Source organism: Eptesicus fuscus, chromosome 19, assembly GCF_027574615.1.
Source record: "Eptesicus fuscus isolate TK198812 chromosome 19, DD_ASM_mEF_20220401, whole genome shotgun sequence".
Taxonomy (NCBI): Eukaryota; Metazoa; Chordata; class Mammalia; order Chiroptera; family Vespertilionidae; genus Eptesicus; species Eptesicus fuscus.
The window spans coordinates 7,504,103-7,648,281 of NC_072491.1; the positions used below are offsets into that span (position 1 = coordinate 7,504,103).

The 144,179-nt window shown below is 43.2% G+C and overlaps 1 protein-coding gene and 1 long non-coding RNA gene across 3 annotated transcripts in view; both read right to left on the reverse strand.

The window, feature by feature from the left end:
* Positions 1 to 29,033: 29,033 nt before the first annotated feature.
* Positions 29,034 to 76,370, reverse strand: LOC114234122 (uncharacterized). 2 transcript variants are annotated; one of them, XR_008554589.1, is made up of 5 exons: positions 76,262 to 76,370; positions 63,881 to 63,952; positions 43,675 to 43,799; positions 35,373 to 35,567; positions 29,034 to 29,073 (listed from the first exon to the last, which is right to left on the reverse strand). It is a non-coding gene; the product is annotated as an uncharacterized LOC114234122 (long non-coding RNA). The 2 variants fall into 2 exon arrangements; XR_003620327.2 differs by having other exon boundaries at positions 63,877 to 63,952.
* A 64,717-nt stretch (positions 76,371 to 141,087) lies between these two features.
* RUNX1T1 (RUNX1 partner transcriptional co-repressor 1) overlaps positions 141,088 to 144,179 on the reverse strand; it is a 121,404-nt gene continuing 118,312 nt past the window's right edge. The window contains exon 11 of the mRNA XM_054708513.1: positions 141,088 to 141,789. Coding sequence (XP_054564488.1) covers positions 141,514 to 141,789 — 276 coding nt within the window. The 3' untranslated portion in view covers positions 141,088 to 141,513. The remainder of the gene's footprint in view (positions 141,790 to 144,179) is intronic.

Genomic DNA, 144,179 nt, shown 5'->3' on the forward strand with positions numbered 1-144,179 from the left:
TGAATTTTCATTTATATTTGACTAGAGGCCCGGTGCAAGAATTAGTGCACAGGTGGGGTCCCTTGGCCTGGCCTGCAATTGGGGCGACTGGGGCCATCTCACCCAGTCCTGATTGGGGCTGATCGGGGCCAGCCGGTGGGGGGGAGGGACCATGGGAGGTTGGCTGGCAGTGGGAGGTTGGCTGTGGGAGTGCACTGACCACCAGGGGGCAGCTCCTGCACGGAGGTCAGTACACTTCATAGCGATTGGTCGACCGGTTGTTTGGTCATTCGGTCGCTTAGGCTTTTATATATATATATTTCTTTCCCAAAAAATGATATCATTGTGCTTTCAAAAAGTCTCATTGTATTTCTGAGTCTTAGAGTGAACATCTTCACGTAGAAATCAGGACACCTGGGCTTTTAATCTTAGTCAGAAGCACATTTGGTCGTCATGTGCTTTTGTTTCTTTAGCTGAAACATGAGTGGAAATCACTTTTGCTTTTTTATAGGAAGAGAACAGAGAGAGGATGAAATGAGATAACTTGCTAAGTGCTCAGAAAGACTCTCTAAACATAAGCGATTATAGTTATTTAATATGAGTCCCTTCTCTCACGGCTGTCATCATACTTGCTTTCCAGCTCAGCCTTAAAAATGTCCGGCATCACAGAAAGGGAAACCTAGAAATGAGAATGTCGGCTGCAGCCGATCCCAGGGTCCCTCTGGCACCGGGCACCATGGGGACTCGAGTGTAATCAGTTGAACCTGTGCAGGGGAAATCGGCTCCACTTCTCCCACACCTGCCAACATCGCAGAGGTCTTGAGCATCGAGACAACACCTCTTGCTGAGCGGCAGAATGTTTGTGCCACCTGCCGTCCCAGGGAGCCGCCATGCTTCTGGAGAGAGAATCAGTGGAGAGGAAGTTAGGTCACTTCTCTCGTTTTGCTCTCCTGCCCCCTGGGAATCTAAGCGACTACTATTGAGCCATCAGAAAGGAAATCTTTCGTGGCTCTGGAGTGCTCCCGATGGATATGTAGAATAGCTTACAGCCATGCGGTGGGAGGCTGGTTGTGCTATCTGCCTAATAAGAAAAGGTGAACCTCCTTTACAGTTTATCTGAACTCTATCTCACGTTCGTTCTCTCACACATATTCAACCCGCATACACTATCTGGGGTGTTTCGGCCATTGTTCTAGGTGGTAGAATGAGTCAGAACTGAATCAGAAATAGCCACACTCAAGGAGTTTCTATCCAGTAAAAGGAGAGAGACAAGTGCAATATAAAGTGATTACAGTACCAGGTAGACATGACTATATGCATATTTATATATCCATGTGAAAATTATATATAAATTTTCATTTGCAGTATATTTATATATCCATGTGAAAATGATATATAAATTTGCAGCTATTTTCATTTGATAACATGTGAGAAGTAAAGAGAAAGGCCTAAAAATTGAGATTTTTTTTATTTAAGGCAAAGCATTGCAATTCTGTTATTTAGTTTTCAGCTGATACATTCCCCCCTCTGGAAGTTCTTCCTGACAAGCATTCTCCCTTAGAATACTGTTCAGCCTTCTTCTTCTTCTTTTTTTTTTTTTTCTAAAATATTTTTATTGATTTCAGAGAGGAAGGGAGAGGGAGAGAGAATAGAAATATCAATGAGGAGAGAATCACTGATTGGCTGCCTCCTGCATGCCCCCTACAGAGGACCGAGCCCGCAACCCGGGCATGTGCCCTTCACTGGAATCCAACTTGGGACCCTTCAGTCCGCAGGCCGATGCTCCATCCACTGAGCCAAACCGGCTCGGGCCAGTCTTCTTTTTATAACTCCTGCAGCCTGGCGTCCTGGGGTCAATGGTTGTTTTTTCCACAGGGAGACCAGCCTCTTGTTGAGTGTTATTCCTTCCTGGCACACAGCGGTGCCACTTGTAAACTTTGTGACTGGCCAATAAGCTTCCTGCTTCAGGTACTTGACTGCTTGCTAAGAAATGCAGCTCCTGGTCATCAAAGGGCTGTGGTTTGCTTCAGGTGGGGTGTAAATGTGTCAGTCTGAGAAAGGACTCCTCTAAATGGCATTGTTTCAGAAAGGCAGGAGAACTCAAAGGACCTTTGCAGGGAGAAGTAGACCCACAACTGTGAGTGCGATAACGAGGTAAGAAATGGACGACCAAGGACCCCAGTTTTCAGCATAGGAGGGAAAAAAACTGTGGAAGGATGATTTGAAGCAGTTTGCTGAGGTTTTTTCCAACATAAATCTGCTCTTTCATCTCTCCTGTGAAAGCATCGGTAAATTCTAATTTGTCCGCTAATCCTTTAGAGAAACCTTGTTATTTATGGTGACCTGGACGGGGAATAAATCCTGTAACCACACAGGCTCGGGCAAGAACAAAGACTAATATGGGGATGTAGGGACATGATGGTGATAGTTCTTTAGAGGAAGATAAAAAGAGAGGTGTGTGTGTGGGGAGAGAGAGAGAGAGAGAGAGAGAGAGAGAGAGAGAGAGAGAGAGAGAGAGAAGTCCAAGAGAAACCCTGAGGCACTAGGGGGAAAGGCCTCCATTCATTTTTCCTTCTCTAACACGTAGAACAGAAAAAGATCAGCCAGGCAGAGAAAAACGACTTGCTTTGGGTGTGGGGGAGTACTGCCATGCCGTCCCATAGGTTTTGAAGTGTTGGCTGACCAGTCACTAATGTCTGATTACTTGTGGGGAATTAGGAGGGTGATCAGATATGGCCCTGGTAGCCTTGACAATATCTACTAGTACTTAGCCTAACCCACACCTGCTTTCTCACATCACAGGGCTCAAACTCCGTGGCAGCATGCACGTTTTAGAGTTAAGCAAGTCGAATCTAAATCTTTGATCTGCCATATTTGTATCCATGAGGCCACTGGCCACTCATTTAACGTGTGTGCCTTGGTTTCCTAACCTATAACATGGGGATGACAATGCAATCCCATTGGGCATTTAAGAAAACTAAAGATAATAATATTTGGTACCTGAGGCAAAATCAGCATTCAGCACATGTCATGTTCCTTCCCGCTCTGAAACAAGTGGATAATACGCCTTTGAACTTGCTAAATCTGACTCTGCTCTGCTTTTAATCTGGCTCAGGTTCAATAGTTATAGAATCAGTCGAACTCCATTCTTCTTTGATAATAAGTCCAACATTTTTTTTTAGTGCTAGCTTATGCCAGGTACTGTTCTTTACTTATGGTTAAAAACCAAAATAAAAACAAAAAACAACCTCCATGTGGTAAGATATTACCATCCTTATTTTACAGTTAAGGAAACTGAGAAAAAGAAAAGGTAGAACACTTGCCCCAGGTAATATAGGTAGTAAGTGACAAATTGGAATTCAACCCAGAAAGCCCATCACAGAAGCTGGCGTTTATCACCAAATAAGTGCATCAACCTTGTTTATTTTGCAAACACCATGTAGCTATTCAAAGGTGGACTCATGGTCACCCAGAGCCCCTGGCCCAAACCCACTACTCTGGCCCTGGGCGTGGTTCTGGCCACCCAGCTGTTCCGTCTTCCTGGGATCGCTTTTGATGCTCATTGTGAAATCACAGCGCCTGCCCTCATTCTCCTCCCACTGCGCAGTCAAGCATGCTGCTTGTTTCTGGCGAAATGAGCACACGGTGAGCCAAGCTTTTGGGGGTGGAGCCCCTGAACCCCCTCTCAGCAACGCTTGATTTGGAATCTGGATGCTTCATTCCTGGTAGGGGTAGCAGCAACCTTTCCCCCATCATTCATTACCGTAAGCTGTTTTATTAGCGAGAAAAATGACAGCCTCCAGAGGCGGATGCTGGCTTGTGTATTGACTCCAAATTTCTATGACCTTATTTAAAGGTGGAGTCGGCCATGAATGGTAATAACACTTCAGACATCTTTTAATTCCAACAGCAACTCAACCACCTTAAAATAATTTTGGTTGTGAGCAAAGTAAGCAATTTAAAGGCAGCTCATGTTCTAAGTTTCTCATAGCTGCTCCTGGAAATACTTGATAATTTCTTAAGGCTTATATCATTAAATTAATTGCATTTTCTGGATGCCGCATGTTGTTGTTTTTTAAATACCAACCATCTCTGAATTTTAAGTAACAACACTATTCCTCCAGATTATGAAAAAATAATACTTGAACTTTCTTAGAAATTCATTATTCTAGCCATAGTCAATTAAAGTTGTGTCAGCGATTTTTTATTCTTTATCCTTTCTATTTTGGGTTAAAAATTGCTTCCCAGTTAGAAAGCAATTTTTTCAACAAAGGATGTAAAAACATTGTTAGTATTATATAACTAATGTGAGAGATTAAAAGAGCGAGTTGCTGGGGTATTTGAATTTCTTCTGACATATGGGCATGTGAATAGGTTTAGGACTGCATGGTCCTGGGAAGTCAAATGTATTCATTTTTAGGCAAAGCCTGAAGGAAGTGAAAGTGAACTAAGTGAGGCCGCTATAGATGAAGATCCAAATAATGGAAAATAGAGCCCATATTTGAAGTCTGTTTCTCTTCTGTTAACAACTGGTCATTTCTACTGGATATGACCTTAAATACCACTCAACCGGTAGACAGAGGGATACTGACCCCTGACTGACTTATTCTTCATTACATATTTTTAAAAAATTGTACAATGAGTTTTTAATTATTTTCTCATCCTCACCCTAGAACAGTGGTCTGCAAACCGCGGCTCGAGAGCCACATGCGGCTCTTTGGCCCCTTGAGTGTGGCTCTTCCACAAAATACCACGGCCTGGGCTAGTCTATTTTGAAGAAGTGGCGTTAGAAGAAGTTTAAGTTTAAAAAATTTGGCTCTCAAAAGAAATGTCAATCGTTGTACTGTTGATATTTGGCTCTGTTGACTAATGAGTTTGCTGACCACTGCCCTAGAACATGTCCATTGATGTTAGACATAGGGGAAGGGACAGAGAGAAAAACATGATGTGAGAAAGAAACTCTGATGGGCTGCTTCCCATCCACGCTTTGACCTGGGATCGGACCCTCAGCCTAGCTATGTGCTTCTACCAACAATTGAACCCACAACCTTTCAGTGTATGGGACGACACTCCAACCAACTAAGCCACACTGGCCAGGGCTGATTTTCATTACATTTTAAACTCAGTTTGGAATAGGAGTCAGAAGCCCTGACTATGTGCTGACTAATATAACCTGACTCCATTTTTGCTCTTGCAAAATGAATATAAAAATAGACATTTTAATTTATTCAACACATATGTATGGAGCCCCACGGACTAGTACAGTAGTGAGGTGTGGTACAGAATAGGGGTTTGGGTATCAGACCCATTTGGGTTTACGTAAAATCTTGCTCTGCCTCTTGTGAACTGTGTGACTGGGAGCAAATTGCTCAATTAAGCCAAGCATGAGTGTCATCAAAAACAGGTGTTAGCAATCGACAGCCCCTGGGCCAAATTCAGCCTACTCTCTGTTTGTGTTAATGAAGTTTTACTGGAATGGGGCCATGCCCACGTATTGACATATTTTTTTCTGGCTTCTTTTACACCACAATAGCAAAGTAATTATCTCAACACACACGATACAGCCCACAAAGCCCAAAATATTTACTGTTTGGCTCTTCACAGGAAAACTTGGCCGTCCCCCAATCTAGTAAACTGAAATGATAGGACTGACCTCATGAGATGATAGTGACAATTAAGTCGGATAATGTGTACATATTGCTTAGGACATTGGCGTGTGGTAAATTCTCACTAACTGGCTGGTATCGTTGCCTGTATTCTGCGAGACTTTAGACTCAATTCGGGAGGCACCAGGACAAATATGACGCAGCTTCATCCTGAAGGAGCATATGCCAGCCTTAGGATAATAGGATGAGAGAGGCGTCCAGGCTGCTCAGTGGAGACCCAGTAGCCAGACACAATACTTACCTCGCTTCCCTATATTGACTATGGCATCTATGATATGTAAAATCATGCTTAGTGCTTTTCTTCCCAAGAATATAGCACATCTGATAGAAGACTTGTTGATAATTAATTTTGTGGTGTTTTCCTCTCCAATGTATATAACTGACACATACTATGATTATCCATGAAGGCATTGAGGAGGCTAAACAGATAATTTGCAAAGGATTGTTGATTCACTTATCTGGGTATAGACACATACGAAATGTGGTGTTTCGTGCATTTAACGTGGTATGGTGTAAGACCTAAAATTAAGTTTCAACTTTATGTACTGCCTGGACACCTGGTAAAATTGGGCACGTCACCCGGCCTAACTACAAGTTTCCTCCCCACTCTGCTCCAGAGAATAAGTACCCTAGCAAACAGCCCTCCTTACCACCGGGACCAGGTGTACTTCCTGCTTATCCCCGAGTAGTAGGTCCCAGTTCCCTGCTGGCTTCTGGAATCACCCCAACATGCCAATCACATGCCCCCATAGAGCCAGGGGACACTCGGTAGCCTTGAAACTACAAAGCCCGCCACTCCCAGCCCCTGCTGTTTACTCTGTTCCCAGTTGCAAGCCCCACGGGGCCTGTGGCATGGGGCGCTTCCTTCAGGCTGTGAGTGTGTGGGACTATTAACGTGCTTTCCATCTCATCTGGCCATTGTTGGGTGATGTCTATTCTGCCATCTCCCTAACCCTAGGGTAGGACTCTCTCCCTCACCAATGAGATGAAGAGAAGGTGAGTAGGACACTTGGCTCAATGTGCACTGATGTATTAGGGACTAGGGAGAGACCAAGGCAAAATGTTTCTGTGCTTAGAGCGGGAGAGAAAGAGCGGCTACAGGGAAAGGAGGGGTAGATTTGGGCCTCTAGGTCCCGGCAGATCAGTGGTTTTCACAGGCAGAGTGTCCACAGGAGTATGGAGAGCCTGCTGTTTTTCATGAAGCAGGGGAGACCGTCATAAAGTGCCACAGCAACCCCCTGAGAAGTCATGTTCATGAACTTCTAAGACGTCCCATAAACGACTAGAGTGGTGGTGGCCCGGAGGAGGGTCTGGAGGCGCTGAAATGGTCTTTTAAGGAGATAGGGGTGGTGAATTCTTGACATTTCCGTACAAATGTTTGTGTGATCTCATTTGTTCCTCAAAGCCTAGTACGGCCTGAGAACATTTGGGTCTGAAATGGTCAGGTCAGTCTCCTCAGGAACCGAGTGGAGTCGTGAACATTGAGAAGAAACTAGCAAAAATAAGAGATTTGAAGTCATCAACACTTGGGGCAGGCTTGCTAAGGGATCTTAAAGCCTCATGACAGAGCAAATGCGCCCCTTTTCTCTCTCTCTATGGTTCCTTTCATTCTGAGTGGAGGAAGCACTGAAGCAATCATTTCAGTCATAAATCACGGACACATGGAGAGCAGGACACAGAGGCGCGAACCCTAACCTGTTTATGCCTCAGAAACAGTTACATCTTTCTCAGTGGAATTAGCATTAATGCACAGGTACCTTTCAAATGTCTGTTAACGCTATCCACTCTTCCTCTCGCTGTGACATGCCTTTCCCCATTCATCAACACCATTTTTGAAATTTTATATTCTGTCCTTCCAATTTTCAAAATTTTTCTCTCCTCTTCCTTGTTTTTTTTTTTTTGTATTTCTTTTCTCACCTCACTCACTTTTTTAAATTAACAATTACAGGAAGGAATATTTATAGAAAAATTAATGTGCAACTTTCCCAAGATGCTTTTCCAAGTAGCAAAAAAAAAAAAAAAAAGACTTTTGTTTTACTTTTACCTTTGGACAAACATGTCATTTGAACTCTTGATTACATGGAGATTCGATTGCATGTTAACCCTTTACTCTGTGTTCGGTTTAACGTTTCAATGTCTGAATCTATAAAGTCTGGGGAGATAGGAAAGGAATCATCAGCGATGCTTGGGCTTTGGGCCAAAGAAGAGAATCAGGGCACCACATGAAACAAGACTCAGAACAGAGAGCAGGACTCAGCTGCACGCCATATGTCAGGGAAAGAAAAGCACTTTCCTCTTTGTAGTAGCATTATCTTTGATACATTACCCATTTGGCAGTCCTGACTAATAAAACATTTTATTTTTTTTTAACCAAAGCAATCTTGTGAAATTCTTGGTTTTCACCCTTCCATGTTTTAAAGTCATCGGATTCAGCCGTGGCCTTTTCTGAACATTTAGATCGGTGGTCTTTAACAAAGATTTGTAAGGCACATATGTGCTGATGTTAAGTCAGACGAAACAGACTTAAATGTTTCTGGGGGCTGGAAATGTGGAGGTTAATGTCTGTCCATTTGACTAACCATATGTCCTTGAAGCATGACTAAAATAAATGGGACACGAAAGTTCAGTCTTTAGTCAGATGATTCCGTTTATTACCAAGGTGAAGGAAGGGGCCATTGGCCGCTGCCATGCTGTGCGATGGCGTGTCTTTTGCTGCGCTGCACCCTACCTCTGAACTCAGGAGCCCGGTCACTGTCCTATTATGTTAGACAAAGTATGCAAGTTGTTGAAGGCCTTCCAAGTAGCAACATCTGGGTAATACTTCCCAGTTCAAAAGGGGCCTAAGGGAACTGAGCCTCCAGTACTTGCACATCTGTTTCAGGTTTGAAAATACGGTGCTCTTATAGTCAGGGTGTCTTTGAAGATATTTTAGTTGCTGATTGACAATTTCGCCATTTTTCAGAAGTATTGGTAGAATGTCACAAACACATTTTGTGAGTCGTGTTCTAAGGTTTTCATTGCTTCTCAGAAGAGAACATATTGGTAATTGATCTGCTAGGCCAGTGGTCGGCAAACTCATTAGTCAACAGAGCCAAATATCAACAGTACAACGATTGAAATTTCTTTTGAGAGCCAAATTTTTTAAACTTAAACTATATAGGTAGGTACATTGTTATTAACTTAATGAGAGTACTCCTAAGCTGGCCTTTGCTAAAAACTCAAGGGGCCAAAGAGCCGCATGTGGCTCGCGAGCCACAGTTTGCCGACCACTGAGCTAGGCCCCTGATATACAATGCTTTTGAAATGTGGTATCTATGTTCCTCTATTTCAATGAGAAAGATCATTCATAGCATTTTCCAGTTTCAGAAGTCAGAATAATTAACATGTCGTTCTCCGTTCTATTCTAGTTTGGTAGTTCCTAGGAGTTTGTTGACCTAAAAAATTAATTGAACAATTGATTTGGTGACAGTTAAATATAAAACCGCACCAAAATATTATATTGACATTCCAAGACGGATAGAATGGCATGTGTGATTAATAAGTTTACCGATATAGGTTCAACTAAAATTTAACCCAGGCATGCAGAAGGAAAAGATACTTAGCTAGAATTATAGCTTTATTTTTAGTATCTCTTTTCTTACAGTGATATTTTATTATTACTAAAGTGATACATGTTTACTTTACCAGTTTGAGTAAGACAAAAAATGTATTGAGAAAATAAAAAATTCAAATAATTCTTTTAACTAGAGATAGTTGTTTTGAACATTTTGTTGAAATATATACTATTACATGTGTGTGATATGGGTGCATAGGTGTGTGAGCATATGTATGTGGATACTGCAAAGATACTCACCCAAGATCCCACAAAACTAAATGGTAAAACTAAGATTCAAACCTGGGAGTGTTTGATATAGATTTTTTAGTGTAGAAGTATGTACACATCTAAAAACACATACCTATATATCTAACACATAAATTAGATTTTAGTTAAACATTATTACTACTAGAGGCCTGGTGCATGAAATTTGTGCATGGGAGGGGGGTTTCCTCAGCCCAGCCTGAGGGGTCTCTCTCCAATCCGGGACCCCTCAGGGAATGTCCGACTGCTGGTTTAGGCCCGATCCTGATTGCAATCAGGGACCGCTAGCTCCTAACCATTCACCTGCCTGCCTGCCTGATTGCCCCTAACCACTCTGCCTGCCTGCCTAATGCCCTAACCGCTCCCCTGCCTGCCAGACCACCCCCTAACTGCTCCTCTGCCTACCTGATTGCCCCTAACCACCTCTGCCTCGGCCTCCACCACTGCGGCTTTGTCCGGAATGACATCTGGAAGGTCGTTTGGCTAGAGAGATTCATCGATGTGATAGAGAAACATATTGCCTCCTATAAACACTCCAACTGGGCATCAAACCCACAACCTATGTATGTGCCCTAACTGGGATCAAATCCACAACTTTTCTAACCCAGCAGTCACCAACCTTTCAGACCTCACGGACCACCAGTGGTCCACGGACCACCGGTTGGCAACCACTGCTCTAACCAACTGAGCCACCCAGCCAGGGCTCAGTGTTTCAGCCAGACTCCCTGCTTCTTAGCGCTGACTCTGCCCCCCGCCCACTGGTGGGTGGGGGGCAATCTGGGCCAGGCCGGCTGGGGGAGAGGCTGTGGGAGGTTGAGGCACCTCAGGTCACACCCCATCCAGTCTCTGCAGAGGTTTTGGGACCGCGCCACCCCCTGTCCCCCCGCCTCTGTGGAGGCATGGTGCTGGGCCTGGACCTGTGCTGCTTCCTCTGTGGCTGCCTCTACAGAAGGTGTAGCCCCCTCTCCCATTGCCTCTGCAGAAGGGGCCATTGCACAGGACTGGCCCGTGCTGAGGCCTGTCCTGCACTGTTGCCTCTCCCACCTGCCTGATCGTCCCTAACTGCCTCTGCCTCAGCCCTCGCCATCCACGTGGCTTTGTCTGGAAGACGTCCGGTCTATCTGGTCTAATTAGCATATTACCCTTTTATTAGTATAGATTAATTACATTATGCATCTAGTCTTCAAAGACCATTTTCACATTTGCATTAAATTTTATTACCATATTGGAAACTAGGTAGATTCAGTGTAACTTATCTCACTGTTCACCCCTCTTCGTTTAGACCCATAGTTGCCCATTCTTGAATTCCTACTTTTTAACCACATTTTTGAGGTATGATTGACATACAAAATCTGTACATAATTCATGTAAACAACTTGATGAGTTTGGAGATAAGTATACATCTCTGAAACCATCCTATATAATAAAGAGGTGATATGCAAATTGACCCTCACTCTGTCATGCCCTCACAAGATGGCTGCATCCACAGTGGAGGCAGGGTTTCCGTAACACAAGATGGCTGTGCCCACAGCGGAGGCAGGGTTCCTGTAACAAGCCATAATGAGCGATCAGCAGGGACCTGAGGCTGCATGGCATCACGCCAGGGCGGGGGACCGGAGGCTGTGCCCCTGGCCCAGTGGGGCTTGACGAGGGATCTCAGGCCACACCCCCACCCTGGCACTGGGCTGGGGACCTCAGGCTGCACCCCCTGCCCTGGTGCTGGGCAGTGCGGCCTGAGGTCCCCCGCCCCAGTGCCAGGCCAGGGGACCTGAGGGTGCACTGGGGGACCTGAGGCTGCATCCCCAACCTGGCAGGGCTTGACGAGGGACCTGAGGCAGCGCCCCCCGCCCACCTTGCAGGACTTGAAGGGGGACCTCATGCCACACCCCTGACCCTGGCACCAGGCCGGGGGACCTCAGGCCACACCCCTACCCTGATGCCGGGCCAGGGAACCTGAGGCCGTGCCCCCCATCCCAGCACCAGGCTGGGGGACCTCAGGCTGCACCCCACGCCTCAGTGCTGGGCTGGGAGACTTCAGGCCATGCCCCCCACCTCGGTGCCAGGCCGGGGGACCTGAGAATGCACCGGGGGACCTGAGGCTGCACCCTCTACCCAGCGGGGCTTGACGGGGGTGGGGCCAGCTGGATCTGGGTCTCACACAATTTCGAGGTGCACACGGGTGGGAAGGGACATGACTCTGGGTCCCATGGTGCGCCCCAGACTCTGACAGGAGGAAGGTTTTCATATACATTTTACTAATTTTCTTTCATCTCTGATACTTCTATTATAGAGAAAGGGCAAATAGCAATATTAAAATATTTCTTCTAATTAATTCCCTTTTAATGCGCACAAATTTTGTGCACCAGGCCACTAGTCACTGTAATAATACCTTAAAAATATCTATTACCTCAAAAAGTTTCCTCCTGTCCTTTTCCCCAAAAACCTTTATTGAAGTATAACTGAAAAATACAATTGTAAGATATTTAAAGTTTGCAATGTGCTGATTTGATATATACTGTGAAAAGATTCTCTCACTAAGTTTATTAACACATCAATTATCTCACATACATACCTATTTTACCTATTTTTTTATGGTGAGAATATTTAAGCACTTACGTTTTAAATTATATTATCACTATAGGCCCGGTGCACGAAATTTGTGCACAGGGGGGGATGTCTCTCAGCCCAACCTGCACCTTCTCCAATCTGGGACCCCTTGGGGGATGTCCAACTGCCTGTTTAGGCCCGATCCACAGGATCAGGCAGTCGGACATCCCTTTCACAATCTAGGACTGCTGGCTCCCAACTACTCGCCTGCCTGCCTTCCTGATTGCCCCTAACCACTCTGCCTGCCAGCCTGATCACCCCCTAACCACTTCCCTGCCAGCCCGATCAATGCCTAACTGCCCTCCCCTGATACCCCGGTCACCCCCAAATGCCCTCCCTTGCATATTCCCTCTTTATTAGATAAGGTTTTTTCTTTAGCATATTGGACAGTCCTAACTGGTTTGGCTCAGTGGATGGAGCATTGGCCTGCAGAATCAAGGGTCCCAGGTTCAATTCTGGTCAAGGGCATGTACCTTGGTTGGGGGCACATACCCAGTGGTGAGTGTGCAGGAGGCAGCTGATCAATGTTTCTCTCTCATAGATGTTTCTAGCTCTCTATCCCTTCCCCTTCCTCTCTGTAAAAAATCAATAAAATATATATTATAAAAAAAGAAACATTTAAGATTCCTCCATATCTGCCTGGCTGGTGTGACTCAATGGTTGAGACCCCAGGCTGCCACCGCTGGAAGGGGATCGGGCCCTGGCCAGGCTGAGACCCCAGCCCAGGCTGCCGCCTCAGCCAAGTCAGGCTGAGACCCCTGCCCAGGCTGCCATCTCAGCCTGGCTGGGGATAGCCCGGTGCGGGTGCACGGCTCCAGCCCAGGCTGCCTTCGCTGGCCTGAAGATAGCGTGGTGGGGGTGCACCACCCTGCCGGCCTGAGACCCCAGCCCAGGCTGCTGCCACTGGCTGGGTGAACATGCAGTGGGGGTGCCTGGCCCTGCAGGCATGAGACCCCAGCCCAGGCAGCCGCCGCGGCCAGGGGATCCTGCGGCTTGGGTGCGGGGCCCTGCTGGTCTGAGACCTCAGCCCAAGCCGCCGCCCCTTGCCAGCAATCGCACGGCTTGGGTGCGGGGCCCTGCCAGTCTGAGACCCCAGCCCAAGCCGCCGCTGCTTGCCAGGGATCACGCTGGCCACTGGTGCCTCCCAGCTGGACACCCTGGACTGCTGCTGCTGGGCGGACTCCGCCAGGGCTAGGAGGACTGGGCGCCGCCATCTTGTGGCCATGGGCGCTGCCGTTTTGTCATGGAGTGATGGTTAATTTGTATATTACTCTTTTATTAGATAGGATAGCAAATTTCAATTATGCAATATACTGTTATCAACTATAGTCATGATGTTTATACATTATATTCTCAGATCTTATTCATTTTATAACTGAAAGTTTGTACCCTTTACCAACTTCTTCCTATTTACCTTGCCCTACAACCACTGGTAACCACTTTCTACTCTCTGTTTTTATGAGTTCAACTTTTTTTTTTAAATTTCACATTTAAATGATATCCATGAGATATTTATTTTTCTCCATCTGCCTTATTTCACTTAGCGTAACGCCCTCCAGGTTTATCCATTTTATTGCACATGACAGAATTTTCTCCCTTTTTTCGAGTTGAATAATATTCTATTAATATATCCTATCTAATAAAAGGGTAATATGCAAATTGACCATCACTCCAACACACAAAGATGGCCGCCCCCATGTGGTCAAAGATGGCCGCAAACATGTGGACACAAGATGGCCCCCACAAGATGGCCGGCAGGGGAGGGCAGTTGTGGGCGATCAGGCTAGCAGGGGAGGGCAGTTAGGGGTGACCCGGCCTTCAGGGGAGGACAGTTGGGGGCAACCAGGCAGGCAGGGGAGGGCAGTTGGAGGGGGACCAGGCCTGCAGGGGAGGGCAGTTGGGGGAGATCAGGCCTGCAGGGGAGGGCAGTTAGGGGCAAGCAGACCTGCAGGGGAGGGCAGTTGGAGGCAACCAAGCTGGCATGGGAGGGCAGTAGGAGGCAACCAGGCCTGCAGGAGAGGGCAGTTGGGAGGGACCAGGCCTGCAGGGGAGGGCAGTTGAGGGAGACCAGGCTGGCAGAGAAGGGTAGTTAGGGGTGACCAGGCCTGCAGGGGAGGATAGTTAGGGGCAACCAGGCCTGCAGTGGAGGGCAGTTGGGGGGCACCAGGCCTGCAGGGGAGGGCAGTTGAGGGAGACCAGGCTGGCAGGGGAGGGCAGTTAGGGGTGACCAGGCCTGCAGGGAAGGATAGTTAGGGGCAACCAGGCCTGCAGTGGAGGGCAGTTGGGGGCAACCAGGCTGGCATGGGAGGGCAGTAGGAGGCAACCAGGCCTGCAGGAGAGGGCAGTTGGGGGGAACCAGGCCTGCAGGGGAGGGCAGTTGGGGGAGATCAGGCCTGCAGGGGAGGGAAGTTGGGGGCGATCAGACCTGCAGGGGAGGGCAGTTGGGAGGGACCAGGCCTGCAGGGGAGGGCAGTTGGGAGGGACCAGGCCTGCAGGGGAGGGAAGTTAGGGGTGACCAGGCCTGCAGGGGAGGGAAGTTAGGGGCAATCAGGCCAGCAGGGGAGCAGTTAGGTGTCAATCAGGCTGGCAGGGGAGTGGTTAGGGGGTGATCAGGCTGGCAGGCAGAAGCGATTAGGGGCAATCAGGCAGGCAGGCAAGCGGTTTGGAGCCAGCAGTCCTGGATTGTGAGAGGGCAGTCAGACATTCCTTGAGGGGTCCCAGATTGGAGAGGGTGAAGGCTGGGCTGAGGGACAACCCACCCCCGTGCACAAATTTTGTTCACCGGGCCTCTAGTATATACAATATATATATATATATCACACTTTCCTTATCTATTCATCTGTTGACAGACATTTAGGTTGTCTATATGCCTTGGTTATTGTGAATCATGCTGCGGTAAATGTTGAAGTATAGTTATCTCTTCAAGATAATTATTTCTTTTCCTATGGATAGAGATCCTGAAGTGGAAGTGTTGAATCATATGTTGTCCCTTTTTTAATTTCCTGAGGAACCTTCATACTGTTTTCCACAGTGGCTATACCAGTTTACATTGCCACCAACAGTGTCCCAGTGTCCCCTTTTATCCACATACTTGACAGCATTTATTATCTCTTGCTATTTTTTTATGGTAAACAGTCTAACAAGTGTGAACTACCCTGTTTATTTATTTATTTTATTAATAACACTTAAGATCTCCCTCTTAACAAAATTTTAAGTGTACATTGTAATATTGTTAAATATAGGCACTGTTTGAATTTTTATTTTGATTCATGTCAGAATATTTTAGAGCACATAATTAAATTGTTTTCAGGAAGTACTTAAATGTTATAGTTTGCAACCCTTTTGGATGTCTCAAATATGAGGTGTCTGCACATAGAAATGAAAATCCTAAATATATATTCTACATAACCACTAAAACTGTTCTTATCTCTCACCAAAATATGGATTTCTTAACCTTGTTCTCTGAATTCTATATTAAAATATTAAATCTTTTCTTTACTAAATTCACTTTTGTTGTATTAAGCATATGGAAAGACTACACTGTAATTTTAATTGCAAAATTATGTATTTCATATTGTACAAAATCTTATCCAGGAGCCTTTTCTCTTTATAACTTACTAGAGGCCCAGTGCATGAAAATTCATGCACTGGACGGGGGGGTCCCTCAGCCTGGCCTGCCCCCTCTCATGGTCTGGAAGCCCTCAGGGGTAGGTGGTGACCTGGCGATCAGGGGAAGGCGACGCCCCATCACACCTTTGTTGCTGCCTCTGCTGGCAGCGCAAGCCTCAGGTGACCCTGGGCGGCTGGGCAGCCACCATTCGAGGCTTGTCTGCCCCTCGGACTGGCCCTGGGTAGCTGGGGGGCTGAGAGGACTGGGGGACTCTAGAGGCAGGCGGGGCTGAGGGGACTGGGCACCACCATTTTGTGGCTGTGGGCGCCACCATCTTTGAGGGTGGGGCAGCCAATTAGCATATTCCCTCCTTATTGGCTGTGGGCACCACCATCTTTGCGATGGTGTGAGGGTCAATTAGCATATTCCCTCTTTATTAGAAGGATAGGATTCTGCATTTTATTTGATTTGATGACTTCTTGTGCAATAGGAAAACCCAAGTTAGAATTTAGAGGAGTAGGAGGGAGGAAGGAAGAAAGCTGAACTCTACTCCCATCTCTCGATACATCAAAGTGGTTACCACAAATAACTTAAGTCAGAAGGGAGCACTAGGGCGGTGGCATCTAGTCCCTACTAGTCCAGCAGGCTCCCGAGCTGTGTTTTTATACCTGTCCCTCTCTGTGGCTTCTTATTCCACATTTAAAAATGAGTCTCTGTGTCTAGACTTCAAGGCATCTTCCCTTCCCTTCAACCACAAAGTTCATGTCTCAGCCACAGCTGGGGATGACAGAGGCTCCCTCCTGTGGGCACGCCAGCCCTGCGCATTAGGTAGGAGATAGCCTATAAGAGCTGGAGCAGTTTGAGTTTGATGAACTGATCTGCTACATGAAGAAGAAAAACACACACAAAACATTAGGAGAAACTTCCTTAATTGGTGCTTATATACATGCTTAACCATCCTGGGAAAGATTTCTCCATCTCTGCAGTGGCCACTGGGCTGCATAGCCAGAGCAGTCCCTCTGATGTCACAGCCTAAGAAGGCACATTGGCATTTGGAGATGACCAACAGAATCAGAGCGAAGAGGATGTCAGAGGGCGGCGCTCACACAACACCCCCTCTCACTGCGGCTGATCCCGTGTCACAGCCAGCTAGCTGACCTGAGATTCCTCACCTTTGAAGCAAAGGGGATGGACCAGATGCCCTGCTAAGGCTTTCCAGCTCTGACATTGTATGAACTGCTGGCATACATGTGTGCTCGAGCATCATTCGCATGCTACTTGCCATCTTTCCAGCAAGCCATACAAAGTTCCGACCAGTCGCTGATATAAAAATTACAAAATCCCTTCGTCCTGTTAAAAGATAAACGGGGGCATATTACACATTTTGAGAGTTTCTTTGAGGATGTATGGTTGGGATCCGGCAGTGCCACACTGAAGTGGTTAGTAGCCCTCTGGCAACAGGACCCCGGGAGGGATCTTTATAGAGAAGAGGCAGAAAGTCCGAGACTTGCTGATTGGATGTAGCCTGCGGCCTAGATGGCTGTTTGTGAGTGGTTTTCCTTCGGTTTCCATTTCAGTAGCCTGAGGCATTTACAGGTTATTTTTGTTTGCTTAGGTAGGCAGCTCTGGCAGGAGGGCCACCTCAGTTTAATCAACTTAAAACCCCTAACACTTTGGAGGGGAAGCTCAGACTGAGCCCACCCTTCTCCCCGCAAGACAGACCTGGAAAATAAAGGCTTTTACCCCCAGGCCTGGGTATGGCTGTCACTCCAGGTTCTGCCTTAAGTCAGCTCAATAACAATAAAACTTTTGACTCGGTTTTCTTGTTCGTAACGTAACAGTTGGTTGCAAGGATTACAATTCATGTCGGAGGAGTGCCTCACACCTAGTAGGTTCTTGATCATTTGCAGGAAGACATCGGCTCTGTGACACTGGGCGGTTCCCACCACCTCCATTCCTGTCTCTTCACCTTCCACGCGCAGCGTGAGAAGAGAGAGCTGAGCTCAGGACCTGCCCTGCTCACCAGCGTCTCAGGTCCTTGCAAAGCCCTAAAAGATGCGCCAGCAAAACAGACGCTGTTTATTTGACGCATTTCAGCCTCACGTCCACGATTTGGGTTCTCCTTCCATTTTGCTTTTGAAACAGTCTTTGTCCTGTGACAACAGGTTTGCCCAAAAATATAGGGGTCGTTGCTAACATTTCTCTCTTTTTGACAGTAACTCAATGCCTTTACCAAAATTTATAATCCCTTTGTACCTAAATGTTTATGCGTGTTGTTAAGCCATAATGTAAAAGTATATAAACATTTTCACATGTTCTACCATATCAAATATGGTACGTATGATAATGATTAGAACCACCACCCTAACATATTGTGAAAAATGTCACATATGCTTTTAATTATGGTTTCTGATTTTCAAGCACGCATTCAGGGGAAGGAGGAAGTGGCTTTCTATTTAACTTCTTTGCTGCTAACAGAATATGCATGTGTTTTGGCAATCTTCCTGGAGAACATCTGTCTAAAAGGGAACATTGAGGAGTTAATTGACATCTACGGAGCCCAAGGCAATGGCTGTATGGCCTATGAGGTCCCTGTTAAACGTCTTAACTGTGTCTCCCTTTAAGCACAGTAACAAAACATACTATTGATTCTGCTCTTTAAACACAAAAGCAGATCACAAGCGAAACTTAAACTGGTTTATTTACAGAAGAACTTCATGAAGTTGGTAAACAACCGAAACTCTTTTTCCAAAAGACCTATTTGGGGAGGAGTTTGTCAATGGCTTTGTGAACATGTTTCCAGTGGTTAATCGCAAAGGAATGAATGGAAAAAAGGGCTTCTTAGAATTGGGTGGCAGGGTTGGGGAGGGCTATGATGGCAAAGCTAGCACTTCGACAATACTTTGGTTCTGGTTGGAGGAAGCATGATGAAGGATCTGAAAAATAATAAAGTGCCCAACAATTTAGAGGAGCTGGCTGGACAGATATAAATGGAACCAGAGGCCCGGCAAACGAAATTCGTGCGCGGGTACGGTCCCTAGGCCTGGCCTGCGATCAGGGCCATCTTCCCTAGCTGCCCACAGCCGGCCCCACCCCCCACAACCACTCACCCCCAGTTCTATGTTCACCATCGGGGGATTGGTGCCTGATGGCCTGGGAAAGGGACCAAGAGGTGGTCAGTGTGCCTCATAGTGATTGGTCCAGTGGTCATTCCAGTTGTTGTGCAATTAGGGTCAATTTGCATATTACCCTTTTATTATCTCATATAGGATAATAAAAGGGTAATATGCAAATTGACCCTCATGGCCTTGCACAAGATGGCCACACCCATGTGGTCAAAGATGGCTGCCAAGACATGGCTGGCAGGGGAGGGTAGTTGTAGGCAATCAGGCCAGCAGGGAAGGGCAGTTAGGAGTTACATGTCCAGCAGGGGAGGGTAGTTAGGGATGACCAGGTCGGCAGGAGAGGGTAGTTAGGGGTGACCAGGCCGGCAGAGGAGGGCAGTTGGGGGAGACCAGACCTGCAGGGGAGGGCAGTTGGGAGCAACTGGGCCTGCAGGGGAGGGTAGTTGTGGGCAATCAGGCCAGCAGGGAAGGGCAGTTAGGAGTCACCAGGCCAGCAGGGAAGAGTAGTTAGGGGTGACCAGGGCAGCAGGGGAGGGTAGTTAGGGGCGACCAGGCCTGCAGGGGAGGGCAGTTGGGGGCAACTGGGCCTGCAGGGGAGGGCAGGTGGGAGTGACCGGGCTGGAAGGAGAGGACAGTTGGGGGCGACTGGGCCAGCAGGGGAGGGCTGTTGGGGGTGACCAGGCCTGGAGAGGAGGTCAGTTAGAGATGACCGGACTGGCAGGGGAGGGCAGTTGGGGGGGAACAGGCCTGCAGGAGACGACAGTTGGGGCAACTGGGCCGGCAGGAAAGGGCAGTTGGGGTGACCAGGCAGGCAGGGAAAGGAGTTGGGGGGGACCAGGCCTACAGGGAAGAGCAGTTGGGCTGGGGGGGGGGGGGGAGACCAGGCCTGCAGCGGAGGGCAGTTAGGGGTGACCAGGGCTGGCAGGGGAGGGCAGTTGGGGGGGGGGGGACCGGGCCTGCAGGGGAGGACAGTTGGGAGGGACCAGGCCTGCAGGGGAAGACAGTTGGGGGTGACCAGGCCTTCAGGGGACGGCAGTTAGGGGCGACCAGGCCTGCAGGGGAGGGCAGTTGGGGGGGACCAGGCCTGTAGGAGAGGACAGTTGGGGTGATCAGAACTGCAGGGGAGGGCAGTTGGGGAGACCAGGCTTGCAGGGGAGGGCAGTTAGGGGCGACCAGGCCTGCAGGGGAGAGCAGTTAGGGGTGACCAGGCTGGCAGGGGAGGGCAGTTGTGGGCGACCAGGCCAGCAGGGGAGAGCAGCTGGGGGTGATAGGGCCAGCAGGATAGGGCAGTTGGGGGGAACCGAAACTGCAGGGGAGGGCAGTTGTGGGGGACCGGGCCTGCAGGGGAGGACAGTTAGGGGTGACCAGGCAGGCAGGGAAAGGCAGTTAGGGGCGACCAGGCCTGCAGAGGAGGGCAGTTAGGGGTGACCAGGCTGGCATGGGAGGGAAGTTGGGGGGGACCAGGATGCCAGGGGAGGGCTGTTGGAGGGGACAAGGCCTGCAGGAAAGGGCAGTTGGAGGGACCAGGCCTGCAGAGGAGGGCAGTTGGGGGTGACCGGGACTACAGGGAGGGCAGTTGGGGGGGACTGGGCCTGCAGGGGAGGACAGTTGGGGGCGACCGGGCAGGCAGGGAAAGGCAGTTGGGGGGGACCAGGCCTGCAGTGGAGGGCAGTTGGGGCAACAGGCCTGGCAGGGAAGGGCAGTTGGGTGGGACCAGGCCTGCAGGGGAGGGCAGTTGGGGCAACCAGGCCTGCAGGGAAGGGCAGTTGCGGGGGACCAGGCCTGGAGGGGAGGGCAGTTAGGGGTGACCGGGCTGGCAGGGGAGGGCATTTAGGGGTGACCAGGCCTGTAGTGGAGGGTAGTTGGGGGCAACCAGGCCTGCAGGGGAGGGCAGTTGGCGGCGACCGGGACTGCAGGGGAGGACAGTTGGCCTGCTTTGAGGGCAGTTGGGGGTGACCAGGCCTGGAGGGGAGGGCAGTTGGGTGCGACCAGGCCTTCAGGGGAGGCCAGTTGTGGGGGGACCATGCCTGCAGGGGAGGGTAGTTAGGGGGCCAGGCCTGAAAGGGAGGGCGTTGGGGTTACCAGGCCTGCAGGGGAGGGCAGTTGGGAGGACCAGGCCTGCAGGGGAGGGCAGTTAGGGGCAACCAGACTGGCAAAGGATAGCAGTTGCGGGTTACGGGGCTGGCAGGGGAGGGCAGTTGGGGGTTACTGGGCCAGCATGGGAGGGCAGTTGGGGTCAATCTGGCTGGCAGGGGAGGGCATTTGGGGGCGACCTGGCCTGGATGGGAGGGCAGTTAGGGGTGACCGGGCTGGCAGGAGAAGGCAGTTGGGGGCGACAAAGATGGCAGGGGAAGGTAGTTGGGGGTGATCAGGCTTGCAAGGAAGGGCAGTGGGGTGTGACCCAGCTGGCAGGGGAGGGCAGTTAGGGGCGACCAGTCCTGCAGGGGAGGGCAGTTGGTGGGGACCAGGCCTGCAGGGGAGGGCAGTTAGGGGCAACCAGTCCTGCAAGGGAGGGCAGTTGAGGGTTACTGGGCTGGCAGGGGAGAGCAGTTGGGGTTACCGGGTCAGCAAGGGGGGCTGTTGGGGGTGATCAGGCCACCCGGGCAGGGCAGTTGGGGGCAATTGGGCTGGCAGGGGAGCAGTTAGGTGTCAATCAGGCTGGCAGGGGACTGTTTAGGTGGTGATCAGGCAGGTAGGTGAGTGGTTGGGAGCCAGCAGTCCCATATTTTTTTTTCTCTTTTTTTATTTATTTTATTTTTTAAATTTCTTTATTGATTAAGGTGTCACATATTTGTCCTCATCCCCCCATTCCCATCCCTCACCCCTCCCCACGGATGCCCCCACCCCCCTGTTGTCCTTAACCATTGGTTAGGCTCGTATGCATGCACACAAGTCCCTTGGTTGATCTCTCCCCCCTACTCCCACCCTCTCCTACCCTCTCTCTGAGGCCCGACAGTCCGATCGATGCCTCCTTGTTTCTGGGTCTGTTCTTGTTCATCAGTCTATGTTGTTCATCATTTCCCCTAGATGAGTGAGATCATGTGTTACTAGAAATATACTTACAAGAACCGAATGTGAGACAAGCAATAATAGTTATGCTGACAGGCAAATGCATCGGTCTGTAGTAAGTTTCTTTCTGGACCAACAGTTCTTTTGAGACCCAATTTCAATGTCCACCAGTTCCTTATGTGTACATGTCGGCACTGACTTTTCAGCTCTGGATGGTGGACAAATGGTGGTAATGCAGGTCCGACTCCCTCTGGTTTGGTCTCGCCCGGACATAGGGGCGCGGCTTCACCCAGACTCAGGGGCGCGTGGCCTCACCCGGACCCGGGATCCAGCTTCACCCGGACCCAGGACCCAGCCTCACCCGGATCCAGGGGCGCACGGCCTCACCTGGACCCAGGGGCGCATGGCCTCACCCGGACCCAGGGGTGCGTGGCCTCTCCCGGACCCAGGGGCGTGGTCTCACCCGGACCCGGGACCCAGCCTCGCCCGGATCCAGGGGCGCACGGCCTCACCCGGACCCGGGATCCAGCTTCACCCGGACCCGGGACCCAGCCTCACCCGGATCTAGGGGTGCACGGCCTCACCCGGACCCAGGGGCGCATGGCCTCTCCTGGACCCAGGGGCACGGCCTCACCCGGACCCTGGACCCAGCCTCACCCGGATCCAGGGGCGCACGGCCTCACCTGGACCCAGGGGCGCATGGCCTCACCCGGACCCAGGGGCACGTGGCCTCTCCCGGACCCAGGGGCACGGTCTCACCCAGACCCGGGACCCAGCCTCACCCGGATCCAGGGGCGCACAGCCTCACCCGGACCCGGGATCCAGCTTCACCCGGACCCGGGACCCAGCCTCACCTGGATCCAGGGGCGCATGGCCTCACCCAGACCCGGGATCCAGCTTCACCCGGACCCGGGACCCAGCCTCACCCAGATCCAGGGGCGCACGGCCTCACCTGGACCCAGGGGCGAATGGCCTCACCCAGATCCAGGGGTGCACGGCCTCACCCGGACACGGGATCCAGCTTCACCCGGACCCAGGGGCGCGTGGCCTCACCCGGACCCAGGTGTGTGCGGCCTCACCCGGACCCAGGATCCAGCCTCACCTGGACCCAGGGGCGCATGGTCTCACCTGGACCCAGGGGCTCATGGCCTCTCCCGGACCCAGGGGCACGGCCTCACCAGGACCCGGGATCCAGCTTCACCTGGACCCAGGGGCGCATGGCCTCTCCCGGACCCAGGGGTGCGGCCTCACCAGGACCCGGGATCCAGCTTCACCCGGACCCAGGGGCGCGTGGCCTCACCCGGACCCAGGTGTGTGCGGCCTCACCCGGTCCCGGGACCCGGCCTCACCCGGATCCAGGGGCACACGGCCTCATCTGGATCCAGGGGCACACGGCCTCACCCGGACCCGGGATCCAGCCTCTCCCGGACCCAGGGGCGCGTGGCCTCTCCCGGACCCAGGGAGCAGTCCCATATTTTGAGAGGGATATCCAACTGCTGGTTTAGGCCCGATCCCACCGGCAGTTGGGCATCCCCTGACAGGTCCCAGATTGGAGAGGGTGCTGGCTAGGCTGAGGGACACCCCCTCCCTGTGCATGAATTTCGTGCACCAGACCTTTAGTATAGGATAGAGGCCTGGTGCACGGGTGGAGGATGGCTTGCCATGAAAGGGGCCCCGGATTGAGGTAGGGGGTCCCTGCTGGGAGGTGGGGCCAGCCTGGGCGAGGGGCTGCCGGCAGTTTGCAGCCCAGCCACACAGCCTATTGGGGTGGGGGTCCCCGCTGGGGGGTGGGGCTGGCCTAGGCGAGGGGCTGCCGGGGGCTTGCAACCCAGCAGTGCCCCCTATTGGGGTGGGGGTCCTTGCTTGGGGGCGGGGCTGGCCTGGGCTTTGGGCTGCTGAGGGTTTGCAGGCTGGCCATGCCCCTGATCAGGGTGGGGGGTCCCTGCTGGGGGGCGGGGCTGGCCTGGGCTTTGGGCTGCTGAGGGTTTGCAGGCTGGCCATGCCCCTGATCAGGGTGGGGGTCCCCGCTAGGGGGCGGGGCTGGCTAGGGCGAGGGAGGGGCTGCTGGCAGTTTGCAGGTTGGCCAATGCCCCCATTGGGGTGGGGGGGTCCCTGCTGGTAGCGGGGCCAGCCTGGGCTTTAGGCTGTCGAGGGTTTGCTGGCCGGCCATGCCCCCAATTGGGGTGGCGGGGGTCACTGGGGGAGGGGCCGGCCTGGGTGAGGGGCCATCAGGGGTTTATAGCCCGGCCATGCCCCCGTCGGGGCGGGGGTCCCCTCTGGGAGGTGAGGCCAGCCTGGGAGAGGGGCCGTGGGTGGTTTACAGTTCAGCCATGCCCCGGCTTTGTCAGGAAGGACGTCCGGAAGACATCTGGTCTAATTAGCATATTAGTAATGGTTTACAGGTTAAGAAGGACAGCTGGGCCAGGTATGGCTCAGCTATTGAGCGTCGACCCAGGGCATATGCCTGGGTTGTGGGCTCAATCCCCAGTATTGGGTGTGCAGGAGGCAACCCATCAATGATTCTCTCTTATCATTGACGTTTCTCTCTCTCTTTCTCTCTGAAATCAATAAAAATATTTAATTAAAAAGAAAAGACACTAAGTGCTGGGAAGTTAGCAGGTTGTTAGAATTTGAACTTAATGCCTTGCTCTAAAGCCTGATATTTGTGTGTGTTTTTAACTACAGTTATAAGTTATGTGGCAAATAATTTTGCCACATCAAAGACACTGCAGACATTGATGGGTAATGGACCAGACATAGGCTTGCCAGATAAAATACAGACACCCAATTAACTTTGAACTTTGGATAAACAATATTTTTTCTTTGCTAAATCCACCAACCCTGTTCAGACAGTAATTTAAAGCAATAGAAAGCCACAAATCAGAATCAGGTAAGCAGGCCTAAACAGGACTGATACGAAAGGCAAAGCTGGAAAGAGAAATCATGGAGCTGGGCAAAACCAGAAAAACCACAAATCCCAGGAGAACAAAGTGGTTGGGGTCTGGGGACTGTTGATGAAGAAGGATCAGGAACTGGAAGAGGTGAGGACCCAGCAGGAGGAAGCCAACGCAGAACAGGAGACAGCTACTCGGTGGAGCTTTGCTAAGTAAGGCACATGGAAAGGCACCATGACCAAAGCAATTGTGCTGATTTGTTTGGGCCGCCACAGCCAAGTACTGTACACAAGGTGTTACCACAAACATTGACTTCCTCACAGTTTTGGAAGCTAGAAGTTTGTGAACATGTTGTCATTGGGGTTGATTTCTTCTGAGGTCTTTCTCCTTGGCGTGTGGATAACCATCCTTCTCTGTGTCTTTGCATGGTCATTTCTCTATGTCTGGCTGTGTGTTAACCTCCTCTTCTAAGGACCCTGGTCATGTTGGGTTAGGGTCAACCCATATTACCTCATTTTGTCTTAATTACCTCTGGAAAAGCCCTGTGACCTAAACAGCCACGTTCTTGAGGTACTGGGGGCCAAGACTTCAATATATGATTTCAGCCCATAACACAGTATTATGCTTCCTAAATTGAAATCAATTCAGTGCAGTTCTGCAAGCATTTATAACTACTTAATATACATTATTTTTTGTGCCAGTTGTTGAGAAAACAAAACTAATAGGGCATGAGTCCTACTTTCAAATACACCGTAGAGTAGGGGAGCCAGATACATACACACACACACACACACACACACACACACACACACACACACACACCAATACAGCTTTAAAGACAACAGCTCTGCCGAAACCGGTTTGGCTCAGTGGATAGAGCGTCAGCCTGCGGACTGAAAGGTCCCAGATTCGATTCCGGTCAAGGGCATGTACCTTGGTTGCGGGCACATCCCCAGTGGGGGGTGTGCAGGAGGCAGCTGATCGATGTTTCTCTCTCATTGATGTTTCTGACTATCTCTCTCCCTTCCTCTCTGTAAAAAATGAATAAAATATATTTAAAATAAATAAATAAATAAATAAAGACTACAGCTCTAAGTCAAATCCTGGCACACCCACTTGCTGGCTACAGAATTATGGACAATTTCCTGAGCTGATAAAGAGTTGTAATAATACCTACTGTTAAAGTAGTGCTGAGTATTAGCAACATTGATAATAAGCTCAGTTTCGGGTGCATTATGGTAGATTTTATGATTATAAAGAATTCAGAAAACATATAGGGAGATGACAAATGTTATAACTAGGGGGATTTAGACATCCTATCCTCAAAATTTGTCATTAGAGCTGAGTCTTAAAACACCAGCAGTATTTTCCAAGGGCTAGGTCGCAATACAAATATGAAGCAACAGGAAGCATGTATGTATTTTGATAAGCCTAGAGCAGAACCCTACCCCAAGCTCTATCCATAACCCTAACCACAACCATAACCCTAACCTTCTACCACCTGCTCCAGCCTTCCCGGGCCCCGGTGTTTTTTTTTTTTTTCTTTTTTTCTTTTTTATATATATTTTATTGACTTCTTACAGAGAGAAAGAGAGAGGGATAGAGAGTTAGAAACATCGATGATAGAGAAACATCGATCAGCTGCCTCTTGCACAACCCCCACTGGGAATGTGCCCGCAACCAAGGTACATGCCCTTGACCGGAATCGAACCCGGGACCTCTCAGTCCGCAGACCGACGCTCTATCCACTGAGCCAAACCGGTTTCAGCGAGGGCCCCGGTGTTTTCAATGATTCCCTGAGACCTGCTCCTCAGGTACCTCAAAACCACCAGGGCAGTGTTTAAACCACACTTTCTAAGGCACCACCCATGATCTGCCGAAGGTCAGCATGGAGTCAACCCACCAAATGGGGACTGGATTCCCCAGGCCAGGCTCAGCTACCCTCCGTCCTTCGCCCCCTGAACACAGCTACACTCTTTACGCTCTTCACCAGCAACCCCCATGCTGGGCCATCACAGAGCTCCTCTGCCAAGAGGCTGAGCTCCTTGTGCTTTAACAATACAACTAATCCTAACACTATCATAGCTCTAAACTTAGCCCTAGCCCTAACACTAACCCTTACCCCAAAGCTAACGCTAACCATAGCCCTAACCCTAGCCCTAGCACTAAACTAATCCTAAGCCTAACCCTAGCCCTAACCCCTGCTCTAGATCTAACCCTAACCCTAACCCTAACCCTAACCCCAACTCTAACCCTAATCCTCCCCTACCCACTCCAGCCTTCCCTGGCCCAGGTGTTTTCAATGATACCCTATGATCTCCTCCTCACTCAAAACCACCTGGGTAGTTGTTTAAAACACACTCTCTAGGACACCACCCCCAATCTTCCTGAGGTAAGCACGGAGACAACCCACTAAATAGGAACAAGATCTTCTAGGCCAGGCTCAGCTGACCTCAGCCCTTTGCCCCAGAAACAGTTACAGCCTTCACACTCTAACCCAGTAACCCCCTGTGCCTGTCCATCTCTGAGCTCCTGTGCCAACAGGATGAGCTCCTTGTGCCTGTTGCCCTAAACCTAGCCCTAACCCTAACTATAAACCTAATCCTCTCCCTATCCCTAGCCCTAACCCTAGCCCTAACCCTAGCACTAATTCTACCCCTAGCCCTAGCCCTAGCCCAGTGGTTGGCAAACTGCGGCTCGCGAGCCGCGGTTTGCCGCTGTTGACTAATGAGTTTGCCGACCACTGACCTAGACTCTCAATTCCAATAATTACAGGCTGTTGTTTTTCCTTGTGATTAAGCCCCTATCCAGTGGTCGGCAAACTCATTAGTCAACAGAGCAGCAAACCACGGCTCAAGAGCCGCATGTGGCTCCCAAGCCACAGTTTGCCGACCACTGCCCTAGCCCTAACCCTAACCCTAGCCCTAGCCCTAACACTAATCCTAACAGTATCCCTACACAAAACCAATCCCTAACCCTAATGCTAGCACTAGACTGAGCCCTAACCCTAACCCTAGCCCTAAACCTAGACCTACCCTTAACATTAACCATAATCGTAGCTCTAGCCATAATCCTACCCTTAACCCTAGCATTAAGCATAACCCTAACCCTAGCCCTAGCCCTAGCCCTAAAAATAGCCCTAACCCTAGCCATAACTATAACCCTAGCCCTAAACCTAAACCTAACCATAGCCCTATCCCAAACCCGAACCCTATCCCTATCCCTATGCCTAACCCTAACCCTAGCCCTAACCCTAACCCTAACCCTAACCCTAAGCCTAAACCTAACCCTAAGCCTAAACCTAGCCCTAGCCCTAGCCCTAGCCCTAACCCTAGCCCTAGCCTAACCCTAACCCTAGCCTAACCCTAACCCTAATCCTAAGCCTAAACCTAGCCCTAACCATAACCCTAGCCCTAGCCCTAGCCATAGCCATAGCCCTAACCCTAACCTGAGCCCTAGCCCTAACCCTAACCCTAATCCTCCATCACCTGCTCCAGCCTTCCTGGGCCCTGGTGTTTTCAATGATTCCAAGTGACCTGCTCCTCACCTACCTCAAAACCACCTGGGTAGGTGTTTAAAATACACTTTGTAGGGCACCACCCCCGATCTTCCGGAGGTGATTTGTCGAAGGTCACACAGGTAGTAAATAGCAAAGCCTGCCTTTAAAATTAGATTTACCTGATACCAAAGCTCATACTGCTTCACTCTTCTAAGCTGACTTGGCTTCAAATCGCTTGCCTTTTCCTGATCTCAAAATCCCCTATTTACCAGCTGAAGTTGGTCCTCTGATTTTTACTATCCTGCTTTGAATTGTTTCTAGGCTTCACATCACATTGTGATAGGTATGCCACCCACTTATGCTATGCTGACCTTCGTCTGGTCTTCGTAACTGTCATTTTAACTTCATTGTCTCTTCAGGGCACTTGCCCTTTCCTTGCCATCTTTCAACACCATCTGGCACATTCTTATGCCACATGGCTCCCATACATCCTGCCTCCTTATGCTCACCATTTTCTTAATCCCCCTCGAACCACTTTGACAATTTTTCTCTGCTCTTGGATTTCTGATCTCCACTTTCATCCCAGGTTTCACTGCTGTGCCCTCTTCTTTCTTACTCCATGGCAGTCTACACCCTTAACATTGCAACATATGTCTATAATTTCTTCCTAGTGTTAGGAACATCCATCACGCTGCTGACACCACATAAATTTTGTGCATACATTACAGATTTTAGGGGAAGTGGGGGACTCTTCTGTCCAAAATGAGCTGACACTGTTTCACAAAGTTGATTTGGGGGCCCATCCATCCTCTACAAAGTGGCTTCCTATGAAAATACAGAGAATCCTGAGACAAAGGATTTTTATTGACTTTCTAGAGATTAAATGACATGGGTATATACAAGTAAAATTTAACATACAAAACACAAAAAGCATTATTCTTTTGTTTCAAATTCATGTTATATAATTTTTAATGTTTAAATAAAAAGTGGATATTCACATACTCAAAATCTAAATTGGATAATTGTTCACTTTTGCCATGTTTGCTTAATTTATACTAATAGAAGGGTAATATGCAAATTGGTCAGGATGCCTTCACAGTAACGATCAAACAGCAGGCTTCATGGGACGACCAGGCTGGCAGGGGGGGCAGTGAGGGGCAACTGATCAGCAGGCTGTGTGAGGTGACCAGACTGGTGGGGGTGGGGCAGTGAGGGGCAACCAGGCCTGCTGAGGCGGGCAGTGAAGGGCAACCAGGCCAGTAGGGTGGACAGTTTGGGGCAACCAGGCCGGCAGGGGGGACAGTTGGGGTGACCAGGCTGGCAGGAAGAGGCAGTTATGGGTGATCAGGCTTGCAGGGGGGCAGTTAGGGGTGATCAAGCAGGCAGGTGATTTTCTAGCTTCAAGAAGAAAGTACCTTCCAGGTTACTCTGTATTCCAGAAGAAGCCCAGGCTGAACTCTTGGGCTTCCCCACCATAATGGCTCAGACACTCAACACTGGAGAGAGAGGAATGGGGACCAGCCAGGCACAAATGAGCTCTCAAGAGAGGAATGGGGACCAGCCAGGCTGCAGCTCAGGAGAGGGACAAGCTGCCTGTCCCATGGTCCCAGGTGCCAGTGGCTGCACCTGTGCCTGCGCCCCAGGAGAGAGACAAGCTGCATGCCCTGTGGTCCCGGGCACCAGTGGCTGGGGCTGCGGCCTGGGAGAGGGACATGTTGCCCACCCCGCAGTCCCGAGTGCCAGAGGCTGCACCTGCAGCTGTGGCCTGGGAGAAGGACAAGCTGCCCCTGCCACGGTCGCGGGCACCTGTGGCTGGAGCCCAGGCAAAGTTGCCCACCCGCAGTCTTTTGCAGCTGCGGCCAGCATGGGCGAAGCCAGCCCAGATCCTTGGTGTCTGCAGCCAGCCAGAGGAGGGAATCCTGGGTTCTGGGGTGAGGCAGAGGCGATCAGGCCAGCAGCATAGCAGTTAGTGGCAGTCAGTCAGGCAGGCAGGCGAGCGGTTAGGAGCCAGTAGTCCCGGAATGCAAGAGGCAGTCGGACATCCCCCGAGGGGTCACAGATTGGAAAGGGTGCAGGCTGGGCTGAGGGACCCCCCACCATGTATGAATTTCATGCACTGGGCCTCTAGTTCTTCTATAAAGGACAACATTTTCTCATCAATTAGGATAAATTTTATTTCCTCTGAAAAAGACAAGGCAAATATTCATCCTTTCCCTTTTATTACCAATTTCAAAGTGAATCTTACCTAACAATAGACAAACATGTAAACTGACTGTACCTCCACTACACCCACAGCCAATCAGAGTGAGTATGCAAATTAACCCAACAAAGATGGAAGTTAATTTGCATACATAAGCACCCAGTGGCCTGGGTCCTGGGAATATCCTTGGCACCCAGGTCACTCCAAGGTAGGCCCCATGTGGGCCCTGAGCAGCCTGGGAAGGGCCTGAGCCAGGGGACCCCTGGGCAGGGCCGAGCTGGTGATTGGAGCCAAGGGGGCCCCTGCCCAGGCCTAAAGCCTTAACCAGAGGCTTTAGGCCTGGGCAGGGGTGGAGTCAGAGATTGGAGGGAGCTGGGCAGGGGCCAAGTCAGCGATCAGTGTGAACTATAGAGGAAAAACCTTTTCTGACCACTCATTGGCTAAGTTCCCTGTATGCCATTGGTAATATTCTTAGTAACTTTGTTAATAAGAATCCAAAAAGATGATCTAGGGTTTTTCCACCACACTCCTGGAGAAAAAAACGAAGGTCCACTGCTGGAAGGGCTAAGAAATGTCATATCCTGCCCTAGCTGGTTTGGCTCAGTGGATAATGCCTTGGCCTGCTGACCGCAGGGTCTGGGTTCAATTCTGATCAAGGGCATGTACCTAGATTGCAGGCTCCTCCCTGGCTGGGGCCCAGGTTAGGACTCATGCAGGAGGCAACCAATCTAAGTGTTGATGTTCCTCTCACTTTGATGTTTCTCTCTGTCTTTCCCTTTCTCTTCCACATTCTCTAAAAATAAATGGAAACATATCCTCAGGTGAGGATAAAAAAAAATAAAGAAAAAAATGTCATATCCTATGAAAGACACATCTTGAAAATGCCTAAAGAAAGTTGTCATTTTTTCATGGTGAAGGGACTGGAGTCCGTGTTGATGAAAACACCTTGGTGGTTGCGGTGACTGGCAGTGGCTGCAACAGCAGGGTGATGGGGCTGGTGCTCTCCCCTGATCAGCCTGGTTGCCTCCCACAAAGGGAGGCCAGACTGCGGCTTAGGCCCACTCCCAATGCCATCAGTAGGACATCCCCTGAGGGCTCCCAGTATGTGAGAGTGGGCAGGCTGGGCTGAGGGACACCCCTCATCCTGCCCAGTGTGTGAATTTCTTGCACCAGGCCCCTAGTCTTACATAATAATAGACAAACATGTAAATTGACCGTACCTTTGCTACGCCCATAGCCAATCAGAGTGACTATGCAAATTAACCCAAAAAATATGGCGGTTAATTTGCATACATAGGCACCCAGCGCCTGTGTCCCAGGAATATCCTGGCACCCAGGTCACTGTGAGGTAAGGCCTGGGCAGGAGTGGACCCCCTGAAATCGATCGCAGGGAGCTGGGGGTCTGCTTTCGGCTTGGGCAGGAGCAGACGCCCTGTGATTGATCGCAGGGAGCTGGAGGTCCACTCCTGCCCAAGGCCGAAAGCCTCCGCCCCCAACTGTCATCCCCTGCAGGCCTAGTCCCCACCAAATGCCCTCCCTGTAGGCCTGGTCCCACCCAACTGCCCTCCCAGGAGGCCTGGCTGCTCCCAACTGACCTCCCCTGCAGGCCTGGGCCCCGCCAACTGTCCTCCTCTGTAGGCCTGGTCACCCCAACTGCCCTCCCCAGCAGGCCTGGTTACTCCCAACTGACCTACCCTGCAGGCCTAGTCCCCAGCAACTGCCCTTCCCTGTAGGCCTGGTCCCACCCAACTGCCCTCCCTTGCAGGCCCAGTTCCCCACAACTGCCCTCGCCTGCAGGCCTGGTTTCTCCCAACTGCCCTCCCCTGCCCGCCAGGTCACCCCTAACTGCCCTCCCCTGCTGGCCCAATTGCCCCTAACTGACCTCCCTTGCAGGCCTGGTTGCCCCCAACTCCAACTGCCCTCCCCTGCTGGCCCAGTCACTCCTAACAGCCCTCCTCTGCTGGCCCGGTACCCCCCAACTGCCCTGCCCTGAAGGCCAGGTCCCCCCGAACTTTCCTCCCCTGTAGGACTGGTCGACCCAAATGCCCTACCCTGTAAGCCTGGTCGCCCCCAACTGCCCTCCCCTGTGGGACTGGTCCCCCACAACTGCCCTCCCCTGCAGGCCAGGTCATCCCCAACTGCCTTCCCCTGCAGGCCTGGTTGTTCCCAACTGACCTCCCCGGCAGGCCTGGCCACCGCCAACTGCCCTGCCCTGCTGTCTGGTCACCCCTAACAGCCCTGCCCTGCTGGCTCGGTCCCCCACCCCCAACTGCCCTCCCCTGCAGGCCTGGTTGCTGCCAAGTGCCCTTCCCTGGTGGCCCAGTCACCCCTAACTGCCCTCCCCTGCAGGCCTGGTCCCCCAAACTGGCCACCACTATATGTCTGGTCCCCCCCCCCCCAATTGCACTCCCTTGAAAGTTGGTCCCCCCCAACTGCCCACCCCTACTGGCTTTGTCACATCTAACTGTCCTCCGCTGCAGGCCTGCTTCTCCCAACTGCCCTCCCCTGCAGTCCTGTTTGCCCCCAAATGCCCTCCCCTGCAGGCCAGGTTGCTACCAACTGCCATTCCCTGCAGGCCTGGTCACCCCCATCTGCCCTCCCCTGGTGGCCTGGTCATCCCTAACTACCCTCCCCTGCCAGCCTGGTCATCCCCAACTGCCTTACTCTTTTGGCCCAGTCAACCCTAACTGCCCTCCCGTGGAGACCTGATCACCCCCAACTGCCCTCCTTTGTAGGCCTGGTCCCTTCCAACTGCCTCACCTATAGACATAGTCCCCCACAATTGCCCTCCCCTGCAGGCCTAGTCCCCAGCAACTTCCCTTCCCTGTAGTCCTGGTCCCACCCAACTGCCCATTTCCTGCAAACCTGATCACCCCAACAGCCCTCTCTTGCAGGCCTGGTCCCCCAAACTGCCCTCCCCTGGAGGCCTGGTACCCCCAACAGTCCTCCCCTGCAGGCCTGGTCACCCTCATTGGCCCTCGCCTGTAGGCCTTGTTGTGCCTAACTGTCCTCCCCTGCAGGCCTGGACCCTCCCAACTGCCCTCCGTTGTAGGTCTGGTCTATCAAAACTGCCTTCCCCTGCAAGCCTGGTTGCTCCCCACTGCCCTCTCGTGCAGACCAGGTCCCCACCAAATGTCCCTGCCCTCCCCAGCAGGCCTAGTCCCCCAACTGCCCTCCCCTGCCAGCCTGGTCTCCCCTAACTGCCCTTCCCTGCCAGCATGGTCGTCCCCAACTGCCCTTCCCTGCAGGCCTGGTCACCCTCATCTGCCCTCCCCTGCTGACCTAGTTGTGCCTAACTGTCCTCCCCTGTTGGCCTCGTCCCACCCAACAGCCCTCCCCTGTAGGCCTGGTCCCTCCCAACTGCCCTCTCCTGTAGCCCTGGTCACCCCTAACTGCCCTCCTCTGTAAGCCTGGTCCCCCTGAACTGCCTTCCCCTGTAGGCCTGGTCCCCCCAAATACCCTCCTCTGCAGACTTGATTGCCCCCAACTACCCTGCCTTACAGGCCTGGTCCCCCCAAACTGCCAGTCTGATTGCCCCTAACTATTCTTCCTTGCAGGCTTGGTCCCTCCAAACTGCCCTCTCCTGCCAGCCTGGTCACCCGTAACTGCCCTGCCCTTCCAGCCTGGTCACCACCAACTGCCCTCCTCTTCTGGCCCAATCACCCTTAACTGCCTGCCCTGCAGACCTGATCGCGCCCAACTGCCCTCCTCTGCAGATCTGATCATCTTCAATGGCCCTCCCTTGCAGGCCTGGTCCCTTCCAACTGCCCTTCTCTGTAGCCCTGGTTCCCCGCAACTGTCCTCCCCAGCAGGCCTAGTCGCCCCAACTGCCCTCCCCTGCCACCCCAGTCACCCCTAACTGCCCTACCCTGCCAGCCTGGTCACGCATAACTGCTCTCCCCTACAGGCCTGGTTGCCCTCAACTGCCCTGCCTTGCAGGCCTGGTCCCCCCAAACTGCCCTTCCCTGACAGTCTGATTGCCCCTAATTAGCCTTCCTTGCAGGCTTGGTCCCTCCCAACTGCCCTCTCCTGCTAGCCTGGTCACCCCTAACTGCCCTCCCCTGCAGACCTGATCGCCCCAAACTGCCCTTCCTTTCAGGTCTGGTCTCTTCTAACTGCCCTCCCCTGCAGGCCTGTTGCCCACAACTGCCCTCCCCTGCTGGCCATCTTGTTTATTGGGGTAATGGTCAATTTGCATATTACCCATTTATTATATAGGACTAGAGGCCCGGTGAACGACATTTATGCACTGTGAGTAGTCCCTCAGCCTGGCCTGCACCCTCTCGCTGTTTGGGAGCCCTTGGGGAATATCCGCCTGCTGGCGGGGAGCGAGCCTAAGCCAGCAGGCGGACATCCCCGAGGGGTCCTTAGCACTGCTGTGGAGGCGGGAGAGGCTCCCACCACCACTACTGCACTTGCCAGCCATTATCTCTGCTTCTGGCTAAGTGGTGCTCCTCCTGTGGGAGCACACTGTCCCCCAGGGGACAGCTCTTGCATTGAGTGTCTGCCTCCTGGTGGTCAGTGTGTGTCATAGCGACCAGTCGTTCTGCCATTCGGTCAATTTGCATATTAGGGTTTTATTATATAGGATACCAGACCAGTGCATTGAACGTAAGCATTCACTACAACTAAACCATAGTCAGAATTCCAGAATTTGACATAAACTTCAGAAACTAGAATGACTCTCAGTTAAGTAAACCCACAGCTTTTCTATACACAGTCATTAAAAAGATATAATAGCTATAAGTAGAGAAGCGGAGCTCAGACAGCTCTAAGTAGATGTTAATAGGGACAATGCAGAAAAGGAAGTATAGCAGCTTCTTTTTCAGGGACAGACCAGTAATATTTGAGTCAACGGACACTATGACTTGGTTGTGGAATACATTGATAGGTTAATTAAAACTATGCTACTTTTTTTTCTTACCTCCAGAAAGAGGTTAGATGACAGTATCTACCACATTTCCATACAGATTTATTCTCTTATGGATAGATGCGTTGTCCCATACACATTTTTAAATGGATATCAGGAAAACATCTTGGTCAGTTGTCATCTTCTCTGAAACAGCAATCACTTCTGTGGAAGTAGTTCCTTGGGAGTTCAATAGCTTCCGTTCCTCACCTAGGGGGAAAGAGGCTTTCCCGATTAGAATGAGCACATGATCCTGCCACAAAATCTAAGTTTTGCCATGAAGTTAAGGACCATTTTTTACATAAGGCATTCACGATGCATGTCTAGCTATAGAATGTATTGAGACAATAAAAGGCAAAATTGACTCTGGGTGTTGGGCACACAATGTAATATACAGATCATGTATCCTAGAAATGTACACTTGAAACCTATATAATCTTATAAACCAATGTCTCCCCAATAAATTTCTCTGCCAATATTATTTATTTGTTTGCTTTGTTTAAAAACTAGGAATATATTTTATTTAATCTTATCCTCTAGGACATTAGTGTGATACAATTGTTTTGCAGCAAACTCACTATCATCTTGTTGCCAGTTCTCTCTTTATTATTTTTATTTTAAAAATATATTTTTTATTGTTGACAGTATTAGAGATGTCCCCTAATTTCCCCCACTTTGCACCCCTCCACCCAACCCCTACCCCACTTAAGGAATTCACTACACTATGGTCTATGTCCATGGGCTATGCATATGTCTGTAAATTCTTGGGTTTATCTCTTCCCATCTCCCCTACTGCCCCGAAGATATGCCAGTCTGTTCCATGCCTCCATGCCTCTGGAGTCATTTTGTTGGTCAATTTATTTTGTTCTTCAGATTTCACAAATAAGTAGGATCATGTGATGTTTGTCTTTCTCTGACTGGCTTATTTCACTTAGCATAATAATCTCCAGGTCTTAGAAGAAAACATAGGCAGCAAAATCTGAAACATCTCACACAGGGGAATTTTCGCTGATATATCTCCTAGGGCAAAAGAAACAAAGGAAAAGGTAAACAAATGGGACTACATCAAACTAAGAAGCTTCTGCACAGCAAAAGAAACCACCATCAAAATGAAAAGAGACCCACTGTATGGAAGAAAGTATTTGCCAATGATACATCTGATAAGGGGTTAATTTCCAAAATATATAAAGAAAACATAAAACTCAACAAAAGGAAGCCAAAAATCCAATTTAAAAATGGGCAAAGGACCTAAACGGACACTTCTCTAAAGTGCACATACAGATGGCCAAGAGATATATGAAAAACACACAATGTCACTATTCAACAGATAAATGCAAATTAAAACCACAATGAGATATCAGCTCACACCTGTCAAAATGGCTATCATCAACAAACAACAAGTGCTGGCTACAGTTAGATGTGGAGAAAAGGGAACCCTTGTACAACTGCTGGTGGGAATGCAGACTGATGCAGCCATCGTGGAAAACAGTATGGAGTTTCCTCAAAAAATTAAATATAGAACTTTCATTTGACCCAGTGATCCCACTTCTAGGAATATATTCTAAGAAAACTGAAACACCAATCAGAAAGAATACATGTTACCCCTATGTTCATAGCAGCACAATGTACAATAGCTAAGATCTGGAAACAGCCCAAGTGCCCATCAGCAGATGAGTGGATAAAAAAGCTGTGGTACAATTATACCCCAGAATTCTATGCAGAAGTAAAAAAGAAGAATCTCATACCCTTTGAGACAGCATGAAGGGACCTGGTGAATATCATGTTAAGTGAAATAAGTCAGTCAGAGAAAGACAAGTATCACATAATCGCACTCATATGTGGAATCTACATAACAAAATAAACTGCTGAACGAGTGGATCCAGAGACATGGAAGCATGGAACAGAGTGCAGAATCTTGAAGGAAAGGCACGGTAGGGTGGGTGGAAGGTAATCAACCAAAGACCTTGTGTGCATAAATGCATAACCCATGGACACAGATAATAAAGATTTAAATAAGTAAGTAAATAAATAATGCTAAAAATTAATAAAATAAAATTTAAAAGGAAAACTTTGTACAATAAACTATACAAAAATTCACTGGTCAAATTAAGAATCAGAATAGCAACAAAATAATAAGTATTAAAAAATAAAATAAACTTATGATTGATTATAGAACATAATGAAAATGTTACAAATTTTGAACATGTAAAAAGTATTAGTAACAAAATTTGGAGGTTGGAGAGGTAATATAAGTATCTATTTTATCAACTATGCTGAGTATAATTAAATGTTTTTGACAGTTAAAATATAACTAAAACTGTCTCTTAACTTCTTAATATTTTTAATTCTAGACATAGCTCTCAATTATTTACATTTGCATGTAAAATACATATACTACACACACAAAGGATCTAGAATAAGTATGTCCTAGATCATGTGCATTTCCATATAAATTTTAGAATCAACTTGTCAATTTCTACCAAAAAGCCTGCTAGCATTTTGATTAAAATTCTTCAAATCTGTAGGTAAATTAAGTACAATTGACATCTTAACCATTTTGTCTTCTAAGCCACCAGCATTGCATATCTCTCCAGTTATTTTGGTTTTATTTAATATCCTGAGTCATTTTTCACAAGTTTGCACTCTACCTCCCACCAGCCTCATTTTAAAGTTTAAAGGCACATTGTTTTTGCACCATTTAAAGTTTGAAAGAACATTTTATTTTGCTTAGCAAAACGCCCCACTGAACTCTCATACCTTGTCTTTACTACACATATCACTGAATTAATATTTGTTGAATCAACACAATTTACCCTTGAATACCTGTCCCATCACGTGGTGTCATGAAAATCTAATTTTTTTCAAGGAGTAAATAAACCTACTACAAATGCTTGTTTAAACCTCACGTGAAACACTGTATTGCAAAGTGTTACTGGTGGGTTAATCAAATAACATAACTTTTAACACAGAAGTCCAATGACGATCTAAAAAGTTCATAAAACTATGGTGTGGCCGTAGTTACATAACTAAACTGGGTCTTTGAACTGAAAGGATTGGAAAAGTGATAAAACAGAAACCCGGGCACTGGAGAGGTCCTGGGAGGAAATGGGTGAATGATGATTAACGTCAATAGTTATAAAATAAACGCATCTGGGGAACTACTGATTGATTCTAGAGAAATATTTGGAAATTCTATGTATGTCTTGATAAAGTAATCAAGACATTATTAATAGGACATTTTCCTGATTTATCATCAACTGGTATGCTTTAATGAAATAAATAACTACTGTTATTTACATAGTCTTTAATGATGGGACATAGCATATCTCATAGACATAAGTTTGTTGAACCTTAGCCTCACGTGTTCGAAACTTTAATACACTGAGTTAATTTTCTCTGGTTAAGCTATTAATTGTCTTTGAAGTCATTGTTTATTAGAGAAAAAAAAGTGAGCAAACCATATCGGCATTTCAAGAATAACGAGTATTTCACTCACAACAGGAGAGAGGGTTCAACAGTTTTGCTGGACTGATCTGGTGTGAAATAATTGCACTGATGACTTTCTGCAGGTTGTCATCACCAAATATCACCTGACAATTATTTTGAACAGCTGTCTTCTGCTATTGTGCATCTATTTATAAAGCCGTCCTCTTCAACAATCTTATAAGCATCTGTCTGCAGCCAAGTCTTGTCTCTCGTGGAAAGATGATATTTTTTAGACCTTACTTCTTGACAGCTTTCCCCCTTATCACCATCAATGTGTAGCATCATTTTCTTGATCTTTTTTATTTATACATTGTTTCTATTAAGAGCTCTTCCCGTAGAACCAAAATGAAAACGACCCTGAATTAATTAAGCCATGACTGGCTTCTGTCATTTTGTAAATCAAGTGATATTATGATTTACAATGGCCCATTCCAGTGCAACAGAATCTAAATGTAAGAGATGTATTATCGATGCCATGTCTAAGTCATCATTTCACTAATTTTTTTTTTAAATGTTGGACAACTGAGTATACAGAGAACACTCCAGGTCACCTCCCTTAACCTCTTATAGCTCTATACAAGCTAAATAGTCACCGTTGAGGTAAAGAAAAACAATGCCCTGAATACAACTGATTAGATGTATGATTTTATTTTCACAAGTTTCAGCAAGAGGTAATTGTGCTGCCAGTAAGAAGCAATGGTGCTTAGGATCAATGATGAGGACAAAAAGGCTTCCAGCTAACCGAGATGTGCGGAAAGGTTGTTCCTGAGTGAACTCACCTTGTGTTAACATCCCCTGGTGATCCAGGAAGCAAGTTACGATTGTTAGCACTGGTAAAGCTCACTGCTTGGGGATTCAACGTCTCACATTGAAATAGTCACTATTGATTACATATAGCTTTTATTTATTTTTTAATCCTCGCCCAAGGACATGCTTAGAGAGAGGAAGGGAGAGAGAGAGAGAGAAAGAGAGACACAGAGAGAGAGAGAGAGATCAAAGTGAGAGAGAAACATCCATCAATTGCCTTTTGTATGTGCCCTGACCAAGGATTGATCCCAAAACCTTTCAGTGCACAGGACGATGCTCAACCAACTGAGCCACTCTAGCTGGGCTACATATAGTTTTTATATATGTTTGTGTTTCGAATGTTTGTATTTGTGTGTGCATACGTTGAGATAGAGGAAGTGAGAGAGAGAAAAAAGAAGAAATAGAGAAGACAGGGGAAGAATAAAAAATAAATATTACACAAAATGTCAGCCTTGCAGGAATTTGAGTGTCATATTCTAAACTTATAGAGGACACACTGACAGAAACATTTCAGAATGGTGTCCTCACACTTTCTCTTTTCAGTACAGAACTCCTGCCTTGGGCCATCCTAGTTCTTCTTCTAATTCAGGTTCCATTGTGCTGTTTTGCCACATTCCTCTCTAATTTCCTCCCTCCACATGCCAATGGGTACCATGTCTTCTTAGCTTCCTATAAAAGTCATCATCACTTTAACACTCTGAAGATAAACTTCCTAGTTTCAAAGATAGAATTGAGAACTGATTACTAGTATGTCCTTTCTAAGCATATGGGTCTTTTCTCAGAAAATAACTCATTAAAAAAGATGAAAACAAATGCCTAAATTCTACCTACCACCATCCCTAGACTCAGCATGAGGAAAAGAGGGAACTCATACCCCAAGGAAGAGGACAGACTTTCAAGAGGACCATTTATACCAGAAGGAGGTGCGTGAACATTATCCCAGTCCCCATGCGTCTCTGAGAAGTGCTCCATTCATTTCCTCCAGGGAGAGAAGAACAAAATTCTTCCAGGAGGCGCCAGCAGGTACAACAGCAAGAACAGAGACGGCAGTGCATGCCCTGTTACCTCGGCTGCCGCAGGCTCTTCCCTTTCTAGGGCTCCATAGGCAAAGCCCGAATTTTTGCAAGGGCAGTCTTCCAATTCCTCACAACTACATTCCCAAAGTCAAATACTCTTCATTCCTGACATTGCATTATTTCTGTGCCATAAATAACCTGCATGTTTGTCCTTTAAGCTTTAACAGTTAGACAAAATACACTGAGTGGCCAGATTATTATGATCTCTGAATGCATAATAATCTGGCCACTCAGTGTGTGTGTGTGTGTGTGTGTGTGTGTGTGTGTGTGTGTGTGTGTGTGTATTAGAGGCCTGGTGCATGAATTCGTGCATGGGTGGGGTCCAGCCAGCCTGGCCAGGGGGAGGGGACATGGGCGGTTGGCTGGCCTGCCTGCTGGTCAAACTCCTGGTCGAGGGGACAATTTGCATATTAGCCTTTTATTATATAGGATATACACTGAGTGGCCAGATTATTATGCATTCAGAGATCATAATCATCTGGCCACTCAGTGTAGGTCACAGTGTTGAACCCAAAGGAAGAAAAAAATTGAACCACATAGTGATTGCTGAAGGGGCTCTTGAAAGGGATTGTTTGAAGACCCTAAACAAGGTAACCACAGAACCAGCTCAAACTGGTCCTATCGTCTAACAAGACCCAGAATGAAATTTTAAACCTTGGCTACACCACTCACCGGTGATAGGTGTGAGCACCACTCACGAGTAACACTTGTGACCTTTTAACTGCCCCCCCTATGGAACCAAAGGACCAGTGACTGACCCTAATCTGAACACGGGAACTCTTGTAAAAGTGAAGGATCCATTGTCCAGGGAGATCTGGGGCTGAAACCTCTTACATCTTGCCTCCTTTCTCCTTCCTGGTGCACCTCCCAATAAAAGCGTTTTTTTTGTTTGTTTTTTTTTTCTTTTCTCAAAAGCTGGTGCCATAGTATTGGCTTCTAGGTAGGTCAGGCAGTGAGCCCTTGCTCAGTAACCTAAACACTATGTTCATTAATTTGTGTGGACTTTCCTCCGGAGGGTGGGCCAGGTCCTGAGAGTGGAAGAGAAGAGCCCTCATCATAGGCTGGTCACTGGTTTATTATGTGAAAGAAAATCAGACCTTGAATACTGCCAAGATCAGCCTCTCACTAGCATATCTCCTTGGTCCTAGTATGAAAAGGGAGTCTTTTTTTTTTTTTGCTACTCTGATTTGTGTTAACCTAGAAAAATGTCAACTGTCATGTGAAGAGGAAGACAAAAATTAGTCCTGCTATGCATACTAGTGCATTGCCTCACTTAAGTCTTATTATGTTCATTTGACAAATGAAGACATTAAAACATAGAGCTTAAGGGATTTGCCTTAAGTCACACAGCTAACAAGTAGCAGAACCATGATTAGAAGCCGAGTCCTTTCCCTTCAAAGGCTGTTGCTTTTAACCAATGAAATATAGTGCCTCTTAGAAAGACGATATTATTTTTCATCCATTCATTTTCTTCATTCATTTGGTGCACAACTTTTCTTCGTGCCTAATATGTGCCAGTCACAACACTTGGGGGCCTAGGAAACTCTTTTAAAGTTTCAGAAATCCAACAAAAGTCTTTCAAAAAAGAACTGCTTACTGCTCTCATGTCTGATGGAAGACAGAGTCCTTGAACCCTTCAGGGACCCCAGTCTCCTGCTCATTTAATCAATTTGTCTCAGATTAAATGGACACCAAAAAAATACACTAAAAAAAGTAAGTTTATGTGTAAGCTCCCTTTCCTCCCAGATTTAATGCACACACATTGTTAAAAGCTAGTGTCCACACCAGAGTCAGAACAAGGGTTCTTTGAGGAATTCAGGCCAAGCAGATGGAGACTCTCGCTGCTGCTTCCCAGCCCTGTCACCTGACATCTGAGTCCCATAAGCAACAAGTCTAGGAAAGATAAATTGAAGAGGGATGTTGCTGCTCTTTATGTTCAGGTGTGGAGCAGCTGGTAAAGGCCAGGGGACCTCAAAGCCGTAAGCAATAAATTCTGTTGAAACTCTGGCCACTTTATATGACTCCAGATTTCTCACATTAATAATCACTGCCCTGAGCAAAATGGAAACTCAGGTGTTTCCAACATATCCCCAGAGTCACCTGGTTTGGATTCATAGCAAGGCCTTGAAAAATGACAGGCTGAAAGCTGTGATTTATACAGGGAGTAAGTAATTAAGAAAAACTTCCCAGGAGGGCAGCCTCAGTTAAATTTGTTTCACGATCTTGATTAGAATCCCCTAAAAGTCAAAGAATCAATTTGAGTATATCTTGAATATGTATGTGTGCGCATGTGCACGCACACACATACACACACACACACACACACACACACAGCTACATGTTTGAGAGTGGATTGAGCTGTTCGGGTTATTGGCACCAACTCAGAATATTATGAAGGTGAAAGCTGTCATTAGATTATATGCTTATAAAAGTTTTGCACACAAAAAGAAGGGGAAGAAGAAAATTATAATTTATGCAATAAAATAATTTGGCAATTTAACTATACCAAAAATTAAGTTGGACTCAAGGGATAACTAATTTAAAAAAATCATATACCAATTATTTTCAAGTGTCTCTTGTGTTAAAAATTATTTTGCCACAGTTTTATCTTTTGAATCACATGCATCTCTACATATAAATATAGAGATATAGATGCAATCTGTCAAGAGTGGATTTTTGCCCTTTGTTCTTGCTTTGTGACTAAGAGCTCATGTGCTTAAGGTCTGTAAAAATATACTATATGCTCATGGCAGCATTATTCTCAATAGCCAGATATTGAAACAACCTAAATGCTCTTCAATGGATGAGTGGATAGAGAAAATATGGTATACACAAGGGTGGAAAAAAAGTAGGTTTACAGTTGTGAGTACATGAAACACTGAGTTTATTCTTATATTATAATTTATTAATTATTGTATTATTTTCCATAGGAACAACTTCAAACTTACTTTTGCCCCACGCTCTCTTAGTCAGTAGTGAACCCAAGGCTTGAGTTCAGATGATATAACTTCAAATTTCAGTCTCTTAGTTTCAATGTCTGTCTGCCTCCAAGGAAGTTGAGAGAGATTAAAGCCTGCAGATAATTAGGAACACACGTGAACATGTCAGATCTCTTCTCCCCTACTGTTATCTGTGCCAGTTGAAATTCTGCCCTTGCTTTGAGATCTGTCCTCCATAGTTTTAGAGCTTTGGGAATCCTATGGCTGTGAATTCAAATCCAGTTCTGTCTTCTACATTGTGTGATGGGGAATGGATTGCTTAACCTCTGTGAATAATTTTTACATCACAGGATTGTGGTAAAGAATAAATATACTGGCTTATGTAATGTTCTCTTCCTGACAGGCACATAGTAGGTGTTTAATAAAGGTAGCTCTTGTCTGCTACCTCTGCTGTGAAGACTATTCTATTTCTCATAACTAGAAGAACTATTTTCTTTCTTTATGTTTTTATGGACTGTTGTTTTATCTTCCCTTTTAAGGATACCATGATTATGTAATGGTGCTCCATTTCCCCAATTAACTTTAAAGTATCTGATGTCAGCATTGACCCTTTATAATCAACCATCTTTACTTACTCATCCAAGAATAGGGAATGGCCCTAACTGGTTTGGCTCAGTGGATAGAGCGTCGGCCTGCAGACTGAAGGGTCCCAGGTTCGATTCTGGTCAAGGGCATGTATTTTGGTTGTGGGCACATCCCCAGTAGGGGGTGTGCAGGAGGCAGCTGATCGATGTTTCTCTCTCATCAATGTTTCTAACTCTCTATCCCTCTCCCTTCCTCTCTGTAAAATAATCAATAAAAATATATTTTTTTAAAAAGAATGAGGAATGGTGCATAATTTTGTCATTAAAATTCTGGCACAAAAATTCAGTCATGTCAGGAAGATACTATGTTAACAATTCCTTGAATATTTTAAAAGCTCAATGAGTAAAGAATAGCAGATCTTATGAAAACTAGAAGCTGAATAAAAAGAAGTTGAAAACCGATGAAATGCAAGCAAGATTAAAAATGTTCCATAGTTATCCTGGACTCTAAGCAGAGATATTGTGAATGACTGTAATAATATTTTGGAATACCATCTGAAATAATAGTCACCTGCTTAAATGAATGAACTAATCAGGTCATTGGGCCATCATGCTCAAGTTCACATTATAAAACTATCCAACTGACTGCATGACTGACATTAATACTGAACTATGTCATGAGTTGAAGCATTGCAAAGGCCACCAGCTTACATTAACCAAAGCTATCTGAGAATGTGCTAAAAGGAAGACACAGAATAAAGTTTTATGGACACATTTTGTTAAACACACAATAGAATTGTATATATGAAATCAATATTATATATATGTGTATATATATATATATATATATATATATATATATATATATATATAAGTTTTATTAACTAATGTCACCCCAATAAACAATTAAAAATTTTATGAACATGTTTTTCATAATGATCTTTAGAATGAGGTGAATTGTACATATGATTCTTGAAATAACCAAGAAATAAATATAGGATTAACCATTAAAATAAATCTGAGGGTTCAATTTTTAAAATAATAAGCAAATTTTAAAAACTTACAAATCCTTAAAAATAAATTTGTAAGAAAGTATAAAATGGTGCTATTCAATTAATATAAGTACTATTAAATGGAACATGGTTGTACTAAAGGAATCAGTCTCATTTCAATTATGGTGAAGAAAGCAAAACAACAAACCAAGTAATTAAAATAAAACTATTATGAAAACATAAAAATCTTAGAAGAAACCATAGACATCAAAATCTCAGACATCTCTCGTAGCAATGGGTTTACCGATACATCTCCTAGGGCAAAGGAAATTAAGGAGAAAATAAACAAATGGGACTACATCAAAATAAAAAGCTGCACAGTAAAGGAAACCATCAACAAAATGAAAAAAGAGCCACTGCAGGGGAGAACATATTTGCTAATGATACATCTGATAAGGGGTTAATTTCCAAAATATTTAAAGTACTCATACAACTCAACAAAAGGAAGATAAACAATCCAATTCAAAAATGGGCAGAGGACCTAAACAGACACTTCTCCAAAGAGGACATGCAAATGGCCAAGAGACATATGAAAAAATGCTCAAAGTCACTAATCATCTGCGAGATGCACATTAAAATAACAATGAGGTACCACCACCCACCTGCCCAATGGCTACCATCAACAAATCAACACACAAGTGTTGGCGAGGATGTGGAGAAAAAGGAACCCTCATGCACTGCTGGTGGGAATGCAGACTGGTGCAGCCTCTGTGGAAAACAGTATAGTGTTTCCTCAAAAAATTAAAAATGGAACTCCCATTTGACCCAGTGATTCCACTTCTAGAAATATATCCTAAGAAACCCGAAACACCAATCAGAAAAGATATATGCACCCCTGTGTTCATAGCAGCACAACTTACAATAGCTAAGATTTGGAAACAGCCCAAGTGCCTTGAATAGAAAAGCTGTGGTTCATTTACACAATGGAATATTATGTGGATAAAAAAAGAAGGAACTCTTACCATTTACAACAGCATGGATGGACCTGAAAAGTATTTTGCTAAGCAAAATAAGCCAGTCAGAGAAAGATAAGTATCACATGGTCTCACTCATTTGTGGAATATAATGAACAAAATAAACTGATGAACAAAATAGATCCAGAGACATAGAAGCATGGAACAGACTGACGAATTTCAGAGGGAAGGCAGGGAGGTGTGGGTTGGGAGAGAGATCAACCTGGGAACTTATATGCATACTAGAGGCACAGTGCATGAAAATTCGTGCACTCAGGTGGGTCCCTCAGCCTAGCTTGCACCCTCTCACAATCCGGGACCCCTCGGGTAGGGTCCCTAGGCCTGGCCTGAGATCAGGGCCTACCAGGGCTTTCCTTCCCCCGGCTGCAGGCAGCTGGCCCCACCCCTGCTGCTGCCACTGCTTGCCATCTGTGCAGCGCCTGCCCCCCTGCCCCTGCCACCGGTGGCCTCCCTTTGAAGGCAACAGGGTTGGGTACGATGGCTTGGCTGGCTGGGGCCTCCCTCTTTCTTTGCTGGGGGGTGGGACCAGCCCAGCAAGGGGCCGTCTGCCTACCTGATCACCCCTAACCACTTGCCTGCCTACCTGATTGCCCCTAACCACTCTGCTGCCTGCCTGATCACCCCTAACTGCTTGCTGGAATGCGGGGCCAGCCCTGTGAGGGGCTGTCTGCCTACCTGATTGCCCCTAACCACTTACCTGCCTACCTGATCAAGCCTAACCGCAGGTCTGCCTACCTGATCACCCCTAACCACTCTGCCTGCCTGCCTGATCACCCTGAACCACTTGCTTGGGGGCGGGGCCAGCCCATCGAGGGGCTGTCTTCCTACCTGATTTCCCCTAACCACTGGCTTGCCTACCTGATCACCCCTAACCACTGGTCTGCTTGCCTAATCACCCCTAACCTGCCTGCCTGCCTGATTGCCCCTAACCACTCTGCCTGCCTACCTGATCTCCCCTAACCACTGGCCTGCCTACTTGATCACCCCTAACCACTTGCCTGCCTACCTGATCACCCCTAACCACTTTCCTGCCTACCTGATCACCCCTTACTGCTGGTCTGCCTACCTGATCACCCCTAACCACTCTGCATGCCTGCCTGATTGCCCCTAACTGCTTGCTTGGGGGCGGGGCCTGCCTGGGGAGGGGCCGTGGTGGTCTGGTCTCTGGTCCTTCCGGTTGTGACGCTTATGGCCTCTGGCCTTTTATTATATAGGATATGCATAGCCCATGGACATAGACAATAGTCTGGTGAAAGCCTAGGAGGGGCGGGTGCAGCATATTTATTTATCTACTTATGCACACATTTGGGTTAATATTTAATGAGCACATGTGCGCCCTGTGCTAGATACTAGAGATGAAATGCCTCCAACTGGGTCACTGCCCTCAAGTAGACCATAATTTATAGGAGGTCCCAGGCATAAATCAACTAATTATGTTATACAATTACTGTTAGTTAATTGGAGTGTGAATAACTCTGCCTGAAGTTATCAGGGAAAGCGCCTCAAAGAATTGATATCTTAGCTGGGCTCTGAGAGGAAGTTAGGGAAGGTATTCACCAGGTGGATTGGGCTAGAAGGAAGGCGAGCTCTCTTGGGCAGAGTATAGCTTGAACTGTTTAGTAAATAATAGCCTGTCTGTATTATAGACTTGAGGAGTAGGAACACTAGGAGAGAAGGTTAGAAATCAGTTGGGAATAGTTTTTCAAGGGTCTTGTTGCCAGGCTAAAAGGGTTGCTGGGCTTTATCACATAAGCAAAATAGCCGACATTTTTTTTTTTTTTTTTTTTTTTTAGAGAGACAGAATGTCATAAGCAGATATTTGTTTTAAAACAGCTGTAGCTGAAGTGTGAGTTGAATTGGAGTTGAAAAAGACTAAATCAAGAGAAAATGACTAAACTTGGTAATTGGATTAAAGGATAGATATCACATAATTTATTATTCTAATTTTTATGCAATGGAATCATTATTTCTTCTAACTAATCATTGACTACTTAGCTGGTTTCAATAAGCCATATATCATTTGAGAACTTAAAAGGTCAAAAGTTTAAAATTAATTAATAAAAACGAATTAGTTAAAGCTAATTGAAGATACTCCTGGGATAGATGATAAGGTGGTGGATAGTATCAAAATGCTTCATTTCAGCAGGGAAAGAAGTTGCTCAAAGTAATGTATTATCATTGACTCAGTAGACTTTAGTTATTTGAAAACTTAATCTTTATTTTTTTAATTAGAACACATTACTCTGTATAAACCTAGAGAGGAAAATATTTAGATTAAAATAAAAGTTATTACATGTAAAAAGAATATGTTCAAAGAACGAAATGAAACTATGTTTACTTTTCTTTGAGGTGCTTTAATTGGAAATGAGACTGTGGTTTATACTGAATTAGGAAAAATGTTCATTATCTAAATATTAGAGATAGGATAGTATCTGATTCCGGAGATTCAAACAACTGGCTAACCTAAATCAATCAGAGACTTGACTAGAAATTTGAACTTGGCATACAGGGGTACTAGTCAATGATCAGAAGTGCGAAGCTGAGGGGGATAAGTAAAGGGACAGCATTGCCCTTTGTGTTCTAAGGAAAGAATGGTAATTAAAGAGAGAGGAAGTAAAAGCAGAAAGACCAGAGATCATGATATATTGAAAGAAAAAAAATAGGAAAAGAGTAGCTTAGCTGCTGAGTACTTTCTATATACTGGGGCAAATGTTTATATGATTCCTTTGTATCACTGCAGTATATTTTTAATGTTTTGTTCAATGTTGCTCAGTGGGTTTATTATCAAGGTCAAGTAATCTCTAACCAAGAAGTAATCTCAACCCACATGTTGAGAACCGCTAGCAGGGTCACCTAAGACCATCGGAAAACACAGATATTTACATTACGATTCATAACAGTAGCAAAATTACAGTTATGAAGTAGCAACGAAAATAATTTTATGGTTGGGGGTCACCACAACATGAGGAACTGTATTAAAGGGTCACAGTATTAGAAAGGTTGAGAACCACTAGAGTGTCTCAAAATTTTAAAACTATGTGTTTAATGTTTACATGGCATTTCATAGAGCTCTGGAGGGGTTTTCCACAAGCATCTTCTAGAACCTCGGTCGAGTGTCAAACATACTCTGCCCTGAATGAAAAAAGCTATTAATTGCCTGGATTTGAGAAATAAAGTTAGTATGAACTCAGGCACAGGAACCCTCAGTAAAAAATTCCCATTTTCCTCAATTCCTATCATCATTTGGTAGCATTTTCCCAGGTCTTCAATATGCCTAGAAATAGATGCATGAATGTATGATGGATGAGTGTTGGATAAGGATGGGTAGATGGATGAGTGGATGGGCATGTGGATGGGTAGATGGATGGATGGATGGATGACTGAATGAAACCTAGACTCTTAAATAGCAGGCACTACAGATTTCATCTGTAATTACATACTTACTCTTGTTAAATACGTGGGAGGTTTAACAACTATTCACAAAAGCTTTAAAATCTCCCTCCAACTCACTCTACAATATAAAGCTGCAGACAATTATTTCTCACTTAACAGGAAACCTCTGACAGAACTGCCCTCAACCATTCTGAATGCAAAGCAAAGCATCTGCTGCATGTAATTGCAGGGAAGAGGTGGGGGTGGAGGCAGAAATAAACCAAATATAGGTGTTGAAGAACTGTCTTCTTCAATCAGCCCTAACAGAGATTTGTATTTATTGCCTTTTATAGAAACTCGATTATCCTTTTTATAACTCTAGCTGCCCAGGATTTGATTTAACCAGAAAACATGTTAGTAATTTGCTCCTCAGTACAAACATGTTTTTTCAGGATCTAGAAGTTATGGTAATGTCTTTGCTGTTCTTTCCTTACATAAATCAGTAGTTCCTTCAGAATGAAAAGTGCAGGTCAGACACAAGACATGAAGGACCTCTGTCAAGCAAGAAAGCATACTATTAGATTAATTTTAGCTAGCTTTCTCTGGGACAATTCCTAACTTGAATATGACGTATATTGCAATTTTCTATATGTAAAATTACCATAAGCTACAGAAGTCATATGGAATATGTTACCTATTTAAATAAAAAATAGAGGGCAATATAGATTTTTAATTGCTGCACGATGAAAAGAATTTGCATTAGTGAGTCTCAGTGTGGAAATCCATACAAGAAAAAAAAAATCCATCAATTCGTCCTTCTTTCTAATTCATGTACTCATATCATGTATCTTCCTGAGGGCTGTATCCAATGAGATTTCACTTTGGCTTTGATTTAGTAATACTATTGAGGCATATGATTTATTAGATTCTATTGCATGTTTGGATCCTCAAATGATGGCTAGATTTAGTATTGCCCTAGGGAAACATTAATTATTTATAGTGATGGCATTTGATTTACTTTGAGAGAAGAAATTAGAGCATTAAATGTAATAGAAAAACAAGCAATACATAATAAGCGCTACTGTTGGCTTCTCTCCCCAATTTTATCTAAAATTGATATTTTTAACAAAAATGTTCCTGTTCTTAAATATCCATTAGTTTAAATGTGATTAAATTATCTGTGTGCTCAGTCAGTGTGCTGCTGCCCAGGAAATGCTTTGGGGTCTGAGGAGACTAATGGTAAACTATAAAGCTCTTCGAATAAACAGGAGTGTAAATCACCCACGGGTTTAGTCAGCTCTAACTCCACGAGTGTACAGGCTTGGGAAAAAATTATTCAACAGTATTTCTTTTTCAGACTGCTCTTCAGAACAAACAGCTAATTTCGGTGGAAAGAAACAGATTTCAAAGAGAACCAAATATAAATCTCTTGAGCACCTTACCAAATTGAGGTAAAAAGAGGGGGGAAGGTAACGCATTTTTACCATATACATCTATTTATTCCCCTTATACTTTCCTAAGGAAAGGTGATAGGAAAAATATTAGTTAGGTCACACTCGCTTTTGATTACAGGTTTTTTAGTCCAATAATATTTGACAGATTTACAAGACCCCACGGAATGATAAAGCTACACTTCCCGTATTCAACCCCTTTGAAAATCATGGCCTGTATAAAAAAGGCATACAAAACAAGTAATTTGATAAGATTATGCCAAAATACCAATTTTTGTACCTAAGTAGTCCTCATTTATTTATTGCACATTGGATCCATCTGGGAAACTGTTGTACCAAATAACAGGTTTTTCCTAAGACCCAGTTTGGCACCTTTTACAAGTGAATGGATAAAACTGCCAACCAGCAAACAGAGCTAGTAGTTTAAACTATGTTTGCATAAGTTTAAAACTCAGTCAAGAGTGAAGGAGGTGAAAGGTGGTGAGGCAAAAACATCTGCTCTAACAGCTTGGAAGAATTTGTCACAAACAGCAAGATTCAATTCCTTTACACCTTTGGATGCCTTGAGAAATTACCATAGCTAGAGCTCATTGTGTTTGAAATGTAAGGGTATTATTTTTAGATGGCTTTTCGAAAGCAGGGGTAATACCATATTTTTGTATTCCTAAAACTGAAAAGTAATGGGATTTCAGAATCCGGGCACTGTACATAGCTCCGGTATCTCTTTCAGATGGACTTCTCAGGCAGTCAGAGCCACGTTGCTAATAACGCCTCCTTTCTTCTGCTTTCAATTGGCACAATTACTGGGGCTGATGTTCCCTAAAAGGGACTCCTTGTCAATGCAGCAACAGCTGTAGCTCTTCGTAAAACTGCAAATAGGTCTGCTAATGTTGCAGAGTGGTTATCTGGTGTATTTTGATATAAGTTAGCTTCTTACTATGCCTGCAATTATTTAAGCAGTTTAACAGGGGTTCCAATGAAAACATTTTTAAAAGATTCAAATCATTCCCTATCTTCAAGGCACCCAAGGACAGACCCCAATTCCACTACTCTGTACCCACCAAACAGAGTTCAGGGTTCGAGACTTAAGCCTTGGCTTCACTGTGCACTAACATTTGTTACAAAGTTGCGTGCTTTAATATACAATGATATGACATTTAATTTTACGATCACTGTTGAAATCGTCCTTCCAAAAATAACATGACAGGTGAGTTTTTGCCTGATAAGTAAGGGAAGATGAGAGCCATGCAGAAATCATCTCCCTGCTCTGAAGTAGCAGATACCTTTCAGCTGTTTTTATTCTTTCTTCTCTCTAACAACCCAAAAGCTCAAACCAAACATGTCTATCAAATTTCTCATAAAAACAAAACAAAACCAGAAAAGAGAAGTAAAATGAGTGCTCATGCAGCTCTTTGCTGAAAAACTCCGAGGGGAACCTCATTTCTGCCTAGAAAATAAAATGTTTTGCTTGCTTTTGTTAATCCTCACCTGAAGATATTTTTCCCATTGATTTTTACAGAGAGTGGAAGGGAGAGGGAGAGATATACAGAGAGAAACATCGATGTGAGAGAGACACATCATTTGGTTGCCTCCAGCACGTGCCCCGACGAGTCTGCAACCAGGGTATGTACCCTTGATTGGAATTGAACCTCCTGAGACCCTTCAGTCTGCGGGCTGACACTCTATCCACTGAGCCAACCTGGCTAGGGCTAGAAAATAAGTTTTGACACTGAAAGGGCAAACATCAAATTCTAGGAAAGCCGGAGCTATAGTCTGCAGTCGTTTATTGTTAAGGAAGCCCTTCTTACTAGTAACTGGTGGTGTACATCAAAATAATTCAATGGCCCTACCCAGTTTGGCTCAGTGGATAGAGCGTCGGCCTGCGTACTGAAAGGTCCCGAGTTCAATTCCGGTCGGGGACATGTACCTTGGTTGTGGGCACATCCCCAGTGGGAGGTGTGCAGGAGGCAGCTGATTGATGTTTCTCTCTCATCGATGTTTCTAACTATCCCTCTCCCTTCCTCTCTGTAAAAAAATAAAAAATATATATTTAAAAAAATAATTCAATGGACTTTAAAAACTGTATCTCCTTTAGTTCCAGCCCTGAGGTTGTGACCCAGCTGTCTAATTGCTATTACGTACTCACAGGTAACCCTTGTGTACCCTTCTCTTTGTTTACACTGAGGTTATGTACACAGAAATTCTGATTTTCAGCAATATATTCACCTTAACGTCTTGCCATCACACTTAAATTAATTCCAATTCTCTTCCGTGGGAAATGCTATCTGGACATAACCCAGCCTGGGATGAACAGCAAAAATGGTTTAAGTGACAGCGCAGGGTCAGGAAAATCTGTCGTGATGAATGCCAGCAAAGCGTTCCTGTCAGTACACAGACCTCAACAGAATCCATAAGCAGGCCGCCTCTCAGCAGGATGCTTCAGCAGGAGCTAGCTCAGCACCATGGACAGCGCCACAGAGCCCGGGAACCTTGCCTTCCATGGGGCTGCTCCTGCGTCATTGTAAGCCCTTTCAAAATGAGAGTCAGGCCTGATTCTTGTACAGTTCCTCAGACCTTGGATGGTTCTAAGCCGGAAGTGTTTATCACATGTGGAGCTTTTTTTTTTTTTAATTGTTTAAAGTGTTACATGTGTCTCCTTTTTCCTCAGTTGACCCCCTCTTCCATCACCACTCCCACCCCCCAGGACAGCCCCAGTGTCCATACCATTGGTTATGCTAATATGCATGCATACAAGTCCTTTGGTTGATCTCTTAAGGCCCCCCCCCCCCCCCCACTCCCCCGCCCCACGCCTTCTCTCTGAGGTTGGCCGGTCTGTTCTGTGTTTCTTTGTCTCTGGATCTATTTTTATTCATCAGTATATACTGTTCATTATATCCCACATATGAGTGAGATCATGTGATATTTATCTTTCTTCAACTGGCTTATTTCTCTTAGCATAATGCTCTCCAGGTCCATCCATGCTGTTGCAAATGGTAAAAGTTCCTTTTTTATATAGCAGCATAGTATTCCGTTGTGTAGATGTACCACCGTTTTTTAATCCACTCATCTGCTGATACCTGTGGAGCTTTTAAAACCAATTCACAGGTCTTACCTCAGCTCCTCTCCTTCGGATGCTCTGTGATGAGTACAAGGACACATGTATATTTTTACATCTTGACAGATGCATCTGGAAGAACTCTGGGGTCTTCAGAGGCCTCCAACTCCTTATCATTTGATCAGTCAGTCTGATTAATCCTGCCAGCTTTCAGGCACTGAACAGATAGTCTGTCAGTGAGCACCCTGATCATCAATAAGATTTTTTATATGGGAATTTTTATTATTGTTCTGATAAGGAGATATGCGTAGAGTCTCACCTAGTCTCACATTATTTTTCGTTCCCTTTCCTATGTCTTTTAGCACTACTCCATTATATGGGTTAAATTCTCTCCCTTCAAAAGAGTGTGACCATATTTGGAAATAGGTTCTTTACAATGGTAACCAAGTTAAAATTAAGACGATTATGACAGGCCCTAATCATTATAGAAAGGGAAATTTGGGCCGGGATGAACCCATACACAGCGAAGATAATAGGAAGAGATGCAAGAAGAAGATAGCCATATGTCTAGAGTGATGTATATAGAAACAAAGAAATGTCAAGGACTCCCAGAATAGAAGAGTTAAGGAAGGATACTCCCCTAGAGATGCCAGAGAGAGTGTGGCACTGTGGACTTTGATTTGAGAATTCAACATCCAGGACTATAAGAGAACAATTTTTTGTTTGTTTTTTAAAGCCACCCATTTTGTCCTTTGTTATAACAGCACTAAGAAACGAAAGCACCCATCAAAAGCTAAATATTTCTGTAGTGCTTTGTAGTTTATAATATACTCCAATTATCATAGGCAATATAAGTAGCAAAGTGAAAAAAAATCAGTAATATGCTAATTTTACAGATGAGGAACCAAGATTCAGAAAAGTTGAGTGAGTTCACAGACATCATAAAAAAATATTGAAGTGGCAAGAACCAGACACAGAAACCTGTGCTCCTTACCCTTCACCACCTTTTCTATTTGCAATCATTTTCAATCAAAAGGAGAAAACATTTGCTCCTATGCTGCAAATAACTTCATAAAATAGAAATTTCAAATTCTTTCATTTTGATTCAAAGCTATTAACAAAAATCAGCAATGAAAGTTGTGTGAGTAACATGGGTTTAATACTTATCTCTGCTATTAATTACATAAATGGCTATAAGTAAGTTAAGTATGCTACCTGAGACATAGTTTTTATTGTTAAAAGTCAAACATTAATAATTATCACGTAGGGCTGTTGTTTGGAAATATAGACGAGATAGCACATATAAAGCTCACAGGAGAGGCCTTGCAGACGGTGGATATTTAATGGATGTTAGTTTCCTCATTCATCCCCTTGCCTTAGATCATTTGAATGCCACTTCAATATAAAAGCTTGGATGTTTAAACACATGCTTAGGAAACAATGATTCATCTTCATATATGGACAAGGCAGCATGAACTATTGATTAAAGTCTTGTGGCTGACATGAGAAAAACATCTTGACCACTTTAGTTTTACATCTAGAGGCTAGGTTTAAGCTAGAGAAATTTTTTCTCTTTTTGATTTGGAAACATTTAGCATTTGGTTGTTATTTAGTCAAGAACACATGCTCCTGTACCCAGTCTGGAACACACAAGGAAAGTAGGCTAGAGTTCAAGGTTGTGATCACATTGATTATTTCTGGGTTCTTCTGTAGCACAGAAATCGCTAAGGTCAAGAAAATTGTCATCGCCTATTTCCACAACCAGACCATAATTTGTGACCCCAGACACAATGGAGCCTGGTGTTATAGACCATAATCTCTCTAACCATCTACCAGTTATCATAACAAAACACTGACGTTTTCATATTTAAAAATATATTTGTTTGCATAGTCAGGTTCTTTGATGGCAAGGGATAGTAAATATTTCAGCAAACTGAGTTGAAAATAGCATTTTTTAAAAATAAATTATTGTGTGACTATTATGTTCCCTCAATTTTTTCCCCCACCACTGGTAATGTCTACAATATCAGTGATTAGGAAATGTTCTACCCGAGATCAGATTCTGACAGGTTAATGCAGAATAGAGCATTAAGGATTTAAAAATGAAATGTAAAGCATTCAAGGGCTGGTGCTCTGTAGACGAAAGGCTGTCCCTGAAGTATGGCGGTTCTGGGGTTGCTCAGAAAATGGAGGGTGAGCACTGGGAAACTGAACTTTAAAACACGAAGAAATTAAATAGGATTGACTTTGATGTGTTGCTCTCAAAGGATCTCCAGTGCAAACTCCGGGCAGATAAAACATATTTTAATTACTCTGCCTAGCAAAATAATGTGAGATTTACACTACATGAATGGTTGATATTTTATGTTATTTCTGAAGTGTTTGAGTTATTTTTTTAAAAACATAGAATCTAAATTTGTTCTCTCTTTTCTGAATCTCCTTCTCTCTTTGTTTCAGCTCCCTTTTCTCAATAAACTATTGAGAATAATGCCACAATGAACATATCGTATGTTTTTAAAGACCTTAAGCACATAGGCTCTTAGTCATAGAGCAAGAACAAAGGGCAAAAATCCACACATGACAGGCCCACCACCAGCTCCATGACTTGCCCCCAAGACTCGTCACAACCCATGCTCTCTCCAGCCACATTTCCTGTCCCAGTGCAGTTTGACCCCAGGACCCCTGCACCTTGCACCCACTCCAGCTAAAGCTCCAGACCCTGGTGAGGACTTCCCTCAGCCTGAGCCTGCTCCATCTACAACTCCAACTGGCCTGCCAAAGTAGACCCAGTATGGCTTGCCCCTATATACCCCATGGCTCACACCCACTCCAGCTAAAGTTCTGGACCTGATGTGGCTGGCCCATGGGACTCTCCACAGTCTGAGCTCAGATCATCTATAGCTCCTACCAGCCTGACAAAGAGACCCCAGTGTGGCTTGCCCCCATGGACTTCAGGCAACCTGTACCTACTACAACGATAGCTCTGGGCCCCAGTGAGACCTGCTCCTCAGACACCCTATAACCTGAGTCCCCTCTAACTATGGGTTCAATTGGCCTGCAAGGTTGACCCCGTGCAGTTTGCTCACCCCAAACACAGCTCCAAGCACTAGCATGGCTTGCCTGCGGGACTAATCACAACCTGAGCCCACTCCAGCTTCAGTCTGCCTGCCCAGGGAGCCTCAGTGCGGCTTGCCCTCAGAACCTCTTGTGGCCTGTGCCTGCTACAGCTATAGCAGCAGCTGTCCAGGTGAGGTGATCCTGGCCTGGCATGCTCCTGGGACTCTCCATGGCCTATGCCTCCTCCAGCTCCAGCTCCAGCTGACCTGCCAAAGAACCCAGCTCACACGGTCTACACAGGGTATGCTCCTATATAAGGCCATTCCTTTAAGACCAGGAGTGGTAGCTGTTTTGCCTAATTCATGAAAACACACACAGAGAGACAGCCAAAATGAGGAGACTTAAAAATATGTTCCAAATGAAAGAACAGCCAAAACCGGTTTGGCTCAGTGGATAGAGCGTTGGCCTGCGGACTGAAAGGTCCCAGGTTCGATTTTGGTCAAGGGCATGTACCTTGGTTGCAGGCACATCCCCAGTAGGGGTTGTGCAAGAGGCAGCTGATCGATGTTTCTCTATCATCGATGTTTCTAACTCTCTATCCCTCTCTCTTCCTCTCTGTAAAAAATCAATAAAAATATATTTTAAAAAAAAGAACAGAATGAAACCCCATAAAACAACAACAAAAGTAAATGAAATAAGACAAACAATATACTTGATAAAGAGTTCAAAATAATGGGGGAAGAATGGATAAATTTGGTGATAACGTCAAGAAAGAGATGCATAATATAAAAGAAAGGCTCAGAAATTAAGAATACATTGGCTAAAATTTTAAAAAATACAGTACATGCTCGGCCAGTACAAGTGGCTCAGTGATTGAGCATCGACCTATGAACTAGGAGGTCATGGTTCGATTCCCAGTCAGGGCACATGCGTGGGTTGCAGGCTTGATCCCCAGTAGGAGCACTTTTAATAAAGAGCCATAGACTGCTGTAATAGTTATGTTATTTGGGTTATGAGAAACATTATACTATTAATAACAGTAAATCATGGTGGTTAAGAGGGTGTTATTCTATTGGGTCTCTGAGGATGTTATTTAAAGTCATTTAAAGATTTTAACCCTCTGATTTTCAGGAACTCCCTAGGGTTTTGTATGGTTCTAAAAGAAGAAAATATCTGTGAAGTGGTTACTGTAAAACTTGGTATAATAAACATTTGGAAAATGGAAGCTATTATCAATAGTATATTTGTTATTATTTACTGTCTTTATTATAAATAATAATAAGTAATGTCTCATTTAAGAGAAATGACCAAGGAAATTGAAAAGGAATTGGAATTATTCTCTTCATGATTCTTTTAAGAAAGGTAACTGAAAAAGATTTCAGGTTTTCTCCTCTAGCACATGATCTAAACAACAGATTTATAAACTACAATGGAGCAACTTGAATGGCATAAAGAATTTGTTTTTATTTTCAAAGGGCAGAGTTAGTTCTATAATTAACCCAATCTTCAGTGGGAGGGGGACCAGGGTCATCTAAAAAGGAGTCTTCCCTGTGTTAGGCATGGACCGCCCTGAAGTTAGAGAGGTTAGACCAGATTATCCCATGTACGGGGTCTTTCCTTTTAATCCTGGGGTCTTTAACAGCTTCTCGAGTCTTTGAGGGGATAAAATCCTGCCAAATGGCTTCATCGCTGCCACTAGAATGCCTCTACATGAGACAAAGGTGGCAGATTGGAGTGTGAAAACTGCTGAGGAGATGTCCTGTCAATCTACTCTTGATGATGCTGTGGCGAGAATCCTTCTCAACTGGCTGCTTCCTGGAGTGCTAACGCGCACTTCCATCCGAGAGCCAGCTTGGCTCCAGAGGAGGAAGTGTTGCTGATCGCTCCCCTCCATCAATTCTAGGAAAAGGCATGTGAAAAGTGCCATCTGTGAGGCGAGGTTCTTTCTGGTCTAATGTAGGCCTTTGACAGTATTAATAGACGAGTGTTACAGCAACTTCCCAGAAAATACAGATGTCCCGAAATCGTGGGTGGTTCTTCTTTTAAATCTCCCATTGCCACCGCTAGAAGAAGTGAGCCTGGTAGGATTCAGTGATAGCTCTTCCAGGTTCTGTAACAAGGAAAACGGAGGGGAGGGGAGCAGATGAACAGCAACAAAACGCTGGGACACTGGTTTCCTATTCATATCCTTCTATTGGGCCTCTGAGCATGTTATTTAAAGACCTTCAGATACTTGTTTAGCTCTACATTTTGTGTCTATTTGCTTTTTATGAGTATAGGACCAGTGAGGGCTCAAGGGTCATACTAGATTTTGGGTCCACTGAATTGTGTAGCACTTTACACGGTTTTGTTTTGTTTTTCTATCTTTAAATCTTTTCTATCTTTAAATATCTGTGAAGTGGTCACTGTAAAAGTGATAGCCAGGTTGATGGAAACTCAGTTATGGTGCCCACCTTGCAAGGTCTGTGGGGAAAGGGATCAGAAAAGGAACGCTGGCCTCTGGCAGCACCTCTGTCTGGTAGAAAGCTGGCCCTTCAGCTCTCTCCAGGATGCCAGACACTTCAGTTCCTCCCCATATGTCCCTGGCACCTTTTGAGCTGCAGCCCCAGTGTTGGTGCTAAAAAGGAGTGAGTCTAAGTATGTCTGTGCAGGGGCTCTTTAAGAGGAACTGCTTGGGACTGCTGCTGCCCTTTTTCTCACTCAGCCATTTTTCCTGCTGGTTTTGACAGCCAGAAGTTATGGGGACTTCTCATGCTGGCAGTGGAACCCTGGGCTGGAACCCAGGTGGTGTGGGGCTGGGATCTCTTGCTCCTGAAGGAGGACCTTGGCAGTCAAGATATTTCTCTTGATTTTAATTTGTTACAGGTGGGTGTGGATCAGCCCACTCTGCATCTCCACTTCTCCTACCCGTCTCCATGTGGCTGCTGATTTATAACCGTAGTGGTAGGACTTCTGTTAAGTGAGATTTCAGGCGGTTCTAAATGATGGTTGTTCTGTAGTTTAGTTATAACTTTGAGGTGGCTGTGGGAGAAGGCTGGTACCACATTTACCTACATCCCCATCTTGAGTGGAAGCCCTGCACAGGTAATTTTTTTTAAATATGTTTTATTGATGTTTTACAGAGAGGAAGGGAGAGGGATAGAGAGTTAGAAACATCAATGATAGAGAAACATCGATCAGCTGCCTCCTGCACACCCCCTACTGGGAATGTGCCCGCAACCAAGGTACATGCCCTTGACCGGAATCGAACCTGGGACCCTTGAGTCCGCAGGCCGACGCTCTATCCACTGAGCCAAACCGGTTTTGGCCACAGGTAATTTTTTACTGTGTGTCAGGAAAGCAACAGTTTACTAAGAGCCAGTTTATCTAAATTAAACGTGATGCTAGACCAATAATTAATGGAGGCATTCAAATTGCATTCTGGAAGAACAAGAGCTGTGGATTTATCCTCCTACCTGTCTGCTAGCAATTAGGGTTTATCAAGAGCTTAAGGATGAAAATAAATGTGATGATCACTCATTGGTCACTTCTTGACTACAGTTTATCTTTTCTACTTTGCAGTTTAGTTCCCTAATTGCTGAACTATTCTTTCTCTAAGAGATCTCAGACACATTTTCAATGATATGGCAGTAGAAGTTCTTGGGAATTCACATAGTGACATTTTGTTAGCAGGGCTTTTCAGAGAAATTTAAAAACAAACACAATATATGGAGCAGCATAATAATGAGGTGCTAATGAGACGTCTGGGACGATAACACCCTAGAATGTGACAAGTGGGAATAAGAGGAAATAAACTGTTAACCACATGTCCCTGCTAGTAAAGTTCCATGTCCTGTCTGTATGTGATATACCCTCACGTGGTTTTCAATTCAGTGGATAACAGGAGTTTTCTTTGGGGGTATGGGCAGGGAGAATGGTGGTGGTCAGAAGAAGAGAACAGAGATAGAACTAAAGAGAAATCGTTACACATTGTTTACCCAGGGAGAAAAATCTAAAAGGAGCATAGAAGGAGAAATGTCTTAGCTGGAAAGGTGTGAATTCCATAGGGTGAACACGTCCCTTTAAAAGAGATCAAATATCAGCTTCCTGTCAAGATGGCAGAGTAGGCCAATGTTGTGCTTGCCTCCTCCTCAGATCACATCAACGTTACGAAGAAACGACAGGACAGCCATCAGTGAGATCCGAAACCCTGCTGAACAGAAATTCTGTAATGAAGAAAATACAGAAGCCATGTGGAGGCTGGTTCCACACCCACATGTGACAGCGAAAAATGGAGAAGGATATCTGGGCTCAATAGGCCCCCACTGAAGAGGAATGAGGGGCCCCAGCTGGGAAGAGAGGTACCTATGTCTTCTAACTATAAAAATTAGCAGAGATTGAGGCTTAGTTGAGACAGAAGGTAGCTGGAGTCCCAGGTATTCCTCTTAAAGGGCCCACACACAGACTTACCTGCTGATGGACTCACTCCCTCTGAGCTCCAGTGCTGAGGCAGCAGCTCACAAGGAGCCAGGTACATACTGAGGGGAACTGGATTGCCTGGCAGAGGGGCAGCCTTCTTCCAGAGAGAAGTGCTAGCAGAAGCCCTAGTTTATTTGCTGAGTCCCTACCCCACCCATGGAAGGCCCAAGCAGATACCATATCTGAGTCCCCATCATGCCCTGGTGATCCCCTGAGACTCTGCCCCATTTCTATGCTATCTAAAAGCAATGGAAAAATATCCTTAGGTGAGGATTAAAAAGGAAAATGAAAAGAAAAGTCATATGCATCCTTATGTTCACTGCAGCATTATTTACAATATCCAAGATAAGGAAGCAGCCTAAGTCTCCATCAATAGATAAATACATAAAGAAGAAGTGGCACATATATACCATGGAATATGACACGGTCATAGAGAGAATTAAATCTTGTCACCTGAAACAACATGGATGGACCTAGAGGGTATTGTGTGAGTAAAATAAGTCAGACAAAGAAAGCCCAAACACATATGTGTGGAATCTAAAAAACGAATAAACAAGCTTATGGATACAGAGGACATTTTGTTGGTTGCCAGGTGGGAGAAGGGTCGGGAGAAATGGGTAAAAAAAAGGGAGGACCTTAAGAAGTACAAATTTCCAGTTATAAAAGTAGTCACAGGGATGTGAAGTATAGCAAAGGGAATATAGTTCATAATCTATAATAATAAAAGCATAATATGCTAATTAGAATGGACGTCCTTCCAGACGTCCTTCCGGGATGAAACCGGGGCTGCAGCCACCATGGCTGAGAGGGAGGGATCCAGGCAGCCGTGGCTGCGAAGAGCTTACGCTTGCATGAATTTTGTGCTTTGGGCGTCTAGTATTGTAATAATTATGTATGGTGTCAGATGGGTACTAGATTTATTAAGGTGTTTACTTTATAAGTTATATAAATGACTACTCACTATGTTGTATACATGAAACCAATATAATATTATATGTTAACTATAATTAAAAGATAAAGAAAATATTTTTAAAAAGAATATCAAATGTATGCTTCCATGTTCATAGTAGCATTGTTTACAATAGCCAAAAGGCAGGAACATTTCAAATGACCATCAATGAATGAGTGGATACACAAAATGTTGTATATTCATGTACGACAATGAAATAATGGAATATTATTCAGCCTTAAAAAGTAGTGATACTCTGTCACAAGAAGCAATATGGGTGAACCTCAAAAATATTGGGCTAAGTGAAATAAGCCAGACAAATAATACATGATACCACTTATATAAGGTACCCAGAATAGTCAAATTCATAGACAGAAAGTAGAATGGTGGTTACCAAGGCATGGGGGAGGAGTGCGGAGAGAGTTGGTATTTAACATCTGCTAAATGGGAATGAATGGTTGCCATGGTTGCACAGAAATGTGAACGTACTTAATACCAAAGAACTATACATTTACAATTGTTAAGATGCCAACTTTTGCTTTGTATATTTCACCACAAGAAAAACAAGGAATCAAGTAAACATTTAAAAGAGCTTTTCTCAAATTGGTTCTAAAAACTTAACAAAAATGGAGTTCTTCATAAGTTATTCCAGTGTTTGTTCGCAGAGAAAATAATTTCTTTAATATGTTTGACCAACCAAACTTGATTATGTCTTAGACAAGACCAAGAACAAAAGTTTGAGGAAAAGTATTTGAAAAAACAAATGGGCTGAATTTCCTTTGAATTTCTCAAGACAACTATGACTGCTTTTATTTATCGAGGAAACTAGCAAGTAGGGTTAGCAAAACTCCTGATCCTTTCCGGGAGCTTTCCAAGTACTTATGTGGGAGTAGGTGGAAGTGGATAAACATTTATTATACACATACAGTCCTTGCAGAGGCAGAACAGAGCAATTACAAATGGGATTCAAAGGTCAAGGCACAAGGCAATATTTAAAGCTACCTGAGGTAAAAAGGCAGAGGGATACAATGTTCACTAGTTTCTACTATAGTAATATGAAATTTATTAGCCATAATATTTTTCAATGTCCAGGAAGCAATTTAAGGGCAAGAAAGAAGTTCACTGGGTTGCACTGTGAGAGTATTGGCCCAACCAATGTACTGAGATGTCCAAAAAGGACTAGCATGATGTACTAATGCATTTTCTCTAGCTAAGAAAAAGTGATTTACTCAGCAAAAGAGAATCAAAGTTGTACTTACTTACTTTTCTTTTTTAGCCATGACTGTGCTGAATTTGTGGAGTTATACAGCATCTAATAATTTTCAAAGTCTGTATCTAAAAAATAACAAAAACAGAGACACTGAGTTTGTGCAAAGTTACTGAAAATATTATTCGAAATTCTCCAGAATCAGGAGTCTCAACTATGTGATTTGGATTAAGATCGAAATAGCCATTGACCAGCATTGTCCTACTCTGGAAGAGCTCTTTTTCCAAAAAGCGTGAAATGATATATTATCACCTTTAAACACATGTACTTGTTGACATGGCAAAGGCTATCACATATACATGAACACACACAACACACAAAAATAAGTTGTTCAATTTTATAAAATAGGAAAACTTATAGAAGAAAAGCCTTAGCCTAAGGCAGAGCCCATCTGATCTTTAAAATACTAAGAAAAGAAAGTTCAAATCAAATTCGAAAAGAAACGCCCAATCATCCAAATGATTGTCTACAACATAATGTTAATATTAAGGCCATTACATTTCTATGTCCTCATGGTGCTATAAAGCAATCGACACAGTCGGTGACTCTGAATAAAAATGCTAGGTACCAGAGAAAAAATAACACATGCCATATGAAAGAACTTCTCAGTAAAGAAAATTGCAGATATAGATATTGCATAGGATATTGATTTTTAAATGGACTTAAATGAAAAACTGTTAGGATTTTACAAACCTTCCTTATGTCAAACAATAGCTCAGTTCTATGATCCAACTCTATAAACTTAATCGCTCCCATATGATAAAAATATTACAAATGCTCCACAGATAAAAACTTTTAGAAACAACCTTTTATTGTAAAACTGATTCATTCTGGTCGTCAAAATAGGATATAGCTCTAAATAGCAAAATCTCTATTTAGTTATTCATAATAATACTAATATCTTGTATAATATTTGATAGTATATGACAACACAAAACAAGGCCAAATAGCTAGATTAAAAGAGAAAAGGGCCCTCGCTGGTTTGGTTCAGTGGATAGAGCGTCAGCCTATGGACTGAAGGGGTTTGATTCCGGTCAAGGGCACATGCCCGGGTTGCAGGCTAGATCCCCAGTAGGGGGTGTGCAGGAGGCAGAGGATCAATGATTCTCTCTCATCATTGATTTTTCTCCCTTTCTCTCCTTCTCCTATCCTCTCTGAAATCAATTAAAAAACATTTTTTTTTAAAAGGGAAAAGGCAATAAATTACATGTTTGAGTTCATATGTTAATATCTAATCAATTAGAAATGGATATACCTTACTTTCATGTAGATAACACATACAACTTTTAGTGCCATCTCTCCACTTCCTTAACTTATTTAATCTTATTTTTTCACATTTTTACCGTGACACACATTTTAAGAAAGAAATAATTTCTGAGCTTATTTATGGACTTGCTCTTGTGGTAAGCACTCTCCTGCCAGCCACAGCTAACTCTAATCATTCATCCCTCAAATACATCATAGTGTAGATTCACCACAGTCCTTCATTAGCATTCATTAGCAATTAATCAACACAGCAGGGGTCTCTAGAAAGTTCAATAATCCGTAGGTATATTTACATTAAAAGTGAGCCAACATGAGGAGAGAGGGGAAAAAAAAGAAAAGAAAGAAAGAGGAGATGTGCAGTGTCAGATCTGTGGGAGAAAACTAAAGTTTGATTTAATCTTTAAAAAACAAAAATGGACAGAATTTGGTTATTCAGCCTAAGACTTAAACTCTTGATTAACAAGCAGCAGGCTGCATAGCTCTATTTCAGTTGTCACGCACAGATTTATGCTCCCGTCAGCTTGCTGAGTACATTTGTTCCACTTCAAGTAAGCTTTATGTATTGTCATTATATCTTCAAAAGGAACGAGAAGATGTTGTATCCAATTTTTTGCAATTGTGAGCAATAGCTTAATTTAGTCCTAAATTGTTCTTTCAGAGAGTTGAGAGTTATAATGGAAGCCTATTTCCCTGCAGGATGGAAAAAAAACCCTCCTGCTGTGGAGTATAATACTCTAAACCCATGGCTGAGAGCTGTATTGTACCCGCTGAAGTGTCTCTCTTCAAAATGAGAAATGTGGGGGTTGGGGGGGTACCTTCTCTGGTCAGCATCTGCATAGCATCGGAAACCCTGAAGTCCCCTCCTGCCTCACCTCCCTGAATTCCTCTGAACACTCCGCCCACCTAGCCTCAGTTTCCCCAGCAGGGAAAACAATCTCAGGATTTCCTGAGGGTGAAAAAATGAACAATGACAAAATAATTGGCAGGCATCTTATTTCAATGGTTTGGATTAATTATTTCAATTCACCATCCGATCTTAAAGTAATTTAAAATTACTGTGCTCACATGAGAAAAGGTACAACTGCCTCACAATGCTATTAACGCACAAAAATATGTCTGAAGGTGCCATAGAAGAAACACCTACGAAGCCATCCTGAGCTCATATAAATAAAGCCAGCTGAGGGAACAAATGCTAAATGAGAGCTGATGTGTCTTAGCATGTGAGACGTTTCACTTAGATGGACAGAGGTGTTCTCGTGTACGTGATTGTACCAGGGTTACACGGACTGTTCACTTGGCTCACACATGTTGCAGTTTGGGGCTCGGGCTGTGAATTGGAAGCATTTATCCCCAAACAAATACCTCAGACTTCAGGATAATGCAAACATCCTGCATCAGCAAACTTATCTCAGCAGGCAGGAGGACCAAATTGTTACCAACAGCATTGCATGGTTTGGGGAGTAGTCAACGGCCTTGTAAGATTTTGGCCTCACACTGCAGTGGAAAAACACACACAACCCTACGGTATATATATATTTCCCTCTAAAGAAAAATCTCACAAATGTCAGTGTTTTTGAATTGGTCCAGTCTAGTTTTTTATGGTTATAATTCAACATAAGAGTGAAGTACATGGCAGCCAGTATGGCTCATTATTTGAGTTTCAGAATAGACTTCTGAACTCTTCTGAACTACTATCACCTCTCTTTTGATGGAGTTGTTCTAGATGTTTCCTAAAGGAAGACTATATTCTGTAAATATTTAGAAGAAAAATCACCTTTTAAAAAATAATTTATGTGTGTGTGTTTTTTTCAAATACCTTTGGTCAAGGTTCAAACTCATTTGTAGTGCACATTTCAAAGAGCTGGTAGGGTTATGCTTAGAAATGGTTTTTCTTACCCTGCTTCTCCGTTTTATCCCACCAATTCCTTGCACTGAAGGAAAACAATACAGTCTGGATGGGAAACCGAATTAGCTGATAAAAGCATTAAATTAGAAACATGTTAAGAGATCACTCGGGCCATTGAAGATATAGTGTGCTACTTAGGTCCAGCGGTAGCCCACATCCTCATCATCAGAGCTTCTGCCTGCCGTCATTGGCAGAGACTGACAGACTCACATCAAGACACATCAAACCTTCATACATTTTTAAATATCCCAAATGATCCTAATGGAGAATGTAAAACAATTTGGGAATTCAATATAAGGGAAATGCATTCAAATGCAAGATCAGACAAACATATTAGCCAATACCCAGAGTATTAATGGACCTTAGAAATAAATCTGTCCAGTTGAATATCATTCCTAAGGCCTCTGGACACCACGGACGGTCTTTAGGCTGGCGGGGGTGGGGTGGACACAGTCAGGAAATGGGAACAAAGGTGAACCAGGTGGAAAAAGGGGATGGAGGTCTGTATCAATGAGAGATGCAGACAGAGAAGTGGTTGTTTTTTTATCTTCTGGGTTGTTTTTTTTAGAAAAACTGAATCATGCAACACACCCCTTTCCAGCCACCCAGTTATACAAACTAGCACTCTAATTCCCAGGAAGTCAAAAAACTAACAATGAAACTGCCTCATGACACTGTGACTCCACTTCTGGGAATCTATCCACAGGGACCCAAAACACTGACTCAAAAGGATACGTGGACCGCTGTGTTCACTGCGGCCTCATTGCCCATCACCAGCATCTGGACGCAGTCCCAGTGCCCATGCGTAGGTGAGCGGATCAAAACGCTGTGGTACATTTACGCAACGGAACACTGCTGGCTCGTAAAAAAGAAGGGAATGCTACCCTTTGCAACAGCATGAATGGACCACAGAGCCTTTTGCCAAGTGAAATAGCCAAAGAAAGACAAGTACCATATGATGCCGCTCCTATGTGGGAATCTAATAAAATGAACGCAGGAGCCAAATAGTGACAGTCGTATAGATAGTGGGCAGGATGGCAGCTATAGAGGGTGGCAGGTGGCATGGAGGGATTGTGCAGAGAAGGGAAAGAAAAAAAAACACCAGTGGACACTGACAACAGTGTGTTGATTGCTGGAGGGAGGGGGTAGAGGGAGGCTGGGGAAGGCATAGGGGCACCAAATGGTGATGGACGGAGACTTGGAGTGGTGACCGTACAGTACAGCCTACGGAGGATGTCTTGTAGACTTGTGCCCCTGAAGCCTGTGGAATTTTGTCACCCACTGTCACCCCAATAAATTAAAAAATAAATGTAATCGGTATAATAATTCTTACTTGAAAGGGTTGTTTGGGGGTTAAGAGAAGTAACGTCGGTGAATATCACCCCAGTGTGCTCTGCAGAGCCATTCACACTCAGGAGCCTCCCAGATGCTGCTGGCTCATCAGTCCCGACAAACCAATTAAAGACCATCGCGACTCCTCCGTTCTTCGTGAAGTCTTTCCCTTTAAATCCAACCAATGCTGATTTTTCTCTCTTGTTTAACATGTTTATTAACTCGTAGACTATAATCAGCCCAGAAATATTATAAACAGGCTCTCCCCTTTTCCTAATTGTTTCATAAATCTTTGCTCACGCATTCACTCAGTTGATAATCAGTTATTAAATGGTTGTATGTGCCAGGTAGTGTTCTAGGTACCTGGACTATATTAATGAAGAAATCAGCCAAGGTTTTAAATGCCACATCAAAAACTTTCATGTGTGCCGAAACCGGTTTGGCTCAGTGGATAGAGCGTCGGCCTGCGGACTGAAGGGTCCCGGGTTCGATTCCGGTCAAGGGCATGTGCCTTGGTTGCGGGCACATCCCCAGTTGGAGCTGTGCAAGAGGCAGCTGATCGATGTTTCTCTCTCATCGATGTTTCTAACTCTCTATCCCTCTCTCTCCCTCTCTGTAAAAAATCAATAAAATATATTTAAAAAAAAAAAAAAACTTTCATGTGCTTCCTTAACATACTATGTCTGAGCCCCCTAGGATGTTGCACCCATGTTCAGTGGATTGAATCTCACCATGAACTGAGAGAACATGTACACCGAAGGGAAGGCACAAGGCATCCTGGGAGGATTGTTCCTTCTCACAGGCTGTGCCCCTTTCTAGGCCTCTCCTGAGAGCCAGACCTTGAGAGTCAAAGCATTGGGACTCATTCTCTACTTGAGAGTCATTAACATTACGCTTCAAATAATTGTGATTAATTCCAGGTCTTTCAAGGGGTGGGTCTTGTCCTAATTGGACTTTTGAGGAAGGGGAGCAAAGCTAATCATTTTGAAACCAGTGCTGGGAATGGAAAATAGATGATTTTGCCTTTTCCCCCTTTTCTGACCAATATGCATAGCTGGCATTTATTTGTGAGTGGTTTCGGGAACTATGCAATTTAAATTTTCATGCAACTTCTAGCATACAGGGAAATCTGGAATTGACATAGTTGAAAACACATGCCTCATTGCAGTGTTTAATTATATAGACCAGATGCACCCTTTGAAATTGGGGTTTCCATTATTCCTGGGTACAGTATCTATAATAATAAAAGCGTAATATGCTAATTAGACCAGATGTCCCTCTGGACAATCTTCCGGACAAAGCCGGGGCTGCCTGGGTCCCGGATGCCTGCTGGTGGCCGGAGGGAAGCCCCAGTTCCTGGTGCCAGAGGCAAGCCAGTGCCGGCAGCAGGGGGAAGGAAGGCCTACTCTTGCATGAATTTCGGGCATCGGGCCTCTAGTGAAGTATATAAATGACAATACTGGGAGGAGGGCTTCTGAACAAATGGACAAACTGCAAAAAAAAAAACAAAAAAAACACATATATAGTATTCCATAATGATGTAATTGCTGTATTTGTTTAAACCCTAAATTCCAACAGGAGGTAATGAAAACTCATTGAAGAAGCCATAAAATACACAAGGATGCTGGGGCTATTTGAATATAAACCTCCTGAGGGTAAATCAACAGCCTTTTTTGATGTTTTGCCCTGGACCTAATGAGCAACTAAAGGTGAGAGGGCATCAAGATTCTTACATAAAAATAAAACAATTTAGCAAGTCCAAGTGTCAGATAGAAAGAAGAGCTTCATTTGAAGCTCACAATACAGACCCTAGAAGGAAGATGAAAAACAGTTTAGTTCTTTAGTGATCTAAAATAAGGCAACTAATGAGGACACTTTCATAAGATTAAAAAAAAAAATTGAAACTTGCTTTTTACTGCTATGGATTCATCTTAAAGGTCCATCGGGTACTTTAACAATTCATTTCATTGTGATGTAAACTTTGACAGTAGGTTATTCCTAAAGCTTGCCAAGTATGTTTTATTTCATTGTGACATGGGATATATACAGATGCACCGATAAAGATGGCTATGAATAATAAAGGTGATAATTGATCATTCTGAATAAATTGAACCCTGTAAATTGAATCACAATTTATAAGTTTGGGGACAATTTATTATACAAAGAAGTCTCTTCATGAATATAATCACCATCTCCCTATGACTTTATGACAGTCTAATGTGTGTAGTAAAAGTACACATGTAAATCGGTATCAGAAGGCCATGTGAATGTAATTGCCCTAATTTGGGTTTTGAGCTCCTTTTGTGACTGTCAGGGTTAATTTTACTGTTTGGGATATAACATTATCAAACTACTTACAAAAGCTATATTCTTCAAACCTTATTCTTGGATTCTCTTACTTTTTATATATTTTGCTTTATAAAATGGGGATCCAGTCTTAGTCTATGTACCTATGTACTTATATGAGTACTAGAGGCCCGGTGCACGAAAATTCATGCACTCGGGGGAGGGGGGTCCCTCAGCCCAGCCTGTGCCCTCTTGCAGTCCCAGTCTAGGACCCCTCGGGGGATGTCCACCTGCCAGCTTAGGCCTGCTCCTCAGGGATCGGGCTAAGCTGGCAGTCAGACATCCTTAGAGCTGCCGAGGAAGCAGGAGAGGCTCCCTCCACTGCCACTGTGCTCTCAGCCATCAGCCTGGCTTGTGGCTGAGCGGAACTTCCCCTTTGGGAGCGCATTGACTACCAAGGTGTAGCTCCTGCATTGAGTGTCTGCCCCCTGGTGGTCAGTGCGTGTCATAGCGACTGGTTGTTCCCGGTCATTTCACCGTTAGGGTCAATTTGCATATTACCCTTTTATTATATAGGATAACGTAAAATCAGCACATAAATTCTTACCTAAATGAATCTGTGATTACTGGAAAACGTTTAACATGGTTTCCCGTTTTGAATTAATTAAGAACAACTTTTGACTGTCACAAAAGATGACTGGATGAGTGTGACTTAGGAAGTTGATTTGATTTCTGGATAAAGTGCTCAGCAACAGCCTAGCATTTTCAAAAAAGCAATCACTGAGAATTTCAGGGATCATGGTTATTTTGTATGAACAGTATCTTCACACTGATGGCAAATGAAAGTCATTGCTTTGTTGTTAGTAAAAACATGTGGTTAAAATGTGCATGCATTTTTTTAAGAAAGCATGCATGTAATAGAGTGACAATAATCTCAGAAAAAATATTCAAAATTTGAAACTAGGAAAATGAGATTCTGGGTGATCTTCCATTACAGTACTTGACTTGATGTTCTATTGGCTGGACAATATTCAACACTAAGGGTAGAGATTAATTTTTAGACTTTTTTGGGGGAGGGGGGAGATGCAAATAAGATGTATCCAGTAAAATAAAAACCTCAAATGTTTCCATTTTTGGCTTTTTAAAAATTTTTTTTTAAATTGATTTCAGAGAGGAAGGGGAGAGGGAGAGAGAGATAGAAACATCAATGATGAGAGAGAATCACTGATTGACTGCCTCCTGCACGCCCCAACTGGGGATCGAGCTCGCAACCTGGGCATGTGCCCTTGACCGGAATTGAACCCTGGAACCTTCAGTCCACAGGCCAATGCTCTATCCACTGAGCCAAACCAACTGGGGCCATTTTTGGCTTTGTTGGACACTAACCAGTTTTATATCTAATGTAGCAATTTATCGAAAACATTTCTTTGTTAATTTGCCTGTATGTACTAGCTTCTCAAAAAACATTTTTTGAACCACCTTTAAATATTTTACTGTTTCCCCACTAATTACTAAATTTAACAGAATGTGATATGTGTTCATTTTGTATGTCATGATTTTGCCTCTTTGAAAATTATACTAGCAAACAAAATGAACAAGAACAGAGACAGGAAAGCTCATATTCTTTCCTTTATTTCCCTTTCATAAACATTTCTCTTTATTTTCAAGGTCCTATTATGTTTGCAATTCTTACCTGTTTGTTGTTGTTGTTGTTGTTTCTCATTTCTAACTTACATGTAATTCACATAAAAATTTTACTGCCCACCCTAACCAGTTTGGCTCAGTGGATAGAGTGTCAGCCTGTGGACTGAAGGGTCTTGGGTTCAATTCCAGTCAAGTGCACATACCTAGGTTGCAGGCTCAATCCCTGGCCCTGTGGGAGGGCGCATGTGGGAGACAACCAATTGAGGTGTCTTTCTTACATCAATGTTTCTCTGTCTCTCCTTCTCCCTTCCATTTTCTCTAAAAAGAAAAAAAAAATCAATGGAAAAAATATCCTCTGGTGAGGATTAACAACAACAAAAAGGTATTGTACTAAAATGGTTTTAGAGATTTTTATCTACGAAGGCTTTTTATTTTCTGTTAAGAATGAAGTGCAGAGGAAAGCAAGATGGCGGCATAAGTAAACATCCATACTGCTGCCTCGCACAACAATTTCAAAACTGCAACTGGAAGACAGAGTGGACATCGTCCAGAACCACCAGAAAGCTAGCTGAGTGGAAATTCTACAACTAGAAGGAAAGAGAAAAGGACACTGAGACTCAGAGGAGCTGTGGATGTGCGGAGACCCATGCACACGGAAAGGGCGGGCGGCTGAATACGCGGCGCAGAGAGGGCGGGCAGCAAGCTCCGGCTAGCTTTCTCATTTGGGAGGGAAACAAAACCTCCCGACTGCACTGAAATTCAGTTCCAGGTGAGACTTTGGGTACCATACTCATTTGGGGAGAAACTGGACTGTCTGGCAGCGGGCAAAACTTGAGAGCAGCCTTCTCTCAGAGGTGTGTGCAGCCATTGCCGCGGGACACTGAGACCCAGGGGCCTCTTAGGGCGGGGCTGACGGGAAACCAAGGCTGTCTGCTCCACCCTGAGACTCCGCCCCATCCAAGCTGAGCACAGAAGCCCTCCCAGCGGAGACACTGCTGATCCTCACTGCCAATTGGCCTGGAGGTCAACTCCCCCCAGTGATACTAACAACAATCAAGGCTTAACTACAACAAGACTGCACACACAGCCCACAAAGGGGTGCACCAAGAGTGTCCACCTTAGGTAACTGGGGAGGCTGAGCTACTAGGCCCTGCTAGGACACCTAGCACACAAAGCCACTCCATCAACTCAGGGAAGCAGCTAAAATGTGGAGACAAAGAGGCAGGCCACAAATGAAGGAAATGGAGGAAAGCAAAAGACTGGATATAGAGTTCAAAACCACGGCTATAAGGTTTTTCAAGAATTTCCTAGAAAGGGCTGATAAATTTAACGAGACCCTCGAGGATATGAAAAAGGATCAACTAGAAATTAAGCATACAGTGACTGAAATAAAAAATATTATACAGAGACCTAAAAGCAGACTAGAGGATCGCAAGAATCAAGTCAAAGATTTGGAACACAAAGAAGCAAAAAACACTCCTCCGGAAAAGCAAAAAGAAAATAGAATCCAAAAAGTTGAAGATAGTGTAAGAAGCCTCTGGGACAACTTCAAGTGTACCAACATCAGAATTATGGGGGTGCCAGAAGAAGAGAGAGAGCAAGATACTGAAAACCTATTTGAAGAAATAGTGACAGAAAACTTCCCCTACCTGGTGAAAGAAATAGACTTACAAGTCCAGGAAGTGCACAGAACCCCAAACAAAAAGAATCCAAAGAGGACCACACTAAGACACATCATAATTAAACATTTGTTACCATCCGCGGAGCTACCTGGGCACCTGGAAAGCTTGGCATAACACTTCCTACAATGTACGAGACACAATGTACTTAATTAGGGTTTAAGTATAAGCTGATGCAATCTATTCAGTCAAATAATAATTGAAACTATCATTTACTAGGTATTTCCTATGCAGCAGCCACTATGATGCACATCATCTCATCTAATCCTCATCACAATCATGTGAGATAAAGATTTTCATTATCTCCACTTTACAGATGTGGCAATAGTGGAAAAGAATATTTAAGCAGCTTGACCGAGTTAGTGACGTACACAGAAAAGCCACCTGTTCACTATCCGCCCAAACTTTCCAAATTCTTTAGCGTACAATGCTCTACATGCAAGCAAATTAAAGGCAATTCCTTCTAATGCCACCTTAAAACAGAATCACTCATTTTATTTTAATCAGGGCCCTTAAACTCAGAATTTGGGTAGTCAAGAGTCAAGTGAAAACCACAACAGAATAAAGACTGCAATGGACGTCACAAGGGCAAAGCTTTAAGCATTTTCTATTTCCACATGTATTCCTCTCATTTTTAATTACTCCATTCGCTTAAACACCGAGAGGCGTCCATATAAATCCTTGCTACGTGCAATGAACTGGCAGGAGTAATTGAACTTTAAAACATTATAAGAATCATCAGGAAAAGAACTACTTTTACATTTTTAGAAATTTTGATGGACTATTTTACTGAGTGACAGTCAATGAAAGCAGACAAGCAATGCAACATGATTAGACAACTACCAACATATGGAGCTGCTGGAAATCTCAGCCCCCACGGGCAACAGAAATGGGAGAGCAGATTTCTGGGACATTTTACACATTAGTACATAAACAGTCTGTTAAGAAATCACACTTTTCAGATGTCTATCTCCTACAGTCTTTAAGGCATTACACACGATCACAAATGAGACTTGCAAGGAAAAGTTTCCTAGCTTCAATAGAAAGTGACTGTCATCTGAGGCAAAGTCCAGGAATATCAAGTGAAAAATAATAAATCTTTAAAAAAATGATCTGATTGTGGGTCGTGCACCACTACAGCTTAAAAAATACTCAGTAAAGTTGTTGTTTTCCCCTGGAGATGTAATATTTTGCAGCAAGGACAGATTTGAGCTAGGTTGAGTAAGAAACTACTTTTTAAAAAGGGCATACTAAGAAAAAAAGTGCCTGGTAAAGAAGCCCTAAAAGTATATAAAAGCAAAAAAAAAAAAAAAAAAAAAAAAGCATTTGGCAACACATTGTAAAATGGGATAAATCAAAAGCTAATTAGGAAATCAAAATATATGGAGCCAATATCATAAAAGTGAGGGGGACAATATAGGCAGCTTGGAAGCTAATTAGAGTGGAGAGGTGATAATTGTATGCACTGGGGGAAGGCAAACTGTAGTGTTGAATGAAAATGAGGCAGAGATTGAGAAGAAAAATATCTCAAACACGTCTGCAGTGTGGTAGTAAATATTCAAACACAAAAATGTGAGAAATAAACCCCAAGGTGAGGTGAAGAAAACCTCTTATTAACCCTAAGCTTCATGGCTTAATAGACTCTCAAAGGCCATGGTTCCTTGAAAGATTAAATTGTGGGTTCACTCTTCTGCTCCACTGGATGAAGGATGCTCTCCAGTCATCTGTGTTCCCCTTATTATTATTAATTTTTAGAGTGGACTTGAGGAAGCCTGAAGATTGGAGATTAGAGATCAAACTTCAGTATCTAAATCTTTTCCCTGAACTGCATGCCAACATATTAATTATTTTATTTTATTTTTTGTTTTTGGCTTATCCAGTCTCCACGGCTCTGGGTTTTGTTATGTTTTCTTTTCAATAAAATTTGTCCCAGACTTATTGCTGTTACACTTTTCTTTCTCAGACTATTAGCCTTTCCAAGAATTTCTGCAAACTCTCATTCCATCTCTCAGTCTGGTGATGACCTATTTGGTGAGACTGCCTATAGAGCTTTACTCCAAATGACCAATGAAACAAAGACAATGCTTTTAAGAAAATTAATTTGCTGAAGTGACAACTCCCAATCTATGGCTAAAAAGCAACTTGAAGTTTGGTGAGACCCAAAGTTTCTATGTTCTCTTGTTCCTACTCCTTGGAGACCCTGAACACAGGAGCTCTGAGCAGTTAGCTTTCTGTGGCCTTTGTCAGAGCAACAATATGCTTACATAAACACTCCTGTAGGACAGCCTCTTCCAACTGCTTCCATAAGTTCTATCTTTTTATAAAGTGACTAGTAGCCCTGCGCATGAATCCGTGCACCAGTAGCTCTCTGCGGGGCCTGGCCACTCTGTGCCCACTGCCCAGAGGATCTCCGCGGCCCAGAGGCCCATCCGCGGCCAGGCATGGAACACTTGCCTTGTCGCTGGGGTGACGAAGCAAGCATTCCGCCAGGCCGCTCACGCTGCCCGCTCTCAGTGGCCACCCCTCCCCCCGCCCCCAGGACTGGGGGACTCTGGCAGGGCTGAGAGGACTGGGCAGTGCTATCTTGTGGCTATGGGCACCGCCATCTTTGTGATGGAGTGATGGTTAATTTGCATATTACCCTTTTATTAGATAGGATAGGAAGGATGGATACTTCAAGGTGATGATTAGATTGTTTTGTTGAATTGTTTGTTTGATTCTTGCCCAATAAAATAGTATTATTTATTAACATCTGAAAGTATTATTCAAAGAAAAAATATATTAAAGCCACATTCTGTACTTGTTTTAATTAACAAAGTGTCAAAAGCTACAGAGAAAGTACACAGAGGAAAGAAAACACAGGACAGCATACAGATAATGGATTAGCAGATTATAGGAAAAATTAATGTAATATATCAAACCAAAAAAATTTGAATGGACTCAAAAATTAGTGACAGACTGAAAATGGAATAAAACAGAATGGACTGATGAGTTTCCCCCAAATAATTTCTTTAGGAGACATCTGGTTGTGTTTGTGTGATGAGCAGAGTGATGTGTGAGCTCCTGTCTTTCTTCTTCTTGTCAGTATTAGAGGTCATAGGTTGATGATGGAGAGAAACACAGTATGGAAGGACCTGTGTCATAAAGAATTTGGTTTGCCCACGTCCTTGGTTCCTGGGAGGGAGCCTCTAACCACTTGGAATTTCCAAGGCGATAAGAGTGTCTTTGTTATTCATCCTGGACCCCTGTGACATTTCTGTTTTAAAAAATTAAACCAATGAGCTTGGGGGACTCATATGTAATAGTAACCATGGTCTAACTGCATTACTATTAGCTCCCTTTTTCCTTCAGGTTTTACTCAAAATTCTTCTCCTCAGAAGACTTTCTCCATTCATCTAGGCCCTATGGCTTCTATTTCTAAATGACTCAAGCATTTACCCTTTTTCTTTCCATTACTAACTATTGTTACTCGTTCACTTAAAGTTTTTATTTTCTCTCCTATCGATAATAGAAATTTAATATATTTTATGAACTGTCTCATTGCCATCTGTTTATCCATCTAATACATTCTGCCTATTGATTCACACATTTATTCAATAAACATTTACTACCTGCTACACCGTTCTAAACACCACAGCTAAAACGGCGAACAAGTGAAACATAAATCTCTGCCTTCTTGAAGCTTACATTCTACCAAAGGAGGCTGAACATAAAAGACAAATACATGCAATCTATGGCTTCTATAGTAATAAGTGCTAAGGAAACAATAAAACAGCGAAGGAAGATGTGACATATTAGGTGAAATAGAAGCCATAGGGCCTGGAACTTACTGGGGAACCAGGTGATGAGAAAGATGAAATCTGCATCTTCAACAACCAGTGGGGCTGAGGAAATTATCAAGCAGTTAACAGAGACACCATGAAGGAAATCTAGTTTAGAGGAAAACAGTAAGCTTAATTTGGGACAAGGCATTTAAATGCTTTTCAAAATCTCCTGGCCAAGCCATACAAATCTAAAAATAAACAAACAGGAGTTAGAAGTTGAGGAGTGTTGTAGAGGATACTCCTGAATTAAACAGAAATATCACAGGTTTATGTCCATGAGATATGTTGTCTAATTTCTTTGTGAAAATAAGAATTATTAGGCCAAACATTGTTAATTCAGGTTCAATTAATTTCTTTACTTTGTCTTTCAGAGACCCCACAAGTGAACATTAAGAGAGTATTAGAATGTTACGGAGACTATTATATTAGAAAATCTCATGGATAGAAAACTCATTTATTATAGACCAGCAGGTTTATTTACTACGTTCAGCATCTTCAAAACTCTTGAGAGTTGAATGGATCTTATCTTTATAGCTGACAATAAACCCAGAGTACTTCATTACTGCTTCTTAATAACACAGGCCTTTTGCAACCAAGCAGGTCATAAGCAGAACTGAAGATGAGTAATCACATCGAAACAATTTAGATGATCAATCATCTCACATATGCATAAAATATTAAACATAATGAACATGCGAGGGAGCTATTGATATATTCCAGCTCATGTCACAACAAAACACAAGTACTTCTGGGAGGCTGAGAGGATGTATGAGGTCCCGGGGTTCATAAATGCGAATAAGTCCAAGGCCTTTAACGTGTGACTTCCAGTCGAAGCCAAGCAGCTGGAACGCCTAACTCACTGAAGATCACAACGAGCTCTCTTTGTCGGATTATTATGAAAAGGCTGTTTTATATTGAGCCATGTATTTAGAACTACCCCTATTTGCATTGCGAATTTTATAACCTCAAGTTACCTTCCATACACAGGTCTTCCCAATAATGTTTGTCTGCCTGGTTTCTTTGTGAGAAATCATTCTACCCTCTATGTTCTTCCTTCAACTCCCTTGCTCCCCCTTATCTTTGTACCCTCATCTTTTTCTTCATCTACCTTGTCCCTGCTCTCCATGTCCCTGGGGCCCTGGTGTTCACTGCCTTCATCATTGTATTTGTTCGTGCTGTATCCGAGGCCCTCTGTGTGGTATGCCCTTCCTTTCCTTTTCAAGCAAAGTTTTTCCAAGTGAGGTCAGAAAAACCTAAAACCTTTCCATCAAGATAATTTATAAAAAGTGTCAGTTTCACTCAAGAATTTTCTTTGTAACAAGCTCCTAGAAAAGATCTTTTCTGGGCATGTCATGATCGGTTCCCTCCTGGCACTGTGTTGCAGCAGATCAGCAACTGTTCACGCCCATATGTACTGGCTGGTCTTTGAGACATACCTACCATCTGACCACATACATCGGATGCCTAGTAATTGCTACATGAATGGTTTTTTTAGGCTTGACAATGACAGAGACTGAACCTTCACAGTTAATTATCTCAGAATGTGAGATAGAGTGGGGGAGGGACAGACACAAACCCCTCAAAATTGTTTGGGTCTCCCCAGTCCTGGTGGCTTTTTGATCCACGCAGACAGGTGTTTTGGGGTTTTTTTGCCATTACCTCCATGTGCCTAACTAAGCAGTTAAGGACCACCAGGGAGCCTCCCCACTCAGTGGGTGTTTAATTTGAAGTTTACCCTTTATACTCTTCAATGATTATTCCATAGCCAAGCATAATGAAAATAATTTTATCTGGAATATAATTATAATTTTTGTCAATACCTGAAACACCTAAGTCTGGCAAATCAGCACCCCAGGTGATTTTTATGCACAGAAAAGTGTGTGAACTTTTTTTAGTCCTTGGTAGATTGTTGCAGTAAAGGACCCCAATCTATATAATAAAAGCCTAAGTGACTGTTACAGCAGAACAACCAGAATGATCGGTCGCTATGATGCACACTGACCACTGGGGGCAGACGCTCAATACAGAAGCTGTGCCTGGTGGTCAGTGTGTTCCACAGGGGGAGCACAGCTCAGCCAGAAGCCGGGCTCACGGCTGGAGAGCACAGCGGCGGTGGCGGGAGCCTCTCCTGCCTTCGCAGCAGTGCTAAGGAGCAGCGAGCCGATGAGGTAAGGAGCAGTAAGCAGGCGGGTGGTAAGGAGCGAGGAGTACCAGACTGTGAGGGGGATGTCCGCCTGCCAGCTTGGGCCCATGGGGATTGGGCCTAAGCCGGCAGGCAGACATCCCCCAAGGGCTCCCAGACTGCGAGAGGGTGCAGGCTGGGCTGAGAGACCCCCCCCCCTCTCCCAGTGCACAAATTTCATGCACTGGGCCTCTAGTATAATCATACATCACTCTACACATGTCCCTTTGTCATGTGACTTCGCCATTTCTTCCATCAAAAGTGAAATCTATTTCTCCATTTCTTGAATTTGGTCTTAGTTATGTGACTTGCTTTGACCAATATATCAATAATACATGTGACCCAAACAGAGGGCTTATTCATTGGAACTTTCCATCTTTATCCCCATGTGAATAAGCTCAGGCTAGCATGTTTAATGAAGAGAGACTGCCTTAGAGAGGTTCAAGCCATTCCAGCTGGGCTCAACTAAGGCTGCAGACATAAGAGTGAGACCATTCTAGACCATTCATTCCCAGCTGAGTTAGCCCAAACTAGAAGAACCAGAGAGCCAAACCACATATTTGTAAGATTTAATAAAAATGCATTATATTCTTGAAAGTCTCACTGAATCCCTTGAAGCGCTCATTAAGATCCTTGAACAACCTTATAACCATTGTGTTGAACTCTGTATCTAGTAGTTTGCTTGCTTCCATTTCATTTCATTTTTTTTTTTTCTGGAGATTTCTTCAGCTCCCCGACCCCAGAGCACATCACCCTTTCTCTTTTGTTTCCCCAGAATACTATATTCATAACACTAACAACAACAACAAAAACAACACACTGTTTGGCAATATATTAAGTTCTAGTACTGAACTAATCTCAACATATCTACATAAAAGATAATTTTATCCCCACTTTTACAGATGTGGAAACTACGGCTTAAAGAGGTTATATAAACTACTCAGGATCATACAGGTAGTACTAATGGTAGATGCAGTATTTAAATCCACAGTAGATTCTGGATACCTTGAGAATCAAAATACATTTTCATTTGTTTTTAACCTTTTGCACTCGGATGTCGAGTGTGACTCGACACGGTTAGCATTAGAATAAAGGAATCGAGAAAAAAGCAAGCGAGTGCAAAGGGTTAAACCAGATACTAGACATAATTCTGGGAATAACACAGGTGCTTAATAAATTATTACCAAATTGAGTTGACCTTTAAGGTTATACTTATCTTCACAGGCCTTGTTCCTGGTTTGTCTTTGATCAATTTTTACCTACCACTTCATCAAAAACACAAAAAACAAAACACAAACAAACAAAGAAACAAAACCCCAGAAAATTGAAAATGACATCTTTATGGTCTCAAGTATTATTAGCTAGTAATTAATAATAAGAAAGGAGCAAAAGGAAGGCCAAACATTATAAGCATGGCCATTTGGGCTACTTCACCAAGAAGCTGCAATTTCACACTCCCCAGGGAACCACCGGTGCATTCACTGCACATTACTGCGGAAGAGGCAAGACAAAGGGGGAGATGAGGGCATGCACGGTGAGTCCGAGTGACATAGGGAAGGTGCCTGTCAGTCCAACCTGGAACAGAGATTATTGGCCAGAGTGGGTGGGGCGACTGCAATCCCATGAAAATTTGAGGATACATAATCCCAAAACAAAGGAACTTTCACTCTCTTGATTCTTGTGGCTCTCTTGTTCCTCTGGTTTTGCTCCTACTTCCTTGCATTTGCCTGTGTTCCTTCCATAGCCATATGGCCCTAGAGGTTGCATGGCTGATGGCCATGCAGACTCCACACAAATAAACTACAGCTGGAATACAAACTAAGCCGGACTGGACCATGCACCTGTGGCATGGAAACTCTGGGCAACAGCTTTCATCCCAGCCCTGATAGAGACAGAGCTGAATGTCTTCCTTGGCAGGATGAAGGGAAATGGGACCTTGGAAACTTAGGGATATAGTTTCACGCAAATAAATGTCACGCATTCTCCCATGCGATACTCAGAAAATTCCTTTTCTCATGACATCTCATGAAGCCTGCTTCCCCCAGCATCAGGTAGGGATGGGAAGAGCTCCTCATCAATCCTATCTAATAAAGATGGGATATGCAAATTGACCATCACTCTGCGACATATATGGTGGCACCCACAGCCAATAAGGAGGGAATACACACATTGACGTGACAAAGATGGCAGTGGCCGGGCCGGGACGCGTGGTGATGATGCAGGCATTCTGCCCCACTCCGGCTGCTCTGGGCCTCTGGGCAGCGCACGTGCAGGCACGAAGCGGCCGGGGAGGGGCGGGATGCCTGCTATGAGGGGGGTGGGCAGGGGGTGGAGGGAGCTACAGGAGGGCAGCAGGGCCAGAGCAAAGGCAGAAGGCGGTTCCAGCCAGAGCGAAGGCAGAAGGCAGCAGCTAGAGCGAAGGCCCAGGTCCTGGGTGCTGGAGGGAAGCCGGTGCTGGCAGCCATGGAAAGGAAGGCCAATTCTTGCACGAATCTTCATGCATCGGGCCTCCAGTAATAGTATATTTTAAAATGGCTTTCACAGGCCCATGCCAGTTTTAGGTTTTTGAGTTTGGTGTTATGCCCTTCCTACAATAGTCATATTGTAATGTATCTTGAATTAACAGACATTTGTATGGCTCACTTAGATAGCAAGACCTTAATATTTATTAAAAAGAAGCATTTTCAGGGGAGGGTGGGGGTGGGTAAGAGATCAACCAAAGGACTTGTATGCCTGCATATAAGCATAACCAATGGACACAGACAGTAGGGGGGTAAGAGCATGTGCTGGGGGTGGAAGCAGACAGGGAGAGGTCAATGGCGGAAAAAAGAGACATGTGTAATACTTTCAACAATAAAGAATTTAAAATTTTTTTAAAAGAAGCATTTTAAGAACAAGATATGGGTGGGAACTGTGACTATCAGTCTATCTTTTACATTGAAATATGACTTACTCTATATTTAAATCATAGTCAACGTTTATATTTATATCAACCAATACAATAACTCTGAAGCCATTCATGCTTTGTTGCCATGCCATTTAAATGAGGAATGTGGCATTATGCCTGACTTAAGTATAGTACATTCAAGACTGAGTCTTTTCCCTTTTTCCTCTACACTCATACTGCTCACAATCATTGGCTAGTTAACCGCAGTGTCTCGTGTGTGTGTGTGTGTGTGTGTGTGTGTGTGTGTGTGTGTGTGTGTGTGTGTGTGTGTGTGTGTGTGTGTGTGTGTATTTGGGGGAGTGAGAACACATGACATTACCAATGTGAGAGAAGAAAACAAGGGTCTGAAAGAGTTTTTAACTTTTTTTCTGATACAACACGAGCAGCCAAGTAGGACAAGAGTCACAATTCTCTTTACTAAAGTCTTATTGTTCCTCCTGGCAGTTCTGGACTTCATTGAATGTTGTCAAAATTTTCAAACTTTTCCCCAAACATTTGGAGTTTTCAAAAAATGCATTTTGCTCCCAGGCAGTTTTCCATGCACTATGGGAGAATTTGAAACAAACCCAGAGTTGCTTATTCAAGCAAGCTTAAATCCTTATAAAAATTAAAGCATGCTCAATTTCCAACGTGTTTAAAAAGTTTAATGTATTTTGTCCTATTTCTTCAAATTGCTCTTCAAATGGTTTGGATTTACCCAAACATAAAATAGAATTTTGCCAAGAATCTTCTCCCCACCCTTAATTTTTAAACCCATGTGTATTTTAAGGGAAATTTAATACATGTGTTTCTAATTCATGTGCACTTAACTCATCAGAATCTTGTTTTGTAAGACCTGTTTGAAGTTTAAGAAGTCTTTTTGGAGCCTCCCTTTAATAACTCTTTTCAGGCCTTTATTCTTAGACGCAGGAAGTCACATTTTGCCAGGAGTAAATGAATGTCAAGCCCCAAAAGTTCACATTTAGTCCAAAACTGACAGCTAGGACACTTTGTTGGTGACTTTCAAAATTGAGTTCTTTCGTCCTTAGACTAAAGGTGTTTGATATTTGTAAGCCCCAAGCTCATCTTGTTTGAACATATATAAAAATCATCAGTGGTATTCGTGAAAGAACAGAACGCTAAGCTAATTATTCTAAACACATCATAAAATGATTAAAGATTTGCTAACAGACTTTTCTAAAAAAGCTAAGGTTGTTCCCGCAAAAATAAAAACTCATAAAGGAGTGGGTACTAAGCCAGAAATAAATGTTAATGGGGGAGTGAGGTGGTGATGTGAGATACAGACAGATATCACTTACAGGGTAATAGATGACAACAGCTCAGGGCATGTGAGCACAGTACAGCAAAGATGTTGATGAGTTTGTATCACAGGTCCATGTATCATAGAATCTGACATATCTGGAATATGAGGATTAAAAAAGAACAAAGAGGCTCAAGACAGGATGCCGAGCAAGATGTCATTAATGAATTACAAAGACAAGGAAGACAACAGAGAAATCTGTGTTTCAACAATTACTACTCAGAATAGGATATTATCCCACCAGATTCCGTTGTCACTTCCGGCTGCTGTCAGCAGCTGTTCCCTCTGATTTTCTGTCTGTAGGCGGCCTCCTAGGTGTTCTGCCGACACTAAGGGAGAAGACGCATCCTCTATCCCGTTGGCCCAAAGAAGGGAGAGTCACAAAGACAGAACATCACAGTTCCCTTGGTTTCTTTTTTCTTTTTAATTTCTTTATTGATTAAAGTGTTACATATGTGACCTTATTCCCCCATTACCCCCCCCCCATCCCCTCCCACTCATGCCCTAGAGATCAACCAAAGGACTTGTATGCATGCATATAAGCCTAACCAATGGACACAGACAACAGGGGGGTGAGGGCATACCTTGGTTTCTTTATCCTTATTCATCCATTTCAAATAAAATCGGTAATGCTCCTGGTTGTCATGGGACAAGAAACATCACACGTTTCATGTTGCTCGCTATGGGAAAGAACATGTGCGCAGCCCAGTGAGGGTCACGGAGAAGGCTGCCGTCGCTGGCCGGAAGAACCGCCGGAGGTGAAGAGAGAATTACTCATGCAGAGTTATGCTTGAACTGAAAATGAGTTTTGCTTGTCTCTGAAAGAGGCTCTCATTCCATCTCTCAGTAAGAAAGAGGGAGCGCTGGCCCCACGGCGAACGGAGGCAGCCCGGTGACAGTTCTGAGAGGAGGGCCGGCCCAGCAGTAGCACATGTGTTCTTCCTGATCTGTCCCCTGCTCAGGAAAGAAAACCCTCCGTGGAAACCACAACGTTACTTAATCAATCACGTCCGTTCTTCCTTTGCTTTGCATCTTCCCTCTTTGTTTGCCGTGACCACTCTCTGATGGTATCTCATTCTTTCTAGGGTTTCATTCCAACCACCCCCAACCCCGCCTTTCCTTCCCCCGCAGTCTCCTTACTACCCCAACGTCACGTAGCCTTCAGCCCAGTTGCATTTCTCACCAATCTGTTGCTCTGTGCCCGCCTCCCATCCCATCTGCTCTGCGCCCCCAGCTTCACCCCTTCCCTTGGCTGTGACGGGTCGGCCTGCCTCTCCTCTGTGCCTGGGAGCACACCGGCAGCTGCTCCTTTCTTGCATTTTTTTCCTTTTCCTAACGTCACTTCCATCCCAAGCCTCAGCTCTGGACTGTTCATTGGTCATGTCGTCTGAAAAATGCACATTGTATTTTGCTTGACAACAGACAAGAAGGTGTCCTGGCCAGGTAGCTCAGTTGGTTAGCGTATCCTCCCAATACTCCAAGGTTGTGGGTTCGATCCTTGGTCGGGGCACATTCTAGAAACAACCATTGAACGAATAAATAAGTGGAAGAAAAATTGATCTCTCTCTCTCTCTCGCTCTCTCTCTTTCTCTCTCTCTCTCAAATCAATAACTAAAAACAAAAACAGAGAAGGGGAGAAATGTACAAATAATTAGGAATTGGCTCATTGATAAGCTAGTGGGTCCATTGTGATATTAACCATGAAGTTCTCACCTGCTGGGGCCTCTAGCCATCGCATTAAGAACGAGGCTTGGCTGAGATCCATGGTGGTGGTTGCCTAGGAGGATGCTCAACTTGCCAGCTCCTATGAGAAAACTCAAGTATACAAATGTATAGAGAGCCACTGCTCCGGCAAGACCCCTGGGGGCTGAATGATCAGCTTCTGAACAACAACCGAGAGAAAGGGACCGAATCGGGAAGTCTGAGAAACCAAGGAAGCTCTCTGCAACTGGGTGAACTCTCCAGGCCAGAGGAGCCAGCGGGCACCCCTGTGTGTGTCCTCCTCCGGTTTGACAGGGTGGGCAGAACCTCTGTTCGGGTGCTCTGGACTCCCTGTGATACCACCACGACTCTGTGCCCACCCACATTGCCTGGAGCTTTTGCCTGGGAGCGAAGGGTGCCAGCAAGAGGTCACACAGCGGCCTCCCTGCAGGAAGCAGCATCCGCCCAGCCAGCCAGTTCCCTAACATGTCTTCTTTGGAGAAATGTGCATTGGGGTGCTTTGCCCCTTTTTAATTGGGTCATTCCATTTTAGTTGTTATTGTTCTGGAGTTGTATGAGTTCTTTCCATATTTTGCTTATTAGTCCTTTATCAGATAAATGGTTTGCAAATGTTTTTCCTATTCCATAGGTTGCCGTTTCTCTTTGTTGATGGTTTCTTTTATGATGCAGAAGCTTTTTAGTTTGATTTAGTCCCACTTGTTCACTTTTTATTTTGTTGCTTGCGCTTTATGTGTCATATAGAAATCATTACCAAGACCAATGTCCAGGAGCTTTATACCTAGGTTTCCCTTTAGGAGCTTTATGGTTTCAGGGCTTACACTTAAGACTTTAATCCATTTTGAGAAGAATGCTTAAATTTAAATCAATCCCATATTCAATATGTGTTTGAGCATCTCCATAAACCTGGTAGCATAGTGTAGGCAACTCGAAATTACCTTGTGATTAGCATTTGTCCCTAGAAAATACTTATGTGTGTAGAAATAATCCAAGGGAAATACATGAACCATGAAACAATGCACACTGCATAAAGTGTCACAAGTAGAGTTTCATAAAACTCTATTCAGTGACGTTAGAGAGGAGTCATTGTTATTATTTTTTTAAAAAATATTTTTATTTATTTAAGAGAGGAAGGGAAGGGAGAGAGAGAGAGAAACATCAATGATGAGAATCATTGATCAGGTGCCTCTTGCACACCCCCTATTGGGGATCAAGCCCGCAAACCTGGGCATGTGCCCTTGACAGGAATTGAACCTGGGACCCTTCAGTCCGAAGGCCAATGCTCTATCCACTGAGCCAAACCAGCTAGGGTGAAATAACTCGTTTTGAACTGAGACCCTCTAGCTGGCTATGCAGAGGACAGGAGTTAGCTGTCTTTCAGGTTCTGAAGGATGCCTCAGGATTGACCCAAGACGGAAAGGAGAGTACACCAGAATGTCAGATGAAGAAAATGAGGCCACAGGTGGGAGGTAATCAACCAAGGACCTTGTATGCACATATGCATGGCCCATGGACACAGACAATGGCCTAGGGCGGCGGGAGGCAGGGGCAGGCTGTGGGGGATGAATGGGGGGAAAGGAGGGACATATGTAATACTTTCAACAATAAAGAATTATTTAAAAATATATTTTTTATAAAAAGAAAATGAGGCTAAAAAGCCATGTTTAATTTTTCTTAGGGCGACAGCGTTGCACAAGTTTTAACAAATCATGGAAAAGAGAGGAAAAAAACAAAGGGATGTCAGTGCAGCTATGAAGAGGGTGCTGAATTCCGACTGGAAAAACGAGGGTCCTCTGCTCACATGAGTGTAGAGGGCCGCCTGGGAAGGCACATGGGCATTTCTTTAAATTGTCAGCTGAGTCCGAGACGACTGGCAGAGCCGCGTCTGGAAACACATTTCCCCAAGATGGCGGACAGTGTAGTCAGCTTGGCCTTCATATCAGCCCAGGTGTCGGCAGGGGCGGGTCTAGATATGTAAATCCAGTCAAGCAACAGGAATGCTAGGGCCTACTTAAGAATGCAAATAAGCTCCTTTGATCCTAAGTTTTGGTGTTACTTCCTGGTATTGGGGTATAAAATAAATGTGCTGGTGGCTCAGTCATCATCGTCCTGCCTCTCCATCAGAGAGAATGGTGTCCCACCTGGCTCCCAGCTTTATAAATCTATTTCTTCGTCTTTCAGGCTGTGCTCCCTGCCCAGCAGGGCTTGACTGGGGACCTCAGGCCACACCCCAGCCCAGGCGCTGGCCCCGGGGGACACCTCACCCCCAGCCCGGCAGGGCTTAATGGGTCTTCTTGCACATTCTGGTCATTTCACAATCAAAGTGTGGTTCAGATTGATTATTTGTTGTCAGTAGCGATCAGTATTAACGGTTTCACCTGGTTTTAGAAGCTCATAATACGCCACACCTTCCTGATCCCACCAAACGCAGAACATTGTCTTCTTTCCGAAGAGATTTGGCCTTGCAGTCGATGTTGATGGTTGACCTGGATCAACCCAAGATTTTGCGCATTTGGGATTTTCAAAATAAAGCCATTTTTCATCGCCAGTCACAATTCGATGCAAAAAAGACTTTCTTTCGTGCTGTTGAAGCAACATTTTACTGATGACTTTTTGGTTTTCCATTTGTCTTTCGTTCAGATGATGTGGCACCCATTTTCCTTCCTTTAAAATCTTTCCCATTGCTTATAAATGATCAGAAATTGTTCGCTGCCCTAACTGGTGTGGCTCAGTGGATAGAGTGTCAGCCTGCTGACTGAAGGGTCCCGGGTTCGATTCCCGGTCAAGGGCATGTACCTTGGTTGCGGGCACATCCCCAGGTGGGGGTGTGCAGGAGGCAGCTGATGGATGTTTCTTTCTCATCAATGTTTCTAGCTCTCTCTCCCTCTCCCTTCCTCTCTGTAAAAAAATCAATAAAATATATTTTAAAAAAAAAGAAATTGTTCGCTGAGCAACATTTAATCTTTCTGCAAGTTGTTTTTTAGTTTGACACTCATCTTCATCCAATAATGCTTGTAATTGTTGGTCTTCAAACTTTTCTGGTTGACCTAGATGTTCTTTGTCTTTCACATCAAAATCATCCCTTTTAAAGCATTTAAACCAGCATTGACAAGTATCTTGAGATGGAGCATGTTCACCATAAGCTTCCCGAAGTATACGATAACTTTTTCTTCAAAATAAAGTAATGAATTAAAACTTCCCACAAATGCTCTTTTTTTTGGGCACGAAATTCAACATTTTTAAGCGTAAAAATATCTACAATGTTAACACCTTTAGCAAATTTGACATATGATGTTTTGAAGCTTGCTGTCAATACAATAAAATAGCATACATATCAAATCGCATATTATCAACTTATGTGTAACTCCATCTATTGGGAAAAAAAATCCGCATTATTAACTGGTACACCTAGTATGTAGTAGTTAAGCAAATTGCCAAATTTACACAACTAAATCAGGTACAGAGTCCTCACACCTAAGTTATCTGGCCCCAGAACTCGTGCTTTTAAGTCCTTGGAGATGCTTGATAGATGTTTGTTAAACAAGTAAATGCAGCGTATTTATAATACAGGGGAAGGGCGTCTGACCTGGGGGCCAGAGGAGGTGGCAACTGGCAGAAAGCGTCTGCACGTCCGCGGGAGAGCCATAAGTAAAGAGAAGAAAGCTGCATTATGGGAGGGTGGAAGCAACACGCAGTTTGCTGGTGTTGGAGAACATGGGAAGAACGTTTTTTTTCTTTTCTTTTTCTTTTTAAATATATATTTCAGAGAGGAAGGGAGAGAGAGAGAGAGAAACATCAATGATGAGGAGAATCATTGATGGGCTGCCTCCTGCGCACCCCACACTGGGGATCAAGCCCGCAACCCCGGCACGTGCCCTTGACCAGAATCAAACCCAGGACCCTTCAGTCTGCAGGCCAACGCTCTATCCACTCAGCCAAACCCGCTAGGGTAAGATAATATTTATTATCTTTACATGTCTAGTGCCTAGCAGAGTGTTCGAGAACAGGTTGCAAATTTAATGCGTTGATTTAATAGATGACTTTGTTTCAATGGTATTACCCTTGCAGTTGACAGTCTGTTTCTATCAAGTCTATTAATCATTTGCATTGATTTAAAATAAGAAAAACGGTCAAGAGAAATAATCCTAAACCGCCCGCCCCAGCTATTTATCCTGTGGGTTGATGGAAACAATAATATGAAGGGCCTTGAAGATGAGGGCCTTATGGTTTCCTAATGCACCACCCACCCCGGCAGATGACGCTCAATGCCGGCCATCGATAATGCCTTTCACTGCCTATTCAGGCATTGACCATCAGAAACCGAACCTGAACTTCAATGATTCGTTCAAAACAGACCTGCTATCCAAACCTGCCCGAGTCTCCCCTCCCTCTGGTCACTGCTGGCTCCCAACCATGAAAATGTCACTACAGCACATTGGCGACAATGGCCCTCAAAGCCTGAGAAATCAGCAGGGGGCAGAGAGAAGAGCAGAAATAAAAACATCCCAGCAGCTGCAGCCTTCCCATCTCCCTGTCATTTCCTGCCAGCCGGGCCTTCCATTCCTGTCTGGGTGCTGGTCCTCTCCAACTTTGGTCTTGTATCAGTTTTTAGCAGCATGTATAATTTATTGCACGGAGGGCGAGAGAAACCCGGCTTTCTACACCATTGCGCCTGCAAAAGATGTGGCGCTTCAGCTCCTTAATGGTGTCATTTTGGCTGAATGCTATTAACAGATTACCCCTGCCTCGGGGCAGCGGAGCGTGTGTGACAGAAAGATAACCTTGTGTTCCTAATTTAATATTAACTGTTTTCTCCATAGTACCTCTTTCCAGTACATTAACAACAAACCAGTATGGCCTTGTCCCCTGTGGTCGTATTCTGCAGCAAAAAAAAAATAAAAAATAAAAATGGATTACAGGATAGCAAGCTTCTGAAGATTTCCAATGAAGTATTACAAATCACTCACCACCCACTCCACCGACATGAAAAATAAACAGTCTCAGATTCAATCACGTTCAAGTCCTCCGATTGGGCTTTCCTGCACTTCAAAGGGTGCTCTTATTAATGTCGTGGCGAACAAATTTAACAGTCATTTTTCCTCCTTTTTTTTTTTTTTTTCCCTGTGAAAGCCTCCAGTGGTGTTCAACATATAGTGAGATCAAGAAAGTGTGTTATGTTATTTTATTTTTTTTTAAGTGACTACACTGTCACAGTTTAAGATAAAAGTCTAAGCCATTTACCGGAAACCCTTTATGGGATTTTCATCCCATTCCATCCCCGGTAGCTAAATGTAGATCCCGCATTAGCTATCATAGCACGAGGGTATTAGTCGGCTCCCTTTGCCAGCGGTTCCGGGCCGGCGGCGTCCCTATCACTCGCCACCACTCACATCCACGGGCATTGTGAGTTTATCTCATCTTCTGCAGCGAGTGCCCAGCCCGATTCATTCCTGCAGGCTACCTTACTAATAACCTGCTCCTTATCGGGCCCTCTCCACCTCAGCTTGTGATCAAAGACCCAATTAATAGAAGGGAGAAAGGTGAAGCATTCAAATAATGGAGACAGCTGTTCTTCTCTGGTGGAGAAAATCCATTTGTATTGTGATCACACTCCCAAGTTCTGCGGCTCCCGTTTAATTGTCTCCCTCTATTTCCGCTGATGATTAAAAGAAGAAGAAGAAGAAGAGGAAGAAAAAGTCACAATGAACTCCAGAGAGAATGGCAGAAACATCACCGTGGCTCAGCTCAGTCTGGGAATTACCAACCCCAAAGTGAAAATACAAGCAGATAAGGGAAGGAAATAGCCAACAAAGGCCATATCAAAAAAAAAAAATTTAAGTTTTCTTTTCAAGCAGCATTCTCTATTCATCATTCTCTCTCTCTCTCTCTTTTTTTTTTTTTGTTCCCTTCTTGCCCTATCCTGTATTGCTCAACAGTCTACCTCAGAAAAGCAGAGGATGATAAGATCTTCAGTTCCACATGAGTTAAAAAGTAATTAAAGGCAGAGAGGAATCATAATTGGTTGGTGGAGACATTTTTTATGAATTTCATGTGCTTATGGATGCAAAGAAACCTTATTAGAGCTCTGACAAGAAGTTGGATGTTTCTCCCAGAGTCACATCATTTTCCCCTAGGCTGGTTTTTAAAACGGTTTACGTTCCCCCTTTAAACATTTTAAACACTTCCTGCCTTCAATGACATGTATACTTCTCTTAACGGGGCCCCGACATGAAAAGATGGTATCAGTGATTCTCAGACACGAAGTATGTATGACCATGGCCACATCATTCCTCTGCTAAGAAATGGTTCTTGTCTGTGGATGCTCTGGCCCTTCGGCCTGCTAATGGAGCAGCAAAGACCTCTTGGTATTTCCTCTTAATAAAAGTGTGTCAGATTGAAAAGAGCTGGAAGAGAAACAGCGATAGTCCTTTGCCCTGACTTCGGGTGGAACATATTTCCTTGTAAGTGTCTAAATCGAGATAGTGTTTGGCTTTGCCAAATAAGAAGAGAAACATGTATTGTTTTTCTTCCCTCAGGATAATTCTCTTGGAAAGCAAGAATGAGAATCACATATTTGAATTCCTGCCTGAACACATCTAACTAGCAAAATAAACACATACAAAGCTACAGTAATGCAGTAAATAGAGACAGAAAAATCTTAAAGGGATGCTCTCCAAGGCTGAGAGCTCACAGGGGATTCCAGGATTTGTGTGCGATAGAGTAGAAAACAAACCAAAAAAAGCATTATGCATTTGCATGTAAGATTAACCCTTAAGAGAAGATTTTATGGGAATAAAGGATAATATGGACTAGTAAACAGGTTGGGTGTTCTTATCCTTTATCCTTAACTACAACTGTTAGAAGCAACAGTATTGAACTGACTTTTGTTGTTGTTGTTGTTAATCCTCGCCTTAGGATATTTTTTCCATTGATTTTTAGAGAGAATGGAAGGGAAGGGGAGAGACAGAGAGAAACATCGATGTGAGAGAGACACATCGATTGGTTGCCTCCTGCACACACCGTGGCTGGGGCCAGGGATTGAGCCTGCAGTCGAGGTACACTCCCTTGAACACAATCAAACCTGTGACCCTTCAGTCGGTGGGCCAGTGGCCTAACCACTGAGCCAAATGGCTAGGGCGGAATTGACTTTTTACTTTTATACTGAAATAAAGCAAACCTTGTTTTATTCACATGTTATAGATCTGCATATCCTTTTGTTAATGTTGAACCTAGAGCAAATAAATATGAAATAAAAACAATTCACCTTCCTCAAGAAGAAAAAAAATAGTAAAAGCAGAACTATCGGTCATTTTCCTTAGGCATACTAAAAAATAGACACACTGTTGATGCCGATGAAATAAAAAACAAAAAACAGATTATGAAATGCAGCTTTAATTTTTCAGCCACAAAAAAAAAAGATCTACAAACTTTTCAGTTTTTAGTGTATTTTCACTGTATCTATATAAAGGCAATAACATAGTTATATAGTTAATTTTGTGTAACAATCTCAGAATCATGAAAAAATATTTTTTTAGATAAACAGACTTTGTTAGTCAACATATGATAGATTATGTTGTAGTAACAACCAACCACAAGAATCTCAGTGGTTTAAAATACTAATTTCTCATGTACACTGTGACCAATAGGGGTCAGCAAAAAATAAACTGATGAACAAAATAGATCCAGAGACAAGGAAGAATGGAACAGGCTGATGAATCTCAGAGAAAGGAGGGAGAGGGAGGGGGGAAGAGATTAATCAAGAAACTTATATGCATATATGCATAACCCATGGACACAGACAATAGTGTGGTAAAGACCTGGGGTGTGGGGGTGGGATCAAGGGGATCACTGGGGTGAAAAAAAAGGGGACATCTGTAATACTTTCAATAAAGATAAATTTAATAAAAATAGGATTGTAAAAGTGTTTTCATCTTTAAAAGAGTATAAATCCGTATAACTTCTTTCTGGGTTGATCTGGCAATATCTACCACATTTTAAGTATATATCCTTTAACCCATCAAATCTAGTTCTAGTTAATTAACCTACAAAGATGTATGTATAAGAATATTCAATATAAGAGAAAATACTGAAAATGACCTAAGTATCCTTCCCGTAGGGTACTGAGTAAATGAATTGTAATAAATATCTGTGGCAGAATATTAAGCATGCCTAAGAAGAATAAATTATGACACTATGTGTAAACCAGAAACATTTTAAAGATCTACTCAGACATTCGTTTGTTCATTTATTTGTTACTTCAATATATATTTATTGAGTTTATACTGCATGGTAGGCACTGTTCTAGCTACAGCAATTCCACAGTGAATGAGATAAACAAAGCCCTGCCCCATGGAGCTTCTATAGGAAAAAGAAACAGAAAATAAATAAATTAATAGATAATATATTCTACTAGCATAGTGTTAAAATGCAGCGTGAGGGACTAGAGAGTGATGGGGGCAGTACTATTGTGACAGGGTCCTTTGGGAAGTTCTATCTGAAAATATAATATTAGAGAAGGGAACGGAGTTAAGTGAAGATGTGGGCCACACAAATATTGTCAGGAAACACAATGCAGGAGGGACAACAGTCAGTGAAAAGTCACTTGCTAAGTAGGGAGGGTACTTGTCCATGTTTGAGAAATAGTAGAAAGGGCAGTGTGGTTGGTATTCTAAGAAAGAAGAGAAGTAGAGGATGAAGTTAAAGATTTAAATTTAATTTATTTTGTAGAGTTTGACATCTTTTTAATGAAAAGAATTCATTTTGAAAAGCATAACAAAAAAAATCTATAATAATAAAAGAGAAATATGCAAATAAACCGAATGGCCGAACAGCAGAACAACCGCCCAGACAACTGTCCGGACGACCTTCTGGACGAAGCCAGGGCTGCAAGGGCCGAGGCAGCCGGGACTGGGAATGCCTACTCTTGCACGAATTTCATGCACAGGGCCTCTAGTTACCATATTAAAAGACATGAAATTCATTAAGGTTCTTGGTGAATCTATCAAATTATTTTCTATAAAATTTATACCAATTTAAACATCCACCCACAATGTATAAGTATTCCCATGACAAATATTCTTATCAATATAAAAAATTATAATTTTTAAAATAACTGATCATTTTACATATGATGCTTTTTTGCTGATTTAATTTGCATTTTCAGAGTAAAAGCAGTTAGATTTTTGGGACATTCAATTTTCTCTTTAACTTATTTTCCAGATTCCAAACCATATTATAAGAATAAATTTCTATTGTTTCAAGCCACCAATTATGTGGTCTTTTTGTACCAGAGCCTAGGAAACTAATACATTGACGACCACTAAATCTTTTATTTATGATAAAATGAATCAATTCTCATAATTAAGAAACATGATTCATAACCATTCTCTTGCCTGTACTTTATGAAACAGAGAATTATCTTCTAAGAGAATGCTCATGTGATATTATATTTTTATGAATAAAATTATTTGTAAAACTGCATATATGATAAGTAATTAATAGTGTGAATACACATACCTTTGTCAGGAAAACTGCTTATTTTATGTTACATATCACTTCAAAATCAGGAATAATTGAAATAGAACAAAGAAATATTAAAATGTAAACATAGTATTGACTTCCTGAAGAAAAAAAAAAAAAGCTGTGATCAAGGTTTGTTAATAATCTACCAAAATAGTGAAAACATACTGCAAATACATTTCTACAAAATCCAGTGGAGCACAGACTAAGCGATCAGCAGCATGAGTTATAAACTACCAGCCCATGCCAGAGGAGTGTGATTGAGTTCCTTCCAGTTTCATTACAAAATTAGCGCATAAAGGAAATCCTGGAGTAGACACGGTATATTAGAGCATTACAAAAAATGCTTAATTGGATCTCATAAAATCCTACTTTAAAATTGAAGTAACATTGACCTGCACACATACACATTCACACAAATGGAAAATGGGTGAAAGGAGTATAAACAAGGAATAATGATCAACAGCAGCAGACTGAGTGTGTCAAAGAGCTATCCAGTGGTGAGTCAAAAGGATCAGGCTGAGCCTGAGTTCCACTTACCATCGACTGTAATAATGAGGGAGAATGGCTGGCATTCCATGTGGTCATTAAAACAGCACAAGAGACTGACTTGTGGGGCCCTTGAACCCTATGGAGAAGTCGGACTCCAATGGAGTCGCCACAGCACAAACACGTAGGCAAGATGTAAAATGAGTTTTTTCATGAAAAAAAAAAAAAAATGAAGTGCTAGGAAGCAGGGGTAACGGTAGGAAAAGTTGGAGCATTCAGTGAAATAACTACACAATGACGAGTAAAACATAACACAATGATATTAAAGCCGAAAGAAGAGACTTCACATTGACCTGGAGGCTGAAGTATGCTGTAGTTAGAAAAGCTCACTTCAGTCTAAGACTCTGTACATAAAGTCTACTAACAGTTAAAAAAAGTAGTTTTCCCCCACTGATTTGTGTTAAGAAAATTAAAAATTGGTGAAAACCTTTGTCATCTTCATGGTAGATTCCTCAGCTGATCACAAAATATAATTCTTCCTGGCATATGTCTTAAAGCAGGCGTCCTCAAACTACGGCCCGCGGGCCACATGCGGGTGTTTTTGCCGTTTTGTTTTTTTACTTCAAAATAAGATATGTGCAGTGTGCATAGGAATTTGTTCATAGTTTTTTTTAAACTATAGTCCGGCCCTCCAATGGTCTGAGGGACAGTGAACTGGCCCCCTGTTTAAAACGTTTGAGGACCCCTGTCTTAAAGCTCTCCCTCCTGATCTATAGGGGTGTTGTTTAGAATAAAATGATTGTGTGGATTGATTCGAATGTAAATAAACATTCATTGAGCAAATATTTGCAGCACGAAATATGTGATAGACATCTACCTAGGGGCATGTCATTTATTAAAACAAAAACAAAAAAACAAAAAAACAAAAACAGAAAATAAATAAACACAATACAGACAAATAAAGCCAGTAAGATGGAGTGTGATAGAGCAGGAAATGTACTATTTTGGACAGAGAGGTAAAAGACGGCAACTTTGGTAAGGGAACTCTTGAGTGGAAGGAGCAAATCCTACAGATATACGTGGTCAGAATTTTCCAGGTAGATGAATCAATGCAAAGGTGGGAAGACAGGAGACTATTCAGTGTGTTCAAAGGCAGCAAGGAGGCCAACAGGACAGAAGCAGGTAAGCTAGAAGGACAGTGGTTGGTGATACAGCACACAGTTAACCAAGAGACTAGGTCTTATTTACTGATAGGGTCTTATTATAGCAGCAGCTGGCATGGAGAGACTACTGAGGCCTCCTGCTGCACGGAGCGTGATTGACTGGCAGGTCCAGCAGCTGTCCGGCAGGATTCACCCCCACATGTTTGCCAAACCATACTGCCTGTAGGCTGCCCCCTGTCAATGCCTGAGCACGTCACGGGTACCGCTATAGGCACATTCCTGCCCAACGCCAGCCTCTCTGAAAGGTGTCTTTGGCTTGGATACTTGTGAACCTGCTACCACCCTGTCCACAGCTGTCCTCCATCACTTATCACCACCACCGCTGCCATCAGCCCGGCCTTCCGAAACAGGACATCACTCACCTCTTGTCCACTTCTTCCCACGTGTGGGATCAAATCATCAATGCCCTTCGTTAAATAAGTTGGACAGTAGAGGCATATGTGCATTTAACTTACATACATCAAGAATCAACTGCAGCTACCCAGCAGCAAGAAAAGAGGGAGACGGGGGTGAAGGGGGAGAGAGCTATGATTAAAAGAATAAAGTGTGGGGCATTCTGCCCCAGTTTTCTTTCAACGTGACTGTTCCTTAGAGGTTGGTCAAGCCACTTATTGAGGGAGTATTTCGCAGCTCAAAGTATGATTTAAAGACATGTATTTTGGAACAGGTCATGCAAGAGGATCATGGATATCCCTAAATAGTGCCACATAGTACAACTACAATATAGGGCTTATTGGGGCAAAACCGTAGAAGGAGAGATATAAAAGAACATATGCATTGCACGGTAGAATAAGGATTCTACAGCGTAGGTAGTCAACACACACCACAGCCAAGGTTCCTGGAGAGAGGGGCCCGCCCACCTAGCACAGCAAGAGAGGAGGTATATAATTCCAGGTTAGCCTGCGAGGTGCTGGTGAACAGCCACATTCTTTGAGTACCAGAAAAGATTTCAAGGACTCTCTAGGCCCAGAAACGATGCTACAGGTTATATCTCCCTAACTCCAAAGTCCGCAGGAGGGCCCCCGGAAGATCCGTACCTACCCAAATGCTGACAGCAGCTAAAGGCCTTGCTCTATCTTTGCAAACTGTCTCCATCCAGCTCAATCAGCTCTCTGCTAAGCGACCAGGAGAGAGAGTAAATTGGCCTCCAGAATCATTCAAATTTTTCTCTCATCAGTACCCATCAACCCCTAAATATCGTTCAACATCTGATCAACAATCAAAGAAACAGCAACTTGATGGGCTTTCCTTTCTGCCCTACTCATTTCTTTGTCTTACCTTGAACCAAAATCATTTTCTTAGCTACTTTAATACGATGTATATAAGTACTAGAACTTGCATAAGTTGTTTTTTTTTTAATTTTTATTTATTTTAGAGAGGAGGGGAGAGGGAGAGAGAGAATAGAAACATCAGTGATGAGAGAGAATCATTGTTTGGCTGCCTCCTGCATGCCCCCTACGGGGACCCTTCAGTCAGTTGGACAGAGCATTGGCTCTATCCACTGAACCAAACCAGCTAAGGCAAAAACAGGGTTTCTTTAAAAACATTTTTCACCAGGAAACTAAGGATACATACAGATAAAAAATTATAATGAGCACACTGAAATGGAGACTGAGCCTGTTGCTTTCTCTAGGTGAAGCCATTGACAAGTTAATAACCTGTGCTCTATACGTCATCGTGCTTTTCAGTTCTTGCTTGAGATCCAGAGTGAGAACAAGTACATTGACATACTAGCAGATTTTAGGAGAATTTTTTAATTTCACTCTTTAGAGGTCATCAGAGGGCAAAGACAGGCCAGTGAGTGAACCGTGGGGAAGGACAACGAGTCAACTGAAAGAAGCAAGGGATGATGAGTGACTGGAGAAGAAAGGAGTCTGTTTCAGCACTTCTTGTCCCACTGTAGAGACTTGGCTTAAAAGTAATATGGTAACTGTTTTCAACGTGTTATAAAAAAAATGCTCCAGACTTAGTATCGTGCATGGTTTTTCCTGGGGCAAAATCACTTCTCTTTGAAAATAAACTTGAAAAAATTTAAATATATATATAGATGAAAAAAATAGCATTTTCTCCCTAAAATTACATGTACTGAAAAGCAGATTGTAAACACACACACACACGCACACACACACACACACACACGCACACACAGAAAAAATACACATTGTGTAGACATCTGGAATGGAATGCAGGAATTATCTTTTATATTCCACAAAATAATATACCAAATTATCTCCATTCACTCTCCATTTTTAGACTGTACTCAACAGGCACATTGTACAGGAATGATCAGCAGTTAGAGACAAATAGTGAAGAAAGAACATATGCACAGTCACAGAGCATGTTACATGATTAGAGCATGCTACATCATTGCTAATGATACAAAGCTACGAGAGGCATCTTTGTGTTGAAGTTTCCACTGGGATAATTAAGAGTGATGTGAAAAAAACAAGAGTGATGTTGTGAGCTCAGAGGATGAGATGAGCTTCTGAAAGAAGGAATTTCTCAGAAAAAGAAAATGAAGACATCATTTATTTAATGACTTTTTTCTGAATGTTTACTCTGTGGCTATAAGAAGTTTATAGTATACTAGAGGCCTGATGCATGAAATTCATGCAAGAGTAGGCCTTCGCAGCTGCGGTGGCTGCCTCGATCCTGCGGCTACAGCCCCGGCTTCATCCAGAAGGTCATCCGGAAGGACGTCCAGTCTAATTAGCATATTATGCTTTTATTATTATAGATTGGGAAATATAGATAGTAAAGAGGTAATTACAAAGTAGTGTGATAGCAGTAATAAAAATTGCTAATATTTATTGAGCACTTTAATACCACATCTACACTAATAAAAGAGTAAGATGCAAATTGACCACACCTTCATGACGCCCACCAGCCAATCAGGAGTGAGTATGCAAATTAACCCAACCAAGATGGTGGGTTAATTTGCATATGCAGGCGCTGACCACCCCAGCCGCTCCGGGACTCTGGGCAGCATGGGAAGGTGGAAAGGTAGCTCCAGGCCAGAGCAAAAAGGTGGCTCCGGCTGGAGCGAAGGCGGTGCCAGCAGCCAGGGGAAGGAAGGCCCATTCTTGCACGAATCTTCGTGCATCGGGCCTCTAATTAAAATATATTCTCTCTTACCTAATTTACACTTCGCAAAAACTTCACAGAAATTTATTATTTCTATTACAATACTTATTACAATTACTACTGTTGCCCCATTTTTCAGATAAAGAAACTGAGGCCCAAACAGTCTAAATACGTCCCTGAGCTTACTCAACTGGTAAGCGGAAAAGATGCAACGTTGTGTGGCTTCAGGGGCATATTTTAAGCTCTCCTTTACACAGCCTGCAGGAGAGGAGGGCTGGTAAGGAGCAAGGAAATGGGGCAGTGACCTGGCCTTGCAGAAGGAAGAAAGAGTTGGGCAATGCTTCGTTGCAAAAATAACTTACTGGTGACTCCCTACACTTCTCTCTGTCACAAGGATTTATTGATCATTTTACCATCAAGAAAAGTCTAGCCCTAACCGGTTTGGTTCAGTGGATAGAGCGTCGGCCTGAGGACTCAAGGGTCCCAGTTTCGATTCCGGTCAAGGGCATGTACCTTGGTTGCGGGCACATCCCCAGTAGGGAGTGTTCAGGAGGCAGCTGATTGATGTTTCTCTCTCATCGATGTTCATAACTCTCTGTCCCTCTCCCTTCCTCTCTGTAAAAAAATCAATAAAATATATTAAAAATAAAAAAAAAAAAAAGAACAGTCTAGAAGAAAATGCCTGCTTGGCTCCCTGCGAGAGGCTGCACAGCCTGGTGAGAAAGAGCATTGCAATGGAGCCAGGCCTCTTTGGGAGCGAAACCTTTGCTCACCCTTCAGAGCGATATCACCTTGGGCAAGACTCTGTAAAAGGGAGATAAAGAGTCCTACCTCACAGGTGTATTATGGGAATGGAATGAAATAAGCTTATCTCTGTAAAACACTTACGCAAAGCACACTACAGAAGCACCAAAGAAATAAGCTTGCAAAGGTTACAACACCCAGCGCATCTGCAAAGATTCTCTGGGAGAGGAGAGCACAGATGGCTCTCGTCTTAGGAATACCTCTCATTCCCAGCTTCTCTCGAGTGGGACCGTGAGGGTCTTGGTGGCTGCTGGGCAGGAAGACCTGCGAGTGAGAGGGCTGGAGGCTCGGTCTTGGCTTTTTATGAAAAGAGCTAGAGATTTGGGTAGAGACATCCCTGGATTCAAATCTTGACTCTGTTTCTTCGTTCTTGGACAAATAATTTAATAACTTGATTTTCAATTATTTTTTTTTATTGGTGCAATAAAATAACAACTCCTGGAACTAAATAAACAAAGCTTGACATCAAGTAGGAAGTAAAATGGTGACTTATTAAGCAGAGCATTTTAGGAAAAACCAATTTATCTCTGGGTTTCACTTTCCTAGTATATGTATCAAAACTTATGGAAGGCCCTAGCCGGTTTGGCTCAGTGGACAGAGCGTCAGCCTGCGGACTGAAGGGTCCTGGGTTCCATTCCGGTCAAGGGCACAAGCCCGGGTTGCGAGCTCGATCCCCCGGCACGCAGGAGGCAGCCAATCTCAAAGCAATGAAATCTGGATCTGTGGGAGGGGAATTCCATGTGCTGGTTGTTTGAAAAGTCCTCCCAGCAATTCTAATATGCAAATAACACTAGCCTATTCCAGTGGCTCTCCAATATGCTCTTCATCAGAATGCTGGAAAGCTTGTTAAAACGTAGAATTCTGGGTCCCACTCGCAGAGTTTATAATGGGCCCGCATGTCTAATGATTACCAGGTGAGGCTGGGGATGCGGGACTGGGAGCCTCGCTTTGAGAACCACTAGCCTATACTTTCATGTAGATTGCGTTGGACTTTGGGAGAAGCAACGCCAGAAGGGCTATTTTATGGAGGGAAACAAAAAGACGAGAAATGAAAATAACAGGGTGCCTTAGGCATAGTCGTTTCCAATGTAATCACTTCCATGCTGCTCACAATTGAATAGAGATGCCAGAAATCACAGAATGCCATTCAGCTGAGCGATGGAGGCAATGGAAGAGCCAATACATGGGCAACGCACTCTGAACTAATTGTACTTAAAGAATCCTGAGAAGGAAAAGGCCTCAGGCATGCCATGTGTCTCCAAATAGCCTATCGCTTCTCCACCAAAGCAGTCATAAATTCAATTCTGGTAATAAAGCTCCATTTGAATAGACTGACTTCTATTGGTGATTTGAAGAAATATCTTTACATCTGCGTGCCGTACTCGGCCTGTTGGCTTCGAGTTAGTTAACAGGCACTTGGAGTAGCAATGAACGGTGCTGTTGTTTCCAACTTTTCCTTAATGTTTAATATTTATGCTGCATCCTAGTTTTCCAGCGGTCTGAGAGGGTCAGTTTCCTGGGTAAAGGCAGGGGACGCAATGCATCTTGAAATGCAACGAGGGTGATCTGAGCACTTAAGAGCTTCAGTTCAGCATTTTGCAATCACATAGCTCAGAGTAATTTATACAATCAATTAAGGAACATTATCAAGGGATGATTTGACTATTGTTGCCATGCCAACCAGTGAAAGAGTGCCTTCATGTTTAACACCTGCACCTGGTGATGGATGTAGCTGACTTTGAGGACTCAGACACAATCACAGATGTCCAAAGGTGTGGAGGGAACGTGAGTTAGAGCTTTCATGTTGTACCATTTTCCTGGCAAACGGGTGTTGATGGCATGTTGCTCACTTTCTCATTAAAATTCTGTCATTTATCACAGTGTTCTGTGTTCAGAGCTGAAACTGAAGTGAGAATGCACTTAGGAAAATATGATAGCAAAATGGATGCTGTTCATTTGCAGGGTGAGTTAACTTTTTTAAAAGTTGGTGTCAGCGTATTTATGAAAAGTCTGTTAATTGGGTACAATTTTATCCACCTAAATGGGTATGTCTTAAATACTTTCACAATGATAATTAAAATTTTGGATGGCCAATGGCTTCCAGTGCACTGAGCTGAAAAGTATTTGAAGTGGGTCTCTGTAGAACACCACAGAAATAGAAAATACACTTTCCAATGTCTGTATGTGGCCTGATTTTTTTATGCTAATGGCCACGATGAAATCAATAAACCTTAAAGACTGCAAGGTAGACTGGTCTTTTAATTCACTGAATGCCAGAAATCAAGGGAGGTCTAAAGGCATTCTTAAGTATAGACCCTATATTGGTAAGCAACAGAGATGAAATTAGAGCTTATATATATATACTAGAGGCACTTGGGGGGTCCCTCAGCCTGGCCTGTGCCCTCTTGGAGTCCAGGACCCCTTGGGATGTCCACCTGCTGGCTTAGGCCCACTCCCTAGGGGATCGGGCCTAAGCTGGCAGTCAGACATCCCTCTGGCAGCCCGGGACCCTCGGGGGAGCAGGCCTAAGCCATTAGTCGAACATCCTTAATGCTGCAGCGGAGGTGGGAGAGACTCCCGCCACCGCCGCTGCGCTGGCCAGCCATGAGCTGGCTTCTGGCTGAGCGGTGTTCCCCCTGTGGAAGCGCACTGACCACCAGAGGGCAGCTCCTGCGTTGAGCATCTACTCCCCTGCAGGTCAGTGCATGTCATAGTGACCAGTCATTCCTGGTAGTTTCACAATTAGGGTCAATTTGCATATTACCCTTTTATTATATAGGAGGATATGGGATTGGCAAGCCAATTCTCTTTCCAGCATGCCAAAATTGTATGCCTTATTAAATCAGGCCTTTCCTCAAGCAATTGATTATATGCTAATATGTGTGATAGATGCATTACCCATAATATTTTTAATAGTGTGATAGTTATACATTTAGACTCTGGAGCCAGACTGTTTGATTTTCAACTACCTCCTTTGCTAGCTACGTGACTTTGGGCAAGTTATTTGATATTTCTGCCTCAATTTCCTCATCTGTAAAATGATAACAGCATCCACATCATAATGTTGTTGTGAGGATTAAATGAGTTACAATATGTAAAGCTCTTGGAATAGTGCATGGTCGTTATTATATGTATCATTATTATTACTGCTTTATCTTTCAAGACTCTATCAATAGTGGTTGAGGCAATTCGTAAATTTTGCTTTCCATTCGTGAGTCTGTGGAACCTGGAAAGTAAAATGCAAAGTTCAACCAATGATATGCTGGACTGCATGATCTCAGGAAAAGTTGCATTGAAATAAAGAAACAATATAAATAAGACGAAATAAAAGGTGGTAGATCTAGGCGCAGGAAGCAGACAATGTGATGGTGTCATCTCATGTTCTATAGCAAAATGCGGTTTTCTTCCACCTCCAGCTCCTTTTTGAGGTGTAACGGATACTAACCAAGGGCACCTTTTGTAGGACGTAAAAAAGCAGTAGCGACACTTTAAAGGACAACTATCCCCAAGGTTGTGCTCAGAGACCAGGTTCGCAATAAAAAGATGATGTTTTTAAAAAAATTTATTTATTGTTTAAAGTATTACAAATAGTAGTACATATATCTCCTTTTTTTCCCCCATAGACCTTCCCCCATCCTCCCCTACCCCATGGCGCATGCCCTCATCCCACCCACCCCCCCCCCCAGTATCTTGAGTCCATTGGTTGTGCTTATATGCATGCATACAAGTCCTTTGGTTGATCTCTTTCCCTTCCCTCCCCAACACTCCCCAGCCTTCCCTCTGTATGATCTTTTAGAGGCTTTCATTTGACACTGGAGCCTGAAAGCTGCTGTCCTTTATCCTGACACTCCTCTCTGATGGAGAGAAACCAGATGGAATTCAAAGATGGATTGACATTGAGGGGAAAGAGAAACGGGACCATTCAGGTCTGGGCTGAAGGAGGTGGCAAGCTGTGCAAGAAAACACACGCAGATACTTCCTGTGCCAACGTGAGCAGGACTCATGTGAACCTCTAGGTGGCTCCTTGTCTGAATTATTAGTTTGTATAATAAGATTTTTATTTTTTATTATAGACTATGGAATAAGATTTTTATTTTTTATTATAGACTATGCCTTCCCCTGTTTTCAACATTGAATGCATAAAAAGGGGGACAATTTACATAATCAGGAAACATCAGAAGCTAAATTATTTTCTTGGCCACTGTGAGACATACTAATGATGAATTTAAGAGTAAGTTTGTGTTCATAAGTTTCAGTTTTATATCCCACATATGAGTGAAATCATATGGTTCTTAGCTTTTTCTGTCTGACTTATTTCACTTAGCATAATGTTCTCAAGGTCCATCCATGTTGTTAAACATGCCATCATCGCCATTATCTTTGAAATAAAGTCCCAATCATCCTCGGCCTACAAAATCCCCCATTGTTTTGTTTTGATATTTACTGAGAGAGAGAGAGAGAGAGAGAGAGAGAGAGAGAGAGAGAGAGAGAGAGAGAGAGAGAGAGAGAGAGAGAAACGTTGATTTGTTATTCCACTTATTTGCATTCATTGATTGCTTCTTCTTTTTTTCCCCCTTCATATATGTGCCATTCCCCAGTGCTCCATTTCCCCCTGTTTTTGAATTTATTGGGCTGACACTTATTAACAAAATTACACATGTTTCATATGCATAACTCCACAACATATCATCCGTACATGCATCACCCTACCCCCAAGTCAAGCCTCCCTCCATCGCCATCCATGGACAGTCAGCTGGCGGTTGGGGAGGAGGGTAAAGTTGCTTGTTGTATGTGCCCTGACAGGGGATCAAATACTCAACCTTGGTGTGTGGGGACGCCACTCTAACCAACTGTGCTACCTAACCAGGGTTGGCCAGGGGTTTTGATTTTCCTGGCTTTGTTCACCTGACCTGCTCCTGCCAGCATGGTGACAACCTACTGTGTCAGCTGCCCTTCGAAGTCTTCACTCATTGTCACTGGAGAATTGAAAACACCGACTTTCAATTTCCAATACACTTCTATTGGGCTTTATTACAGTGTTTATTTACTCATTTTTCTCAACTACGGTGCTTAAAGTCAGAATTTGTGTCTTTTTCAAATTGGCACCCCTGACAGGTTGGACAGTTCCTGGACTGTGGTAAACGTTAACAAAAATCTGTTGAAAACATGAATGAATGAGAAGATTAGATATGGGCTATATTGACAGACACACACAAGCCTTCGTGCACATGCCCATACATTATTTATATCGATACATTATGTGTATCATGTCTCTCCTCCTGGTACTAACAAAGCTCCTCTTTCAGAGAGTTCAGGAAAAAAATAATAGAAAAATATTAGGACATTGGGCCAAAAATGAGCTTGGTAAAGCATATGTTGAATGACCGGCCACAGGAAACTGCCTATTTTAGAAAACTGTCTAAAAAGCTTAGTGTATAATATAATACTTTCAACAATAAAGAATTTAAATGAAAAAAATTCTCTTTACCATAAAAAAAAAAATAGAAAGCTTAGTGTACAGGGGTTGGCAAAAGTAGGTTAAATTACCTGCCATCATTACCTAAAAGCAAGGATATGAAATAATAACAATAAGAAGACAAAGAATACAAATAAATAATACAATAATAAATAAATACAGACTAGTACATACATACATACTAGTACAAGAATAAACTCTGTTTCAAGTACTCACAACGATAAACATACTTTTGCCCACCCCTGTATTATTATCAACCTCAACCACAAACACAAATACCCACAGGCTCACTGAACTGCAGAAATAGTCAGAATACTGCCTGAGAAACTCAGGAGGGCATGAAGACCTTCTCAGTGATCATGGAAGACAGTTTAAGACTCAATGACTTTCGATGGGACAGAAACATTTCTGGTCACTAGAATGGTTTTTGCTCTCTTTCTTTCATCATAAGAAACAATGAAACATAGTTCCCCTTCCAACGGGGACAGTCTTTCCAGGAAAAGACTTGACTTCAGGTATTGGAGTCTCACACAAAGAAAACGGAGCAGAGTCCTCCCGCCACGTTAGGAAAAAGCCTGCAGAACATACTTGCCCTTTTCCACCTCTGGTTTCCCCGACTTCCTAGTTCTAAGAAATCGTTTTTCTTGAAGGGTTATTAAAAAAAGGTGCACGAGGATTTTTAGTCACTGAATAGCTCTTATGAAACGATATCACGATGAGCTAAGTGAAAATTAGAGCCACATGCCTAAGATTTCCCTGAGAAACACACATATCCCTTAAAATAAAGAACGTAAGTGCCAGGAAAAAGAATATGTTTTTAATTTGTTTGAGTTGAAAACATTTGAAACACATTTTTAGATAGTTGCCCACAATTTTCCAAAAGCCATTGAATTTCTTCTAACCCCTAAAAGATGTCTTTCTTCTTAAGGAATGGCAGGGAGCCCTGGCTCATTAACTAACTCAAAATCCTACCTTCCATTGCCTTTCACCATGACTTTCTCCCCACCCCCACCCCAATTCTAAGTTTCTTACTGTGGGCCCTTCTTTCAAAATCACTAGTATCCAAATTCTATATTTTCCCATTGATTGGAAGACACACATGGGTAACTGCAAAGCATAATGCAGAGCCATACTGACAAAGGAACCCTAGTGCACTGCTGATGGGAATGCAGAGTGGTACAGCCACGACGGAGAACGGTACAGAGTTTCCTCAAAAGAATGAAACATGGACCTGCCATGATCCCACTTCTAGGAATATATCCTAAGAATCCCAAAACACAAATCAGAAAGAATATATTCACCCACCCCTATGTTCATGGCAGTGCTATTTATAATAAGCTAAGATCTGGAAACAGCCCACGTGCCCATCAATAGATGAGTGGATAAAAAAGCTGTGGTACGTTTACACCATGGGATACTTTGCAACTGTAAAAAAAGAAGGATCTCTTGCCCTTTGAGACAGCATGGAGGGACCTGGAGAGTATTATGCTAAGTGAAATAAGCCAGTCAGAGAAAGACATGTATCACATGATCTCACGCATTTGTGGAATCTAATGAACAAAATAAACGGATGGACAAAATAGATCCAGAGACATAGAAACATGGAACAGACTGATGAGTCTCAGAGGGAAGGGGGGTGGGGAGGGGGCAGGGAGAGTTCAACCAAAGAACTTATATGCATACTAGAGGCCCAGTGCACGAATTCGTGCACCAGTGGGGTCCCTTGGTCTGGTCTGCGAGATTGGGCTGAAACCAGCTCTCTGACCTCCCCCGAGGGGTCCCGGATTGCAAGAGCATTCAGGCCAGGCCGAAGGACCCCACTGGTGCACTATCAGGGCCAGGGAGGGATGCGGGAGGTTGGCCAGCTGGGGAGGGTTCATGGGAGGGCTCCAGGGCATGTCCGGCCCATCTTGCTCAGTCCCAATCAGCTGGACCCCAGGACCAAGCTAACCTACTGGTCAGAGCATCTGCCCCCTGGTGGTCAGTGCACATCATAGTGAGCAGTTGAGTGGCCTTAGCATATCATTAGCATATTACGCTTTGATTGGTTGAACGGCCGACCAGTTGACCAGACACTTAGCATATTAGGCTTTTATTATATAGGATATGCATAACCCATAGACACAGATAATAGTGTGGTGAAGGTGGGGGGGGGGGCGGGGTGTGCATGATGGAAGGGGTCAATGGGGGAAACAAAAGGGACATATGTAATACTTTCCACAGCAAAGATACATTTTCAAAAAGTCATACTGTGCATAATTCATATAATTTCTTTAAATGAAGGGTGCTAGAGAATGACCAGAAAGAGGGAGGATAATCCCTGGAGCACTATATATATATATATATATATATATATATATATATATATATATATATTTTATTGATTTTTTACAGAGAGGAAGGGAGAGAGATAGAGAGAAACATCGATCAGCTGTCTCCTGCACACCCCCTACTGGGGATGTGCCCGCAACCAAAGTACATGCCCTTGACCGGAATCGAACCCGGGACCCTTCAGTCCGCAGGCTGACGCTCTATCCACTGAGCCAAACCGGTTCCGGCCCTGGAGCACTTTTTAAAAGTCTGCTGGTCAGAGGAAGTACCCTGCAACTTTGCATTTCAGAGTAGCAAGACATTATGACCTGAATTCATGATGAAAACATATGCTCTTCTTGTTAGACCATCCTCGAGTACATCTGGAAATCAGAACGTAGATGGGAGGAAGAGCAGCTGGGTTTTCTTAACAGAGACCAGTGCAAAGTTTCCTCAAGCAGGCTGGAGGAGGAGAGGGGGACGTGGAAGATTCTGATACATTTCAGTGGTCTTTCCTCTGGACAGCTTCCTTGCTCTCTTCACCTCTCCCACCTTGTTATATTGGACTAAGTGAAACAGTTTCTGGTCTTGGGAGTTCATATTTTTAGAGAATTTGTTGTGCCATCAGAGAGAAAACGGAGGAATAACCATTCCAATGCTTGACATAGATTGATTTTGCCATAAAAAAAAAAAAAATCTGAGTGGAAAAAAAAAGCAGTTATAAAATGCAAATGGCTTCACCAAATTTGGATTTGTGTGCCTGACTTTGGCAAATGACAGAAACTACCTGGTTTTGGTAAAGTCATTTGGGTGGAAAACATGTGTATTTCAGCTCTGATCGGGTGCCAAAGAAAGGATTGTTTCTTAACATATTTTAGCAATTGTCTCTCTCAAGGTCTGATTCACCTTTTCCATCTTTCCAGTAGACTGAGGTCTTCATGGAGTGTCTGATTTCTATTGTATCCGAGGGCCCCGGATGTCTTTTGTCCTACCTTGCCAATGAAGGCTCCTCCCCTGTCACTTTGAATGGAAAGTGGTAACTCGAGACCAGGGCTACTTTATTTCAGTAAGGCCTTTGTAACAACTTCAGAAGCCTTTTCCATCCTGCACCGGAAGGCCTCAACGGTGTCCATAAACACCAGGAAAGGTCTATAATTTCCAACGTCTCTTGGCATCACCCTAAAGTCTATTTGCCAATTATCTACTGGTTCTGTCCCTCAGGTTTATACCCCTTTTATTACTGGAGCTGACCCGACTTTAGGATTGTTTCTGGTGAAAACCAGGCAATTTCCTATGACCTTTTCTATGGTCTTTTGCATCTGTGCACTGACGATAAACTTTGCAGCCAATGAAAAGCTGGATCCCTTCCATAATGGTTTCTTGGTGTCAATGAGTAATCATCTGTCCCATTCAAAGTCCTGGTATAAGTGTGTGTCCTTGTTCGTTTTAAACCCAGGCTTCTTCAGTTGTTCTGTACTGAACATCTAAGTCTGGAGAGTTGGCATGAAAATCACCCCTCGTCTGCTCTCTGGAGATTTGTTGTTGAATGCTGTGGCTTAACCAGAGACAAATCCACACTTGGAGTGATTGCTAGATCTGTAGAATTTGGGTCTTTGGTTTATGCCTCCGGTTTTGTGGCTTGATCGGCCAAATCATTTCCTTTTGCTAGATAACTATCAATATTTTGGTGGCCCTGGCTAGGAATTATGGCCATTTCTTTGGGCATCATGACAAAATCTAATAAGGCTAGTATTTCCTCTGAGTGTTCAATTTCTTTCCTGCCTGATTTTAATATACCTTTTTCTGTCCATATAGAAGAAACCATAGTCAGTAAAATCATAGACATTTCTTGTAATGGTATTTTTTCTGATATGTCTCCTCAAGCAAGGGAAATCAAATAGTAAATAAACAAATGGAGTATATCAAACTGAAAGGTTTTGCACAGCAAAGGGAACCATCAACCAAATGAGAAGACAACCAACTAAATAGGAGAACATATTCTCCAATGATACAACTGATAAGGGGTTAATATACAAAAGTTATGAAGAAGTTATAAAACTCAAGAACAAAAAAAGAAACAATCAACTTATAAAAATGGGCAAAAGGGGAACAACTATAAAAATGTCAAGATTTAAAAATTTTTATAAAAAAAGTAAAAGAAATAGGCAAAGAACCTGAATAGACACTTCTCCAAAGAGGACATACAGATGGCAAAGAGGCATATGAAAGGATGCTCCACTTCACTAATCATCAGAGAAATGCAAATTAAGCCACAATGAGATATCCCCTCACACCTGTCTGAATGGCTATCATCAATAGATCAACAAACAAATGTTGGTGTGGATGTGGAGAAGGTGGAACCCTGGTGCACTGCTGGTGGGAATGCAGATTGGTGCAGCCACTGTGGAAAGAGGCATGGAGTTACCTCAAAAAATTAAAAATGGAACTGCCTTATGACCCAGCCATTTCACTTCTGGATATACATCAGAAGAAGGCTGAAACACTAATTGAAAGAATGTATGAACGTCTATGTTCACTGCAGCCTTATTTGCAATAGCCAGGATGTGGAAGCAACCTAAGTTCCCATTAACAGACATCTATATATATAAAAGCCTAAGCGATCATTTGACTGGTAGCTATGATGCACACTGACCACCAAGGGGCAGATGTTCAACGTACAGGCATGGAAACATGGAACAGACTGATGAATCTCAGAGGGAAGAGGGGAGTGGGGAGGGTGGGAAGAGATTAACCAAAGATCTTATATGCATACTAGAAGCCCAGTGCATGGATTCGTGCACTGGTGGGATCTCTTGGCCTGGCCCTCTTGCAATCTGGACCCCTTGGGGGATGTCAGACTGCTGGTTTTGGCCCAATCCCCACAGGCCAGGCCGAGGGACCCCACAGATTCGTGCACTGGGCCTCTAGTTTGAATATAAAAGTTGTAGGACATGTACACAGTGGAATATTATTCAGCCATTAAAAAGAATATGAAATATACTCACTTGTGAGAGCATGGATGAACCTAAAGGGTACAATGCTAAGACTGAGAAAGACAAATATCATATGATTTCACATATATTCCCAATCTAAAGAGCAAAATAAATAAACAACATAGAAATAGACTCATAGATACAGAGATCAGGCTGTTGATTGCCAGAGGGAGGGGGCTTAGAGGCTGCGTGAAAAAGGTGAAGGAATTATGTAGTATAAATTGGTAGTCACAAAATAGTCACGAGGATGTAAAATAAAGAATAGAGAATATAGTTAATAATATTGTAATATCTAGGTATGGTGCCAGGTGGGTACTTGAAATATCGGGGGTACCATTTTGTAAAGTGTATCATTGTCTAACCACTAGGATGTACACTTAAAACTAATCCTATGTAATAAAAGACTAATATGCAATTCGACTGAACAGCGGAACAACTGGTCACTATGACGCACACTGACCATCGGGGGCAGACGTTCAATGCAGGAGCTGCCCCCTGGTGGTCAGTGCGCTCCCACAGGGGGAGCACCGCTCAGCCAGAAGCTGGGCTCACGGCTGGCGAGCGCAGCGGCAGTGGCGGGAGCCTCTCCAGCCTCCATGGCAGCGCTGAGGAACAGCGAGCCGAGCGGTAAGGAGCAGTGAGCAGGCGGGTGGTAAGGAGCGAGGCGTCCCGGACTGTGAAAGGGCGCAGGCCAGGCTGAGGGATGCCCCGCCCCCAAGTGCACGAACTTCATGCACCAGGCCTCTAGTACAAAATAATGTTGAGTGTAAACTGTAATTTTAAAATTAAGAAAATAATTAATTAGTTAAGAATGGATATGTAGTACAACATGAAGTTTGTGAACATTTTTCAGAGAATCAGTCTCAAAGGATCATATGTTATATTATTCTATTTATATAAAACTTTCAGAATTGGCAAATCTATAGAGACAGAAAATTGATCAGTAGTTGCCTAGGGTTAGTAGGAGTCTGCAGCAGGTCACTGAAGGATAATGGCTTAGAGCCCTGGCTGGTGTGGTTCAGTTGGTTGATTCGCAGTTGGGCATATGCCCTGGTTACGGACTCTATCCCATTAGGCAGCATGCAGGAGGCAGCCTGTAGATAGATGTGTAGATGTTCCTCACATGGATGTTTCTCTCTCTCTCTCTCTCTCTTCTCTCTCTCTCTCAAATCAATAAAACCATATTTTTTTAAAAAAGAGAAAAATGGCTGAGAGGTACAGGGTTTCTTTTGGGGGCGATGAAAATGTTCTAAAATTGATTGTGGTGATGGAGGCACAACGCAGAGAATGTAATGAAAGGGTTTGAACTGTGCCCTCTAAAATGATGAATTGTGTGGTATGTGGATTATATCTCAATAAAGCTTTTCAAGGAAAACAGAAATACTTCTCCTGAGGTCATTGTCCTGAAATGAAAGTAGGCCTTTTGTGGTTTAGCCACCAAGTTTTAGTCCTTAATTCTCTTTGAATACATGTTCTTGAATGTACACTGTGTTTCTTGCTTAGTTAATTTTCTAGTCTTCCTAATAGAGCTACAGTGCCACATATTTCCACTGTTTGTGCAGATAAGCAGCCTTCGCTTCCAATGGATGTTTTTATTAACACTATGCCTAATGATTGAAAATAAACATGTGCAAGTCTGAGCTCTGCTGCCTGCCTCTGACTCTCCTCCTGCTGGTTCATGCTGCGAAGCCTTGATTATAGAAGCTTGCAGGCGCCCTGGTTTATCTGAGCATGTCCTTAACTGGCAGTAATAAATGGAGTTCATCCTGAAAATGAACATTTACATTTTTCTTTTTATCATCCTGATTAAGAAAATTCATAAACATATACCTGTAAAAAGAGAAATAAGTTACGTTCCATTCAAAAGAAAAGGCTCTACGCATGATAGACTGGGTTTTTAAAAGATAATCCTTTTTTCTTGGATGAGTACAAGCAGAATTCCAGAATCTGAAATCAATGTCCCAAAACTAAAATCAGGAACAAAGGCAGAATACTTAAATAGAGAGAGAGAGAGAGAGAGAGAGAGAGAGAGAGAGAGAGAGAGAGAAGACACCTAATAATCTCAACTAACAAAACTGACACTTTTTGGGGTGTGATAAGAGTTTTTTTTTTTTTTCCTTCTTTTTTGCTTGCCTATACGCTTTCAATTGCATTACTCACCTTCCTTTTCAATAATTCATACTTCACTCCATTTTTATGGAAACAGAAATTCTCTACCCTCACTTTCACACATTGCGTCAAAACCATTCCATTAGTAGGGAGATGAACCTTCATGTCTGCCTGGGAAATTGTCCTGACAGACACAGTAGATAACCCTTGAAGGTTTCTACCAAGTGGAACACAGATATTCCTTTTTCATAGAAAACATTTAAGTCAATATACAAAAACCAGAACATGAGATAAAATATATTTTCCTTCAATAATTAGGTAATCTAAAATAAACATGAAAGAATTTAGCAAGATATTACATGTGGCCAAAACCGGTTTGGCTCAGTGGATAGAGCATCGGCCTGCTGACTGAAGGGTCCCAGGTTCGATTCCGGTCAAGGGCATGTACCTTAGTTGCGGGCACATCCCCAGTAGGGGGTGTGCAAGAGGCAGCTGATCGATGTTTCTAACTCTCTATCCCTCTCTCTTCCTCTCTGTAAAAGATCAATAAAATATATTTAAAAAAAAAAGATATTACATGTGAAGTGATTCCACAAATTACAAGATGTTATACAAAGATTGGTTAGTACTGGTACAGTCAAACCTTGGTTCTCCAATGTCTCCCATCTCCAGTTTTCCGGTTCCCGACCGACCAAGTTGTTCCAGGAAAAAATGTCTCAGTCATTGAACAAAACTTTGGTTCTTGACCTGACAACCCTTTCTATCAGCATGACAAAAAGTATTTCTCAGGCCCAAACAAAGGAGAGAATGCAAGTCAGTTTACCGCTAAACCTGTGCTGTGAATATTCTGTGGATGGATGGATTGATTGATTGATTGATTTTTGCTTTGTTTCTGGTGAAATGGATGACTAGCACAATTCTAAAACAAAAAGAGGCCATCAAGGGTGCTAACGTGAAAGAAACAACAATCACAGGCCATTAAAGAGGTAGAAAAACTGTAGTTAATTTTGATAATGAAAAAGCAGTTAGCTGATGACAGCATTTCAGAGGCAGTGATATGTGAAAAGGTGAAGATGCCATATACTGACTTCCTGAAAGACACCCTTGGAACCAGTGCTGAAAGTGGTCCCTTTGAGGCTAGTTGGGGGTGGTTTGAGAAATTTAAGAAAAGAAGTGTTTGTTTATAGATTAACCAGTACATTAAACATGTACTGCATATGAAAAGGGTTAAAACAAGAGATCAACCAAAGGACTTGTATGCATTCATATAAGCCTAACCAATGAACACAGACACCAGGGGGGTGAGGGCATGAGTGGGGGTGATGGAGGGGCAATGGGGGGATAAGGACACATATGTAATACCTTAATCAATAAAGAAAAAAAAAAAGAAAAGAAAAAGGTTACAACAGGGAATCCTTTGTGGGTCTGGAACAAATTAATTCAATTTACATTATTTCTAATGGAAAAAAATGATTCGTGTTTTTTTTTTTGTTTTTTTTTTTTAACGAATCGCTTCTCAAACAGCCTTCTGGAATGAATTAAGTTCCAGAACCAAGGTCCCACTATAATTTCTAAGAACATATCTATTGTTACTCATTTGTAAAGCTGATGATTTGAAGAATTCATAAGATTGAAATGTCAATCTGTAAAATTCTATGGATATCAAATTATAATTCAAATTAAAATAGGAATTTTAGAGGTGAAATAGGCAAGTTTAGGGAATTTTTAGAATTAGGGGTCCATGGAAAAAAACACAGGGCTACAGAGCAGAAGTTATATTTCCATAAGACAAGGGAGCAGCAACAGTTACATTTCCATAAGGCAAGGGAACTGGGAGTAGCCAAAAGGTCTATATTTACAAAATAAAGGAGGAGGAAGAAAGCCCAGAGGGAATAGGAGAACAATGAGGGAGGAGGGCATCACATGTCCCATGTGATGTTTGACCTTTGAGCTCAGGAGTTACTATAGTAACCAAATCAAAGGGAATATTGACCAATCAGAGGGGATATAAGGACACAGGAACTGCAGCCTGTATAAACTGTGGAAACAGGAAGTTGGTGGGACTCTTTCCCCATCCCCACGTGGGAGTCTGTGCTTGTTCTTCAATAAATTTCCACCTTTTCTATACCATCTTCCATCCGTGGACTCCAACAGACTAAGAATTCGGAGAACCACCCTGTCCAGGGGAACACTCACTACGTGTTCCAGTTAAAAAATCCCCTATCAAAATTAAATTTACTCATATTTGATTCTACAGTGTATTTCCATTTTTCTAGGGAACATATTGTACTTATCAACATGACTTAGTTGTAACAAGATTTTCTTATTACTGAACCTATTGAGTCCTAGATCTTCAATAAACAGTGATAAATAAGTTTGCTTCCCCCCACTCCAAAAAACAACAACAAAAAAACAGCCTCTGCTAATGAGATTTCCTAATGCAATACCAAGGCAAATTTTATTTTATTTCATTTAATGATTTCACAGCCTCTAAATAAGAGGTTCTTATGAATTTCTGTAGTTTAGTAACTGAAAAGTTTGATCAATTTGTAAGCAAATGCTTCAGAAAGTTAAGACTGGGTACCCTTTCTCTGCGATATTTGTTTTATGGAAAAATGGTTTAGTAACTTAGAGTTCAATTCTTTGGAGGAATGGAGGAATTCATGACAAGAAATCAAGACCACCACATTTCAACTGATTCCTCCTTCCTCCCTGTGAATTTGTAACTGTGAGTGATAGAAAATGCTATCTTTAAAAACTTTCTATTTTATATGAAAACAGAAGTGAGGAGGAATATAGGGGCAACCTGGGGCGGCGGGGGGGGGGGGGGGGGGGGGGGGGTGAGCTAGCAATCTGAATCTGTGCCAGTGACCAGTGTCCTAGTGCACATTCTTGTTAGCCTATAACTAAGTCACTGCCCTTCCTTAGGCAATAGTCTGTTTTCCTGGGTGCTCCCAGTTTGCAGGGGCCACGGGCTGGGAATTTGGCAGCTTGGCAGGAGGGGGGGGTCACTGGTGCCACCCAGGCCAGGCATTTAGATACAATCTAACTTCCCCATTCTAACTGACTCAGGAGGGGCTGTGAAAGCCCACCACAAAAGTCCAGTAGTTAGGAAACAGATAGGAAACAAAGAAACTTAGGGATATATAATGGGTAATCTCATTGTATTAGCTGTTCAGGCTTTAGATCTGCGAATCCCCTGAGCCAGTGGTCGGTACACTCATTAGTCAACAGAGCCAAATATCAACAGTACAACGATTGAAATTTCTTTTGAGAGCCAAATTTTTTAAACTTAAACTTCTTCTAAAGCCACTTCTTCAAAATAGACTCGCCCAGGCTGTGGTATTTTGTGGAAGAGCCACACTCAAGGGGCCAAAGAGCCGCATGTGGCTTGCGAGCCGCAGTTTGCCGACCAATGTCCTGAGCCAGCAGCGCTGCTTTAAATAAAGGGCTTTTCCTGAATCTCCAAGTACTTGTTGTGTATGTTCCAATTGCCGGATAAATTCTGCAACAGAAGTAAAGCTGATAAATGGCTGTCTTGAGCCCCAAATAAAGATTTAATTTCAAAATACTTGAGGTCCTTGTCCCTATAACTGTCTAGTTGTCTAGTTTGTGGTTAAAGGGAAAAAAAAAAGGTTAGTTTGAGATATTATCTGGTCTGAAATCTGTTCTTGTAACTGGTGTGTTTTTTTTTTAAGTCAATCATATAATTTTTTTGTTCGATGAATAATAAAATACTTGTAATTTGAATGTTTTCCCAAATCTTCAATGATTTAGTTTTTAGAATGAATGATTTAATTTTTATACGAAAGTTTCTAACAATGGTTGATTCATTATGAATCTGTAAGAAAAACTCTTCAAAACATAAAAATTTTTCTTATTTCTTCAATAGACTAATACCATATTTCATAGACTCGAAGACTCCACAAATTGCAAGAAACACAAATATTTTGTATACATTTTAAAAAGTGATGCCAATTAAACTATGGCACAATGCTTCTTATCACTTAACACTTATTTTATATTTAACAAAAGATCTTTTTGAGACTTATTTGGACATAAATATTCATAGAAAGGGAAATATAAGGAAAATAAATTCATTATGGCTTTGTGACGGGTAATTCTTCAGAACACATCTCAGTAGCAAATATAATATAGGGTGTACTTTGTGGCATCTCCCTTTCTAAGATTCCATAAAGTATGTGGTCATTGCCTCATAAGAAAACATAGAATTATGGTTATTCTTCCATAGATTAATATTTGCTTCACTATATCACATTTATGCTTCATTTTTCTATGTTCTTCTGATAAGTAACTTTCTGCTTCAATGCCAGCTCATAGTGTAATATTTTTATAAGATTTTTACAGCATTTACCAGATTCAATTGAAATAACAAAAGTAAGAATAGCAATGATCAAGTTCACACATAAGCGGGCAATGACTACTATGCCATGCTTGCCTCCTGACCATCAATTGTAAGATGCATGCTGGTTTTAAAGATGTTAAAATATGGAAACATTTAAATCTTTTTTTAAAATATTTTTTTAATTGATTTCAGAGAAGAAGGGAGAGGGAGAGAGAGATGGAAATATCAATGATGAGAGAGTATCATTGATCGGCTGCCTCCTGCCCACCCCCTACAGGGGATCAAGCCCGCAACTCGGGCATGTGCCCTTGACCAGAATTGAACCTGGGACCCTTCAGTCCACAAGCTGACGCTCTATCCACTGAGCCAAACCAGCTAGGGCGGAAACATTTAAATCTTAGAACTGATGGAACCCAATAACAATCTCTTGTATCTGTGTCATAGTGACTATTAGCATATACTTGTCATGAGATGGACATGAGTACTGACTCAGTCATTTAATTACTATGTTAGCAAATTACTTAACTTCTCTAAGCTTGAGGTCTCTTGCCTAAAAATAAACATTATATTAGAATCTACTATATAGAATTATTATAAAGATTAAACAACATAGTTTCTAAAAATAAACTTCTCATTAAATATTAGATATTAGGATTTAGATGATAAGTATTGCTTTTCTTGGTCTTCACAACTGCCTGTGTGGTCGGTAAAAAGACAATATTATCCCCCATTATGCCACTGGAGAGAACAACAATCAAGAGATTATGATCTGCTCAAGATCACCAAGTTAGTAAATGACACTCTGGGAATATTAGAGCTCCTTCCATATTCCTCCTAAATTGAAATTAATAAATATACATATATTTTCTATTCCCATAAAAATTTTGAATTAATTTGAGGAACATGAAAATAATCTGAGCATTATAGATATTTTTTTACGCCCCAGCAGTCCATGCGTCTTTATTCTAAAACTAATACCTATTCCGGTTATGGAATTAGGATAATGCTGGCCTCATAAAATGAGCGTGGATGTCTTTCCTCCTCTTGAATTTTTTTGGAATACTTTGAGAAAGGTGTTAATTATTCTCTGAATAGTTTGGTAAATTTCACCTGTCAAGTAATCCAGTCCCAGGCTTTTGTTTGTTAGGAGTTTTTTGTTTGTTTGTTTTTAAATTTATCTTTATTGTTGAAAGTATTACAGATGTCCCATTTTATTCCCAGTTATCCCCCTTCCCCCTGTGCCTGCTCCCCCCAGGCCTTCACCACACTATTGTCTGTGTCCATGGGTTATGTATATATGCATATAAATTCTTTGGCTAATCTCTCCCCACTCCTTCCCCTCCCCCTGCCCTCCCTCTGAGATTCCTCAGCCTGTTGGGAGTCTTTTGATTACTATTTCAATTTCACCAGTTGTAATAAGTCTATTCAGATTCTGTGATTCTTCCCGATTTAGTTTTGGAAGATTTTATGTTTCTAGGAATTTACCCATTTCATCCAGATTGTCCAATTTGTTGGCATATGGTTATTTATAATATTTTCTTACAATCTTTTGTATTTCTTGGGTGTCAGTTGTTACTTCTCTTTCATTTCTGATTTTATTTATTTGGGTTCTCTCATTTTTTCTTCATGAGTCTGGTTAAAGGTTTGTCAATCAAGTTTATCTTATTAAGGAGCCAGCTCTTGGCTTCATTGATTTTTTTAGACTCTATTTTATTTATGGCTGTTCTGATCTTTATTATTTCCTTCGTTCTATTCACATTGGGCTTTGTTTATTGTTCTTTTCCAAGTTCTTTTAAGTGTTAAGTCAGATAATTTATTTGAGCTTTCTCTTGTTTCTTGAAATAGGTCTGTGACTATGACTCATCCTCTTAGAACTGCTTTCCCTGTGTCACACAGATTTTGTTTTTGTGGGTTTTTTTTTGTGTGTGTTCTCATTTTCATTGCTTCAATGATCTCATTGTTAACCTATTCATTGTTTAGTAAAATGCCATTTAGCCTCCATGTTTTTGTACATTTTCTTCTTGCAGTTGATTACTAGTTTAATAGCATTAGGGACAGAGAATATATAAGACCATAGTTAGCAAAACAGCATGGTACTGGTATACAGACATATAGATCAATGGAACAGAATAGAGAACCCAGAAATAAACTCATGCCTTTCTAGTCAATTAACATTTTATAAAGGAGGAAAACACATACAATGGGCTAAAGATATTCTATTTAATATATGGTGTTGAGAAAATTGGACAGATATGTGCAAAAAATGAAACTAAACCACCAACTTACACCATGCACATGAATAAACTCAAAAAGGATTAAAGACTTTGGACTAGAAACCATAAAAATCCTAGAAGAGCCAAAACCGGTTTGGCTCAGTGGATAGAGCGTCGGCCTGCGGACTGAAAGGTCCCAGGTTCGATTCCGGTCAAGGGCATGTACCTTGGTTGCGGGCACATCCCCGGTAGGGGGTGTGCAGGAGGCAGCTGGTCGATGTTTCTCTCTCATCGATGTTTCTAGCTTTCTATCCCTCTCCCTTCCTCTCTGTAAAAAATCAATAAAATATATTTAAAAAAAAAATCCTAGAAGAAAACATAGGTAGTAAAATCTCTTGCAGCAATATTTTTAATCTCCTTGGGCAAAGGAAGCAAAAGAAAAAATGAACAAATGGGACAACATCAAACTACAAAGTTTTTGCACAGCAAAGAAAACCATCAACAAAATGAAAAGACAACCCACTGAATGGGAGAATATATTTGTGAATACATCTGATAAGGGGTTAATAGCCAAAATTTCTAAAGGATTTCTAAAACTCAGCACCAAAAATGAAACAATCCAATTAAAATAAGAACAAAGGACCTGGATATTCTCCAAAGAGGTCATACAGATGTCCAATAGACATATGAAAATATGCTTATTAATAGAGAAATGCAAATTAAAAGCACAATGATGTATCACCCCACCCCAATCAGAATGGCTACCATCAATAAATCAGCAAACAAGTGCTGGCAAGGACGTGGAGAAAGGAGAGCCCTCGTGCACTGCTGATGGGAATGCAGACTGATGCAGCCACTGTGGAAAGCAGTATGGAGATACCTCAAAAAATTAAAAATGGAACTTCTTCATGATCCAGCAATTCCACTTTTGGAAATTTATCTGAAGAAACACTAATTTGAAAGAATATATGCACCCCTATGTTCATTGCAGTTATATACAATAGCAATATTTAGAAGCAGCTCAAGTGTCCATCAATAGATGAATGAATAAAACATCTTTGGTGCATTTACACAATGGAATACTCGTCTGTAAGAAAGAACATTTACCCTTAGTGACATCATGGATGGACCTGGAGAATATTATGCTAAGTGAAATAAGCCAACCAGAGAAAGACAAATACCATATGATTTCACTCATACGTGGACTCTAATGAGCAAACTGAACTAAGAAGCAAAATAGAGATAGACTCATAGAGAGCAGGCTAACATCTCTGAGCGGGGGGGGGGATACATGGGGGGATGAAGGGATTGAGCAAAAATGAAATAAAAAAAGAGACTTTACTCATGGACACAAACAACACTGTTGTAATTGCCAGGAGAGGGGTGTGGATGGAGGTGGAGGAGGGTATAGAGGGGATAAATGGTGATGGGACAAAAAGAAAAATAACACCTATTTCAAACTTTGTATCTATGTGCTTTTAATTGGGCCTCAATTCCTGGTTCCAGATGGAACATGGGCCCAAATTCAGCCAATCGGAACTTTAAGTTTTCCTGGCTGCACAAAGTGATTCCGAAATAGGCCTTTAATTCATGCCAAGACCGTCAGAATTTATCAGGACTAATAGCAGGACTTTTACTTGGGTAACCAAAAAAAGATATTGAAATAGAAAGAGCATTGTGCCTTCTGCTTGGCTTTAACTTGAGGAGGTATGAGGTTGAAGCAGCCGCTGCTATCTTGTCACATCCTCTTAGTGAAGCCAAAACACGAAAGGAAGATGGGTAACACTGAATTGAATATGTGATCTTCTAAATCCAGCCATGCTTGATTTTAGCCCCAATTTTTTATATAATTATCTGCGATAATAAATTCCCTTTCTGCACAAATTATCCCTGTGGGTAGAGGCTCAAGATAGGGCAATACGGTCTAAAAAGTGGCATGTGTTTGACAGGCACCATGACTGCCAGGGCCAAACGTAATTATTTATCTTTGTTGTAAAAAAGCAGAATTAGTCCAATAGTAATGATAGAACAATAATGCTAACAGATTTTACATACAAACAATTTTTTAACTGTTTACTTGGTTCGTTTCCATGCTGCTTGCCAAGCACCCCGAGGCCTTTCTATAATAATGTACAGTAAGCAACACTGTGGAAAGAGTTGGTTTGGAAATATTTTAATATCCTGCGATATGAGTGATATGGACATGGAATTGTCCCTTTCACTAAGGCTACGTTCACTCTGATTGACGTCACTGTGCAATTAAATTTGCTTCCTTTTAATACCCTGATATCTGACTAGTCAGGACCCCAAATGTAATTAGCTAGTTACAATGATTTATTCAGACTTATTGTGTCTATCTAAATATGCCACAGAGTAAAATGTAGGCTCATCAAGGAAATCACTAACACTAATATTTAAATATAAAAATATATAGAGAGAAAAGGGGCAAAATGGAAAATTAGAACATCTCTTTTACCATGTATTTAGTTAATTTTCTTTGCTAAAATGTAAAATAATACTTACTGAGGTGTTTAGTGTACCTGAGGTTCTTTCATGAGAAATTAATCACTGGGACATTTGTATATATGTGGAGAAATCTACATCTCCCCACATTTTATTTCCACCAGCAGTAAAATTACAGTACTATTTTGATTTTTTTTACATTCCTTTAACATGCTGTTTTATGGTGTGTGTTTTTTTAACATAACATTTTAAAACCATCTACTCCTACTACTAATTCACATGTATTGTTAAAATGCTTGTACATAGCCCTAGCTGATTTGGATAGAGCGTCAGCCTGCAGACTGAAGGGTCCTGGGTTTGATTCCAGTCTAGGGCACATGCCTGGGTTGTGGGTTCAATCCCCAGTAGGGGGCGTGCAGGAGGCAGCAGATCAATTATTCTCTCTCATCATTGATGTTCTATCTCTCTCCCTCCCTCTCCTTTCCTCTCTGAAATCAATAAAAAAAAGTACGCATTAAAAAATAATAATAAATTACAAATTAACATTAACAGGAAATGTAAGAAAATGGAAAAAGAGAGAGAGTGCAAAGAGTAGTGCCATTGATAAGGTTGAAGGCATTAAACAAAGAAAATAAAAGTATGACTCATGGACAAAGACAACAGTATGGTGATTGCCAGATGGTAAAGGGGGAATGAATGGTGATAGAAGGAGATAATGAGACTAAGAGGATTTGACTCCTCCATGTATTTTGCCTCCTTGATGTGACCACACACCAAAATAGATTCCAAAGACCATGATACATTTGACATTTACAAAACTAAAATATGTATATGCCTTGTTTATTTGATCATGGGAGACAACAAGTGTGAATATGTATTGAAAGTGCTATAAATTCTTGCTATGCAATTCTTTCCGATTACACTTAATAGATTATTGCTATTGAATTTTTCTTCTGTATGCTGCCTAAGGAGGTCATGAAGAGATTTTTATGTTGGCATTTTTCTTTGTCTAAAACTTAAAACTCCATTCATCTAAAAATTCACATGAGAACACCACGAGGGACTATTTTACCCTGAAGTGGTATAACCTTTTGGTTGAGGCTCTGTCGGTATGCAAAGCAGAGTGTATGATCTGCTTTGTCCTCCCAAGTTCTGTCTCATTTATTCACAAAATGCATAGTTTGAGGGACAGAATCAACTCTATGAATATCTTTCAGCTACATCTTCACAGTGGTGAAAAGGGGTGTACAAGTGAAGAAAAAAAAATAGCCCACGTTGACTGCCAAAAGTCTCTTCTGTATTGTAAAAAAAAAAAAGAAAAGAAAAGAAAAGAAAAAAATTAATTGCATTCACTGATGACAAGTGTGGGTGCCTTTGGCAGACAAGGGGAAAGGACTCTGCCATGTATCTGCTGTTCAAAAATCCTTCTCATTCTGTTTAACACTTTCTTCCTTCAAGTCATCAAAAATAATTTTTTACTGATTATGCTGACACCCTCAATAATGCCAGAATTTTTCTTGCATTTCAGATGTAGCTGTCTGTCGTGATCCGCATCAAGTGTGCTGTCTTTTTCTTAAATGTAGCATATATGTAAAAAAAAAATACCTTTTGAAATCATTAAGCTGAAGTTTGACTTCGCTTTATGAACACTAGTTCAAATCTGCCCTGGAAAGGACAAGGAAAACATTCGTTTTCAATCCTCAGAAACTAATTTTACCTCCCAGACCACGTGATGTCTTAAAGCAGGCTAAGCCGTATGTGTTTGCTGACCGCACAATGTGGTATAAGATAAGACAATTTTAGAAGGTGAATTATTTTAGTCATTTCCCTTGTAAAATGGTTTCTTTCAGGATATTTTTAATGTAAAAGAGAAACATAATTTGCCCACAATAAAAAATGGGAAAAGTAGAAATTCACTACAAGTTGTTTCATGGAATAATTGTGTTACTGAAAATGTAACTGCAAACTGAGTCATATTTTTCCATTGACTTGTTTTATATGAGAAAGATGTGATCAGTACCTTTTTTGCAAATGATATATTCAATGCCGTATTCTTGGAACAACTTTGATTCTGCAGTGTTTCTAATATCTGTATCTTTCACTAACTGACCTCTTCTTAACCCTTTTATTACAAGTGTGAAAGAGTGTAACTTCTTCAGATTGAAGCATATGGTTTCTGCAAATAATCCCCCACCTTCTCCTTCCTTGATTCTTAATAGTATTAAATGGGATACTCTTTCTAGCAGATAATCTTATGGATAAATTGAAAGTAGAATCCTCATTATTTCAGTGACTTTGTGCTCTAAATTACATTCAACTGAATATCATCCTACCTAGAAAAATGATCATCTAGCTAAAAATAACCAGTCAATAAGATGCGTGCATACACACACTCACACACACACACACACACACACACACACACACACACACACACAAATAATGAAGGATAAAAGACACAGAACAAAAGCAAAATATCAAGAAATAGAATTAAATCAATAACAAGCCAGAGAGGGAAATATATAAGTTTTTCCCATTACCCTATAGAATAGGGTAGCCACTGGGCCCATAAGGCCCACAAAATCATTTGGTCTGGCCCTGCCAAGGCATTAGGGATGAGTTAATTAAATGTTTGACCAAATAAAGCAGGCTAATTTTTAAGTTGATAATTTTGTATGGCACCCAAATGATGTCATAAATATCCAAATGGCCCTTGGCAGAAAAAAAGGTTCCCCACCCCTGTTGTAGAAGAAAATTACTAAAACAACATGGTGCCTCATGGAACCCATTTAATGTGCACTCATGGAACCCATTTAATTAATCATTAAATCTGTTGGTTGAGTCATAGATATATGTAGTAACCATCACCACAAGGACTACACACATCAGACATGTTGCCTAAGGTTGTTTTATTATTCAGAGTTTCAGAAACACAAGTCTCTAGTTTGCCAGTAGATTTTCCAAATCTGTTTAGGCATGGTTGGGTACCACCAAGGGACACATTAGAAACCAAAGGTGCCGAAACCGGTTTGGCTCAGTGGATAGAGCGTCGGTCTGCGGACTGAAGGGTCCCAGGTTCGATTCCGGTCAAGGGCACGTACATTGGTTGCGGGCACATCCCCAGTGCGGGGTGTGCAGGAGGCAGCTGGTCGATGTATCTCTCTCATCGATGTTTCTGGCTCTCTATCCCTCTCCCTTTCTCTCTGTGAAAAATCAATAAAATATATATTTAAAAAAAAATTAGAAACCAAAGGAAAAGAGGATTTCAATGTAGCAGATGTGATAAAAAATGCTGTCACACATCTCTGCCTTACAAACATAGTCTACACAGGTAGCATAATCTACTCAGATTAAATTTAATATATTACTGTACAAAAATGTACAGCTATGAGATACAAAATAAATACTGGTCATAATAAGGTTTGGGAGGGGAAGCAAAACAAAGAATTAATTCTAATTCATTAGCATCCACAGGAATATAAAGATATGGTGGGTCTCTACTCATACTCTTGTTTACCAAATTGTCTGGCTAAAACCGGATTTATTTGTTTAATTTTTAGTGTCTTTTATCTCTGAATCCTCTTTTTTTTTTTTTTGTACATTTTATTTATTTATTTATTATTTAAAAGAATTTTTCCCAGCACCTTCTCACCTCTCCATGCCCTCTTCCACCTTCACCCATCCTCCCCCACCCACCGCAATCACCATAATGCTATCCATGTAGCAACTATACTTGGTTCTTCAGGAAGATCCCTCCTGAATAAAAGCATTTCAGGAGCGTGACTCTGGCAAAGCCCACTCCCCAACCAGAGGCTAGGAAGTCAAATGTTGGTTTCCACAATGAGTAGGTAGGTCTTGTGTGGGAAGTTTCCCAAACATAAAAAAAGTCTGTGTAAAAGCTGTTCAGTGACCACACATATGACATGCACACAAGATGGCAACTCCAAGTCACGTGGAAGCCAAGGTTACAGAGAAATAGAAACTATGGTCCTTTGAGAGGAAACTTGACAGAGCAGAGGTCCAGACAAAAGCAGTCCCAGGAGAGACAGAGCCTGTAAGGGAGGGGGAAGCCGGGCTGTCCTTGCTCAAGCTGATTCCATGTGTTTTCATCAGACACAGGTCCCTGGAGTACTTAAACAGCAAGTTTGTAAAGGCATGCCAGACAGTGAACTCCTTCAAAATGTTGACAGAGATAAATAAATCTAATAGTGAGCCTCTCAGAGAACAGAGGGGTGATTATGTTTCTAATGGATTTAGGAAGTGCTCTTTGATGGTGTTTAACAGAACTGAGCTTTGACAGCCCACACACTTGGTTTGAATCCTGGCTTCACCGATTGCCTTATCACCTCACCATGTTCTAATGTCATGAAATGATGAGTCATTTACATGTGTATCAACTATCGCTGCTGCCTTGACACAGAACTTAGCAATTAATGCTGAACAAATTCTTTCCATTAGTAGTAGCCAAAGTTGATTTTACTCCTTTAGATTCAACAGACTATACAAGAGACTACTTGGTAATTAGGGAGAAAAATGCACTGACAATATGGGTTCCTAACAATCCATGTTGGAATGTATCATTTCTAGAAGGGTTGCTTTAGAAAATTAATCGTAAATAATTTTTTAATTGCCACACATGCATACAGTGGCTTCAAAACACCATATCATGATTATGGTGACTATATATCACATTGGCTGTGACGTGGCTTCTTTTAAGTCCAAAAGCTAGTTAACATCTCATAGAATATTCACTACCCTCTCCCTTTCCAATGTTTGTGTCCAAACATCGTTTCTTAAGTACTCATATTGATCATACTGACTAATACTCTTGGTAGCAATGATGAAACACTATTGATTTCCTCTTGTAAACCCCAGCTCTAACTAACATATCTGGAGTGTTGCTTCCTTGAACTCCATACGAGCTCTCTTTCCAGACCTCTTCCATTCTTATTGATTACATCGGCGGATGCAAATCAGGTGTGAAAATCATTAGGCCTCCTCACAATAGGACAGATTTTGACTCTTATCGAACTCTCATGTTCTCTCTTTCCTAATTAAGGCACAAGAACATTTTATCATGGAGAAAGAATGAGCTAGATTACAGGTCTTATTCCTTCTAATGGCATGCATTTCACCCAATTGGGAGGATAATACATTTCTTACTTCATTGCTTTGCAAAGAGCCACTCACTCAGTTCTTCCAAGGGAAGAATAAAGAGCGTGATTTTACATAAAAAGAGCGCTCTGTTATCCAGGCTACAAAAGAGAAATAAAGTCTACAGCTGTTCTCATATTTTTTTTTTCACTAAACATTTTAAAACACAAATAAAGAATAGCATGTAAATGAGTTAGTGGCATAGAATCTTATTTTAGAGCTAGAATAACCCTTAACGTTGACAGTACAAAAAAAGCAGTGACAAGCATCGGCTTTGGAGTCAGATGACCTGGATTAAAGCCCTGGTTTTAAATTGGCTGCATTACCTTCGGCAATTTACCAAACCTCCTGCAACCCAACATTTCCTTTGGTACAGTGATAATTTAATAACAGTTATAAAAATAAATCATAAAATAGGCTAAAATGCATTAAAAATAAATAAAAATGATAAAATAGGACTGTAACAAAACCTTCCTCATAGGTTTGTTGTGAGGGTTAAATTAATGCTCAATGCATGTTCTTTATTCTTTTAATATTCTGTGCATTTCAATCCCATAAGCATAGCATGTTAAAAAAAAAAAAAAAAGCTTTCCATAACCTTTTATCAGCTTTAGTAATTAAATGAAAAATCCTCAAAAATAATTTTTTTAAAGCCCCACTGAGAATGTGTGATGAGGAAGAAAAAAAATCATTGATCTCTACAAAAAAAAAAAAAAAGGCCAAAATACAGAATTGCTCCAGACTGGTAGTAGTTTAGTATAAATATGCAGAGAGAATAATCTGGTTCACTTTTACCAACTTATTTCTACTGAAGTATTCATAAGAGCAGGGCCATTCGATGAAGATTCAGCCTACAATAGTTCAGCTTTTGTTGATCCCAGATTTAAATAATTGTTAAGAACAACAACAAAAAAGCATTATTATTAACATCCCTGATAAAGGCTAGATCTACCAACTTGCACAGAAGTAGACACTTTATAAGCAAAAAGATGGGCGTTAGGAATTTGAAAGCCCAGAAAATGCAAATTAGACTGCATTTTACAAAATACGGCTGCTGTCCTTTTCAATGAATTTCTAGGGACTCAAACAAGGATGAAGGAGTAGTAGACCCTCTTCCACTTCTGAAGTATGCCTTCTGCCTACTTTATATTTAGGTTTAGACAATACAATAACCATTATAACAGCTATCTAACGTGGTGCCAGGCATTCTACATCGTATTGTACGTGCATTCTTTCACTGAATTTCTATGACAAGTCTATGAGGAAGTCAATTCCTTTTTCAAATTTTACAGATGAGGAAACCGAGTGTAGAAAGGTCCCCTGTCAGGGCTGGTCCATTGTTCATCAGTCCTTCAGCTGGGCCCAAAGCTGGGCTGTGAACAACCCTCCAGACAACCTCTAATTCAGCTGGACTCACTACCTGAGTTATTCCCAGACTCCCTCCTGCCTCGTCTATCCTGTAACGTTGAGTCTAAGGAGCTCCAGAGCTGGTGCAGCCCCGGGAATAGGTATGTGGATAGCTGAATTCTTTCTCGTGCTTTGCTCCTTCCCCATTGCCAGGTGTGTACCTGTTGGAGCACAGGTCCTCAGACGCCGGGTGTTAGACAGAGAAGACATGAGAAGTCACAGGCACATACGGAAGAGACTATTGCAGGCCAAGTAGCCGTTGCTACTATAGGAGCCATCAGACAAGGTCATTCTTCAAACCACAAAAGCGGCTGCACAAAGCAGCCCAGCCACCTGGCTGGTCAATGGCAACTTACATACACGCTCAAACAGAAGAGGCCTCATGCTAATTCGTGACGCTCGTGCCACGTTAACATAAGCAGTTTACCTCCTCGCCTGCACGCATGTGTATGGCAAATTGGCCTTGATCATCCGGCATACTCTGATTAGGGTTCCCACAGCCCCTGGGGCTATACTGTTCAGAGGTGAGCTTTCTTTCTTGGTGCCAGAAAAGGAGAAAAAATGTGCTCATTTGCCTTAGAGCTCCTGGTGCTAAGTTCTGGGGAACAAGGTGGAGCCATAAGGTTCCTCAGACAAAGTCACCCCTGTGAAAACTGCCCCTTTAAGTTTTTAGGCCACTGTGGATTGTACCGATGTAATGCATTTGGAAGGCCTTCAGTTGAAGAGAGGAAGTATGCTATACCAAAATAAGCTTCAAAATCGGTTCTGAGACAATAGGAGGCTTTTTTGTTCTTTAGTTAAATAAAGAGAAAGAATTTAACTCCTTTGGATCTCATTTATAATGTGGGCATCCTATCTAATAAAGAGGGACTATGCTAATTGACCCTCATGCCATCGCAAAGATGGCGGCACCCACAGCCAATAAGGAGGGAATATGCTAATTGATTGCCACGCCCTCAAAGATGGCGGCGCCCACAACCACAAGATGGCAGTGCCCAGTTCCCTCAGCCCCACTGGGGTGCCTGCCTCCAGAGTTCCCCAGTCCCCTCAGCCCCCCAGCTGCCCAGGGCCACCCTGAGGTGCAGGCAAGCTTGGAATGGCGGCTGCCCAGCCACCCAGGGCCGTTTGTGTCTCAGGTAACCAGGGCCGGCCAAGGCTTGCATTGCCGGCAGTGGCAGCAGCAGAGGTGTGATGGGGCATCGCCTTCCCCTGATCGCCGGGTCGCCTCCCACCCCTGAGGGCTCCCAGATTGTGAGAGGGGGCTGGCCAGGCTGAGGAACCCCCCTCCAGTGCATGAATTTTCATGCACCAAGCCTCTAGTAATATAAAAATTCACTTACTCTAAGACACCCCTTCTTTTGCATTTTAACATATCTGAAACGGAGGTGTCTTACAAGCGATAGCATCTTCCAATCTCTGCTTGCCAGGTGGCGGTGGTGCGGTATATGTTATTACTCATGTATGTGCAAACGAAAGTCACAGACTGGGTGGCAGTGGAGACAACAGAGCATTCCATGAATCTCAAGGCTCTCCACTAGGAGTACGGGGAGGATGAAAGATAGGGGTACTTGTAATGTGTTTACACATACAAAGCATACACATAAAATGTTAACTCTGAGTCTGTTTTCAGTTTATAATATCTCCTTCCAAAAATTCCTTGGGGGCAAACTAAGTTTAAATATCTTGTCCAAGATCGTTCAGTTAGGCAGACTTGGTAAGCGGACCTATTCCTAGCCTATGCTGACCTTAACCACTCAAACTCAACTTTCCAACTTCCCGTAGGTGATAGCAGCAGCACAGGCTAAAGTGGGAAGCGTTTAGAAAAGGTGTGATTTTGTTTGTGCTACAGGAGAGAATAAAGTGGGGTCGGGGAGCCAGCGGGGACTTTTCCACCAGAAAGAAGCATCAAGAGCACTCTAGGGAAGAGGGTGTGGGCAAAGGCACAGAGGCAGGAAGAAGATAGCAGATGTATCCGTAAAGAAATATGTGTGGTTGGTAAGGAGAGTGGTGGTGTCTAGAGGTGGAAAGAAGGAACATTCATTATGAAAGGCCTTGAATCTGGGCCATGGTGTTCAGCCTTTATTCTGAAAACAACTGAGCTGCCAGTAAAGATTTCTGAATTCATCCAAGTTGAAAAGTTGCAGCTGGGGAAGACTGCTCTGTTAGGTGTATGTAGTTAGGAATGATAAAGAGCTGACCTTTGTGAATTAAATACAAGGGGAGGGACTGGTAACGTTTATTTGTACGTGAGGTCTTGTTTATAATAAATGTAATAGAAAAGAGGGGCAATACATTACAGAAGCTCCAATGAAGAGTGCCTTATAGAAAGTGTCCCAGTAAGATTGGGAACTGTAGCAGTACACAAAACTACCTGATTATGCCGATGCTAGACCTTTCAGATCCTTTAGGGATATAAATTATAACATCACTCACGTGTTGGTCATTAAATGGTATTTCCTCTTTTTTTTTCCCCCCACGAGGTGCCTATTACCTACTTCTGAAACCAGAGTTTCAATGAACATAGTTTGAGAAATGCTGAGTTACTCATTAACCTAATTACGCCTCTTTTAATAGTTTCTATTCCAGCCTTGAACGAGCAACCTCAGACTCCTTATAAACATCTTTTATATTAAATTTAATACTTTTGACTCAGAAAGACAGGTGACCAAGTTACTGAAATTAACTTAGATGATAACGTTGTAAGAACATTTTATGAAAGTAGGCAGTAATCACAACTGGCATGAATACATATATAACATTCGGATGTATGTCATCTACCTTCCCACCCTCTTCATGGCATCTTCCTGACCTCGTTCTTGTGTAGCTCCTCCCAAGAACATTCCCTGAGGCAAGTGCAGGGTCCCCAATAAGTGAGTTGTGAGCTGAACTGTTTTGGAAAGTTGTGCAGCCTCTAACCCCTGCTCCCTGAGGATCACGTGTTCTCTCCAACCCTCCAGGGAGACAGGGCTAGTTCTACAGTAAGCCCAGACTCACCATGGCTCAACCGTTATCAGGAGCTGTCACATGTGGGTGGAGATCTCACATAGAAGGAAACAAAACTGCCTCACGTGGCCTGTAGGGCTGCAGAAAAGCAGAAAGTGCTGCATGCTCACCTGGACCTCAGCCCGGACATTTCCTTTCTCATGCATGCCACCATTAACATGTTCTCATGTTTTTCAGCTAGTCCCCATCTAGAAGCCTTCATATACACTGGGTGGCCAGATTATGATGATCTCTGAACGCATAATAATCTGGCCACTCAGTGTGTATCCTATATAATAAAAGGTTAATATGTAAATTGTCCCCTTGACCAGGAGTTTGACCAGCAGGCAGGTTGGCCAACCGCCCATGTCCCCTCCCCCTGGCCAGGCTGGCCGGACCCCACCCATCACGAATTCATGCACCAGGCCTCTAATATATACATATACTGAGCGGCCAGATTATTATGTGTTCATAGATCATAATAATCTGGCCACTCAGTGTATATTCCCTCAAACTGGCATGCTCTGAACCCAAATGCTCATGTGGCTCACTCCATAACCAGGATTCTTCTTAAATATAACTTCCTTAGAGTGACCTTCCTATGCCATCCAAATTAATACAGTTCCACCCTCCGGCCCATCACTGCTCTTCCCCTATCCTGCTTTATGGTGGTTTTTTTCCAAGCACTTATCAGTAACTCCATATTCATCTAATGACTTACCTTTCTCTTCCACCAGAATGTCAGCCTCAGGAGAAGAGAGATTTCTTTCACTCCCAAATGTCTCCCTAGACATGTTGGTTCCGCAGGCCAGCAGTGGGTCCCGGAAATCTAGTGTTGATTGGCAGCCCAGGTTATGTTGAAACAACTAAGTAGAGCAGTATTTGGGAGGCACCAATTGACATCCAATTTTCCCTAATTCGAACTTGGTGGTTGTTATTGGAGGTTTACTTTGTGGTGGTTGTCATCCCATTTGTTTTGCTGGTTTTTAAGAAAAGAAAAATGTCTCCCCTTTCCGAGTCCATAAAACCTATGACTCGGTGTCGTGGTGACCTGCCAGGACTCATTTAAATGTGACAATGGTAACTGCAAAGGGAAATAGAAAGCAAGAACCCCCTGGAGAGATGGGCTAATCTCCAGATAACTGAGAAATGACTCCATGCTGAAGAAAGTATATATATGCTGCTAATTTGTGGGACCCCCGTCTATGAAGTATGGTCATGGTTATCTTTTTTGCTCATTTTCAGCTCCTGTCACATAGTATTTATGTGAAACATTCCCTACTATTTTCCTACCCCCAATGTCTATGTTATTATCATCCATTCCTCTCACGTGGCTTGGTGGGTTAGGCTGACATGCTTGAGGGAAGTGGAATGGGATTTTCAATCACATCAACTGCTTATGTTCGCTTTTTTTCTGGGAAAGAACTAGCTCTGGACTGAGACTCTATCTCCTGGATCTGAGTTATTACTGTCGGAGCAACTCAGGGGCAGCAAAATGCTGGCAGACTCACTGAGGGCACGTGCTGCCTAGACTCTGTTTCTGGAGAGAAAAGGGTGAGCAGATTTCCTGCTCTCGGTCTAGGCCAGTGGTCGGCAAACTCATTAGTCAACAGAGCCAAATATCAACAGTACGATTGAAATTTCTTTGGAGAGCCAAATTTTTTAAACTTAAACTTCTTCTAACGCCACTTCTTCAAAATAGACTCACCCAGGCCGTGGTATTTTGTGGAAGAGCCACACTCAGGGGCCAAAGAGCCGCATGTGGCTCACGAGCCGCAGTTTGCCGACCACGGGTCTAGGATAAGCTTCACAGAAGGGCCTTCATGGGATTTCAGGAAGGAGGCAGATATGATTTGATAAAGTACTAAGATCAAAGAAGGGAAATAGCCTGGCCTGTGTGGCTCAGTGGTTGAACATCGACCAGGAGGTCATGGTTTGATTCCCGGTCAGGGCACATGCCCGGGTTGCGGGCTCGATCCCCAGTGTGAGGCATGCAGGAGGCAGCCCATCACTGATTCTCTCACATCATTGATGTCTCTCTCTCCCCCTCTCTAAAATCAATAAAATATTTTTTATAAAGAAGGGTAATAGTACTAAATATAAAGAGGTCTGTTGTTTGGAGGTGTAGGAGGAAATGGGAGAGCTAAAGAGAACAAAAACTCAAGGTGAGCTAAGCAGTCAGAAAAGGGAGCAGAGATGGGAATCCAGAACCTAGAACAGCCCTACATACTCGTCGGTGAGACCATGAGGTCCCGACGATACCCGTTGTCCCTGTACTAGTAGGCTGTTCGATGTCTGAAACCCCAAAGGGTTTTCTACTGCCCTGCTAGTGGCAACTACGTGAATAAATGAACAGAACTGTAACCATGAACTGTGTGTCTGTCGCCAATAACCACGGTAAACCCATCAAATAGTGATTGACCAGTTCCCTCACCCCTTTGGCATTCTCACCTTCTAATGTCTGTCAACAGTGGCCACGCTGCCTCTTCATCACCCTCTGACCAAACCGCACAGGATTTAATCTTCCGTCTCCAAGACACCGCTCCAGCCGGTTAAATCACTCCCCTGGCTTTCTGTACCCCCAGCCAATTGGTTCATTTCTGGAAAAGCTGGCACCGCATTACTCTAGCTGCAGACTCAAGGCTGTATTTACAGTAAATATATACTGAGTGCTAACTGGGTGCTTGGCCCCGAGTTAGGCCCAGGAAAGGGCTCCCCTTGCCACTGATTGACGCAGGTACAGCCATGGCATCCAGGCAGCCAGGTCCCCCGCTCCCCCTCCCCCCATTTCAGATTCTCACGGTGTAATTGATCTCTTTCTTGACAGTGGAAAACAGAACTCCAACACAAGAACGTAAGCATTAAGAACTAAAAGCAGATATTCCTTCTCTTACCCATCAGGTATTTTCTCTCCAAATAATTTTTTTTTTTTTTGTAATCCTCACCCTAGGATATTTTTCTATTGATTTTTAGGGAGAATGGAAGAGAGAGGGAAAGACAGATAGAAATATCGATGTGAGAGAAACACATCAGTTGGTTGCCTCCGCACTTGCCCCGACCAGGGTCTGCAACCCAAGTACGTGCCCTTGGTCGGAATCGAACCCGGTACCCTTCAGTCCACAGGCCAGCGCTCTACCCACTGAGCCAAACTGGGTAGAGCCCAAGTAATTTTTATTAGAATAAAATCAACCATGATATTATCTTCATCTTAAGGAGTTCTCACAGGCTTCCTGTATATAGTCTTGAAGTGTTTTCAACAAATGTTCTAGGATGCTGAACATTCCAGAAGCAAATTCCCAAATTACGTTGGCCCTACTGCCCTGCTTCTATGGAGAAGTGGCCTGGGAAAGAAAATATTTTCTGTATTTGTCTGACTCAGTTTCCCCAGTATGACTGAGAATAGACTGCACAGGGACAGGTTTGAGCCAATACAACTTTATTTATTCACCTTGGAGTACAGGTATCAACACCCACCAATACAGAAAGTACCCCTTTGTTCATTCCCTCCCCACCCATTTCAGAAAAATAGCTCTATGTTCTTTCATAGTAATCCAACATCATCAACACATCTAAAAAATGGGGTCCACCACCATTTGGATTTTGCTCCTATTTTTCATGTAAACTACAAAAGCATTTCCTATTTGTCCAACATATCCACTTGCATGAAAACATCCCAGAGGTGATGTGTTCAGGAACTACTTAGAAGGGAACTGTTTCAATGGGTCTCATTTCTTATCTGCTAGTTTCTGGCCTGTTTTGTTCTGAAGAGAAAAAAAGATATATTAACACATTAAAGGATAAGCAACTTAGGTCAGGCTGGCCTGTTTAGGGAAAATAAATCATTAACTACTGCATTAAGTATCCAATACTAACTATCACAATGTGGGGGTGGGGGTGGGGGAAGGCAGGGATAGGGAGATGTCCACTATTAATTTAAAATTTAGTTTTGTATGTTTTTTCCTCGTGTGTATTGCCAAGTTCCTGGAGTAAGAAATGTGAGAAAAGACACATTTCCCAGGAAGACAAGTTAGGGAAGCCAGGCCTTGGGACAGGCACCTTGCTGAAGAAGCTGAATAGATGGTCTCGGGACAGCCTCCCACGGAACCCGCATCCACCTTCATGCCTTCTCTACACACAGGTGTTTGCACGTGTTTTGTCCTCTTGTTCTTTGCAACCACCTTTTTGGCCCATAAAGTTGAGAACATTCGGGAGGAAGAGGTATTTCCGCTACAATGCAATACATACATTACTAAAAAAAAAAAAAAGAAAAAAAGAAAAAGAGAAAAAGAAAGCACCAAGAGAAACAAAACGATAAAACAAAATCTTGTGTCATGAAAATTACACATAAAAATTAACAGGAGCAGAGAGGTTGGGGCTTCAAACTCCAACCAACTTTATAACTACCGTGTGAAATAAATGTGTGGATGTTTAACAATGTACAAACACAAGAGTGCAGCCCGGCCGGCGTGGCTCCGTGGTTGAGCATCGACTTACGAACCAGGAGGTCATCGGTTCGATTCCTTGTCAGGGCACATGCCGAGCGTTGTGGGCTCGATCTCCAGTCAGGGGCGTGCAGGAGGCAGCCAATCAATGGTTCTCTCTCATCATTGATGTTTCTCTTTCTCTCTCCCTCTCCCTCTCTCTCTGAAATCAATAAAAATATATTAAAATAAAAAATAGTAATAAAAAAAGAAGAGTGAAAATGCTGGCGAATTTAACTAGAGCAGCATGGTGGACAAGGCAGCTGGAAGCCAGCTCTGCACCAGGGGGCCTGCCAGTCAAGAGGGTCTGGGGGAGCTGAGCAACCAGAGCCTGTTAAGGTTAGCATGACCCTCTCTGGAAAGGTGTAGGCACTCATTTCTAATGTGCAGTTAGCAAACCAAGCTCTTCTTCCCTCTGATGACCGATTCACCTCACACTCTTCCAGGTCCTCTTGCCTGGGTAGCACCCCCCGCTGAACTAACCTGACGTTTGCATCATCCTGACATCATCCTCTACCCACCAATCATGGATGAGCCACGGCCTGTGACAGAGGCATGCTTTGTCACTGAGGAAGCTCCACAGATGTGCTTCAGCATCCCCGAGGCTGGACCCCCGGGCCAGGGCCACTGGGTAGACAGCCATGGCACACCCAAGGTAAAAGGGAGGCAGAGAATACAGATTTTTTTAAAACTTTATTACACAGTAAAGAATACAACAATACCTGAATCATACTTTAAAGATTCACAGGTTGACAGACCATACATTACAGTCCAACTAAGGAAAAAAAAGGATAAACAAGAAACCACAGTTCAGACATAGTAGACTTAAAAGCTCAAGAGTATGCTGACAAAAGCATGATGCCTAGACCCCACCCCCCAGTGTTAGTCTACCATTAACTTGTGGTACATGTCTGAATTAAGTATTGCACAACAACTTTAATTTTTTCACAAGAATGTCGCAGAACCCAAAATAATATTTAAAAAAAAAATTACTTCAAATCTGCATTTCAACAGTCTCCAATTTTTTTTTTCTTTTCTGTCCCTTGAGGAATTCGGACAACACGGAGTCACTTCCTTTCCCTAAGTTATTCCAGACATAGGCATGCTTTGCATAAGTAAACCAGCCTTGAAATTTTTAAATCCCCAAGACATGCACCTACACATAAAAAATAAAAAGTTAGGAAAAAAAAGAAATTTAAAAGACAGGTAGCCCTGTCACACACAGTCTCATGACAGAGGAAAAAAGAGTCAGAGACAGAAATAAGAGATGGGGGACGCCCTATTTCTATCTGCGACCACCATTCAATTCTATCCAATGAAGGTTAACTTCTTACAAATGCGTTATACCTACAAATTATACTCTCACATAGCCTGTACATACGTGACAAGCAGAAAAGGAAAGTAACAAAAGTTTTCTTTTCTTTCTCTTCTTTAGGTTTATGAGGTCTGCATTGTTACCAAGGAGTGATATGGTTTGCAGCTGTATGAGCTTAACTTTTGGTATCCTGGTTCTTTTGTGCCCATTTGGTTTGACTAGACCAGTTTTTTGTTAGCTACTGGTGCAATATACATGCTGTCAAGAGGTAGAGTGAAACTTTTTGCCACTGAGGAGAATGTAGCAAAACAGGAAGAGGAAGAGGAGGAGGAGGAAGAGGGAGAGAAGGAAGAGGAGTCAGAGATAGAGCTCAGAGTTAGGGATTTTTTTTTTTTTCTTATTTGTTTTCACTCAGGGTGCCCTGAATTAAAAGGGATGAGACGTACTGTTACTAATCCTTATTTTACACACTAGTGTGAAGATAACAGTGCTGTTTCACATACATCACAGCTTCTAGAGATAACGACCTGTGGGTATGACATACCTCATTTTTTTTTGTTGTTGGGGGGTGGGGGGATTATTTAACCCTTCGTAGCCTAGAACATATAATAGCTCTGTAAGAAAGGACTGTCCAGTGTCACAAGCAGACTAGAAAGCAGAGTGAGGTCAAAGGATTCTGGGAGCACCATGATAAAAGATCACCCATTCGGAGCCTGGTTATGTGCTTTCGCTTCCCTTTAAGCAGGTGTGCTGGCAGATGGACTTCCGACATGCAGATCGATGGATATACTTGCTCATCAGAACTTTCTACACTAAAAAGCCATTTAAAAAACCAACAACATGACAGCACCCAAACAAAAGCAAAGCCAAGGTGAATAGGAAAATAACGGGGGTGGGGGGAATGCTAAAAAAAAAAAAAAAAATGTTTGGGTTTAGGAGACGTAAAGCAAACAGATTTAGGATTGCCTCTATGCAGATACTGAAAAGCCGTTTAAAATGGTATCCAAGGGCTACATTAAAAAACGAAACACACACACACGCACGCACGCGCAAAGAAACCAATGGATCACTTCAGATTTTTAGGTAAATGCCGGGTGTGTGTATGTGCGTGGAGAAGGGTCTTCCCAGCCTCGAAAACTTTGGTTGTTTACACAGCCTGCAGCACGGCTTCCCCTGAAGCACACAACCACATCCTGGGCTACTGGTTTCAAAACTAACAAGTAGTTCTGGTCTGGACCCTGGACAAAGAAGGGTTCATGGATTCACACGAGACCTTGCTGAACACAGCTCACCTGCTGATCACGGGGCAAGTAGTACTGGTGCTTCTCAGGATTCGGCTTTTGGTCCATCAGATCAGTCTTTGGCTGACTTCCCTTTTGTAAGAATACTGTGTAACCTGGCATTCAGCACTTAAAGCTGTCAGTCTACACCTCAGCATTTGGAGCTCTAATGATTTAACATTATTTTATTTTTTTTTTGTAAAATTAGAAATACTTAAACAACCTTACAGCAATATGCATGCACTGTCTTTTTTTTTTTAAAGCAGAATATCTTATTTTTTTTAAGAAAAAGTCCCAATAATGATTTTTCGAAAAAAAAAAAAAAAAAAAAAAGGAAAAAATCCACTACTACTCTATGCTACAGCTAAACTTGGTGAAATGGCTCTAGCATATTCAAAAAGTTTGCTTAAAAAAAAAAAAAAAAAAAAGCATGCCTAGGGAGTCATTGTGACAGTGCAAAATACAGTTATGTACATTCCCTCTTACAAAAACACCGAGGTTAGCATTCCATGAACATGCTGGTTTTCAGGAGAAAAAAAAAATCCTAGAAGAGAGTGAAATAGCAGCTCCGAAAGATTTTTTTCTTTTCTTTTTTCTTTTCTTGAGGACAACCAAAAAAAAAAAAAGTCTTTCCCTCCCACCCCCAAACTACTAGAGAAATATCACTAATACATATAGATATAAAAGCAGCATAGAAAGATACAGGCTTCTCACCAACTAGGAATAAAGAGACTAAATGTGGGCGTATGGTTAAACTACAATGCATCTTCACATTTGTCCAACACATTTACAAGAAAAACACCATTGGAAACCTCACAGGACAGAAGTGTCTTCACACGAAGAGAACTACTCGCTTTTAATTAAAAAAAAATCTAAACAGGGCAGGGCTGGAAATTTGGAAAGGGGCTGGAGCCACGATTTTTTTTTTTAAAAAGTGTTTTTCAATATAAAAATGAATGAGCTGGAACAGACCCAATGTCTTACTCTGTGGAATCTCGCAAAAGTGAACAAACGTTGAAGGGTTAGTTAGGGCAGCCGGCTGATGTCAGAGCTGCCAGAATGCTAATTAACTGCAGGCTGAGTCTCTTAACGTGTGTACGTGTGTGCGTGTGTGCGTGTGTGCGTGTGTGTGTGTGTAAAGGAGCCTTTTGTATTAGGGCATTTTTTTTTTTTCTTGCTGCTGTATCCATACATCCCACTGCAAATCATCTTTCATTTTTCATTCTGTTGACCTGGATATTATTTCTTTTCAGAAACTTGGGGGGTGGGGGGGTTGAGGGGGGAACGAACATCTGTTTCTCCTTCCAATATGCTGCACATATGTGTGTTTTGTAGCGGGTCTTCAGAGTTCACTTAGCAACCCATGGATGCCATTCATCTTCTGGTTAAAACGTCTACCACTGTAGGCAATGCTCATGCCCTTGAGGGTTTTCCTCTTTTGTCCCCCCCCCCCCCCCCATTACTGTATATCAGGAACACTGTGTCTTAATCTTAGCATTTTTGCTTTCAACAGCAATTAGCAATCTCTTGGTTTGCTGTTTGGTAAAGCATCGGTTAATGAGGTCATCTAGTTTAAAATCCCAGCTACTGGCGAATAACAGGGAGGAGGTCAAATCTTATCACTTCGTGTCATATTCTCTGCTCTCTTTTCAGTTCTCCGAGGAGGAGATTATCTTTGTTATCCACAGGAAGTCCTTACGACCCGTGACTGGCCCTCTGTTTGACTACCGGTTAGTTCTCTCTTGCTCAAGGACTGCGATAGGAAAGTTCATCTACACACAAACAGACAAACAAAAAGAACTTCGAGCGTCTGAGGATGGCGGGTTGGTTTCGTGTGGGTGGTGGTGTGTTTCCTTGGACAGTTCGGAGTTCACATCTAGCGAGGGGTTGTCTCTATGGTGGAGGGGGTCCCCGGGGTGGTTGACCTCGGGGTGGCTGCTGGTGGCGTGTCCATGGGGCTCCCGGCCCCGCTGCTGGGCGTGACCGAGGAGCTGACCGCAGGCGTGTCCCCCTGCGGCTGGGCCTGCAGGGTCTGTCCACAGATGTGGTGGTGCTTTTCCCAGTCCTTGTGCTGGCAAAACGAGCCACAGTATCGAGCCGTGTTGCAGCCGCTGCAGGTTTCGCTTGCTTTACGGCCACAGTTCCAGCAACTCTAAGGGAGAAGGCAGAACAAAGCAAAATCCCAAATGAATCCACTGTCCAAACCGAAGTCTGGGGAACTGCGCTGGGCAGCACTGCCCCCTTTTCTTTTCTTAAATATTTTTTTATTGATGTCAGAGAGGAAGGGAGAAAGACAGAGAGAGATAGAAACATCAATGATGAGAGAGAATCACTGACCGACTGCCTCCTGCACGTCCCCTACTGGGGATCAGGCCTGCAACCCAGGTATGTGCCATTGACCGGAATCGAACCCGAGCCGACACTCTATCCACTGAGCCAAACCAGCTAGGGCCTGTCACCTTACTTTCAAGAACTCTGTGGTAAGAATGCAAACTCCAGGTGTATGTGTGTGCACACACTAAACACACAGAGATGCAGGTTTTGGTATGATGGCTGCCCAAACTTTTCTGCCAACAACTCTTAGGACATCTAACACCCTGGCTGGAGCAGCTTTCTGCTTTACCTGTCAAAGCCCTTCCTTTTAGGTTTGCTGTAGCTACTGCATTTTCCCGTCTAATACCAGTACCGCCATGGTCGCACACAAACATGTCACTCTTGGCAGAAGCATCTTCCTTCCAGAGAGAACAGAAATTACAAAGGGCCTACAAGAACCCTATATTAGACTCAAAGAAATGTAATGAAGATAGAGTAGTCTATTCCCTGCTCTATCAGACTAGAGATTGAGATAAGACCCTTTAACCTCTCCGTGCATTTAGTTGTTCCCACCGCACTCAGTCAGTGTACCTGATAAGCAAACTCAAACAGTCCCCTTGACTTCCGCTCCCTGCAGGGCAGGGTCCCTTGGCTTGCTTGTTCTCTGTTATTCTCTAAGCTCCCAGAACAGTGCCTGATATATATAGCAGGTGCTCAATAAACATTTGACTGAATCTGAGTATACTTAAGTTGACTTTGAGAAACTAGAGATACTCAAACTGCATCAATAATAAGGCATTTTATTTACACACAATGCATTCCAGCTGATGGCGTTCCTTCTAGCTTAGCGACCCTGTGTAGTCAGAAAAGTGGAGGAAACGAAAAACTTAGACCTTAGCAAGCCCAGTGCTCATAGGCAGTGCTTTCAAGAAGTGAAATAAGCTCAAATGAGGTTGCCTCTGAGATTCAAACTTTGAAATAGACACATCATGAATCAGAGCACAACGTATTAGAGACGGAAGAGCACCTGTATAGGATCGATCACAGGGAAGAAAGGAGATTTGGGGAGGAGGTAAAAGGTAAAGTCTCTCAGGCACCCTAGGAGGAGGCGAAACCTCAGGAAGCCAACTTTAAATTTTCCTACTGTAGTTCCTTTGGCAAGACCAACCCCACTGCGAATGCTCTAGAAAGGGAACTTAGCCTTGTGCGTGCATCTTTTTCTCTTCATCTTCCTTGGTTCTGGTTATTTTCTTGCAAAACAAACTTCTGTTGGGCGCAACGTAATGATCTTTAGTGTGAATTTAAGTTGTGTGACCTTCTGTAGAGTTGTTTTACTTTTGGGAATGGCTGTGTCGCAATTGAAATGCATTTTTAAAGTCCTAATATACATGGATATTAAAAACCTCTCCTGCATGTGTGTTACTTGAAGCATGCTGGGGGTGTGGCTTCAGGTGGGCTCAGGAGCCGACTTTGAACATCCCAGTGGAAGGTCGGCCTGTCACCCTACTATGTGTGGCTTTACCCCTGTGCAAAACAGGCAGAGAAATGTTCAGCAGTCGTCCTAACTTTGTTAGGAAATAAAGGGCCTCCTGGAGTTTCACGTGCTTAAAGCCTATGAACTCAAGAACTTGACTTTAAAACTTCTAGAAAGAGCTCAGCTCTACATTCTTATTTTTTTACTCTTCAGAAGTTATGGCGCCAATGAAAGGGGGGGAATAAAATCCAGAAAAACCTCAAGATCTCAAACGCTGGTCCATGGGGGGTGTTTTACATGAACATACCTGAGGAAATACATGTTCACATCATGAATAAAATTACAATTAACCATCAGTCCTGGCACAAATTTTTCTTTTTTCTCCTTTCATTTAACCAGGAAAATAACTCAAAAGATGTGTACTTCTGACCCGAGGTTTCATTGCAAGACGTGAAGCCCTTCTTCCTCAAAATTAATTCCATCACATTTGCATGTACAAATGACCCCGTAAAGTCGTGAGCAAACGTGGGCGTGGCCCTTAGGAGCCGTGAGGCCTGACATGGCACTCAGAGTGAAGCTTAGTCACTTTTAGAAGAATGCCAGGTGGATCCTGGAACAAATGCAGCAAATACTAGAAATTACTAAATGACAGCAGAAAATTCCAATGAGAGAACAGAGACTCAGATCCAAAACAACATTTTAAGGAAATTAAATATCTATCTAAGTCAAGTGGCTTCTTCAAAATATCCCCTGGT